Genomic DNA, 144,179 nt, shown 5'->3' with positions numbered 1-144,179 from the left:
AGTGGAACAGCCGCGTGACCCCTGGGTGGCAGAGGTCGTTGTGGAGGGTCTGTAGCCGATCCCCGGTGGCGCTGGCACACATCCCTCGTGAGAGGGCGTCAGGGGATTCGTTAAGGGCCCCTGGCCGGTAAATGATGTCATACTCGAAGGTGGAGAGCTCGATCCGCCACCTAAGAATCTTATCATTTTTAATCTTCCCCCTCTGTTTATTATTGAACATAAACGCTACCGACCGCTGGTCGGTAAGTAGGGTGAAGCGTTTGCCGGCTAGGTAGTGGCGCCAGTGGCGCACTGCCTCCATGATGGCTTGGGCCTCCTTTTCTACGGAGGAGTGTCTGATCTCGGGCCCTTGGAGGGTCCTCGAGAAGAAAGCTACGGGCCGCCCCGCCTGGTTGAGGGTGGCCACCAAGGCAAAGTCAGACGCATCACTTTCCACTTGAAAGGGAGTGTTCTCGTCCACTGCCTGTAGCGTGGCCCGCTCAATATCCTGCTTAATGCTTTTGAAGGCGGCGTGGGCCTCAGCAGAGAGCGGAAAAGAGGATGCTTTCAAGAGGGGGCGGGCTTTGTCGGAGTAGTTGGGGACCCATTGGGAATAATAAGAAAATAACCCCAGGCACCTTTTCAGGGCTTTGGGAGTGTTGGGCAGGGGCAGCTCCCGTAGGGGGCGCAATCGGTCGGGGTCTGGTCCGATGTCCCCATTCTCCACCACGCTGCCTAGTATGCAGAGACGCGTGGTGTTGAAAACGCACTTGTCCTCGTTGTAGGTGAGGTTGAGTTTTTGTGCGGTTTCCAGGAACCTCTCGAGGTTCGAGCCGTGATCCTGCTGGTTGTGACCGCAGATGGTGATGTTGTCGAGGTAGGGGAAGGTTGCCTGCAAGTGGTGGTCATCGACCATGCAGTCCATCTCCCTCTGGAAGACCGAGACCCCATTCGTCACCCCAAAGGGTACTCTGAGGAATTGGTAGAGGCGTCCGTTCGCCTCGAAGGCGGTGTACGGGCGGTCCTCTGGTCTGATAGGGAGCTGGTGGTACGCTGACTTGAGGTCGATGGTGGAGAACACCCGGTATTGGGCGATTTGGTTCACCATTTCTGATATGCGGGGTAGCGGGTAGGCGTCTAGTTGGGTGTACCTGTTGATCGTTTGGCTATAGTCGATCACCATCCGTTTCTTCTCGCTACCCCTTACCACTACCACTTGGGCACGCCACGGGCTGTTGCTGCGTTCAATAATGCGCTCTTTCAGGAGCCTGTCTACCTCGGTCGCGATAAACCGCCTGTCCTCCCAGCTGTACCTCCTGCTTTTGGTCGCTATTGGCCGGCAGTTAGGGGTAAGGTTCGCGAATAGCGAAGGCGGCTTTACCTTCAGGGTAGCCAGACCGCACACTGTGAGGGGCGGCTGGGACCCACCGTACTTGAGCGTGATGCTTTGGTGGTTGCACTGGAAATCCAGGCCCAAGATCACGCTCGCACATAGATTCTTCATGATTAATACTTTAAAATTATCGTATACAGTTCCGTTAACGGACAATTGTACCGTGCAGTAACCCAGAATGGTCGATGTCTGGGTTTATCAGCCATAGAGATGGTACCCTGAGTAGGGACCACCTTTAGGGAGAGTTGTTGTGCCAGTTCAGGGTGGATAAAACTCTCCGTGCTTCCACTGTCAATTAAACATTTAACCCGGCACCCGTTTACCTCGATGTCCACCATTGATTTGGATAGCGGGTGCGGCCTGGTCTGGTCCACTGTGACCGATGCCACTGTAGGGCCCTGATCGAGACAAGATGGCGTCCACGCTGTCTGCTCATGAGATGGCGGACCCCACGAGGTCGGGCAAGATGGCGTCCAAGATGGCCGCTCCCACGGCGCACACACGGCGGTGGCGGGTTTTCCGGCGGGGTTCCCTCTGCACACCTTCCCGAAGTGCCCCTTCTTACCGCACTTAAAGCAGGTGGTGCCTTTCGCCGGGCACAGGTTTCTGGTGTGCTTTGGCTGCCCGCAGAAGTAGCAGTTGGGTCCCCGACGCGTCGCGGCTGTCGTAGGGCTTCTGGGGGGAGAGCGGGGCCCCGACGGTGTCGGGCTGCCGGGCGGGGAAGATGCCTTCCAAGATGGCGGCGCCCTTGGTGCACACGTGGCGGCGTGGATGGCGCGGGCTGAAGAGTAGGCGTCCGAGTTTCTCTGGGCCACATCCAGGGATCGCGCGGTGTCCGCAGCCTGCTTCAGGTCCAATCCCGTTTTTTCCAGCAGTCTCTGCCGGATGTAAGTGGAGCTGAGGCCTGTGATAAAGGCATCGCAAACAAGCTCGTCAGTGTACACTGCGGCTTTTACATCTTGGCACTTGCAGTCTTTACCAAGCATTTTCAGGGTGCCTAGGAACTCCTCCACTGATTCCCCAGGTCGCTGTGCGCGAGTAGCGAGCAGATGCCTAGCATACACCTCATTCGTAGGCTGCTGGTAATGCGCCTTTAAGATGTCGCAGGCGGCCAGGTACGTGTCGGCGTCTTGGATGAGGGGGTAAACCCGGTGGCTTACCCAATTCCGCAGAATTCCGAGTTTCATACTCGCAGCGTCCGTAGCGTCTTTGACGGCTGCGGAATTGTCCAGGAAGAATTCCATACACATAAACCAGTGTCCGAAGCGTGCCGATGCGTCCGAAGCATGTTGGTCCAAATCCAAACGTTCGGGTTTTAGGAGTTGATCCATTGTGTTGAAAAATAAGTTAATAAAATTGATGTGCCTCAATAATTCCGAGACTCGATGTTAGCGAAACAAAACAAGGCTTTTATTAACTTAGAAGGTAACACGCAGTGGAGAGAGGTATCTTCCATCTGGAGGTCTGCAGTACTGGATATGAGGCCAGACTGAGCTTGCTTACATAGGGGCCAGGTATGGGCGGAGCCCTACACACAATACATTACAATATACAATACAATGGTGAGGAGACGGAACTGAGGTAAGGGAACTGAAACCTGAAACCAACCACAGTCACAGGCAGTGATGAATGGAATATTTCATCACAGACGTACGAGGAGAGATTGTGTCGATTGGGCTTATACTCACTGGAGTTTAGAAGATTGAGAGGGGATCTCATCGAAACCTATAAAATTCTGTCAGGTCTGGACAGACTAGATGCAGAAAGTATGTTTCTGATGGCCGGGGAGTCCAGAACCAGGGGTCATAGTCAAAGGATAAGGGGTAAGCCATTTAGGACAGAAATGAGGAGGAATTTCTTCACCCAGAGAGTGGTGAACCTGTGGAATTCTCTGCCACAGAGGGCGGTGGAGGCCAGTTCATTAAATATATTCAAGAAAGAGTTGGATATGTTTCTTGAGGCTAAAGGGATATGGGGAGAAGGCAGGGACAGGGTACTGAATTTGGATAATCAGCCATGATCTCATTGAATGGCGGAGCAGGCTCGAAGGGCCGAATGGCCTACTCCTGCTCCTATCTTCTATGTTTCTATGTTAAATCATATGGTAAATAGTGCTTCAATCCCAATGACTTAAGGGGAAGAATTGCTCTGGTTGATGCCTGTCCTTTTGACTTTAATGATGCTGACATAATCTGAGCAATTTTTCCTCTTTAGTGGACTCTGCTGCCTGGATGAGCTCCACCTGAAAATATATAGAGAGTCAGGGGTACCTATTGGCCCCTGGTAGATTAAAAGAAGAAGCTTACAATGTTGCCAAAAAGAGTAGTAAGCCTGAGCAGTGAGAGGGTTTTAAAAATCAGCAAAGGGTGACCAAGAAATTGATAAAGAGGGAGAAAATAGAATATGAGAGTAAACTAGCAAGAAATATAAAAACAGATTGTAAGACCTTTTACAAGTATGCAAAAGGGAAAAGGTTAGTGAAAGTAAACGTGGGTCGTTAGAGGCTGAGACAGCAGAAATTATAATGAGGGATAAGGAAATGGCAGAGACATTAAACAAATATTTTGCATATATCTTCACAGCACAGGACACAAACAACATACCAGAAATTGTGGGGAACCAAGGGTCTAATGAGAGTGAGGAACTTAAAGGAATTAATATTAGTAAAGAAAAAGTACTGGAAAAATCAATGGGAAAAATCAAAAGCTGACAAATTCCCAGGACCTAATGGCCTACACCCTAGGGTTTTAAAAGAGGTGGCTACAGAGATAATGGAAGCATTGGTTTTGATCTTCCAGAATTCCCTAGATTCTAGAAAGTCCCTGTGAATTGGAAGGTAACAAATGTAACCCCGCTGTTCAAGAAAGGAGGGAGAGAGGAAACAGGGAACTACTGGCCAGTTAGCCACACATCAGTCATAGGGAAAATTATTATTATTAAAGACGTGGTAACAGGGCACTTGGAAAATCACATTGGCCCAGTAATTCCGTTCCAAACGCGTGAGTACGGTCGGGGTACTCACGCGTCTGGCCGGAGGAAATGCCGGTTTTCAGCATGCACAGCGCATGCGGAGAAAACTGGCATTTCCTGTCCTCTGAACGAAGGGGTTCACAGGCACAGCGCGTGCGACTGCACAGGCAGCACGTGCGCAGTGAACTTTGTCGATTTCATTCATGGATTCAGTGAGGTTAAGTCCTTACAACTTACACATGAAAAAAGCATGTGTAAAGTTGCTCCAGAGGCTACGGAGGAAGATATATTTTATCGTGGAGCTTCTGAAAGGCAATATTTTTGTTTGGGAAAGGGAGGAAAGTTATTTTAAGAAATGATGAGGTAAGTTTTAAAGTTTAATTTTTTTTTTTTAAACAGGTTTTCAGTACTGTAGGTAGAAGGAGCAATTGTGGCTGTGTGAATTGAATTTGCTGTGTTTATTAAATGTGAAAATGACTGTTCTAAAATGAGTAATGTAACATTTCCAACATTTTTAAGAAAGAAACTGTTCATCAGTAATATATTCTTTTAAGTAATTATGTATGTATGTCCGTATATATTCCTTTACGTATATGTATATATTCCTTTACTTATGTGTATGAATGTATGTATTTAATTATGATTTTCCAATAAGTTACTTTCTCTGAAAGTCATAATTAAATACATACATTCATACACATAAGTAAAGGAATATATACATACATATACGCAAAGGAATATATACAGACATACATACATAATTACTTAAAAGAATATATTACTGATGAAAAGTTTCTTTCTTAAAAATGTTGGAGTCATTTTCACATTTAATAAACACAGCAAATTCACATAGCCACAATTGCTCCTTCTACCTACAGTACTGAAAACCCATTTTAAAAAACAATAATAAACTTTAAAACTTACCTCAGCATTTCTTAAAATAACTTTCCTCCCTTTCCCAAACAAAAATATTGCCTTTCAGAAGCTCCACGATAAAATGTATCTTCCTCCGCAGCCTCTGGAGCAACTGTACTCATGCTTTTTTCATGTGTAAGTTGTAAGGACTTAACCTCACTGAAAGCATGAATGAAACCGGCGAATTTTACTGAGCACGCGCTGCCTGTGCAGTCGCACGCGTTCTGCCTCTGAACCCCTTCGTTCAGAGGACAGGAAATGCCGGTTTTCCCCGCATGCGCTGTGCATGCTGAAAACCGGCATTTCCTCCGGCCAGACGCGTGATTACCCCGACCGTACTCACGCGTTTGGAACGGAATTACTGGGCCAACATTTTACATGTCAATAAAATGAAAAATTTAACAATTGCACGATTTGCCCCCTTGCATCTGCGACTGAGGGTCCAAGGAGGTGCATTGTGCAAGAGGTCATCGTCGTACGTATCCTCACACTGTTCCCTTTCGGGAACTGTATGAAGTGGTGGAAGGATTTCTGGCCACGTTAACGCTCCTTCCGTGACCATAACCATCTTCATACCAGCCATTAGGGTGGTTAGTCCTATGGCGTGAGGGTTTTACGGGCTCCCACAACCCATCTGAGGGGGGGGCCCACCCACACCCGCGGACGCAAGTATCCCGCTGGATGTCCACCCAGAATTTATAGTTGGAGCTCCGACTCCACTTGCCGGGACTGTCTGGAGCGGGGCTCGAAACCCTACTCCTTCTGGCCCAGCGGCGGGGATGCTTACCGCTACGCAAAAGGCCCACTCCGCGCAAAAGGTGACACCCATACGTTTCCTGCGCCTTTTCCCTCCCCGTGACTGGAGCCCTATGCTGCCACTTGAAAGACCAAGCTATCATCTGTCCTTTTTGCGGCGCCTTGGACTTCTCATTACCAATGATGAGCAGGCGCTGCGCCTCCACCTCATTGAGGAGATTGCTGAGGTCATCATCAGTTCAATTGTGAGTTCTTTAAATGCCGTGAATTGTGCTCATTCCAGCCATTTCACGTTGCTAATCTGAGTGGGCCTTTGGCGTAGCGGTAGCATCCCCGCCGCTGGGCCACACGGCGTAGGGTTTCTAACCCCGCTCCAGACAGTCCCGGCAAGTGGAGTCGGAGCTCCGGCTCTAAATTCTGGGTAGACATCCAGTGGGATAGTTGCGTCCGTGGGTGTCGGTGGCCCTCCCCCTCGTATAGGTTGCGGGAGCCCGTAAAACCCTCCCGCCATAGGACTAACCACCCTAATGGCTGGTACAAAGATGGTTACGGTCACGGAAGGAGCGTTAATCACGGCCAGAAATCCTTCCACCACTTCATACAGTTCCCCAAAGGGAACAGTGTGAAGACACGTACGACGACGACGTTGCTAATTAAATAAATGGAATGCAAAAAATGCTTTCAGGGCTTTTAAAAGTCTTTAAATCGCTTTAATTCTGTTTAAAACTACTTCAGATTCTTCAAAATAATGTAAACGTTTTTAAAAGTTTATAAAAGTTACCAAAAGCTTCTTAAAAATACCAAAAACCTATTTAAAATGCTGCTCTACATGTAAAAATGCTTTGCAGCTTGTGAGAAACATTGGGGGCGTGTCCTTTTAAAATGAGACCTCAAGGGGCGTGTCTCACTTGCACTGCGCGCTCCAGGCTTCGCGCTGGCTGCACTCCTGGGCGGCGTGACGTCAGACGCTGCCCGGGAGTCAACATTTTAAAACAGGAATTCCAGGCATCCCTGAAGCTCAACGGCCGGCGCGTCAGGTGAGTGCAGATCGGGGGCTTGCACGCGCGGCAAGCCCCCAACCCGAATTTCTGCCCCAGTATGTTTAGGGAGAGTCAACATGGTTTTATAAAAGGGAAATCATGTTTGACAAATCTAATAGCTTTTTGAGGGTGTAACTAGCAGGGTAGATAAGGGGGAACCAGTGGATCTGGTATATTTGGATTTTCAGAAGGCATTCGATAAGGTGCCACACAGGAGGTTGTTATACAAGATTAGGGCTCATGAGATTGGGGGTAATATATTAGAATGGATTGAGGATTGGTTAATGGACAGAAAACAGAGAGTAAGAACATAAGAATTAGGAGCAGGAGTAGGCCATACCGACCCTCGAGCCTGCTCTGTCATTCAATAAGGTCATGGCTGATCGTTGACCTTAACTCCACTTTCCTGTCCGATCCCATATCCCTCGACTCCCCTAGAGTCCAAAAATCTACCTATCTCAGTCTTGAATATACTCAACGACTCAGCATCCACAGCTCCTTGTGGCAAAGAATTCCAAAGATTCACAACCCTCTGAGTGAAGAAATTCCTCATCATCTCAGCCTTAAATAACCAACCCCTTATCCTGAGACTATGCCCCCTAGTTCTAGACTCTCCAGCCAGGGGAAATAATCTCTCAGCATCTATCTTGTCAATCCCTCTCAGAATCTTATATGTTTCCAGAATCATTCTGGAATGCAAAGATAAACCCCGGCTTCTATTCTCCGCTGCTAACCATCTTCTTAAACCCCTCTCCGCTGTCTCCTCCACCCTCACCTTCGACACAAGTGTGAGGAGCTCATGGACTTCTTTGTCTCTAAGATTGAGACCATCAATTCAGCTGCCTCTGCCACTTCCCTTCCTTCCCCTAGCCCATCAGGCTGAACTTCCTCTAAGGTTCCCCCCTGCCCTAGCCCTGGACTCACATCTTTCTCCAGTTTCTCTCTGATCTCCTCTCATGACCTCTCCACGCTCATCTTGTCCATGACACCCACTTCCTACTCCCTCGGCCCTATTCCCACCAAACTGCTGACCACCCAACTTCTTTTTCTGGCTCCCATGTTAGCTGACATTGTTAATGGTTCTCTCTCCTCAGGTACTGTCCCCCCTCCCTCAAATCTGTTGTCATCACACCGCTTCTCAAAAAAACAACCCTTGACTCCTCCATCCTTGCAAACTACCATCCCATTCCAAACTCCCTTTCCTCTCCAAAGTCCTTGAACATGTTGTCGTCTCCCAAATCCATGCCCATCTTTCCCACAACTCCATGTTTGAATCCCTCCAATCAGGTTTCTGCCCCCGCCACAGTACCAAAACGACTCTCATCAAAGTCAGAAATGACATCCTTTGTGACTGTGACAAAGGTAAGCTAACCCTCCTCATCCTTCTTGACTTGTCTGCAGCCTTTGACACGGTTGACCACTCCATCATTCTCCAATGCCTCTTCACCGTCGTCCAGATGGGTGGGACTGCACTCGCCTGGTTCCATTCTTATCTATCTAATCGTAGCCAGAGAATCACCAGCAATGGCTTCTCTTCCCACTCTCGCATCGTTACCTCTGGTGTTCCCCAAGGATCTATCCTTGGCCCCCTCCTATTTCTCATTTACATGTTGCCCCTTGGCGACATCATCCGAAAACACAGCGTCAGTTTCCACATGTACACTGACGACACCCAGCTCTACGTCTCTACCACTTCTCTTGACCCCTCCACGGTCTCTAAATTGTCAGACTGCTTGTCCAACATCCAGTTCTGGATGAGCAGAAACTTTCTCTAATTAAATATTGAAAAGACCGAAGCCATTGTTTTTGGTCCCCGCCACAAACTCCATTCCCGAGCCACTGACTCCATCCCTCTCCCTAACATCTGTTTGAGGCTGAACCACACTTTTCGCAACCTTGGTGTCATATTTGACCCTGGAATGAGCTTCCGACCACATGTCCACGGAATAACTAAGACCGCCTATTTCCACCTCTAACATCGCCCGTCTCCAGCCTTGCCTCAGCTCATCCGCTGCTGAAAGCCTCATCCATGCATTTGTTACCTCTAGACTTGGCTATTCCAACGCACTCCTGGCTGGCCTCCCACGTAAACTTGAGGTCATCCAAAACTTGGCTGCCCGTGTCAAATTTTTTTGTCTTATAATACTCCTGTGAAGCGCCTTGGGACGTTTTACTATGTTAAAGGCGCTATATAAATACAAGTTGTTGTTTATGCTTAGGAGTAGGCTGCTTTCTATGGACAGACATACCTGGGCCATTTTCCATATCGTCAGACAGATGCCAGTGTTGTAGCTGTACTGTAACAGCTTAGCTAAAGGCAAGGTCACTACTGGAGCACAGGTCTTCGGTACTACAGTCTCCACTTTCCCGCCCTATCCCCATATCCCTTGATTCCCTTAGTGCCCAAAAACCTATCGTTCTCCATCTTGAAGAGACTCATCAACTGAGAATTAACAGCCCTCTGGGGTAGAGAATTCCAAAGGTTCACAACCCTCTGAATGAAGAAGTTTCTCCTCATCTGAGTCCTAAATGGCCGACCCCTTATCCTGAGACTACGACCTCTAGTTCTAGACTCTCCAGCCAGGAGAAACAGCCTCTCATCATCTACCCCATCAAGCCCTCTAAGAAATGTATTTGTTTCAATGAGATCACCTCTCATTTTTCTAAACTCCAGAGTATAGATAGCAAAATACTGCGGATGTTGGAAATCCGAACTAACAACAGAAAATGCTGGAAAAACTCAGCAGGTCAGGCAACATCCGTGGAGAGAAATTTGAGTTGACGTTTTGGGCAAGAAGGGTGCGACCCGAAACGTCAACTCAAATTTCTCTCCACGGATGTTGCCTGACCTGCTGAGTTTTTCCAGCATTTTCTGTTGTTATTCCAGAGAGTATAGGCCCAGTCTACTCAATCTCTCCTCATAGGACAACCCCCCATCCCAGGAATCAATCTTGTGAACGTTGCACCCCCTCTAAGTATATGCTTCCTTAGGTAAGGAGACCAAAACTGTGCACAGTACTCCAGGTGTGGTCTCATCAAAGCCCTGTATAATTACAGCAAGATTTCCTTACTCTTATATACTCCAACCCCCTTGCAATAAAGGCTAGCATACCATTTGATTTCCTAACTGCTTGCTGTACCTGCATGTTAAATTTCTGTGATTCGTGTACAAATCCCTCCGAATACCAACATTAACTAGTCTCTCACTTTCTAAAAAAGATTCTGCTTTTCCATTCTTCCTACCAAAGTGGATAATTTTACACTTCCCCACATTATACTCCATCTGCCACCTTCTTGCCCAACCACATAACCTGTCTCTATCACTTTGCAGCCTTTTTGCATCCTCCTTACAGCTTACTTTCCCACCTAACTTTGTATCATCAGCAAACTTGGATATATTACACTTGGTCCCTTCATCTAAGTCATTGATATAGATTGTGAATAGCTGAGGCTCAAGCACTGATCCTTGCGGCACTCCACTAGTTACACCCTGCCATCCTGAAAATTACCTGTTTATTCCTGAGTAGGACACAAAGGGCCTGCAAAGGGATATAGGCAGGTTAAATGAGTGGGCAATATGATGGCAGATTGAGTATAATGTGGGGAAATGTGAAGTTATTCACTTTGGTAGGAAGAATAGGAAAGCAGAATTTTTTTAATTGCTGAGAAACTATGAAATGTTGGTGTTCAGACAGATTTGGGTGTCCTCGTACAAGAAACACAGAGGGCCAGATTTTCAGTGTGCCATGAGGCGGGCTTTCAGGCGTGCGGGGGGCAAAAATCCCGAATTCGGGGGTCCCAACACCATCCCGCCCAAAACCCGCCTCCACGTAAGTTTCAAAGGAGGCGGGAACCCGCCCTGCACTGGGACCCGCCGACCCGAGGCGGGAAGGGATTAGTGCCAATTAACTGCCTGTTTACAGGTAGTTAACAGGCAGTTTTTAGCCTAATCCCTATTTTGAAGGGTGCCGTGTGGGATTCCCGACGGCTCCAAACCACGCCAGGTTAGAGCAGGCGGGCCGTTGGGTTGAAGGACTTGGGGGGGTCGAGATGTCGGTGTAAAGGTGAGTGATGGGTGCATGAGTGCAAAGGTAAGTGTGTTTGGTGTATCTAAAGTGTGTAAAGAAGTTTTACTTACCTGTACTTACCTTCATAGCCTTTCTTCCTCTAGGCGTCGAGAGTCCATCACTCAGCCGGCACTGAAAGCCGAATGGCTGCGATCTGTCAAAAGTGACAGCCTTCAGCTTTCAGTGCCGGTGACAGTTCTAACTGAGTCTGCGTAGAAGGACTCAGGTTAGAAGTCAGTCTGTCAGTGTTTGACAGCTTCAAACAGCTGTGAAACACTGATATTTCATCTGTCAAAAACTCTTGACAGATGAAATTTCAGTCTGTGACATTACCTGTTGCCTGGTGGCCCTTAATTGGCCTGCTGAGCCCGCTGGGCGGGTTCAACAAGGTCAATCAAGGGAAATCGCGTCAATTGGCCGGACGTCGATGGAGACAGGACTAAAACCCAAAAGTTGTAGTCCCGCCTCCTTCCCGACAGCTTAATGAAAATCCAGCCCAGAGAGTTAGCATGCAGGTACAGCAAGCAATTAGGAAGGCATGTTAGCCTTTATTGCAAAGGGGTTGGAGTATAAGAGTAAGGAAGTCTTGCTACAGTTGTACAGGGCTTTGGTGAGACCACACCTGGAGTACAGTGCACAGTTTTGGTCTCCTTATCTAAGGAAGGATATACTTGACTTAGAGGCGGTGCAACGAAGGTTCATTAGATTGATTCCTGGGATAAGAGGGTTATCTATGAGGAGAGATTGAGTAGACTGGGCCTATACTCTCTGGAGTTTAGAAGAATGAGAGGTGATCTCAACAACAACAACTTGTATTTATATAGCACCTTTAACGTAGTAAAACGTCCCAAGGCGCTTCACAGGAGTGTTATCAGACAAGAAATTTGATACCGAGCCACACAAGGAGAAATTAGGGCAGGTGACCAAAAGCTTGGTCAGAGAAGTAGACTTTAAGGAGCGTCTTAAAGGAGGAAAGAGAGGCGGAGAGGTTTAGGGAGGGAATTCCAGAGCTTAGGGCTTAGGCAACAGAAGGCACGGCCACCAATGGTTGAGCGAATATAGTCAGGGATGTTCAAGAGGGCAGAATTAGAGGAGCGCAGATATCTCGGGGGGTTGTGGGGCTGAAGGAGATTACAGAGATAGGAAGGGGTGAGGCCATGAAGGGATTTGAAAACAAGGATGAGGATTTTGAAATTGAGGCATTGCTTAGCCAGGAGCCAATGTAGGTCAGCGAGCAGTAAGGTGATGAACGGAACCATCAACAGTGCCACCAAGCAGCCTTTATTCACCAATAACCTGTTCACCGATGCTCAGTTTGGGCTCTGCCAGAACCACTCAGCTCTACATTTCATTACAGCCTTTGCCCAAACATGGACACAAGAACTGAATTCCAGAGGTGCGGTGAGAGTGACTGTCCTTGACATCAAGGCAGCATTTGACCGAGTGTGGTACCAAGGAGCCCTAGTAAAACTGAATTGGGGATCAGGGGGGCAAACTCTGCAGTGGCTGGAGTCATACCTAACACAAAGGAAGATGGTTGTGGTCATTGGAGGCCCATCATCTAAGCCTCAGGATATCGCAGCAGGAGTTCCTCATAGCAGCATCCTAGGCCCAAATATCTTAAGCTGCTTCGGCAAAAACCTTCACTCCATCATACAGTCAGAAGTAGGGCTGTTCACTCAAGGTTGCACAGTGTTAAATTCCATTCGCAATTCCTCAGATAATTAAGCAGTCAATGCCCTCATGCAGCAAGACCTGGACAACATCCAGGGTGGGGCTGATATGTGGCAAGAAACAATCGCACCACGCAAGTGTCAAGCAATGACCATCTCCAACAAGAAAGAGCATAACCACTTCCACTTGACTTTCAATGGCATTAACATCGCCGAGACCCCCACCATCAACATCCTGGTTGCTGTTAAGTCTGTGTGTTCTAGTTGTAATTACTAACACAGACTACAAGATTAAAGTTCAACAGGTCTTTACTGGTTGGAGGTCAGGACTATACTAAATACAATGTTACTACACAGTGCTTATATACCGGTGGTCACCACCGGTATTACGTATACAGCAGCCAGAGAAAGTAGTACATCTCTTAAGGTGGAACAGGCTTAAGTTCTCTTAAGGTGGAACAGGTTACATACACCACAATCCTCCCTTTTTAGCTTAACAGTCATATCCCCATTTAACATAACATAATAACATATATAACTTCAGGTATAAACAGTTCAATGGTTCAGTCTCTCAGGAGGCCTTCTGATTCGGTTTGGATAACGCCTTTCAGTGGTCTCTGATTCCTGTTGCTGAGGTGACTCCTCTAGTTGGTCTCCCATGCATTGGGTGTTATCATCATCATCAGGTACATTCCCTGCCGAGGTAGATGCTTCAGGTTCATTAACGTCTTCCACAGTTGTCTCTGTCGCAACCATGGGTTCGACCCTTGCTCTCGATTCTACCAGTTGATCCGCATGACGCCTTATCACATTGTTACCAATATCTACTGTGTACATCAGAGGTCCTTGTCTGGCCCGAATTGTTCCGGACTGCCATTTTTCGTTTCCATAGCCCCTTACCAACACTGGTTGTCCTACGTCGAAACTTCGAGTGGTCTTGTTATTAATATGCCGGAACTGTTTGTTTTCCACTTCCCTCCGCACATTTGGTTTTAACAAGTCCAACCTGGACCGCAACCTCCTGTTATAAAACCTCATGGCAGGACTTTGGTTAGTCACTGCATGAGCGGCGTTTCGATATGCCATTAGGAAATTGTCCACCTTGTGCTGTAGTGGAATCTGATCATCGTTCATGGCCTTTATTGCCTTTTTGAATGTTTGGACAAATCTCTCGGCCAACCCGTTTGTCGCCGGGTGATATGGGGCAGAGGTATAATGTTTCACCCCATTCTTCTTTAAGAATTTTTGGAATTCTTCCAACACGAACTGTGGTCCGTTGTCCGAACAGATCTGTTCTGGCAATCCGTTCCTTGCGAATATTGTTCTTAACACCGCAATTGTCTTTTCTGAAGTAGTGGTATTCATCTTGCTCACTTCTGGCCATTTGGAATGTGCGTCCACCGCAATTAGGAACATGGAGTCCATGAATGGACCAGCAAAGTCAATATGTACGCGTTGCCATGGGGCTGAAGGCCATTCCCATGGGTGTAGTGGTGCGATCGGAGGTGCATTTTGCACTTTTTGGCACCCAGCGCAGCTTTTCGTCAACTCCTCTATCTGTTGCTCAATACCCGGCCACCATACATAAGCCCTAGTAAGACTTTTCATCTTAACTCCCCCCAGATGACCTTCATGCAGTTCTTTTAGAACTCTTTCCCTTAACTTGGGAGGAATAATCACTCTTGTCCCATACATCAAAGTACCATGGCAGACGGACAGCTGGTCTCGCCTTGCCGAGAATGCCGGTAACAGAGGATCACCACGTGTTGGCCATCCTTTCACTGTCACCTCGTAGACTCTGGACAGTGTCGGGTCGTTCCTGGTTTCTCTTTCAATACTTGCATTGGTGACTGGTAAACACTCGATGATGGTCGAATGAAATAACTCAACAGGGTCAACTTTCGTCGTTTCTTCTTCTTCAGGTAGTGGCAGGCGCGACAGCCCATCAGCATTGCCATGCTGCTTCGTACCTTTGAATTCTATTTGATATTGATGTGCCCCTCGGAAAAGGGACCATCTCTGGAGACGCTGTGCTGTCATCACTGAAACACCCTTCTTAGGGTTAAAAATGGATACCAACGGCTGATGGTCTGTCAGAAGTGTGAATTTTTGGCCCTGCAGGTAATGATTAAACTTCTTCACTCCCCATACAAGGCTGAGAGCCTCCCTATCGATCTGCGCATAGTTGCGCTCAGCGGAGGTCAATGATCTGGATGCAAACGCGACTGGCCTTTCCATGCCATTTGGCAACTTGTGAGAGTACTGCCCCAATACCATATGGAGAAGCATCACAAGCCAACCGAATAGGCAGTGTCGGGTTGAAGTGAGCCAACACTTCCTCTGAGGTGATCAATTCTTTGCTTTTGCGAAATGCCTTCTTACAGTTTTCGCTCCATTCCCATGGTACCCCCTTCTGTAAAAGAGCGTTTAGCGGGTGCAGTACCGTGGATAGATTTGATAGAAATTTATGGTAATAGTTAATCAATCCTAGAAACGACCTCAACTGAGAGACATTATCCGGAGCGGGAGCCTTTACAACTGCCTCTATCTTGTCAGGAGACTTATGAAGCCCCTCCCGGTCAATGACATGACCACAGTACGAGATCCGCTTCTGGAAGAACTCACATTTCTGCCGATTAACTCTAAGTCCATACTCTTTCAGTCTGTTGAGCACCAGTTCCAAGTTTGCGAGGTGTTCTTCATCACCATCACCTGTAATCAGAATATCGTCCAGGTAACATTGTGTGCCTGGAATTCCCTGTAATACCTGCTCCATGGCCCTCTGCCAAATTGCTGGAGCCGATGCCACTCCAAAAACCAGCCTATTGTACCGGTACAAACCTCGATGCGTGTTGATCGTGAGGTATTGGCGTGACTCTTCTTCAACCTCCATCTGCAAGTACGCCTGCGCCAGGTCTATCTTGGTGAAGTGTTTCCCGCCAGACAACGAAGCAAAAATATCCTCAATCCGCGGAAGCGGATACTGCACCGTGTGAAGCACCGGATTAACGGTGATTTTGAAATCTCCACAGATGCGAACCTTCCCTGGTTCTCCTGGCTTGTTGCTCGAAGGACGTTTCATAACGGGAACAATGGGCGTAGCCCACTCACTCCAATCTACCTTAGACAGTACACCTGAACGTTCTAGCGCTTCCAGTTCCGCTTCTACAGTAGGTCGTATTGCATAGGGTACCGGTCTGGCTTTAAAAAAATTTTGGGTGTGCATGTTCATCAATCTTGATGTTTGCCGTAATTCCTCTCAGTGTTCCCAGTCCCTGCTGGAACACCTCTTTAGCATCATCCAATATTTTGGACAATCGTTTAGGTTTGACATCTGTTTCCCCGGAATCTACCGTTAGTGCCTTCAAGGAGTGCCAGTCCATATTCATTTTCCTAATCCACTCCCATCCCAGTAGTGGTGGACCTCCTTCAGGTAGCACATATAAGTCCATTACTTGGCTTTCTTCGCCCTTGTGGACCACTTTTACCTCTATCTTTCCGATGGGGTACACTCTTTGCCCCGTGTAGTTTTCAATATAATCTCCGTATCCCGTAGGGGAATATGTTGGAATAACCTTTTGTAATCTTTCTTATTCATGACCGTCAATGCCGATCCAGTGTCCAATTCCATCTTTACTTGGACTCCTGCTATCTGAAGGGTGACCCAAATTGTCTGGAGATCTGCATCCTTACCAACGTTGTGTACTCTTAAGCTACCCAGTTCATTACTGCTAGCGTCTGAATCTGACTTCTGTTCGGTCGAACTGTTCTTTGTCACCTTGTGTACCTTTATGTATTTTCCTTGCGGTGACTTTTTGTTGCTGGTCTTCTTTCCTGACCGGCATACTTTAGCTATGTGGCCAAGCCTGCCACACGTTCTGCATTCTTGGTTTTTAAACCAACACTGGTTCTGATCGTGCGTTGTCTTTCCACAATGATAACATTTTACAGTACTCAAACCCAATTTATTTGTACTGAGTTCCGGTGACCGTAGCTGCATTACTGCCGTGCATCTCGCTGCGGCTTCGTGTGCTGCTGCCATAGTGACCGCTTTCTCAAGCGTCAGCTCATTCTCCTCGAGCAGTCGCTTTTGTGTATCTTCTTTTAATAAACCACACACAAATGTATCTCGTAGCGCCTCTGTCAGTCTCGTTCCAAACTGACAGTACTTTGCTGGCTTACGCAATTCCATTAAATATTCAGCATTGCTTTCATCCTTCAGCTGCCTTCTGCTGTAAAATTTAAATCGTTCCGCTAGCATCAGCGGCGTGGGGTTTAGATGATTTTTCAGGACAGTAACAATCTCCTCGAACGTCTTATCCGCCGGTTCATCTGGTGATAAGAGGTGTTTCAATTGCCCGTATGTCTTCGCACCCATTAAGTTTAATAATGTTAGTGCTTTCTCTTCATCTGGGATTTTATTTGCTTTACAATAATTTTGTATGCGTTCTACATACATGGCCCAATCTTCGATGTCGCTATCAAAGGTATTAATGTTCCCATGTTTAGGCATCGTTGCAATTTAATTTTTTTTTATTTTTTTTATCCAAGATGGCGGCTTCCCGCTCTTGTCTTCGTCCTCCGCCTACAAAATGGCGGTTTTCCCGCGCTTGGCGGTCTTCACCCGTCCCCCGACGCTGTCTCCGTTTCACCGCGGCTCTCGCGCCTTCAGTTGCCCCAGACGCTGCGCCTTTTTAGCCCGAATGCGGCCCGGCCCTTATCACCAGCCGCGATCGATGTCCCCACGCTGCGCCTTTCGGCCCGAATGCGGCCCGGCCCTTATCTCCGGTCGCGATTGATCTCACCGCCCTTATTCCTCCGTCTTCCCTCCCCGTCTGTACAGCCAACGCGGCCGACTTTCTGGTCGCGTCGCTGCCCGGCTTACCCACCACCGAGGTAGAAAGAAGATAGCTGACAGCCGCTGATGGAGGCTTCGAGTTCAGGATGTCTTCTGCACTCTGGTTTGTCGATGTCTGCCGCGCGACGTGTCTTCCAGCAGGATGATGAGGGTGGAAGCCTCTCTTCGACGTCCGTTCTGTGGACGAAGCCGCCGTGGATATAAACTGCCGCAGGGTAAGAATCGGACTCGTCGCCACTGTTAAGTCTGTGTGTTCTAGTTGTAATTACTAACACAGACTACAAGATTAAAGTTCAACAGGTCTTTACTGGTTGGAGGTCAGGACTATACTAAATACAATATTACTACACAGTGCTTATATACCGGTGGTCACCACCGGTATTACGTATACAGCAGCCAGAGAAAGTAGTACATCTCTTAAGGTGGAACAGGCTTAAGTTCTCTTAAGGTGGAACAGGTTACATACACCACAGTTGCCATAAACTGAACTGGACCAGCAACATAAATGCCGTGGTTACTCGTGCAGCTCAGAGGCTGAGTATTCTGTGGCGAGTGGCTCGCCTCCTGACTCCCCAAAGCCTTTCTACCACCTACAAGGCACAAGTCTGGAGTGCGATGGAATACTCTCCATTTTGTTAGTGCTGGAATGAAACACTTTCTACCTTGGGCATGCGGTATCCGTCATCTCTGCCCGATCCAGTATGGCACAGTTAGATGTGGAGTAAGGCTTTCGCTATTCTGCCACAACAATGTGTCCCAATCGTAAAAGCTGCTGCTTCAGTGGGATGTATTTCAATTTTCCACACCAGTCATCCTGTTTACTCTGAATGAGATTGCCAATTTTTTGTGCCCATGTCCACTAGGACCCGGATTTCATGTAGAACTCTAATGGGCAGCAGACAGATGGGACATTTTTCATCAATCTAGGCTGGATTGGAGTCCATTCCCAGAGGTGAAAGGGCAATATCTAACCCATTGCACCAGACAGTTCCCTTTTAAACAATATAAAAAATATAAATGCTACCTAATGGATATTTATAATGAATAAAAAATATAGCTGGCAAACATATTAGGAAGTATTTCAATTCTGATGATATTTAAAATCACTTGAGCTTTGCACTCACTGTTTATGGCATCATCAGAATGCTTCCATTCAACTACTTTTTCATATCTCACTGGCAGCCCTTTATTATCTTTTAAATATTTCAAATACAGCAAAGGGAATGCATTTCTCAAATGGTTAAAGAACGGACCTGTTTTAAGCAGACTAGCATTTCAAATCGGATCTGTCAGCACTAAGTCCATAGCATTTAAAGCCATTGTTTTCTTTGTCAAATCATCTCATCACTTGCTTTCAAGCCAAGAATCAGCCTTTAAATCAAACAGCACACCCTACTGTGGCACTTGCATGTTGCTGATGTGCTGTCTGCTGAAGAGGCCTATTGGAAAGTAAGGGGAACTAAAGATGCGAACACTTACACCGTCCAACTCCCTCCACTTGCTCGTAAGGGGTTTAGCAGCTCATCCTAATGATAACAGCCGATCATTACTCTGGGAACCAAGCGGCTTGATGGTATCTACAGCCCAGAGCAGAAAGACGTATGCAGGAATGCCACTGTGCACTGGTTCATCAAGGACTACGGCGAAAAGGTACGTGCGTATCTTTTTTTATTTACTCTCTTTTGTTGAGCAGACAAAAAAAAATTGATTTTGCGCTTTCTCAAGTCATGTTACATTACAGAATGCATGGCACTTGCAGATTCATGTAATGAAGGTGTTACATAGTACACTTGAGTGACACTACTGATTGACAAGTTCAGGGTCCAATCTCTGCAGCAGCTGTGGGTTGGGCAGGAACCCACGTCAACAGATTTTTTTTTATAGACTCCAGATGATGGCCCTTTTGTTTCCCCATCAATCTAGGATTGATTGCAGTAAAAAAAAAAGTTGGAAGTTGGTGTTGCCCATTGACACGGAGGCACAGTATGTTCACTTAACATCATGCAGTTGCAGGATGTGGATTTATGCCTGTGGTTCTTCACATGGTGTGTTTTACATCCCATTCTGGTGTTGAGCACACCTAATTCCACCATCGAAAATCAGTGTGAGCACTCGATATCTTCTAGTAGCTGGTGAAAGACTTACACCAGCTGATGACTGAAAGCATTGCCTGAACACCCTTACAGCTAGGGAATGGTGCGTGATGGAGAAATTGAAAGATTTCTAAAAAGATACATGCTATGAGATAATGGTAATTCCGTATCATTGCATCACCAATTACACCAGTGCTTAAATAAAACAGACATGAAAGCTGCATCCTAGTAGTTCACACAGAAGTATAGTGCCTGTACCAGGAACTAAACTTGCCCTCAAGAATGATGATGCCACTTTAAAGGGTGGTATTGCAATAATATTCTGCTACTGGATGTCAGCAGCACATTTACTAAATGCTAGATCATGCTTAAAACCCATGCTAAAGATACCTAGGGACAGAACATCATTACTCAGAGGCAGTCTTAAGAGTTTTCAGGGCCTCCAGCGAGAATCACTGACCTTCTGCACTGCCCCAAGTTTTCTGTTGTCAAGTGCAAGGAATGACTAATCCCATCCAATCCCATTCGCCCCAAAATCCAGATGAAATGCTCCGAAGCACAGATATGCAGAGATTTCAAACAGGCTGAACTGTTACCCTCGGTTATACTTAGTGTAAATTTGATTGTGCTTGTCTGCCGGCTGCCGATTCGCTATCACCTGTTTTACACTAACGCACAAAGTCAAAGTTACCCCTCTTGAATCCACTACTGGAAAGGGAGTCTGGAGGCCATCTTCCTCACTTGAGACCAGTGGTTGAAAGGTGGTAAACATAGAAACATAGAAGATAGGAGCAGGAGTAGGCCATTCGGCCCCTCGAGCCTGCTCCGCCATTCAATGAGATCATGGCTGATCATCCAAATTCAGTACCCTGTCCCTGCCTTCTCCCCATATCCCTTGATCCCTTTAGCCTTAAGAAATATATCCAACTCCTTCTTGAATATATTTAATGAACTGGCCTCCACCACCCTCTGTGGCAGAGAATTCCACAGGTTCACCACTCTCTGGGTGAAGAAATTCCTCCTCATTTCAGTCCTAAATGGCTTACCCCTTATCCTTAGACTATGACCCCTGGTTCTGGACTCCCCGACCATCGGAAACATCCTTCCTGCATCTAGTCTGTCCAGGCCTGACAGAATTTTATAGGTTTCGATGAGATCCCCTCTCAATCTTCTAAACTCCAGTGAGTATAAGCCCAATCGACACAATCTCTCATCATACGTCATTCCTGCCATCCCAGGTATCAGCCTGGTGAATCTTCGCTGCACTCCTTCCATGGCAAGAACGTCCTTCCTCAGATAAGGCGACCAAAACTGCACACAATACTCAAGGTGCGGTCTCACCAAGGCCCTGTACAACTGCAGCAAGACATCCTTGTTCCTGTACTCGAACACTCTTGCTATGAAGGCCAACATACCATTTGCCTTCTTAACTGCCTGCTGCACCTGCATGCTTACCTTCAGCGACTGGTGCACAAGAACACCCAGGTCTCTTTGCACTTCCACTTCTCCCAATCTATTGCCATTCAAATAATAATCTGCCTTCCTGTTTTTGCCACCAAAGTGGATAACCTCACATTTATCCACATTATAGTGCATTTGCCATGTTTCTGCCCATTCACCCAACCTGTTCAAATCATACTGGAGTTTCATGACCTCCTCCTCACAGCATACCCTCCCACCCAGCTTTGTGTCATCTGCAAATTTGGAGATATTACATCCAATTCCCTCATCTAGATCATTAATTTATATTGTGAAGAGCTGGGGTCCTAGGACCGATCCTTGCGGTACTCCACTAGTCACTGCCTGCCACTCGGAAAAAGACCCGTTTATTCCAACTCTCTGCTTTCTATCCGCCGAACAGTTCTCTATCCAAGTCAATACCTTGCCCCCAATCCCATGTGCCTTAATTTTGCACGCTAATCTCTTATGCGGGACCTTATCGAAAGCCTTCTGAAAGTCCAAATACACCACATCCACTAGTTCTCCCTTATCTGTTTTACCAGTTATATCCTCAAAAAATTCCAGTAGATTAGTCAAGCACGATTTACCTTTTGTAAATCCATGTTGACTTTGTCCGATCCTGTCGCTGCTTTCCAAGTGCTCTGCTATTACATCTTTTATAATGGACTCTAGCATTTTCCCCACTACTGATGTCAGGCTTACCGGTCTATAATTCCCCACTTTTTCTCTACCACCTTTTTTGAATAGTGGGGTAACATTAGCTACCCTCCAATCCATGGGTACTGTTCCAGAATCTATCGAGTTCTGGAAGATGACCAGCAATGCATCTACTATTTCTAGGGCAACTTCCTTAAGTACCCTAGGATGTAGATTGTCAGGCCCTGGGGATTTATCGGCCTTCAGTCCCATCAATTTTCCTAACACCATTTCCCTACAAATACTGATTTCTTTCAGTTCCACCCTTTCATCAGACCCTATGTTCCCCGGCATCTCTGGGAGGTTATTTGTGTCCTCCTTTGTGAAGACAGAACCAAAATATGTATTTAGTTGGTCTGCCATTTCTTTGTTCCCCATTATAAATTCCCCTGATTCTGACTGCAAGGGACCTACGCTTGACTTCACCAATCTTTTTCTCTTCATGTATCTATAAAAGCATTTACAGTCAGTTTTTATGTTCCCTGAAAGCTTACTCTCATATTCTATTTTCCCCTTCTTAATTAATTCCTTTGTCCTCCTTTATTGAATCCTAAACTGCTCCCAATCCTCAGGATTATTGCTTTTTCTGGCCAATTTATATGTCCTCTCCTTGGATCTTATGCTATCCCTAATTTCCCTTGTTAGCCACGGTTGCGTCACCTATTTTGTTTTATTTTTATGTCAAACTGGGATGAACAAATTCTGCAGTTTATCCATTCGGTCTTTGAATGTTTGCAATTGCCTATCCACCGTCAACCCTTTGAGTGACATTCCCCAATCAATCCTACCCAACTCGCTCCTCAGACCATCATAGTTTCCTTTATTTAAATTGAGGACCCTAGTCTCTGAGTCAACTACTTCATTCTCCATCTTAATGAAGAATTCGATCAGATTATGATCGCTCCGACCCAAGGGGCCTCGTACAACAAGATTGCTAATTAATCCTTTCTCGTTACATAATACCCAGTCTAAGATGGCCTGATCTCTGGTTGGTTCCTCGACATATTGGTCCAGGAAACCATCCCGTAAACACTCCAGGAATTCCTCCGCCACAGTATTGTTACTAATTTGGTTAGCCCAATCTATATGTAGGTTAAAGTCACCCACGATGACTGCTGTGCCCTTATTGAACGCTTCTTTAATTTTCCTTTTAATGCCATCCCCAACCTCCGCTTACTGTTTGGAGGTCTATATACCACTCCCACTAACGTTTTCTGCCCCTTAGTATTTCTCAATTCTACCCATACAGATTCCACATCATCAGAGTTAATATCCTTCCTTACAATTGTGTTAATCCCTTCTTTAACCAGTAATGCTACCCCACCTCCCTTTCCTTTTTGCCTATCTTTCCTGAATATCGAATACCCCTGGATGTTGAGTTCCCAGCCTTGGCCATCCTTGAGCCACGTTTCCATAATCCCAACCAAATCATATTCATTTACCTCTATTTGCGCAGCCAATTCATCCACCTTATTACGAATGCTCCTCGCATTAAGACACAAAGGCCTAGAAATTCAGTTGTTTGCGCCAGCCGCTAGCGCCTTAGGAGGAGGAGATGTGGGGCGCTAGGCGGCTAGCGGCCGGGCGCAGCGCGATCTGCGCCTCTCCCCAACTTCAGTAAAGATTTAGCGGTGGCGCAAAGCCTTTGCACGCGCTCAGCTGCGCGCGCAGATCCTGACGTCATTTCATCGTGCAACGCCCTTTGTGCGCCCCGAACCGGAAATTCAGTGGCGCCGCCCTTCTTTGCGCCTGGCGCCCCCAGCGACTGGTAGAGGGGAACAGTTCCCAGTCTCTGCGGGGCACGGGGGGCGCTATTTAAAGGGGACTCCTCCTGCAGTATAAGTGGCAGCCATTTTGTGCCAATCCCTCTGTGTGAGAGACGGATATTTGGAGAGAGACAAAGGCAGAGAGCTTTCTGCTTTGACTCAGCGCTTGCACAGGTACTTGTGGCTTCAGGCCAGAGCTTTGCACTTGGATTTCACTTTCAGTGCCATAGCCTTGAGTCGCCACATATAATGGGGGCTGCAATGGGTGGAAACGTTGGCTTTCTGCATTGCATTCAAAGGCATCAGAGACGCCGTGAGAGAGTGCCAGTCATGGCCAGACGGAGATTGGCCAACAGGCGTCGGCAAAGGAGGCCTTACCCACCCAGGGTATACCGCCAGCAGTTCTCATATCTGAACATGTCTGAGGAGCAGTGTGTTCGGAGGATGCGATTCAGAAGGGAGGTGGTCACTGAGATCTGCCACCTGCTTCGCAGAGATCTGCAGCCACAGCTGAGGAGCAGGACGTCTCTGTCAGTGACAGTGAAGGTGACGGTGGCTCTTAACTTCGATGCCACTGACTCCTTCCAATCCGCTACTGGGGACATTACCAACATCTCCCAGTTCGCGGTACATTGCTGCATCCGCCAGGTGAACAATGCCCTTTTCAGAAGGAGACGTCAGTACATCTCCTTCCCCATGACCCTGGACAAGCAGCAAGAGCGTGCAATCGGCTTTGGAAGAATAGCGGGCTTCCCCACGGTTGAGGGCGTAGAACTGATGAACCAGCAATGGTCAGGCCTTGCTTCAGGGCTGCAGTGTGCAGGGCATGGCAGCCAAACAAGTCGACCCTTCCCCTTTAAGAGCTGACCGGCGCCAGCGTGTCTGCCTTCATTGAGCAACTCGCCGCACCTGCGCTGCGCCCGTCCTCGGTATTAGCGTCCCGGATCGCCGGTTTAGCGCCGAATGATAGTCATGCATCGCCTGCTTTAGCGCAGCAGCAACCTCTTGGGGCGATGCCACTGAATATTGGCGAAGGTGGCGCGAAGTTGCGCCGGGCGCATACTTTAGCGGCCGCCCGGCTGTAGCGCCCCAATCTTGGCTATACTGAATTTCTAGGCCAAAGCCTTCAGGCTTGTTTTTTTAACACTCTTAGACCTATTAGAATTATTAGTTACTGTGGCCAGTTGATTTCTCTGACTGCCACTTTTGTTTTTCTCCTTCCTATCTTTTGCTTTTATCCTTGTTTCCCTTTCCTCTGTCTCCCTGTTCAGGTTCCCAACCCCCTGCCATTTTAGTTTAAACCCTCCCCCAGAGCACTAGCAAACACTCCCCCAGGACATCGGTTCCAGCCCTGCCCAGGTGCAAACCGTCCGGTTTGAACTGATCCCACCTCCCCCAGAACCGGTTCCAATGTCCCAGGAACTTGAATCCCTCCCCCTTGCACCATTCCCCTAGTCACGTATTCATCTGAAATATCCTTCTATTTCTACTCTGACTAGCACGTGGCACTGGTAGCAATCCTGAGATTACTATCTTTGAGGTCCTATTTTTTAATTTACCTCCTAACTCCCTATATTCCGCTTTTAGGACCTCATCCCGCTTTTTACCTATATTGTTGGTGCCTATATGCACCAGGACAACTGGCTGTTCACCCTCCCCTTCCAAGGTGTTCTGCAGCTGCTCTGAGACATCCTTGACCCTTGCACCAGGGAGGCAACACACCATCCTGGAGTCTCATTTGTGGCCGCAGAAACGCCTATCTATTCCCCTTACAATAGAATCCCCTATTACTATAGCTCTACCCCTCTTTTTCCTCCCGTGCTGTGCAGCAGAGCCACCCCTGGTGCCAGGAAGTTGGCTGCTACTGCTTTCCTCTGATAAGCCATCCCCCCAACAGCAATCAAAGTGGTGTATCTGTTCGAGAAGGGGATGTCCACAGGGGACCCCTGCACTACCTGCCTGCGCCTAGTACTCTGCCTGTTGGTCACCCATTCCCTTTCTTCCTGTCCAACCTCTACCTGCGGTGTGTCCAACTCCGTAAACGTGCTATTTACAATGTCCCAAGCATCGCAAACGCTCCAGTATGCATCCAATCGCAGCTCCAGTGCCGCAATGCGGTCTGTCAGTAGCTGCAGCTGGATACACTTCCTGCACATGTAGTTGTCAGGGACACAGGAAGTGCCCCTGAGTTCCCACATATCGCAGGAGGAGCATACCACGTGGCCGTACTGTCCTGCCATGACTTACCCTTTAATTAATTGAATTTGAATTAAATCAATCAATCCCACTAATTACACTACAATTAAATGGTTTACCAACAGTCCCCGCTACACCAGAGAGACCTTAGTAACTATAAACCACAGAGTTAAAGTTTAAAAAGAGAGAAATACTCACCAACCAATCACTTACCTGCTTCCTGGTGACGTCACACTTTGATTACTTTTTACCTTTCTCCCCCACTGCTGAATTGGTAAGCCTCGCTTGTTGCCGCTGGTTTTATACCTCGCTCGCTCCTCAATCCACTCCCAGGTCCGCTCCAGCCGCTCTGGTCGGGCCTCGCTCGTTGCTGCCGGTTTTATACCTCGCTCGCTCCTCAATCCACTCCCAGGTCCGCTCCAGCCGCTCTGGTCGGGTAGGTACTCCGCTTGTGCTGAAGGTATCAGGCAGAACACTTGGCCCTGAAACTGTGCGGTCTCCCAATCTCCCACTGTAAATTCAGTAACAGACCACCGGAATTCCCAGAGAAATGGTGTCAGTCGCCATGTACACCAAATCTGCAGGGGTTCCTGCGGAGTTTATGATGGGAGAGTGGGAGAATCGCCACAGAATGTTATGACCCAGGGTGTTAAACTATTCCAAACATTTAATGTGCACCTTTCATTTTACTGCCAAAATGATATTGGTCCCACTTTTCACACAGACTATAGCACCAAATGATATAATGGCCTAGAAATTTGTCTCGGGCGGTGCCGTAAACCGGGCGGTGTTGGATCGGCCATTCATTTCCATTGCAGTCAATGGGTTTAATGTAAAAATAGGAGCGATTCACCATGACATTATCAGTGGAATAATCCACTACGGATGAAGGCATCATGCATTTAGCAAGAAATTAAACATGTCCTTTTATAACTTAAAATGACTGAATAATCAAACCTTAGCAAGGAATCCACTGCTTGTCACATTTTATAAAGTTAGTTGTGCATTATTTAAGTGGAAACTTATTTAAATTGGACTATTTTCCCCTTGAGTGGGTCTTTGATTCCCCTGTGCATGCTCAAGAGAACAAGTGTCATTTTTTTTGGGAAAGTTTCCTTTGCAATAGGATTACTCATAACAGCTTGAACATTTTGACCCAATATTTTGTTTCTGCTCTTGGCACTTTTTCAAATCTTTGTGTGTAAATCTCTCTGTAAGGAATACTCTGCCTGTTTAAAGCGGCATTGTTGTTTTTTGACTACAGCTGAAATGCTTCAATATATAAAATGATGTGGAGATGCCGGTGTTGGACTGGGGTGGACAAATGTAAGGAGTCACACAACACCAGGTTATAGTCCAACAGTTTTATTTGAAATCACAAGCTTTCAGAGTGCTGCTCCTTCATCAGGTGAAGTGGAGAGATGCATAAAGACACAGCTTATATAGTCAGAGAATAATGCCAGATGATTACAGGTAATCTTTCTAACTGCCATTTATCACACCTCGGCAGAGAGATAATCACAGCAATCAAAGGTGTGAATGGTGGCCAAGCAGGTTAGTCAGGAAAACATTACATCAAAGAACAATGAGGTGGGGTCACAAGGGGTAAAATGTTGCAGATGCTGGGGTCTGTATGCAAAACAAAAAACAGACAAGAAAACATTTTTTTGCTGGAAATCACAGCAGGTCCGGCCGCATCTGTGTAGAGAGAACAAGCCAACGACGACTCGAGTCTGGATGACCCTACGTCAGGTGGGGTTACACGTGGCGTGACATGAACCCAAGATCCCGGTTGAGGCCGTCCTCATGAGTGCGGAACTTGGCTATCAGTTTCTGCTCGACGATTTTGCGTTGTCGTGTGTCTCGAAGGCCGCCTTGGAGAATGCTTACCTGAAGATCGGAGGCTGAATGTCCTTGACTGCTGAAGTGTTCCCCGACTGGGAGGGGAACACTTCAGCAGTCAAGGACATTCAGCCTCCGATCTTCGGGTAAGCATTCTCCAAGGCGGCCTTCGAGACACACGACAACGCAAAATCGTCAAGCAGAAACTGATAGCCAAGTTCCGCACTCATGAGGACGGCCTCAACCGGGATCTTGGGTTCATGTCACGCTACGTGTAACCCTACCTGACGTAGGGTCATCCAGACTCGAGTCGTCGTTGGCTTGTTCTCTCTACACAGATGCGGCCGGACCTGCTGTGATTTCCAGCAAAAAAATGTTTTCTTGTCTGTTTTTTGTTTTGCATACAGACCCCAGCATCTGCAACATTTGACCCCTTGTGACCCCACCTCATTGTTCTTTGATGTAATGTTTTCCTGACTAACCTGTTTGGCCACCATTCACACCTTTGATTGCTGTGATTACCTCTCTGCCGAGGTGTGATAAATGGCAGTTAGAAAGATTACCTGTAATCATCTGACATTATTCTCTGACTATATAAGCTGTGTCTTTATGCATCTCTCCACTTCACCTGACGAAGGAGCAGTGCTCCGAAAGCTTGTGATTTCAAATAAAACTGTTGGACTATAACCTGGTGTTGTGTGACTTCTTACATCAATATATAATAGACATCATCCAATATGATGTTGTACTGCTGGTGCGCCATTCCCTAACAACCACCTGAAAGCTTACCCAATGCTTTTATACTGCAGTACCTGTCGCAAAAAACTCTGACCCGGGCTTTTCCACTCGGCCTTTGTGCCACTGGAAGGGAGGTGGGCAGACACCTCCGCCTACCCCACCAAAGCCCTCCTGATCCTGGCCGCATCTGTTCCAAGGAAGCCCAATAGTCCAGGATGAATGATGCAGAGTCTCAGGTTAGATGGATGTTTGGAGTTGTTCTTGATTTGCCTTCGGATAAAACGCACGATCCAGCAGGCTGCGCCCAGTCTGTAGAAGGAAAGCCTATATGTCTTTATGTCAAACGTCATCACCGGGTGGTAGAGGCAGAAACCCTCATCACATTTAAAAAGTACTTGGACGTGCACTTGAAGTGCCGTAACCTGCAAGGCTACGGAACAAGAGGTGCAGAGTGGGATTAGGCTGGATAGCTTTTTCTCGACCGGCGCCGAATGGCCTCCTTCTGTGCTGCAAATTTCTATGATTCTATGATCTGGGCCTGTAAACTGTGTTGTGTTTTCCTTACAGTGTTTACCTTCCTGGTGCCACTGGCAAAACAACTGCAACGAAACCAAATACAAAAAGAAAAAAATGATAATGAGAATCAGATTAGAACCATCAGTAAGGATGATTTCCTCTAATCGCTGTACGTAACGAAGTTGTAATCAAATGTGAGAAGATTTTCTGTGTTGGTATTTCTAGTGAGTCTGTAAATGTGTTCTTTTGAACACTATTATGACTCTGCTGGAAATACTGGAGGAAATCTGCCAGCATCTGTTTATGATGTGATGAGGAAATCATCCCCAGATAGTTTGAGACTTTGGCAAATCACTTCTTTCAACAAATGCTGCTATATATATATATCGACACTTAAATTTTGACTATTTCTGACTACCCAATGCACACAGCTTGCTGCTGCACCACTAGAAGAGACAGCCAGGAACAGCTAAAGCTGAAATTCTGCCATATTGGCTCTTTCAGGAGATGTTAAACTGCAGCAGACAGCAGATGTTGAAATTTATTGCGGCTTGAACATTTCCCAGGCATTTTCCAATGGCCTTTATTTTGCGGTATTTGCGGCAAATGCACGAGGTGACACAATGAAATAAAAACAGAAAATGCTGGAAATACTCAGCAGGTCGGAAAGAAAGACTTGCATTTCTATAGCGGCTTTCACGACCACCGGACGTCACAAAGTGCTTTACAGCCGATGAAGTACTATTTGAAGTGCTGTTGTAATCTGTGGAGAGAGAAACAACGTTAACGGAATCATTAGGCTGGATTTTGTGAATGGAGATGTGTTGGAGGCGGGACTGCTGCTTGTCGGGTCTCAGTCCCGCCTCCATCATGTTCTAGCCAACCAGTGGGATTTTCCCCTGATTGACCTGGTTAAGCCCACCCTGTGGGCTCAGCAGGCCAATTAGGGGGAAGTCACTGACAGAGCATGTCAACGTCTGACGTGCCATCTGTCAAGACTTCTTGAAAGAAGAAATGTCAGCATTTGACAGCTCTGTGAAGCTGTCAAACACTGACATTCTGTGTAGTTTGATGAGACCTTGTGTTCAGGACTCATCAAACCTTTCAACTTTGTAGAAAGCAGATGACTGTTGGTTCGGAGGATCCAACAGCCAGTCTGTGAAATCTACAACGAAGATGTCGGGATTCCGGAACGACCGCGGCTAAAGGCTGTAGGCAGAAACAAAGGTAAGTGAACATTTTCTAACACTTAACACTCACCTCACATACTTACCACTCCACACTTGCACCCATCACTCACCTCTACCTCTCACTTTCAAGCCCCTACAACCCCCGTAGGCCTCCTACTCGACTCCTCCAAACTGGCGGGGTTCTCCGAGGTCGGGAAGCCTTCACCTGAAAAGGTAAAATGGGACTAATCCTTTTTCTGCCTGTTAACTACCTGTTAACAGACAGTTAAAAGGATTTATTCCCTTTCCCGCCTTGAGGTAACGGGACCCGGGGCAGGACGGCTTCCCGTCTCCTGGCAAAAGGGCACGGAGGCGGGATGGGGGCGGGTTTGCCATCCGCCCCCACTTTCTGCAACTTTACCGGCAGTCCCGCCTTCATACCCGCCTCCTCGGGGCTGACAAAATCCAGCCCCTTGACTCTGTTTCTCTCTCCACAGATGCTGCCTGACCTGCTGAGTATTTCCAGCATTTTCTGTTTTTATTTCAGATTTCCAGCATCCGCAGTATTTCGCTTTTGGCACACTATTAGAGTATGATCCCAACACCACTGCATACATCTATGGGCCCTAGGCTATGAGGAGTTCAACAGAACTCAGGAGGTCCATCAGTAATTGAAAAGGGGAAAACTAGGTTAATGTTTCAAGTGTACACCCTTCATCAGAGTTTCGACAGTGAAACGTTAACTTATCTTTTCGCTTTTCAGGTGCTGATGGACCTGTTTTATTTCAGTATTGGACTGATTTTTAATTCAACAACTTGTATTTATATCGTGCCTTTAATGGAGAATTTTTCTTTCTTTTCCAGCTCGTGAATTTTGTTTTCTTTTTATCTCGACGGAATTGAATTTGTTTTTATTAAATGATAATTAGGGGAGTCGCGCTCCATGTTTAAAGAATACTGAGAAGAATGAATAATATAGATCTAAACAGGTTTACTTATATTGTAAACACTGATCTAGAGGACATGAGTATGAAATTAATAAGCAAGATTCAGAATGCTTTTGGTCGCCTCTCCTAATATCTCCTTCTTTGTCTCAGCATCCATTTTTGGCTAAGTGCACCAAAGTTAACTTTGGGACGTCTCTCTACCTTAAAGGCGCTATATACATGCCACTTGTTGTTGAGAAGAGATTTATTTTAGAAAAAAAGAACATAGAAGATAGGAGCAGGAGTAGGCCATTCGGCCCCTCGAGCCTGTTCCGCCATTAAATGCAATCATGACTGATCATCCAAATTCAGTACCCTGTTCCTGCTTTCTCCCCATATCCCTTGGCCTCTTAGCCTTAAGAAATATATCTAACTCCTTCTTGAATATATTTAATGAATTGGCCTCAACTGCCTTCTGTGGTAGAGAATTCCACAGGTTCACCACTCTCTGGGTGAAGAAATTCCTCCTCATCTCAGTCCTAAATGGCTTACCCCTTATCCTTAGACTGTGACCCCTGGATCTGGACTCCCCCACCATCGGGAACAGCCTTCCTGCATCTAGTCTGTCTAGTCCTGTTAGAATTTTATAAATTTCAATGAGATCCCCTCTCATTCTTCTAAACTCTAGCGAATATAAGCCCAATCGACCCAATCTCGCTTCATACGTCATTCCTGCCATCCCAGGTATCAGTCTGGTGAACCTTCGCAGCACTCCCTCCATGGCAAGAACATCCTTCCTCAGATAAGGCGACCAAAACTGCACACAATACTCAAGGTGTGGTCTCACCAAGGCCCTGTACAACTGCAGCAAGACATCCTTGCTCCTGTACTCGAATCCTCTCGCTATGAAGGCCAGCATACCATTTGCCTTCTTAACTGCCTGCTGCACCTGCATGCTCACCTTCAGCGACTGGTGCACAAGGACACCCTGGTCTCGTTGCACTTCCCCTTTTCCCAATCTATTGCCATTCAGATAATAATCTGCCTTCCTGTTTTTGCCACCAAAGTGGATAACCTCACATTTATCCACAATATTCTACATCTGCCATGCATCTGCCCAATCACCCAACCTGTCCAAATCGTACTGGAGTTTCTCTGCATCCTCCTCACAGCACACACGCCCACCCAGCTTTGTGTCGTCTGCAAACTTGGAGATATTACATCTAGTTCCCTCGTCTAGATCATTAATATATATTGTGAATAACTGGGGTCCTAGCACCGATCCCTGCGGTACCCCACTAGTCACTGCCTGCCACTCGGAAAAAGACCCGTTTATTCCAACTCTTTGCTTCCTGTCTGCCAACCAGTTTTCTATCCAAGTCAGTACCTTACCCCCAATCCCACAAAGTCATGGATATGCGGAATAAATTCTCAGTTAAAAAAGGTTAATGCTGTGTTAGTTGATACCTTTTAAAAATAGCTAGATAAATGTCTGGTTATAAGATTAAGACCTGTGTAGCACAAGATGGATACTAATCTACTAACTCTTGGATGAATAATGTAGAGTGTAAGGTTAGATAAGTAGTTGAAGTTAGTCTTGATTAATCTTTGGTTAAAATGCACGCTACAGCAGAATGTATCCAGTCAGTGGAAGTAATGGGCTTACTGGGCCAAATGAACCCACCTTGTTCCATGGTTCCTAAATTCTTACACGTTCACAAATGGCATTAATTGGTTAGCTACGTTTTACGCAAAGACAACACAACATCTGTCTAATAGCTGCAGTCAGGTCCTTCGATAAGATAAGATTGGGGAAAATCTTCTTGTCAGCCACAACTAGCACTGAGAGGGGTTGCAATGATATTGGAGGGAGAACACTGTAAGCCCTTGGACTAACAACTCCACTGAAAGGCTGCCCTGTTGGCTGGCTCGATGAGTGGGTGCTGCGCTAGTTACTTCAGCATGGTTTTTCCTTCGGCAATCTTTGATCCGACTTCCAAGTTATTAAAAAAACCTGCGTGACACAATAGCACCATTATGTTAGCAATCACATCATTGCACACATTTGTTTTAAGAATTTTCTAAAGTGCGCTGCAGAAATGCTCCTTTAAAAAAATGACAAAACCACTGTAAGAAAAATATATATATATCTTATCGGGACATGAGCTTTGAAAACATTACCGTAAAAGGGTACATTGTGCGATGAGATTTTTTATGATTTTTCTGCTGCTTGTTTTTTCTGTTCTACTATTAACATTTATTGTAGCCAAATGTCTGGCTGCCTGTGGAGTATAGATTAAGGAAAGTTATACTAATGTGCTTAGCACACAGCATTGCTGTGCTGATTCATGATGCCTCTGTGAATAGGTACAAAAGAATGTGTTTCCAATAACAGTCTCTTTACCTTAACGTTACTCCAGCCTGACAGAGCCCTTTCTTTTTGTTGTTGATTTTTTTTTTTCGAAACTCCCCAAATCCTCTTCATCTTGTCACATTCCAGGGTAGGCAGATGTTTTGCAACAGGGTTGGTTACAAATGATGGATGTAATTGTCATGCTTTGCCGAGGTCAGAGGAGAATGATTCGGAGAAATAAATAGACGGATTTTTATTTTTTAAATCTGATCCATTTATCATTTCAGCAATTTGACCCCCAGTTTCCTCTGTAATAACATACTTTAAAGGGACAACTGCTGCGTTCATTCCTGCACACCCCAGTGGATTTTAAATACTACGTAGATAATAACCTTTCCCAAAATGTCCTGTCATTTGTGCATACTCATCATGTATTAAAGTTGGTGAGGAAATCAGTGTCGTTTTTTTTTTTAAGTACACTATGAAGTAAAGGCAATCACTGACTTGCAAAAGAAGCTGTGTTGAATCTGCCTTATCAGTTTAATACTGCAGTCATTTAAAACATTCTTTGGGGGGGAGTTGGCATAGGTATGTTGAATGTCAAATCTTATCCAATTACAAATGTACCATTTATAGAGGCCACAAATGGCCGTAATAGTAAAATAAAGGCAGATTACCCTGACCGCACCCAGGCCCCAGCATAGTGGTAGCATTTATATTGTTATATAAGCTATAATTGCAAACCCATTCAGAGACTGGTAAGCAGATTCTGTAGTTCCTACATTTTTCAAATTCTGTATCATAATATGTAAAGTTCCAGAAAATCTGTCGCTGTTGTTATCGTTGGCAAGCTTGTCCTTGATTTTGTATACCTCTCTCTCTCTCTCTCTCTCAATGTATCCCAGGATTTCCCCCTGTTGCTGCCTCTTGCTTTTAGAGGAAGAGAAAGCAGATTTCTATCCAGTTGATTTTGGTCACCATTTTGCGATCCATTGTGAGGCAAGGCAGAGCCTTCCTGTACCTGCTCCCCCACCATACTCACTCACTCTAGAGGCCCTGTTGGGTACATGCAAAGTTGACCCAACAAGGAATAGCGGGGTAGAAATCCGTCGTGAGCAGTAGGGCGAAATGGGTGTTATTGCACAGGCTGCCCGTTATACGTCCCGCTTAATATTCAGTTCTACTGAAGTCAGTGGAACTGAACATCATCATCAGCAACAACAACAACAAGAACTTGCATTTATACAGCGCCTTTAACATAGTAAAATGTCCCAAGGCGCTATCGGGCAGGGTTTTTAATGGGGGGTCAATTCGATCGCGCCCGCTTTGTGCTCCCGCGATGAATTTCTGCCCCAATAAGTTTGAATGCAAATCAAGCTCGGTTTTCTAATTCCTTTAGTCGGAAAAATCAAGCCTACACTACAGGAAGACATGATTACATTTTTGTGGGGTTCACTGGGCCAAGAGAGTCAATGAGAGAGTCAGCCTGCAGACCTTTTCATATGGCAAGAATGTTGCACCGCCATCTATTATTGAGGTCCTTAAACACAAGACAATGTTCCGTTCAGTCATGGAAATGTATTATGGGCCAACATCTGGTAATGAGGTACTTAGGCACAATGCAATCCTAAGTCTGGGAGTAAAAAATATATATTTTTAGAAAAAAAAATGTCTCGTAGAGCCTAAAGCTGCAATAACAGAATGTGTGAGAAAATGGAAACACTAAGCCTATCAAAAGAATTAAACCTGATTAAAACCTTTGGAGGTCTGGATAAAAGTTCAGATTTGAGCCCACATCCACCTTTTGTTCTCTCTCTATTACCATAGTTACCAGGATATGTAACCAAGCAGATTTATTAAACGTATTCCAACCAGAGGGAGGGAGTTTGAATCCCAGCATTGATTGTCTTTCAGATTTGCTTGTTCTTATTGGCTGAATGTTGCTGGTACTCAACAGGACTTCTGGATGGGTTTGCTGGGCAACAGGTACAGAAAGCTTAATAAATCTCCAGTCAAGCTGTGTATGATAAAGGATTTTGAACATAGGATAGTTTAATAGGCAGTTTTTTTTACCAGTGAATTATATTTATAGGGGTATTCCTTCAAACAATACACTTAGGTATAAAAAGCCAAAAGGGGCCGAATTTCCTCGGCCATTCCAGCAGAAGTTTACCATAATTAACGGCTCAGAAATAGATCGGGGCCTAAATATGTTGGGTCTGGATATATACTGGGATTTCATAGAGTCATAGAGTTATACAGCGCAGAAAGAGGCCCTTCGGCCCATCATGTCCACGCCGGCCATCAAGCCCTATCTATTCTAATCCCATTTTCCGGGACTTGGTCCGTAGCCTTGTATGCTATGAAACACAGTAACATAGAAACATAGAAGATAGGAGCAGGAGTAGGCCATTCGGCCCCTCGAGCCTGCTCCGCCATTCAATGCGATCATGGCTGATCATCCAAATTCAGTACCCTGTCCCTGCCTTCTCCCCAAATCCCTTGATCCCTTTAGCCTTAAGAAATATATCTAACTCCTTCTTGCATATATTTAATGAATTGGCCTCAACTGCCTTCTGTGGTAGAGAATTCCACAGGTTTACCACTCTCTGGGTGAAGAAATTCCTCCTCATCTCTGTCCTAAATGGCTTACCCCTTATCCTTAGACTGTGACCCCTGGTTCTGGACTCCACGGCCATCGGGAACATCCTTCCTGCATCAAGTCTGTCTAGTCCTGTTAGAATTTTATAAGTTTCAATGAGACCCCCTTTCATTCTTCTAAACTCCAGCGAATATAAGCCCAATCGACCCAATCTCTCCTCATACGTCATTCCTGCCATCCCAGGTATCAGCCTGGTGAATGTTCGCTGCACTCCCTCCATGGCAAGAACATCCTTCCTCAGATAAGGCGACCAAAACTGCACACAATACTCAAGGTGTGGTCTCACCAAGGCCCTGTACAACTGCAGCAAGACATCCTTGTTCCTGTACTTGAACCCTCTCGCTACGAAGGCCAACATACCATTTGCCTTCTTAACCACCTGCTGCACCTGCATGCTTACCTTCAGCGACTGATGCACAAGGATACCCTGGTCTCGTTACACTTCCCCTTCTCCCAATCTATTGCCATTCAGATAATAATCTGCCTTCCTGTTTTTGCCACCAAAGTGGATAACCTCGCATTTATCCACATTATACTGCATCTGCCATGCATCTGCCCAATCACCCAACCTGTCCAAATCATACTGGAGTTTCTCGGCATCCTCCTCACAGCACACACGCCCACCCAGCTTTGTGTCATCTGCAAACTTGGAGATATTACATCTAGTTCCCTCGTCTAGATCATTAATATATATTGTGAATAGCTGGGGTCCTAGGACCGATCCCTGCGGTACCCCACTAGTCACTGCCCGCCACTCGGAAAAAGACCCGTTTATTCCAACTCTTTGCTTCCTGTCTGCCAGCCAGTTCTCTATCCAAGTCATTACCTTGCCCCCAATCCCATGTGCCTTAACTTTACACGCTAATCTCTTATGCAGGACCTCATCGAAAGCCTTCTGAAAGTCCAAATACACCACACCCACTGGTTCTCCCTTATCTATTTTACCAGTTATATCCTCAAAAAATTCCAGTAGATTAGTCAAGCATGATTTACCTTTTGTAAATCCATGTTAACTTTTTCCGATCCTGTCACTGTTTTCCAAGTGCTCTGCTATTACAGCTTTTATAATGGACTCTAGCATTTTCCCCACTACTGATGTCAGGCTTATCGGTCTATAATTCCCTGTTTTCTCTCTACCACCTTTTTTGAATAGTGGGGTAACATTAGCTACCCTCCAATCCATGGGAACTGTTCCAGAGTCTATAGAATTTTGGAAGATGACCAGAAATGCATCTACTATTTCTAGGGCCACTTCCTTAAGTACCCTAGGATGTAGATTATCAGGCCCTGAGGATTTATCGGCCTTCAATCCCGTCAATTTCCCTAACACCATTTCGCTACAAATACTGATTTCTTTCAGTTCCTCCCTCACATTAGACCCTATGTTCACCGACATCTCTGGAAGGTTATTTGTGTCCTCCTTTGTGAAGACAGAACCAAAGTATGTATTTAATTGGACTGCCATTTCTTTGTTCCCCATTATAAATTCCCCTGATTCTGACTGCAAGGGACCTACGCTTGACTTCACCAATCTTTTTCTCTTCACATATCTATAGAAGCTTTTACAGTCAGTTTTTATGTTCCCTGAAAGCTTACTCTCATACTCTATTTTCCCCCTCTTAATTAATCCCTTTGTCCTCCTTTGTTGAATCCTAAACTGCTCTCAATCCTATGGCGTTTCAAGTGCTCATCTAAATGCTTCTTGAATGTTGTGAGGGTTCCTGCCTCTACCACTCTTTCAGGCAGTGAATTCCAGATTGCAACCACCCCCTGGGTGAAAAGGTTTTTCCTCAAATCCCCTCTAAACCTCCTGCCCCTTAGCTTGAAACTGTGCCCCTTGGTTATTTACCCCTCTACTAAGGGGAAAAGTTCCTTTCTATCTACCCTATCTATGCTCCTCATAATTTTGTACACCTCAATCAGGTTCCCCCTCAGCCTTCTCTGCTCTAAGGAAAACAACCCTTGCCTGTCCAGTCTCTCTTCAGAGCTGAAACGGTCCAGCCCAGGTAACATGCTGGTGAATCTCCTCTGCACCCTCTCCAATGCAATCACATCCTTCCTATAGTGTGGCGACCAGAACTGCACACAGTATTCCAGCTGTGGCCTAACTAGTGTTTTGTACAGCTCCGTCATAACCTCCCTGCTCTTATATTCTATGCCTCGGCTAATGAAGGCAAGTATCTCATATGCCTTCTTAACCACCTTATCTACCTGTCCTGCTGCCTTCAGGGATCTATGTACATGCACACCAAGGTCCCTCTGATCCCCTGTCCTTCCTAAGGTCCTACCATTCATTGTGTATTCCCTTGCCTTGTCAGTCCTTCCAAAATGCATCACCTCACACTTTTCAGGGTTAAATTCCATTTCCCATTTGGTCTTTTAAGTGGTGGAGTCTCCACCTCCGCCCTCCACCCCCTTACAAAGCCAGTGATGCAGAGGGCATGATCTGGGGGCAGGAACTCCCTACACTGGGAGTTCCCACTTGCCTGGTTTGAGATTTCATGTGTGACAATTGTGATGGGCACAGGTTGCATTCTGCAGCATGTTTTGAGATGTTTCTATATTAACATAGAAACATAGACATAGAAGATAGGAGCAGGAGTAGGCCATTCGGCCCCTCGAGCCTGCTCCGCCATTCAATGAGATCATGGCTGATCATCCAAATTCAGTACCCTGTCCCTGCTTTCTCTCCATATCCCTTGATCCCTTTAGCCTTAAGAAATATATCCAACTCCTTCTTGAATATATTTAATGCATTGGCCTCAACTGCCTTCTTTGGCAGAGAATTCCACAGGTTCACCACTCCCTGGGTGAAGAAATTCCTCCTCATCTCTGTCCTAAATGGCTTACCCCTTATCCTTAGACTGTGACCCCTGGTTCTGGACTCCCCGACCATCGGGAACATCCTTCCAGCATCTAGTCTGTCTAGTCCTGTTAGAATTTTATAAGTTTCGATGAAATCCCCTCTCATTCTTCTGAACTCCAGCGAGTACAAGCCCAATCGACCCAATCTCTCCTCATACGTCATTCCTGCCATCCCAGGTATCAGTCTGGTGAATCTTCGCTGCACTCCTTCCATGGCAAGAACATCCTTCCCCAGATAAGGCGACCAAAACTGCACACAATACTCAAGATGTGGCCTCACCAAGGCCCTGTACAACTGCAGCAAGACATCCTTGTTCCTGTACTCAAACCCTCTCGCTACGCAGGCCAACATACCATTTGCCTTCTTAACCGCCTGCTGCACCTGCATGCTTACTTTCAGCGACTGGTGCACAATATTAATCTCTTTCCTTATGAAATTTTAGCTAGGCCAAATGTAAACTGATTCCTATTAACTGCTTTCTGGAAAGGCTTCTTTTTGCCATGTGTGTGCATGCACGATACACACTAATTTGCAACAGGATTTCTTTACTGGCTGTGAGTCTTTGGATACCGCAGTAGCTTTTGAATTATAGAAACAAAATCATTCGCCTTTTTAGGACAATAGTGATTTTACTGGTAAACACCAATCATGCAGGTTCTCAAAATGGGTGTTTACAGAGGCAGTCATGATTTCTACTGGCTGAGCCATGGAAAAACAAATCTTTGTTTACAAAAGCTGGCAGGGTAGACAGTGTGTTGGTATTTCCAATTCCTGAGTAATACAGACGCAAGGTATCAGAGCTCATTTACATGGAATGTGAGCATCTCCCGCCTTCATGTCTTCGATCTGGCTTGATTGACAGTTCTGTATTCAGGGACTTTTCAGGCTGGGGTAAATGCAGCAGGGTTTGGCCTGTAACTTTGGTTCACTCAGTTCAAGCATCTTTCACAGCAGTGAGGTAGAACGCCAAGGAGCTGGAGCACCCTGACGTAAGGAAACTCACTGCGCACATGCTTTGTGTATAAAGCAAGGCTTTAATCAACTTGTTTCAGAACATGGAGGTCTAGTTGTACTTCACTAGTTCCTGTCTTACAAAATGTCCCTGGGCAAGCTGGGGCCACGCCCGAGTATTTATACTCCTTGGACGGCGCCACCAGCTGGCCGTCCAGTGTTATTTCATGAGTCGTTTCTTCATGATGATGAGATTTATAACACACCCTGTTATGTTTATCCAGGTATTTTTTGAGAGACTGAACAAGGGGGGCATAATCTTAAAATTAGAGCTAAGCCGTTCAAGGGGGATGTCCGGAAGCACTTCTTCACACAAAGGGTAGTGGAAATCTGGAAATCTCGCCCCCAAAAAAGCTGTTGAGGCTAGGGTTAAATTGAAAATCTCAAAACTGAGATTGCTAGGTTTTTGTTAGACAAGGGTATTAAGGGTTATGGAACCAAGGCGGGTAAATGGAGTTAAGGTACAGATCAGCCATGATCGAATTGAATAGGCTCAAGGGGCTGAATGGCCTACTCCAGTTCCTATGCTTCTGCAACTCTACAAATGGACTTTAAGAATTTTGAAATAAAAACAGTAAATGTTGGAAACACCTGGGGCAGGATTTTCATTGGGCCGTGGAGGCGGGATTGGAGGCGTGTGGGGGGTTAAAATCCCAAAATCGGGGGTCCCGACCCCATCCCGCACACAACCCGCCTCCATGCCAGTTTCAAAGGAAGCGGGTACCTGCCCCGCACTGGGACCCGCCTCCCTGAGGCAGGAAGAGGATTAGTGCCAAATAACTGCCTGTTAAAAGGTACTTAACAGGCAGTTTTTAGCCTAATCCCTATTTTTAATGTTGAAGTGTAGGATTCCTGATGGCTCCAAACCACGCCAAGTTAGAGGAGGTGGACCGTCGGGATGAAGGGCTTGGAGGGGTCGAGATGTCCGGTGTTCAGGTGAGTGATGGGTGCATAGGTAAGTGTGTTTGGTGTGTGTAAAGTGTTTAAAGAAGTTTTACATACCTTTACTTACCTTTACAGCCTTCCTTCCTTCAGGTCTTGGGAGTCCCTCATCTCACCGGCACAGAAAGCAGAATGGCTGTGAGCTGTCAAAAATTGCAGCATTCAGCTTTCTGTTCCGGGGAGATCTCTAAATCATCCTGAGGGGAAGGAATTAACTTAGAATCCAGATTGTTAGTGTTTGACAGCTTCAAACAGCTGTGAAACGCTGATATTTCATCTGTCAATAGGTCTTGACAGATGAAATGTCTGTCTGTGATGTCACCTGTTACCGGGTGGCCCTTAATTGGCCTGCTGAGCCCGCTGGGTCGGCTCAACAAGGTCAATCAAGTGAAAATCGCGTGGGTTGGCTAGAACTCGATGGAGGCGGGACTACAACCCCGAAAGTTGTAGTCCCGCCTCCTACCCAACTCCTCAATGAAAATCCAGCCCCTGGATTTTGATGAAAGACCATCGGCCTGAAAGGTTAACCCTACCCGACTCTCTCCACAGCTGCTGCCCGACCTGCTGAGTGTTTCCAGCGTTCAGTTTTTATTTCAGATTTCCAGCATCTGCAGTATTTTGCTGCTTTTTTAAAGAATTTTGAAATGCTTTGCTATTTTGGTTTAACAAAAGAATTTAAAATGAAGATGTTAGTTCAATACGGTGATTTCTGTTCATCTGCTGATTTATCTTGCTTCTGTATAAATTTATATTTCACAAATTGTGGTGTCATACTTTCACACCTGTCAAAGTGGCTAAAAAGAAAGTAGAAAGACTTGCATTTATATAGCGCCTTTCACGAGCGCAGGACGTCCCAAAGCGCTTTACAGCCAATGAAGTACTTTTGAAGCGCAGTCGCTGCTGTAATGTGGGAAACGCGGCAGCCAATTTGCGCACAGCAAGCTCCCACAAACAGGATTGAGATAATGACTGACAGGAATCTTGTCATTCATGTGGAAATGACTTATGAAGTAATACTGGGCGGCCTGCTGGTGGCGCTGTCCAGGGAGAGTATAAATACTCGGGCATGGGCCCAGTTTGCTCAGGACATTCTTTAACAGGAACTAGTGAAGGACACAACTAGATCTCCATGTTGATTAAAGCCTTGTTTAATACTCAGACCAAGTGCCTAGTAGTTTTTTTACGTCAATGACCAGTTAATCTGTTTTTTTGGTGATGTTGGTTGAGGGATAAATATTGATCTGGACATTTTGGCATATCTTTCCAGTGTGTAACAGAAGGGAAAGGTAATTGTTAATTTTACAGCTACAAATCCATTCAGCTCACACGTGAAATACTTATGTTTCAGTTCATAGGAGATGTGGGCTTACCTATGAAAACCTTGAGATTGAGTTGTGGGAAACCCGAATTGTAAATTAACAATGAAAAATGGTCATTCAAACATGTGAAATAGTACTCAGTAATCACCAGCAATATGTTTGCCAGAAACTGTATTGTCCATACTTATTGATAATAGTGAGTTTCAGACATCCCAGTACTTGCTCAGAAGTATCATGATATTCTCAGATCTGCGATGCCCATGAATTATGAACCTTACTTGCTCGTGGAATGTCAAGATGGCGGCCGTGATGGTCTGGTGCTGAGATCGCTCTCCCTGCTTCGGGCGGCCAGCTCTCGCCGCTCGCTCCTGCAACCGGAGCGAGGTGCTCGGCGAGTCAGGCAGAGGCAGCGCAGCGCGGTGAGCAGCAGCAGCAGCCAAGCCGACCCACTGGAGCACATCGGCCGGCAGCTCCTCGGCGGGAAGGAATTCCGACTGGGAGGAGGGGAGCCGAGCATGGCGGCCAGAGGCCGACCCGCGAAGAGGGAGAAGCAGGCCCCGGGCCGTGGAGCGTGGAGCCGGCGACGGTGAAGAGGAGGCTGAATTGGAGCATTCACATCCCGACAATGTGTTCGGCAAGTCGGGCAGAGGAGCACAGCGCAACGAGCAGCAGCAGCAGACTCACGACACGCTGCAGCACGTCGGCCGGCAGCTCCATTTCGGGTAACTCGCAGTCCGGCTAGGAGGGGGGGAGCCGGGCATGGTGGCCAGAGCGGGAGAAGCAGGCCACCACATGTGGAGCCGGCAACAGTGAGGAGGAGGCCGCGGTGAAGAGGAGGACGGAGCGGCTGAGGGACATCGTGCTCCCACTGCCACGGGAAGCCATTGTATTGACTCTGAACGCGGCGCTGTATGTATAGCTGACGCATCCCTACGGGGAACAAGCATTCCATTGTACTTGTTACATATGGCAAATAAATCTAATCTGAATCTGAATCTGAAAAAAGTGTTGAAGCTCACTGACGCTGGGGAAATCCTGTCTTTGCTCAAATACAATATTTAAAAGAGACAGGAAGTCCTGGCTGAGTGGCAAGATCAAAGGTGTGCATCATCATATTCAAAACTGGAAGAGCACACTCTCTTCAGAGTTGAACATAGTCAACAAACATGCACTCATGAAATGTCAGTCTGAAATAGTCTTGTATTACACAATAAGAAAGGACCAGCTCATGGATGACATGGGTGCCCTGAGTGTTAGAGCACTGGAAGAAGGCAGCCCACCACCACCTTCGCAAGGTAACAGTGTCAGCTGTGGCTCAGTAGGTAGCACTCTTGCATCTGAGTCAGAAGGATGTGGGTTCTTGTCCCACTCCAAAGACTTGCGCATAAAACCTAGGCTGACACTCCAGTGCAGTGCTGAGGGAGTACTGCACTATTGGAGGTGCCGTCATTCAGATTGGACACTTAACCAAAGTCCCATCTGCCCTCTCAGGTGGATGTAAAAAATCTCATTGCACTATTTCAAAGCAGAGCAGCGGAGTACTCCTCGGTGTCCTGGCCAATATTTATTCATCACTAAAACAGATTGTCTGGTCATTATTTGCTGTTTGTGGGACCTTGCTGTGCGCAAATTGGCTGCCACATTTCCTACCTTACAACAGTGACTGCACCTGAAATTGGCTGTAAAGCACTTTGTGACGTCCTGAGGTAATGAAAAGCACGATATAAATACAAGTCTTTCTTTCTTTCAACTAGGGATGGGCACTAAATGCTGGCCTTGAATCTAGATGCTGTTGGATGACCAATCTCTTATGTATCCAATTCCAACTGAAATACTGCTCCCAGAAATAAATGCTATCACAGTTCAGAGATTTGCTCATCAGCATGCATAAGCAGAAAGCATTAAATAAATAACATATTCACAGATTATACTAAAATGGCACGGGGTTGGGAACCTGAGCAGGGAGACAGAGGAAAGGAAAACAGGGATAAAAGCAAAAGATAGGAAGGAGAAAAACAAAAGTGGCAGTCAGAGAAATCAACGGTTTAAATCAAATGTGGCCACAGTAAATAATAATTCTAATGGGTCGAAGAGCATTAAAGAAACAAGCCTGAAGGCTTTGTGTCTTAATGCGAGGAGCATTTGTAATAAGGTGGATGAATTGGCTGTGCAAATAGAGGTAAACGAATATGATTTGGTTGGGATTACGGAAACGTGGCTCAAGGATGGCCAAGACTGGGAACTCAACATCCAGGGGTATTCGATATTCAGGAAAGATAGGCAAAAAGGAAAGGGAGGTGGGGTAGCATTACTGGTTAAAGAAGGGATTAATACAATTGTAATGAAGGATATTAGCTCTGATGATGTGGAATCTGTATGGGTAGAATTGAGAAATACTAAGGGGAAAAAACATTAGTGGGAGTGGTATATAGACCTCCCAACAGTAAGGCGGAGGTTGGGGATGGCATTAAAAGGGAAATTAAAGAAGCGTGCAATAAGGGCACAGCAGTCATCATGGGTGACTTTAATCTACATATAGATTGGGCCAACCAAATTAGTAACAATACTGTGGAGGAGGAATTCCTGGAGTGTTTACGGGATGGTTTCCTGGACCAATATGTTGAGGAACCAACCAGAGATCAGGCCATCTTAGACTAGGTATTATGTAACGAGAAAGGATTAATTAGCAATCTTGTTGTACGAGGCCCCTTGGGTTGGAGCGATCATAATATGATCGAATTCTTCATTAAGATGGAGAATGAAGTAGTTGACTCAGAGACAAGGGTCCTCAATTTAAATAAAGGAAACTACGATGGTCTGAGGAGCGAGTTGGGTAGGATTGATTGGGGAATGGCACTCAAAGGGTTGATGGTGGATAGGCAATGGCAAACATTCAAAGACCGAATGGATGAGCTACAGAATTTGTTCATCCCAGTTTGGCATAAAAATAAAACAAAAAAGGTGACTCAACCGTGGCTAACAAGGGAAATTAGGGATAGCAGAAGATCCAAGGAGAGGACATATAAATTGGTTAGAAAAAGCAATAATCCTGAGGATTGGGAGCAGTTTAGGAGTCAACAAAGGAGGACAAAGGGATTAATTAAGAAAGGGAAAATAGAATATGAGAGTAAGCTAGCGAGCAACATTAAAACTGACTGCAAAAGCTTCTATAGATATGTGAAGAGAAAAAGATTGGTGAAGTCAAGCGTAGGTCCCTTACAGTCAGAATCAGGGGAATTTATAATGGGAAACAAGGAAATGGCAGACCAACTAAATACATACTTTGGTTCTGTCTTCACAAAGGAGGACACAAATAACCTCCCAGAGATGCCGGGGAACATAGGGTCTGATGAAAGGGAGGAACTGAAAGAAATCAGTATTTGTAGAGAAATGGTGTTAGGAAAATTGATGGGACTGAAAGTCGATAAATCCCCAGGGCCTGATGGTCTACATCCCAGGGTACTTAAGGAAGTGGCCCTAGAGATAGTAGATGCATTGCTGATCATCTTCCAGAACTCGATAGACTCTGGAACGGTACCCATGGATTGGAGGGTAGCTAATGTTACCCCACTATTCAAAAAAGGTGCTAGAGAAAAAGCGGGGAATTATAGACCGGTAAGCCTGACATCGGTAGTGGGGAAAATGCGAGAGTCTATTATAAAAGATGTAATAGCCGAGCACTTGGAAAGCAGTGACAGGATCGGACAAAGTCAACATGGATTTACAAAAGGTAAATCATGCTTGACTAATCTACTGGAATTTTTTGAGGATGTAACTGGTAAAATAGATAAGGGAGAACCAGTGGATGTGGTGTATTTGGACTTTCAGAAGGCTTTCGATAAGGTCCCACATAAGAGATTAGCGTGCAAAATTAAGGCACATGGGATTGGGGGCAAGGTATTGACTTGGATAGAGAACTGGTTGGCAGACAGAAAGCAAAGAGTTGGAATAAACGGGTCGTTTTCCGAGTGGCAGGCAGTGACTAGTGGGGTACCGCAAGGATCAGTCCTAGATCCCCAGCTGTTCACAATATATATTAATGATCTGGACGAGGGAATTGGATGTAATATCTCTAAATTTGCAGATGACACAAAACTGGGTGGGAGGGTAAGCTGTGAGGAGGATGTCGTGAAACTCCAGTACGAATTGGACAGGTTGGGTGATTGGGCAGAAACATGGCAAATGCACTATAATGTGGATAAATGTGAGGTTATCCACTTTGGTGGCAAAAACAGGAAGGCAGAGTATTATTTGAATGGCAATAGATTGGGAGAAGGGGAAGTGCAAAGAGACCTGGGTGTTATTGTGCACCAGTCGCTGAAGGTAAGCATGCAGGTGCAGCAGGCGGTTAAGAAGGCAAATGGTATGTTGGCCTTCGTAGCAAGAGGGTTCGAGCACAGGAACAAGAATGTCTTGCTACAGTTGTACAGGGCCTTGTTGAGACCGCACCTTGAGTATTGTGTGCAGTTTTGGTCCTTACCTGAGGAAGGACGTTCTTGCCATGGAGGGAGTGCAGCGAAGATTCACCAGGCTGGTACCTGGGATGGCAGGAATGACATATGAGGAGAGATTGTGTCGATTGGGCTTATACTCACTGGAGTTTAGAAGATTGAGAGGGGATCTCATTGAAACCTATAAAATTCTGTCAGGTCTGGACAGACTAGATGCAGGAAGGATGTTTCTGATGGCCGGGGAGTCCAGAACCAGGGGTCATAGTCTAAGGATAAGGGGTAAGACTAAGCCATTTAGGACAGAAATGAGGAGGAATTTCTTCACCCAGAGAGTGGTGAACCTGTGGAATTCTCTGCCACAGAGGGCGGTGGAGGCCAGTTCATTAAATATATTCAAGAAAGAGTTGGATATATTTCTTGAGGCTAAAGGGATCAAGGGATACAGGGAGAAGGCAGGGACAGGGTACTGAATTTGGATGATCAGCCATGATCTCATTGAATGGCGGAGCAGGCTCGAAGGGCCGAATGGCCTACTCCTGCTCCTATCTTCTATGTTTCTATGTTTCTTTATAAAGTTGGTTTTATTCTTGGAATAGTGCACTCTTGATGTAGTAATGGAGAAGGTTAGTGAAAGCGTTGAAAGCTAAAACAAATCAATGGTTCTTATTGGAGTTCTAGATTTATTATATATAGACAACTATTGCAGAAATTTGACCATCCAATTGATAAAGCTTTCATAGCATAAACTTCCCTGATGGGCATATGTAGCTGATGAGTCAAAGGTAAAACAGAAAAATAAAATGCCATATTTAAGCTGCTAAATATCAACCAACTAATGACTTAGTTCGGCTCCTGGTTGCTAAAAAATTATAAGTGGTTTAGCAGGGAATCCCCAGTAGTAATATTTCTTGTTTAAAACTAATCTTGATGGTGAATCTTCCTCCCTATAAAGATACTTATGCTGAGGCTTTCTTTAAAGGGACCGCGTCGCTGATACTAAAAGGACGGAAAGACTTTATTCATTTTAAGAGTTAGAAAATGATTGGTTAACAAACCACTAGGATTAGAGAATAGTAAACTAGAAGGAGCATGTTTAGCAAGGATTTTAGCCCGCCAGGGACCATCTTGGCACAAGGTGACACAGAGAGGTAAAATCTAGAAAATGCACAGCTTTGCGTTCATTACGACCATTAAAAGTATTTTGGTTTATTTTTAATAACATTTTAAATTTAATTTCTGTTGCTGGCTGTGATTCTCTTTACTTCACAGCAGCAGCACTGAGGCACTACAATTAATGGGTTTGCGTTGAGTGAGAGCGTACATTTAATGTGGCGTTTAACCAATCGTAACTTTGCTTTATCACAGCACGTCATCCAATGCAGTTGGATATTGAAGTAGTCGCATTTAAAGGTATTTAACCACTTGGCTACTCCTGGTGTCTTCCAGCATTCATAACACTGATACAATGGCCTGGAAATTTGATGATGCCATGCCTGTTTTTCAGGCGCAAAAACAGGCACCTCCAATATGACGGATGGACGGGGGTGGGGGCGCATGCTCATTATGTGCTGGAAGTGCACCACCTGCCTGTATTATATGCGGCTGGAACAAATGAAGGTCAGAGACACGATGAGTTGCTCATCCATGTGCTTGTTTACTCGGTCAGTGTGAACTGAGCATGCTTATACTAAACCATGCGACAAACCATGTGATAATACATTACACTGCTTTCCCCTTAAAAAATGTACATATTCCCCTCTCAAATACAACAAAACTATGGTCCCACCTTTCCCAGCATTACATGTACCACATTACAAAAACTCCTGGCTTTTTTTCCTTTAAATAAACTACAAATCCAGTTTAATAACAGGTTTGTGGAGCCTTCCTGATCTCCTTACAGAAGGTTTTGGTGTTGAACCAATTTTCAGGCTGTTTTGCTTTGGTTTCGAATTCTAAGAAGCAGGTACCACCACTCTGTTTCCCCACCTGATACAACCTTGCTCACAAGACAATTCAGTATGACGGTTATGGACTGGTTTCATCTCTGTGTCCAGACATTGATCAGTCCATCCATTCAAGGTGTTTTCATACACTCTTTTCAGTACTGAGTCCTTTTGAATCTCATTTGCAATCTCAGTTGCATTCATGGGAAAGTCTTTGTCAACTGCACCTAGCGTGAAAATCTCACCTTCACTCCCAATACATGAGTCCTCATGTGGCAACCTGGACAAGGCATCTGCAATTGCGTTTTGCTTTGAAGTGCGATATTCAATCGTGCAGTCATATTGTGACAACAACACTGCCCAATATTTCATTCTTGATGCGGCCATTGCAGGGATGGCTGATTTGGGCCCCGTTATTGCTAGGAGCGGTTTGTGATCGGTTATCAGGGTAAAATTTCCGCTAATCAGGAACTGTTGGAATTTCTTGATTCCAAACACTATGGCGAGTGCTTCCTTTTCAATTTGCGTGTAGTTTCTTTCGCTCTTTGTGAGGGTTCGCAATGCAAAGGCGATTGGTTTCTCTTGGCCGTCATCCATTACGTGACTTATAACAGCTCCCACACCATAGCTGGAAGCATCACACTCTAGCTTAAGCTCATGCTTTGTGTCGTAGTCCACAAGTAGAGCATCGCTAGAGAGACTTCTCTTACAAGCATCGTAAGCTTCCTGTTGCACTTCTGTCCACTTCCACTGGACATCCTTCTCGAGGAGCTCGTGCAATGGAGCTAACATGGTCACTAACTCAGGTAAGAAACGTGCGTAGTACTGGACCATTCCAAGGAAAGATCTTAACTCAGACATGGTCTGTGGCTTTGGAGCATTGATGACAGCATCAACCTTTTCCTTAACTGCTTGCAAGCCATTTGCATCAACTTTCAGACCAAGCTACACAACCTCGGGCTGCACAAAAGCACATTTGCTCCTTTTCAATTTGAAATTGTGGGAATTCAACCTTTGAAGCACTAAATCGAACACTTCTAGATTTTCTTCCTTGCTGCTTGTTGCAATCAGCACATTGTCTTGATTGCATAAGCAATTTGGAACTCCTTGCAAAATCTTATCCATCGTAGCCTGGAAGATTCTGGGGAGAACATTACACCATACGGCAGCTTGTTTTATGAGTACAGTCCCTTGTATGTGTTGATAGTGATATACTGTTGACTCTCTTTGTCAACATTCAGCTGAGCGTAAGCGTGTGACAGGTCAAGCTTAGAGAAAATCTTTGACCCAGAGAGTGCTGCATACAAATCTTGCGATGTAGGTAACGGGTACTGCTCATTGTCAACTGCTTGGTTGATAGTAACTTTGTAGTCACCGCACAAGTGTACAGTTTTGTCTGCATTGGGCACTACCACAATCGGGGTAGCCCATTCACTTTTGTCAGTTTTTACTAGCACTCCGCTCTCTCCATTTCTCTAGCTCTTCCTCCACCTGACTTTTCAACGCACAGGGGACTGGCCTTGCCTTACAATAGACAGGCTTCGCATTGGACTTGTTGCAGATGTGCGCATCATACCCTGTGATGCCCTCATAACTGTCTGAGAACATGCTTTAATACTTGTTCAGCATTGTGTCGAGTCGCTCCTTTGAAGCATCTACACTGAAGATGTTTTTCCAGTCTATTTTTAACTTTCTCAACCAGTCTTTGCCCATAAGGGTTGGTCTGTTGTTGCAGCTCGCTACAATAATAGGCAGCTTTACTGACCGGCCATTGTGCTGAACTGTACATTCCATTTGTCCACATGTCTCTAGGATTTGTCCGGAGTAGGTTTTTAACTCTACGGTACTCTTTGTAAGTGGTATTTGATTAAACTTACTCTCATATATGTCCTTATTCATGATAGAGCACTCTGCCACTGTGTTGCTACACATATCAATATGTTGGTCATTGATCAAAAGTTTTGTACAGATCTTTCTCACGACTGCTAGTGTTGCCACTAGTGGAATAGATACTGTAGAATGCCTAGTCCTTCAACATCAGGTGTGTTCACTTCAACATTGTGAACTCCTCCCTTTTGTTGCTGCTTTGCATTGCCACTAGAATGGTTCTTACTTCCTGTTTTAGACCTAGCTCTGCAAGCTGTTGAAATATGGGTTTGCTTCTGGCAGTGAAAATACTTTGCATTTCTGTATTGGCAGGTCTGTGGTGAGTGATTTCCATTGCAGCGATAACAATTCACTGAACTGCCCTCACCGACATGCTTTTGACTCGGTCTCACAACTTTAGGTTTGGCGGTGGCTTTGTGACTGTAGACCTCAGCTGCACTAGTCACTTGAGTTGGACGGAGCTCCCTAGTATTCTTAGATGCCATCGCCATAGTTTGAGCAATTTTGCATGCTGTGTCAAACGTTAGGTTCGGAGCGTTCAATAACTTGGACTGTGTGCGCTCATCCACCAGTCCACACACAAACTTATCTCGCAACGCACGGTCCAAAAATGTGCCGAAGACAGGTTTTTAAGAGCTACAATGTACTCACTGATGGCTTCACTTTGTTTTTGGTTTCTGGTACCAAACTTATAGCATTCTGCTACTTCTAACGGCTTTGGGTCGAAATAGTCCTCGAGTTTCTTGACAGTGTCTTCAAATGACACATCCTTCACTTTCCCTGGCGTGAGTAGGTTTATCAACGTTCCGTAAACATCTGGCCCGATCTCCATTCGAAAAATTGCTTTCTGACGTTCACAAATTACTTTATTTTGTGCTTGAACATTCTCATCTGCACCTTCAGTCTCAATAATGTTATTGGCCTTAAAAAAGATATCCATCCGCTCAATATAAGAACCGAATGGTTCGCGAGCTTGGTCATACATGCTGAGGCTTCCGATGAATCCCGTAGGCGCGGCCATGATTGTCCCGATCCTGTTGAACAGAGACTCAGCACATTACCTGTGTTTCAGTGAGAATCAACACCGCTGTTGCTGTGTATACATACACGCAAAGGTGAAGCACAGTCGATTCTGCATCAGCATTACCAGTAAAACAGCACAAAAAATTCAGCTTAGGTATCACAAATTCACTGTAAACTTTTCCACTTGAAGGTTGAACACTGTGTCCTTCCATGATCCCTGAAAATGGCTTTGGGACCCCATTCTTGTCATCAAAATGTAATATATGTGGGTAGAACAAATGAAGGACGGCAACAGGATGAGTTGCTAGTCAAGGTGCTTGTTTACGAGGCCAGAGCGAACTGAGCATGCTCATACTAAACCATGTGACAAACCATGTGACAATACATTACACTGCCGTATTGGTAAAGGTAGAAAAAGATGACTGGCATCCACACCTGAAACAAAAAGTTAATGAAAGCGTTGAAAGCTAAAACAAATCAATAGTTCTTATTGGTGTTCTAGATTTATTATATGTAGACAACTACTGCAGGAATATGCATCTTTGCTTATGCATATAGGAGACCTGACGCCAGTTTGAGGACCAGTTTGGGCTGCCCTGCATGCAGCCGTTGCCGGGCCAGCTGCATTCAGGAGGTCAAATGTTTAAGAGGTCAAATGTCTGTCCGCTTGCCTCACTGGCAGCCAGCCAAAGGTATGGAGTGAGGTTGGACCGATACCGGGGGGGGGGGTGGAGGGATGCTGAGTTGCATAATTATGAGGACTGTGGAGTAAGGGGAGCACTCCTGCTTCTCCTGGCTCCACATGAACGCTTTGTGCCTCGCCCCGACAGCGGCAGGGAGAGGAGGCATCAGGCAGGTGGATGCCGGCTCCAGTGACGCTGCTTAAATGGATCATGAGTAATGAGTCTTAGCTGTCAGGTTAGTGCTGTTTCACTGCTTCCTTGTCAGTTTGACATTGTGCAACAGTTTAATTCAAACATTTAAAGGTTGTTTAGTATCAGGAGCGTTGTGGCTACTAACAAGGGGTACATTTATTATCACAACATATCAAAATGCTACACTTGGTTACATTAATGGGGGCTGTACTAGCAGTCAATCTCGCCCTCCAGGATCTACGGCGGTGGGAGCAGAGGCACCGACAAAGATTGGAACATGTGGCCAGAGGGAGGAAAAGGGCCATGAGGGTTGCTTGTGTCATCCGACACCTTCTCCTTGACTTGCTGCTGACGGCTGAGATGTCTGCATAGCTAGCATTGATGAGAATGAGGTTCTGCTGCATCACTGAACCTCCCCTTTAAGAACTGGAAAGAGCCTGTGGCAATGATGACTTGTGATTAGACTGCACCTGATATTGGTCAGCACTTCGAGTCTAACACCACTGAGCTAGGCCATTAGCACTTGATTTAGTGCTCCAATCCTTTCTTTGTGCAATGAGACTTAATTTTGCGTGCAGTCTGGCACTAATTCTCAAACTTTTCAAAAGTTACCACCCATTCCTGGGCTATAATGAATTTCTCCCCAGTTATCATACCTTTTGTTAAGCCCCTAATCAGCATATGCAAAGGGGCCTATCACCTATTTCAGGTGGGCGCTTGGGCCGCCTAAAAAATGGGCCCGACAAATTTAGCAGTGGCCCAAACATCCATGCTGATTGGGCGCGGGCCGTCCCACTGCTAAACTTGACAGCGCTGCACCTGTTTTATGTATGAAAAACTAGCACAGCGCATACAAATTTTACTCGAATGTTTCAGGTATAGCTCCTTCATCAGAACTTTGCCAAATTCCATGACACCACTCAAATTTTGAAACTCCACCCAAAATACGGTCTGCTCATAGCCATCTGCAGTCTGCGAGTTGTCCGAGGGTCGTTACACTACCTGATGTTATCTGGAGATTTAACTTGTGTTACTTCTCCCCCCATCTTTATGTCCCCCTCCTGCAGGGTGGGTAAGCAACAGACTCCCAGACCTCTGTCAATTACATTCTGTATCTGTTTTGAGTTGTTACAACAAAGACGGTTGTTAAAGGGTTAATGCAGATTTTAACATGCAATGTGCTGCACTATTCCAGTGTGAATTAAGCAGAGACTTGCAGCTTGCACACAAAATACTTTTAGTGAACAATTTAATTCTGTCTTATTGCACTTTGCAACTTCAGCAGGCATAGTACATTTTTCCAACTGATCTAAAATCAACTGCTGACCATTTAAATACAAACATCCACACATACACACCAATTATATAAAATCATAAAGGAAGCACAGATAACTGTTATGGAAACAAACTTTCAGTCAATACTTACTTTTAACAAACTCAATACAATTAGCTGATCTTGACCTAATCCCAGGTTATTCCTGGCGCGCTAGTTTAGGACAGCTGGCTTCACTAACATTGGCCTCCCCGCAGTGCAATCTGCCGGGGTTCTGACACGTTACCATGATTCCTGCCCTCTGACCCAATCAGAACTTCTACCCTTCCTCCTTACCCCATGCTAACCGCACAATTAATGAACTTTGCACATGACTTAAAGATATCAGCATGGAGCAAGTCTTAAACCCTACTGTGAAAAGCTCCATTGTTTCTATCACTCTGATTGACCCTTTGTACCTCTGAACTCCAAAATCAATATGGTTACCTAGGAACCATCTTTTATTAATATCTCCCAGAACACTACTGCCTAAATACCTTTAGTCTTCCAAAATGACTTCAATTAATAACCATAGTGCTATTCAGTATTGCCTGAAACAAGTATCTAGCTGCGAATTCCCTTGATGGAAATTGCTATAATTACTCAAGCTGCAGGGGCAAAAACTTCTTTCACCAAATTATCAATGGCTTAATTTTTAAATAATATCTTTTATACCTGTTTCACATTTATCCCCATCCGCAATCAAAAATGGGCATTTTATTTTTAAACCGTATTTAATAGGCATCGTAATGCAACAATGAAGTATTGTTTGGGTATTTGTGATTATTATTGTGAATCTGGAATAAATTTGAGATTTGAAAGCTGAGCTTTGTAAGTAGTGGAGTTAGCTGATGATAGCACTGAAGGCAAATCGTAGGCTAAACTCTGTTCCAACGTTTGTTGGTAATTTTGTGTTCTGCCAGTATTTTGACACCTTGGGGGTAATTTTGACTTGGGGCAATAGTGTAAACTGGGTGGTTTAGGATCAGGCACATGTTATACATCTCTCCTGATTTTCAGTTTCATTGACTTCAAATCGGGAGCGATGTTTAATGGGCGGCTGATCTGATATCGCCCGTTTCACACTGGCTCCCAAAGACAAAATTAATCCCCTTAAATATTATGTGGAATTTTTCAAATGAAGTATTTTTTACAGTTGCACTGATACATATTGCGAACACATGCAATTGAACCATTTCACCACATAGGAGGTAAAGTTAGAATCATAGATTGGTTATCACACAGAAGGAGGCCATTTGGCCTGTCGAGCCCATGCCAGCTCTCTGCAAGAGCACTTCAGCTAGTCCCACTCCCCCGCCCTTTCCCCGTAGCCCTGCAAAAATCTTTTCCTTCGGGTACCAACTCCCTTTTGAAAGCATTGATTGAGTCTGCCTCCACCACCCTTTCAGGCAGTGCATTCCAGATCCTAACCACTCGCTGCGTAAAAAAGTTTTTCCTCATGTCGCCTTTGGTTCTTCTGCCAATCACCTTAAATCTGTGCCCTCTGGTTCTCGACCCTTCCACCAATGGGAACAGTTTCTCTCTATCTACTCTGTCTAGACCCCTCATGATTTTGAACACCTCTATCAAATCCACTCAAAGTAATGTTATGATATTGTTAATTGTGGGTTGTAAAGATCTAGGGGGAAAAGTTGGGTTGGTTTGCTCCTCACGTTAGCGTCCCGGGGGCACTAACGAGGCACAAAGCCCCTAGCACCTGGGCACGATGCTGCTAACACCTCCTGTGAAATTCAGTGGGGGGGTTAGCGGCGGCGGTAGCCAGTAGCACCCTGCGGCCCTGCGCCTCCGGCAATGATGTCATCGCTGTGCGCAGTACCCGCCTCGCGCCCCGGCTGCAAACTTCAGTTGCGCCCCCGATCTACTGCCGGATGACATGTCCAACAGGGTCAGGGTGGTGTTTTTGCGGCCGCGGTGGCACATTTTCTTTTGGGCCGCCTGCCAGCACCTGCTCCCTTTTGCTTCCTCATGTGGGGTGCCGGCCGCTGTTTGCCCGGCAACCTGCGCTAGGCCCCTCCCCTTTAATCAGGGGAGGGAGGCATGTAGTTTGGTGGCACTACGTGCTGACGCACTTGGCGCTGTTGCACGTAGCGCCGCGATATTGAATGGTAGCGCCCCAGGAAGGAGGGGGAGTGCTTCCAGTGGCACTCCGCCTCCTGCTTGGGGCTCTACCACTCAATTTACGGTGCAGGGGCGCTAAATTTTTTGGGGTGCTGAAAGTAGCACCCCGGCAAAGTTAGCGCCCCAAAGGGGGCACGACTAAATATTTCCCCCCTATTGTTTACTGCGCTAGGAAGTGGCGCAAGTATAAATTGCTGCTGTTGTTGCTCTGCCATGGTCATGTTAAACCAAGAGAGCCCCCCTGTACTGATTTACAAATATAATACATGCTTTATATGATCTTTATTGCCTGTGCTAATTTACTGAGAACATTGGTCCTTATTCAATGTGTAGTTTCATATTCTGTATTTTTCACCACACCTAAACAGGAAGGCAAATCCAACGTCATCATCATTCTCTTATACAGTGGGTTGAGTTTCCAGATATTGTCCACTAGGTCTCTCAATGAAGGAAATGTTTAAGCACGACAAGCAGTTAGCAATCACCTAAGAATGCTGCAGTTTCCTCTCAGCGAATCAGTGCGGCTCTTTTTCCATAATGTTTGGTAAACCAATCAGAACGGAGTCACGGTTTATAGCTCTGGGATAACAGACAATTTCTCGTGACTTCCTCATCACCCGTAGAGAATTCCTCTACCCTGTATCACATTGAGGTAGATTTCTAATTTACTGCTCAAGTGTAAAGCTGGCCTTGCAGATCAGCCATCCGTTGTAGTTTCTATAACGGCTGGCCGATTCGCAAAGCGAATTTTATGCTTGGGCACTTAAGCTGGAAATCTACACCATACTTTCCTGTGCAGTATTCTGATATACCATCAACTACAACATAGTCCCTTTTTTTTAATGGCACCCTCACCAAGTCCTATCAACTGTCCAGCATACACATACGGCTAGATGGTCAGCTGATGCCTGGCATAAAACTGGGCAGTAGATTGGCCACCTGTTACAGAAACTGTACCATTTCCATTGGAAATCCAATGGAAATGGTAATCGGACAGTTTCTATAACGGGCAGCTGACCCTCAATGCTAATCTCACACTTGGGAGGTAGGTTGAAAATCTACCACATCATTTTTGCACAGTGCTGAAAGACAGCCTCTTAGGGAGGTTCCACCACACTACAATTTACTTTTCCACCCCTCCGTTCCGTTATATTTGTAGAGGATCGATTTAGGTTCGCATGCAGTTAGTATTTTACGCTTGTAATTTCTGATCAAACTAATCCTTCTTTCTTTGACTTTTCTTGGAGACAGCATTTTCTGACTAAATAAATCGAGTTAATTATTAAATAAAACTGTTTAGGGTTTACCTTTGTGTAGACGGACAAGTGGGTACCACAGGAATTGAAAAACAACCTCTCTACTGAGTGAAAAGCTATCTAAATGCGCACCAGTTTAATATAAATTCGGGAGTAACTTGCAAACAATCAGGCAACTGATTTTACAATCAGTTCTAACCACAAAACAAGGTCAAATTAGACTAGTGAAAAAAATTACTTCCATTTTGTTGCTGTGAGGTTTCTTAGTCACAAATCACATGTCTAATTTCAGTTTCGCCACAGCAATAGTTATTAACTTGACCAAACAACTTATAATATGTGTTTCAGCCAAACGTGACACCGTTTTATGGCATGATGTAAATTTTCTGTTGGATAAGCCTTGAGAGTTATTCAAAAGATCCCATTCATGCATGTTTAAATCTAAATAATCTGAAATGTGGTGCTTCACATTCACAACAGTGCTTTTAACATTAACACAATCTCAAGTTAACAAGTTAATAAATGGCAAAATAGAACGATTGCAATTTTGCTGTCTTTTCCTGAATGTTCAACTGATGAACAGTCTGGGGTGATCTGATATGTAGACAGTGAAGTATGCCCCACTTCCATTAGTTCTACAGCTTTTCATGTAATGGCACATAACATTTATGAGTACCTTTCTTTTGTTCTAGAGACAAGTTTTTTGTCCCTTTAATCTCCACTCTTGCCTTTTCACATTCTGAAGGAGCCCGTGTCCTGCTGGTAGACCGAGTGGAAGCCTCCCACTGGGACTTTTACACTGCCAGGTGTCATGGCTTCCACATTGAGCTGATAAACACTAAGTATTACCTGTCAGAAAGAACATTTGCATTATGGCCTTTGCTTCAGAATCAAAAAGGTATTACAAGATGTCAAAGACGAGTACCTAATGGTGACTAAGCAGTTCCCGCATTTTAGCATTTCTGTCTTGACTTTTAAGGCTACTTGTATTGGCCTCCTGCAGGTAGGCCTAATAATTTCAACTCGAGAGCCAGGATCTTTCCACACCTTTTTATGATAAAAGGTGGGATTGGCCATTGTCTCTGATTGTCCATCAGGTCTAATCCCTTCTCTGCATGAAGCATTTTAGCATAATTGCAGTGAAAGGATCTGAAATGTGCATTGTGTTGTTCCAAAATGACGCAGCCCCTTCTTGATAAAAAAAAAAGATGGGTCTTATTTAATGCATTAATTCAGTAGTTGCATGTTTCTTCAAAGAAAAATACATTAAGCCAGTAGCCTTTTCATCCTTTGTAGTATATCAGATGCTGCTGCTGCTTCACTCACTAAGCTCCAAGCGGCCTTGTAATGTGCACCATTAGTATTAACTCGCATCAAAAGACTTGCAACTAATACCGGGGACTGGTACAATGGAAACTTTTAGCTCTTCCCACCCTGCTGTTTTCCAGAAAATGTCACATGAAGAGAGGAGTTCTTTTTTTATATATGTATTTCAGGAGAAGAAAAAAAATGGAGCTCATGCAGCATCTACTGGCGAAATGTGTTTTGTCGATTCTTCAACGCACTTCACAGAGCCAGAATATTCCTCTTCACAGGATACATTATGTGAAAATTAGGTATTTTTTTAACTCCATTTTTCCCTCCTCTCTTGAATGCACTGACTCATACACCCGTCCCGCCCCCACCCTTCACCAGTACCTCACCCGAGTGTTCATTTTTCATGTGTGAGTCTTGACAGCAAGTATTGACCATCTGTATGCCCATGGGGATCATCACAGCCGAGCCCAATTCTATCCGTACCTGATGTTTCCACATGCACATCTTCCAATAGGTGTTAATGGATCAGGATCAGGAACCTTGGCTGATTTTCCCCCTGTTCCTGCCCTCCCTAGTTTTTGCTGGATGAGATCAGATAACTCAGCATCGATCAGGAATCAAGGCTGGACAATTTGGGTTTGTATCGCTTGGTTCTACAACATGTGGCGCCTTTAGATAAGAAGTCGCGGGGAGCTAAGATCACATGTTGCAGTGCAGAGTTATAGGGCGTACGTTGTGACTGCAATTCCCAATGTGGCAAACATAGAAACATAGAAACATAGAAGATAGGAGCAGGAGTAGGCCATTCGGCCCTTCGAGCCTGCTCCGCCATTCAACAAGATCATGGCTGATCATCCAAACCCTAGCACCCGGTCCCTACACCGACAGCCATCCCACCCAAACCCTATCCCCGTAACCCCACGTATTTAATCCCCCTAACACTAAGGGCCAATTTTTATCATGGCCAATCAACCTAACTCAGTCATAGTGATGGGTGGAGGCCAGGAGCTTCCCACAAGGATGAAAAGATGTCAGTGAGAGAGCTGAACCTGGGGTTTGCTTCTTCAATGGGCAGGCAGCCAGTCTCTCGCTCTCCCTCCCAGTCTCTCTCTCGCCACCACCCCCATCTCTCTCCCTCTCCCCCCCAGTCTCTCTCTCTCTCCCTCCTTTCCTTGGTCTCTCTCCCCAGTCTCTCACTCCCCAGTCGCCCTCTCTCCCCAGTCTCTCTCTCTCCCCCCAGTCTCTTTCTCCCCGTCTCTCTCTCTCCCCCAGTCTCTCTCTCTCTCCCAGTCTCTCTCTCTCCCTCAGTCTCTCTCTCTCCCAGTCTCTCTCTCTCCCCGTCTCTTTCTCTCTCCCCCAGTCTCTCACTCTCTCCCCAGTCTCCCTCTCTCCCCGTCTCTCTCTCTCCCCCAGTCTCTCTCTCTCTCCCCCCAGTCTCTCCCTCTCTCCCCCCACTCTCTCTCTCCCCCCACTCTCTCTCTCCCCCCACTCTCTCTCTCTCCCCCAGTCTCTCTCTCTCCCCCCAGTCTCTCTCTCTCCCCCAGTCTCTCTCTCTCCCCCAGTCTCTCTCTCTCTCCCCCCAGTCTCTCTCTCCCCCCACTCTCTCTCCCCCTAGTCTCTCTCCCTCCAGTCTCCCTCTCCCCCCAGTCTCTCTCTCTCTCGCCCAGTCTCTCTCTCTCCCCAGTCTCTCTCACCCCCAGTCTTTCTCTCTCTCCCAGTCTCTTTCTCTCCCCAGTCTCTCTCTCTCTCCCCAGTCTCTCTCTCTCTCCCAGTCTCTCTCCCCCCAGTCTCTCTCTCCCTCCCAGTCTCTCTCTCTCTCCCAGTCTCCCACTCATCCAGTCTCTCTCTCTCCCCAGTCTCTCTCACCCGCAGTCTCTCTCGCCCCTCAGTCCCTCTCCCCTCCCAGTCTCTCTCCCCAACAGTATCTCTCTTCCCCTCAGTCTCATTCTCTCTCCCCTCGGGCCTGGCAGTTAATATCCATCAGGCCTCTGATAAAGTCATTCAAGTCGATGTTCATTTTGGATTGGCGAGCGCTGGAGTATTTTGAATTGGACAAGGAGCGCTGCAGATGACAAACTGATATCCAGCTGCAGCTTGCCAGTCTTCGGCCGGCAGAGGGATGGGAGGGGAGGGGAGGGGAGGTGAGGCTGGGACCAGCAGCCACCCACAGTATTCTTGTGGAGCCAGGAGGGGCAGTCCTGCTCCCTATGGCTTCAGAAAAAAAATTAAAAATTGTTCCGGTCTGAGCGGAATGCCAGTCATAGAGTCATAGGGCTCGAATTTCATCGGGCCGTTGAGGCGGGATGGGAGGCGTGTGGGGGTTTAAAATCACAAAATCGGGGGGCACGAACCCATCCCGCCCCCAACCCGCCTTCATGCCCATTTCACAGGAGGCGGGTACCCGACCTGTGCTGGGAGCCGCCTCCCCGAGGCGGGAAGAGGATTAGTGCCAATTAACTGCCTGTTAACAGGTAGTTAACAGGCAGTTTTTAGCCTAATCCCTATTTTTATCCCTGAAGTGTGGGCTTCCCGATGGCTCCAAACCACGCCAAGTTAGTGAGGCGGACCGTCGGGCTGAAGGTCTTGGAGGGTTCGAGATGTCCGGTGTTCAGGTGAGTGATAGGTGCATGAGTGCAAAGGTAAGTGTGTTTGGTGCGTGTAAAGTGTTTAAATAAGTTTTACTTACCTTTACTTACTAATGCAGGCTTTTTTTTACTTCATTGATGGGATGTGGGCGTCGCTGGCTGGGCCTGCATTTAGTGCCCATCCCTAATTGCCCTTGAGAAGATGGTGGTGAGCCGCCTCCTTGAACCGCTGCAGTCCATATGGTGTAGGTACACCCACAATGCTGTTAGGAAGGGAGTTCCAGGATTTTGGCCCAGCGACAGTGAAGGAACGGCGATACAGGTCCAAGTCAGGATGGTGTGTGGCTTGGAGGGGAACTTGTAGGTGGTGATGTTCCCATGCGTCTGCTGCCCTTGTCCTTCTAAGCGGTAGAGGTCGCGGGTTTGGAAGGTGCTGTTGAAGGAGCTTTGGTGAGTTGCTGCAGTGCATCTTGTAGATGGTACACACTGCAGCCACAGTGCGCCGGTGGTGGAGGGAGTGAATGTTGAAGGTGGTGGATGGAGTACCAATCAAGCGGGCTGCTTTATCCTGAATGGTGTCGAGCTTCTTGAGTGTTGTTGGAGCTGCACTCATCCAGGCAAGTGGAGAGTCTTCCATCACACTCCTGACTTGTGCCTTGTAGATGGTGGAAAGGCTTTGGGGAGTCAGGAGGTGAGACACTCGCCGCAGAATTCCCAGCCTCTGGCCTGTTCTTGTAGCCACAGTATTTATATGGCTGGTCCAGTTCAGTTTCTGATCAATGGTAACCCCCAGGATGTTGATAGTGGGGGATTCAGCGATGGTAATGCCATTGAATGTCAAGGGGAGATGGTTAGAGTCTCGCTTGTTGGAGATGGTCATTGCCTGGCACTTGTGTGGTGCGAATGTTACTTGCCACTTGTCAGCCCAAGTCTGAATGTTGTCCAGGTCTTGCTGCATATGGACACGGACTGCGTCAGCATCTGATGAGTCTCGAATGGTGCTGAACAGTGTGCAATCATCAGCGAACATCCCCACTTCTGACCTTATGATGGAGGGAAGGTCATTGATGAAATAGCTGAAGATGGTTGGGCCTAGGACACTGCCCTGAGGAACTCCTGCAGTGATGTCATGTGATTGAGATGTATGACCTCCAACAACCACAGCCAACTTCCTTTGTGCTAGGTATGATTCCAACCAATGGAGAGTTTTCCCCTTGATTCCCATTGACTTCAGTTTTGCTAGGGCTCCTTGATGCCACACTCGATCAAATGCTGCCTTGATGTCAAGGGCAGTCACTCTCACCTCACCTCTTGAGTTCAGCTCTTTTGTCCATGTTTGGACCAAGGCTGTAATGAGGTCAGGAGCTGAGTGGCCCTGGTGGAACCCAAACTGGGCGTCAGTTAGCAGGTTATTGCTGAGTAAGTGCTGCTTGATAGCACTGTCGACGACACCTTCCATCACTTTGCTGATGATTGAGAGTAGACTGATGGGATGGTAATTGGCCAGGTCGGATTTGTCCTGCTTTTTGTAGACAGGACATACTTGGGCAATTTTCCACATTGCCAGGTAGATGCCAGTATTGTAGCTGTACTGGAACAGCTTGGCTAGGGGCGCAGCTAGTTCTGGAGCACAAGTCTTCAGTACTATTGCCGGGATGTTGTCAGGGCCCATAGCCTTTGCAGTATCCAGTGTCTTCAGCCGTTTCTTGACATCACGTGGAGTGAATTGAATGGGCTGAAGACTGGCATCTGTGATGCTGGAGACCGCAGGAGGAGGCCGAGGTGGATCATCCACTTGGCACTTCTGGCTGAAGATAGTTGCAAATGCTTCAGCCTTGTCTTTTGCACTCACGTGCTGGGCTCCACCATCATTGAGGATGGGGATATTTTTGGAGCCTCCTCCTCCTGTTAACTGTTTAATTGTCCGCCACCACTCACGACTGGATGTGGCAGGACTGCAGAGCTTTGATTTGATCTGATGGTTGTGAGATCGCTTAGCTCTGTCTATCGCATGTTGCTTCCGTTGTTTGGCCTGCAAGTGGTCCTGTGTTGTAGCCTCACCAGGTTGACACCTCATTTTTCAGTATGCCTGGTGCTGTTCCCGGCATGCTCTCCTGCACTCTTCGTTAAACCAGGTTTGATCTCCCGGCTTGATGATAATGGTAGAGTGAGGGATATGCCGGGCCATGAGATTACAGATTGTGGTTGACTACAATTCTGCTGCTGCTGATGGCCCACAGCGCCTCATGGATGCCCAGTTTTGAGTTGCCAGGTCTGTTCAAAATCTGTCCCATTTAGCACAGTGGTAGTGCCACACAACACGGTGGAGGGTATCCTCAACATGAAGACGGGACTTCGTCTCCACAAGGACTGTGCGGTGGTCACTTCCACCAATGCTGTCATGGACAGATGCATCTGCAACAGGTAGATTGGTGAGGACGAGATCAAGTAGGTTTTTCCCTCTTGTTGGTTCCCTCACCACCTGTCGCAGACCCAGTCTGGCAGCTATATCCTTTAGGACTCGGCCAGCTCGGTCAGTTGTGGTGCTACCGAGCCACTCTTGGTGATGGACATTGAAGTCCCCCACCCAGAGGACATTTTGTGCCCTTGCTACTCTCAGTGCTTCTTCCAATTGGTGTTCAACATGAAGGAGTACTGATTCATCAGCTGAGGGAGGGCGGTAGGTGGTAATTAGCAGGAGGTTTCCTTGCCCATGTTTGACTTGGTGCCATGAGACCTCATGGGGTCCTGAGTCAATGTTGAGGAATCCCAGGGCTACTCCCTCCCGACTGTATACCACGGTGCCACCACCTCTGATGGGTCTGTCCTGCCGGTGGGACAGGACATACCCAGGGATGGTGATGGTGGTGCCTGGGACATTGGTTGTAAGCTATGATTCGGTAATTATGACTATGTCAGGCTGTTGCTTGACGAGTCTGTGGGACAGCTCTCCCAATTTTGGCACAAGCCCCCAGATGTTGGTAAGGAGGACTTTGCAGGGTCGACAGGGCTGGGTTTGCCGTTGTCGATGCCGGGTGGTCCGTTCGGTTTTATTCTTATTGCTTTTCGTAGCGGTTGTTTACAACTGAGTGGCTTGCTAGGCCATTTCAGAGGGCATTAAGAGTCAACCACATTGCTGTGGGTCTGGAGTCACATGTAGGCCAGACCAGGTAAGGACGGCAGATTTCCTTCCCTAAAGGACATTAGTGAACCAGATGGGTTTTTGCAACAATCGACAATGGTATCATGGTCGCCATTACTAAGACTAACATTTCAATCCAGAATTAAATTGAATTGAATTGAATTTAAATTCCACCAGCTGCCATGGTGGGATTTGAACCCATATCCTCAGAGCATTTGACTGAGCCGCTGGCTTACTAGTCTAGTGACATAACCACTACGCCACCGCCTCCCCTTCAGGTCTCGGAGTCCCTCATCTCACCAGCACAGAAAGCAGAATGGCCGCGAGCTGTCAAAATCTGCAGCTTTCTGTTCTGGAGAGATCTCTAAATCAGCCTGAGAGGAAGGAATCAACTTGGAGTACAGATTGTCAGTGTTTGACAGCTTCAAAGAGCTGTCAAACACTGATATTTCATCTGTCAAAAGCTCTTAACAGATGAAATGTCAATCTGTGACATCACCTGTTGCCGGGTGGCCCTTAATTGGCCTGCTGAGCCTGCTGGGCGGGCTCAACAAGGTCAATCAAGTGAAAATCGAGTGCGTTGGCCACAACTCGATGGAGGCTGGACTACAACCCCAAAAGTTGTAGTCCTGCCTCCTACACGCCTCCATTGACAAAATCCAGCCCATAGAGTCATAACGACACAGAAGGAGGCCATTCGGCCCATCGAGTCTGTGCCGGCTCTCTGTAGAGCAATCCAGTCAGACCAATTCCCCCGCTCTATCCCCGTAGCCCTGTAGGTTTATTTCCCTCAAGTGCCTATCCAGTCTCCCCTTGAAAACATTGAGTGTCTCCGCTTCCACCACTTCTGTCAGCAGCGAGTTCCAGGTCCTCACCACTCACTGCATAAAAAGGTTTTTCCTCACATCCCCCCTGTATCTCTTGCCCAAAACCTTAAATCTGCGTCCCCTAGTCCTTGTACCAGCAACTAGTGGGAACAACCTTTCCCCGTCTAGCCAATCCAAACTCGTCATAATCTTGTACACCTCACTCAAATCACCCCTCAACCTCCTTTGCTCTAATGAAAACATTATTTCTTAAGGCTAAAGAGATCATAGAAACATAGAAGATAGGAGCAGGAGTAGGCCATTCGGTCCCTCAAGCCTGCTCCGCCATTCAATGCGATCATGGCTGATCATCCAAATTCAGTACCCTGTCCCTGCTTTCTCCCCATGTCCCTTGATCCCTTTAGCCTTAAGAAATATATCCAACTCCTTCTTGAATATATTTAATGAATTGGCCTCTACTGCCTTCTGTGGTAGAGAATTCCACAGGTTCACCACTCTCTGGGTGAAGAAATTCCTCCTCATTTCTGTCCTAAATGGCTTACCCCTTATCCTTAGACTGTGACCCCTGGTTCTGGACTCCCCAACCATCGGGAACATCCTTCCAGCATCTAGTCTGTCCAGTCCTGTCAGAATTTTATAAGTTTTATAAGTTCTGGTCACCACACTTTAGGAAGGATGTGAAGACCCTTGAGATGGTGCAGAGGAGATTTACCAGAATGGATCAAGGGGTATGGGGAGAAAGCAGGGAGAGGGTACTGAATTTGGATGATCAGCCATGATCTCACTAAATGGCGGAACAGGCTCGAGGGGCCGAATGGCCTACTCCTGCTCCTATCTTCTATGTTTCTAAATCCAACTTCTCCAAACTGTCCTTGGAGCTAAGATCCCCCATCCCCGGAACCATTCTGGTAAATCTCCTCTGCACCCTCTCAAGGGCCTTCACATCCTTCCTAAAGTGTGGTGACCAGAACTGGATGCAATACTCCAGTTGTGGCCTAACCAGCGCTTTAAAAAAGGTTGAGCATAACTTCTCTATTTTGTACTCAATACCTCTATTGATGAAACCCTAGATCCCATACGCTTTGCTAACCCACTCTCTCTGTATGCCACACACTCCACCCATGTATCCATTAAAATTGCAATCGGGGTTCTAACTATGACACTGGGACCCAGATTTGCATGCAAAAGAGGCCTACCATCTCTTTCAGGCAAGCACTCTGGCCGCCTAGCTGTAGGCCCCTTTCAAAATGACAGTGACAGGAGGGTGGACGTCAACACAGCGCTAAGCCTACCAACCCCATTATTTCTCAGATGATTTCCCCATTATTCTTTTCATTGCCAGCGGATCAACAATGTGTCACGTCTGTGAAAATGTGACGTGTGCACGTGAACAAGACTTGATGGCTGACAGCAAGCTACAGTGTTGAATGGTTCTATGAAAAGGCATTTAAGACGCCAATAGTCGGCGCGTACTTTTAGGATAACAAATAGATGTAAATGATAATTTAACCCCCCCCCTCAAGATCAGTATTGAACAACTCGCTGTTGTTTGTGTGATATCTTCCGTGTAGTGAACTGGAAATGACTTCCCCTCCCAATCAGTATTTAGTGACTCGCAGATGTGAAGGCGAGACTTTTTGTAATCCACCAGGAGGCATTCTGGCTTGCTTGACCCAAGTTCATTTTTCGGCAGCATTTCAATTCAATGTAAAAATTAGCTTTACATTAACAAATGTAATGAGCCTGCATTAATCATGTGGCTCTCCTGTGCAAACTGACAGAGAGTTTGATGGGGAACCAACAGCGCCATACGGTATATTGACAGTCAGTCTTTTACTGCATTCTACATAATTAACAATCTGGAGTCAAATGTCGTGTCCCTAGAAAATGTCACTTTTGACTCTTCAGTATATTCCTAACAGTATTGACTATATTTTTAACATTTCTCCGAACAAAATGTCATACCTGATGTTTTAATCGTTAATTGACTGTAACATCCCTTGAGGAGCTGTGGCATTAACCTTGTGAACTAATGAGACCCAAAGGGACGATCTGCTTGTTAGTTTGCAAGCTTTTGTCTGCTACAGCAGGTGAAAATCCAGTCCTCACCTCAGGGAGCTCAACAGGTCGAATAGCCAAAATCTTCTGCAGTTACCACTCCCCCCGCCCCCACCCCCTCCCCACCCCCCACAGAAGGAAGTGTTTTTCATGCTGGAGTTTTTGAGTGGCCCAGGACTGGTGGGAATTGTTTGTGGGCGTCTCGCTTGGGTGAACTGCTCGAAGCAATGTCAGCTGGTCTCTCCAGGTCCAGTGCTCCACGGGCCACGTCGAATTCCTGCCTGACAAGACGTGTTTTCCCCTGTGGCTAACACCTCCGCTGCTCATTACTCGTGTTGTGGTCTTGCGTGTGATGTGGCAAGGGCCACACGAGGCTGGCATCATGTTTGCCCTATATGCAAGCTATGCTGTGATAGTACAGTGGCTGAAACTGTTGCATGGCTCTCAGCAGTGGCTGCCCCCCACGCTCGCATGACTGCTGCTTAACTGAAGCAGCCTCGCCCCTCGCTTCTTAAGCAGGCACAGAACTCAAGGCTATCTCATCGTGGACAAGGCGCGGAGCTGAACAGTTATTGTGTCGCAATGGCCGGCCTTGATTAGCCAATAATGCGTTCTCTGGAACCAATGACTCTGAGGAGTGTGGCTAAACTGTGAGCCCAATGTTCTCCACCTGCTTCTGCATGGTCCCCATGTCTTGAATCTCTCCCATTCTCCAATGGCTCACACGACCCTGCTTAGCTGCACACTGACTGATACTCATCCTTTGCCATAATCACTTGATTTTAAGGCAGTTCCCTGCACCAACACTCTTTGACCCAGAAAGGCAAGTCTTGCGGTGGCTCCTGGGAGGTCAAGGCTATCCTCTACAGTCAATGTCTCTTGGCCCCTGTGTAGTATCCCAGGACACAAGCTGGCTGCCCCTACGATGAGAATGATTCATGAACCTCATGGATGACGTAAGAAAACTACTAGGCACTTGGTCTGAGTATTAAACAAGGTTTTAATCAACTGTTTTTCAACATGGACATCTAGTTGTGTCCTTCACTAGTTCCTGTTAAAGAATGTCCTGAGCAAGCTGGGCCCATGCCCGAGTATTTATACTCTCCCTGGACAGCGCCACCAGCAGGCCGCCCAGTATTACATCATAAGTAATTTCCACATGAATGACAAGATTCATGTCAATGGATGCTCAGCACACCGTGCTGATGGTGCACTTCAAGTGCCTGGATCAATCCGGGGTCATCCCTCAGTATTGTCCCGCTAGGGTCTCAAGGATCATGGCTACTTTCTTCATGCTGCACACAATTTTGCCTTCCAAAGAGCCATCATTGTCGAGGCCCAGGACAAAGAAGGACCCAGGAAACGGGGGGGGATCGGTAACAGGAGCAGCAGCAGACTGAAGAGCATGTGGAGGACAATCCATCGCTAGCTTCAAATGGCATTCCTGCCGCTCTCAAAAAGAAAGACTTCTCCTCGACTTACATATTTGTTGACTGCCTTAACAGTTTTACATCTTCCTCCATCCCTCCACAAAGATGTCATCATCCACCCTTCTCTCTATGGAATAAATCACCAAGCGGTCATTCAGACTACCTGATGAAAACAACTTCTAAATATCTCCTAGATCAATGGGGTTGATTTTAACTCCCCACACCTGGTTTTCGCCAGGCCGGGGGGGGGGGGGTAGTTAAAATGGAGCGGGGGACTTAACCACTCCATTCCTACCCCGATCTTGCCAACTGGGGGGCAAGGACACCTAACCCTAGCCAGCGGAGTCATCTTTAAATATGCTCTGATGATGCCATTTTAACCTGCTGCCTGAGTTGGGCAAAACCTGTAAGGAACAGCAGCGAGGGCCAGAAGAGGCCCAGTAAGGCAATTTTTTTAATACAGGTTTCCTTGTGGGCCAGGAGGAGCAGGAGTGCAGAGAGAGATGGAAAGAGAAAGACAGCAAAAGATCAGCAAATAACAGGTTGTATTTATATTTGCACATCAGAGTATCAGTCAAACTCAACTAGGATAGTTCATAAAATATGTTCCACAGTCTTACAGCTTAATGGCTCAGGCTGCAGGTAAAAATGGCATCACTGGAGCATATTGGGTGTCATTGGGAAAATGCTGCAATCCATTATTGAGGAAGTCGTAGCAGGACATTTAGAAAATCATAATACAGTCAAGCAGAGTCAGCGGGGTTTTATGAAAGGGAAATCATGTTTGACAAATTTGCTGGAGTTCTTTGAGGATGAAACAAGCAGTATGGATAAAGGGGAACCAGTAGATGTAGTTTATTTGGATTTCCAGAAGGCATTCGATAAGGTGCCACATAAAAGGTTACTGCACAAGATAAGAGCTCACGGGGTTGGGGGTAATATATTAGCATGGATAGAAGATTGGCTAACTAACAGAAAACAGAGGATCGGGATAAATTGGTCATTTTCTGTAACTAGTGAGGTGCCACAGGGATCAGTGCTGGGCCCTCAACTCTTTATAATCTATGTTAATGGCTTGGATGAAGGGACCGAGTGTAACGTAGACAAATTTGCTGATGGTACAAAGATAGGTGGGAAAGCAAGTTGTGAAGAGGACACATAGGGCTGGATTTTGCTACGGGGGCGGGTTGGAGGTGGGAAACCCACATTCGGGCTTGTTGTCCCGCCTCCATGGAGATGTGGCCAACCCGCTGGATTTTCCTCTGATTGACCTTGTTGAGCCCGCCCTGTGGGCTCAGCAGGCCAATTAAGGGCCACCCGGCAACAGGTGACGTCAGAGATTGACATTTCATCTGTCAAAAGCTTTTGGCAGATGAAAGATCAGTGTTTAACAGCTGTTTGAAGCTGTCAAGCACTGAAAAACTGCTAATTCAGCCTCAGTCCTTTCTCAGGATAACTTTAAAATCATTTTGCTGCAGAAACCAAGAAGCTGATTTTTTTTTTTAAATCGGAGCTTCTGTGGTTCTTGCAGCCGACTCCCGACACCGGAATGCAGGACTCCTGTAAAGGTAAGTAAAAGTAAGTTAAACTTATTTAAACACTTTAAACACTTTAAACACTTACCTTTGCACTCCTGCACCCCTCACTCACCTGAACACTGGGCATCTCGACCCCTCCAAGACCTCAGACCCACGTCCCGCCTCGAAAACTTTTCGTGGTTTGGAGCTGTCGGGAAGCCCACAAACCAGCAATAAAAATCGCGAATAGGCAAAAAACTACCTGTTAACTACCTGTTAACAGGCAGTTTAATTGCCTTTAATCCCTTCCCGCCTCTGGGAGTCGGGTTCCAGCACTTGTCGGCAACCCGACTCCTATGAAATTGACATGGAGGCGGGTTGGAGGCGGGATGGGGTCGGGACCCCCGGATCTCCGATTTTTATCGCCCGCACGCCTCCAACCCGACTCCAGGGGCTTAGGAAAATCCAGCCCAAAGAGTCTGCAAAGGGATATAGATAGGTTAAGTGAGTGGGCAAAAATTTGGCAGATAGAGTATAATGTGGGATAATGTGAGGTTATCCACTTTGGCAGGAAAAATATAAAAGCAAATTATTATTTAAATGGAGAGAGATTACAAAATGCTGCAGTACAGAGGGATCTGGGGGCCCTTGTACATGAAACACAAAACGTTAGCATGCAGGTACAGCAAGTAATCAGGAAGGCAAATGGAATGTTGGCCTTTATTGCAAGGGGGGGTGGAGTATAAAAGTAGGGAAGTCTTGCTACAACTGTACAGGGTATTGGTGAGACCACAACTGGAGTACTGCGTACAGTTTTGGTCTCCTTATTTAAGGAGGGATATACTTGCATTGGAGGCAGATCAGAGAAGGTTCACGAGGTTGATTCCTGAGATGAAGGGGTTGTCTTATGAAGAAAGGTTGAGCAGGTTGGGTCTATACTCATTGGAGCTTAGAAGAATTAGAGGTGATCTTATTGAAACATATAAGATGCTGAGGGGGCTTGACAAGGTAAATGCAGAGAAGATGTTTCCCCTCGTGGGAGAATCTAGAACTAGGGGGCATAATTTCAGAATAAGGGATCTCCCATTTAAAACAGAACTGAGAAGGAATTTCTTCTCTCAGAGTGTCGTGAATCTGTGGTATTCTCTACCCCAGAGAGCTGTGGAGGCTGGGTCATTGAATATATTTAAGGTGGAGATAGACAGATTTTTGCAAGATAAGGGAGTCAAGGGGTATGGGGAGCGGGCAGGGAAGTGGAGTTGAGGCCAAGATCAGATCAGCCATGATCTTATTGAATGGCAGAGCAGGCTCGAGGGGCCAAATGGTCTACTCCTATTTCTTATGTTCTTATATTTAAAGAGAACTCTGCCGGGTAGGGGTGGGTGTCCTTGCCCCCAGGTACATTGGCTTGATGGCCTCTGATCACTCTTCCTTCCCCATCATTCCTACACATGTGACTGAGCTAATCAAAACCTATCCGCTGATTGTGTTTTAAGCATCTCTGGGACCTGTTTAAATGCTCTATTTCTTACAATACCAACAGGTATATCCTACTGCCTTGTGCAATACTGCTTTTCTTACATATCAATGTTCTTACAGATCCCATCTAGCTAGTTGTTACACAAGTAATGCCCTTTACCACTATGACTGCTGCTCCTACTGGATCTCAAGAGAGATTTCTTTTCTGACCTGTACTGTGAAAATAAGTCACTACAACTTATTAAGTCTCAAAGAGACTTTACACTTTGGCTGTGAAGATACCAGAATGGATTAAGGAAGGTCCATTTGGGCCTATCCCAAAAAGCTTTAACAAAGGTAACCATTCCATTAAATGCAGTAAACTGGCATGAAGCGTCAAACATCAAAAGGGAGCTGTCACCATACTGGGGACATGAAAGACCCCAATTGTATAAACATTGCTTTATGTTTGCCACATTAATATCTGGAATGAGTTTGCAATACATCATACTCCATGGACACGACTTTTTATCTCCATTACGCCCCTTAAACAGGTACACATGGAGCACAATGGAGCAGAAAAAGGATTGAAATCAGGGCCACTGGGTTTGTGCCTGAAATGTCTTTCCAGTAATAATTTAAATCGGTGCATGAATCTCCCAACTGTTTCTGAAATACATTATCGGAGGATGCATGATGACACATGGGCATCCCCATGATTTGGGGCAATTAATAACAGTTTCACATGGATTCCTAACCAATGCTCATGCTGCAGACGTACTGCTAGGCAGCAACTGGAGGAGGCTTAAAATTTAAGGGGACACATGACTTCAAAGTCCTTACTGTTCTTTTTTGTTAAACCACTAACTTGCACCGCGGGTTGTGCCACTGCCATTGGTTTCCTTTTCGAAATCCTGCAATTTCGATGTCTGATGGGAGGAAGAGAAAGAGCAACAGAAGGATGCCAGGTGGCTGACATTTCAGCGCCCGACTGTACCTACCCGCTGTCATCCTCCCATCCATTAGCAATTACAGGAAACTTTCTGGTATCCAGCACTGACGGGACCGAGCTGGTGCCGGTCGATCAACACTGCCGGAGAAACCAGCGCTAATGTTAAAACATACGGAGCTTCTGAGCTCCGTATCTAGCAACAAACCCTGTTGCTTAGCAACAGCTTCAAAACAGTCAGCGCAGCTTGCAAGCGTCTCTGTAGCTAAGCAACAGCTTCAGCTAGACGCTTGCAGAGCCAGGAATGGAGAAAAAAAGCAACGAAAAGTAAAAAAAGTTATCTGAACCGACTCCTGAATTTTGCCGGTGGATAGAGCATTCCGGAGATTTAACCTCCGTTTAAACGAAAGTTTCCTGTACTTGGGTTTGTCAAAGGACAAGGTTGGCTTTGATTCACCTGGAGGCAGTGACAGAATTGTGTTGCCAGCTGCAATCTAATCAGCTCAGATATGTGCCCCCAGTGGCTGTGAAAGTCACTTCAGCCCTTATCTTTTATTCCTCAGATTTATTGCAGGGGTTCTCACCGATGTCATACGGAGCTCCGCCAAAGAGTGTGACTCTTCTCACGCCCATACCAGGCAGCATAATGCCCGTTTCACCAGCCTAAAGGGGTCAGATCCTGGGCTGCTCCATCTCTTGCCCCATGACTATGTATAGGTCTGCTACAATTTTGCCTTTCCATTCTTGACCCCTCTCCACCCTTCAGCCTTGCCAATGGCTGCCATCAAACTAAAATGCCATTTCAGCCTTTCTTAAAAGCTGTCAGAATTTGTACGCTTCCTATGCAGCTACTTCCCTTTAGGTGAACACATCCCTCTAAATTGCGCCTCCACTGCTTTTCCCGTGTCCCCAATAGATTTGCTCCCCACAGCAAGACAAATCTGCAATTGGAGCTGCGAGTAATTATGCAAAAGAGCTAACCCTAGAAAACTACAATTTAAAAAAATTGGGATGTGGGCGTCACTGGAAGGGCCAGCATTTATTGCCCATCCCTAGTTTCCCAAATTCTTTGCAGTGGCTATGATACAACTGAGTGGCTTGTTAAGCCACTTTAGTGGGTAGTCAAATTGGTGTGGGTCTGGGAGTCAGACAGCAGAGGACAGCAGATTTCTTCCCATAAGGACATTAGTCAAACAGCTGAGTTTTTACGACAATCCAACAGCTTCATGGTCACTTTTACTGATTTTTAATTTCCAGATTTTCTTTTAAACTGAATTCAAATTCTCAATCTGCCATGGTGGGATTTGAACTCGCGTTCTCCGGATTATTTGTCCAATATTAGTGTCAGTTGTGGCTCAGTTGGTAGCACTCTCGCCTCTGAGTCAGGAGGTTGTGGGTTCAAGTCCCACTCCAGGGACTTGAGCACATAAAAAAGCCGGGCTGACACTCCAGTGCAGCGCTGAGGGAGTGCTGCACTGTCAGAGGTGCCGCCTTTCAGATGAGACGTTAAACTGAGGTCCCGTCTGTTCTCTCAGATGAACGTAAAAGATCCCATGGCACTATTTCGAAGAAGAGCAGGGGAGTTATCCCCGGTGCCCTGGCCAATATTTATCCCTCAACCAGCATAACAAAAACAAATTATCTGGTCATTATCACATTGCTGTTTGTGGGAGCTTGCTGTGCGCAAATTGGCTGCTGCATTTCCCACATTACAACAGTGACTCCACTTTAAAAGTACTTCATTGGCTGTAAAGCGCTTTGAGACATCCGGTGGTTGTAAAAGGCGCTATATAAATGCAAGTCTTTCGTTCTTCTTTTCTTTTATAACACAACCACTATATTAACACAACACATGCCCTTTTACCTCCTCCCTTCCCACTGTCCAGGGCCCCAAACACCCCTTCCAGGTGAAACAGCGATTTACTTGTACTTCTTGCAATTTAATATACTGTATTCGCTGTTCACGATGTGGTCTCCTCTACATTGGGGAGACCAAACGCAGATTGGGCGACTGCTTTGCGGAACACCTCCGTTCAGTCCGTAAGGGTGACCCTGAGCTTCCGGTCGCCTGTCACTTTAATTCACCGCTTCACTCCCACTCTGATCTCTCTGTCCTCGGGCTATTGCATTGTTCCAATGAAGCTCAACGTAAGCTCGAGGAACAGCACCTTATCTTTCGATTGGGCACTTTGCAGTCTGCCGGACTCAACATTGAGTTCAACAATTTCAGATAATTATCCCTGCCCACATTTTTCATGCAGTATGATTTTTGCCATTCCCATTTGCAACATTTTATCTTTCCTGCCTCTTACAAAAGTACAGGGTATTCTTTCTATTCCTTCCTCTCCTCCTAAACCCCCGCCCCCCTGTCTCTGCACCTGCTTAATATCTGTTACATCTCCAGCTTTTTCCAGTTCTGATGAAGGGTCCCAGACCTGAAACGTTAACTCTGTTTCTCTCTCCACGGATGCTGCCTGGCCTGCTGAGTATTTCCAGCATGTTCTGTTGTTATTTCACTATATTACCATATCTGCATGCTGTTACCATGCAACACTTCTGACAAAATTTGCACCAGCTCTTAACCTTTCAGGGTTACATTTTGCCAGGACATGAAAATGTACCCCTATATATGTTGCAGGTAAGAAAAGTAGATCCTTTTTGAAATTCATTTGGATTTTTAAAAATAAAATTGAAATAACAGAAGTCACGGGTCAGGTGATGATATCAGTGTGGCATTTTACAAACCTGCTCAAACTTCTAAAGCTGTACTTACTCCTAATCTTACACAATTAACAGGAGAAAACCGCAGTCACTGGTGGTGCTGTGATGAAAGAGTGCAGATTTTCAAAAATATTGGATGAATTCAATTTTGTTCTCATTAGACAGTGTTGTTTATTCACACTGTTGAATTGAAGAATTTATAGAAAGGCTACCGTTACGTCTGATGCATTAAATTTCCATCCCAAAGGTATTAATTTTTTTTACATTTTTACCACAGTATTGTAGAGTTCCACATCAATAGCAGTAAAGATGTTTCAGCTAATGAATAACAGTTTTAACAGAACAGGAAGGACCCTCCCTTTGAGAGTAGCAGTAATATAGTAAAATTCATCTCTCTTCCGTGGTCTTTCTCTCTAAGTAGGCTTCTTGATTGTGCGAAGGGGAAACCAGCCATAATACACTTCCTGTTTAGAGGAAGATACAATATATAATATGAATAGCTGACCGGTCCATGACCTTATTCTTGGGGGGAAAAAAAACCTTGTGGTAATCTGAAGCAGGCCCAGCGCCCCTGATTGAAAGGACATGTGTGAGGATGGGGTGCACCACTGTGTCGCACTACACGCAGCTTGTTTCTGGACTGCAACAGGCTGCATTTGGGTAAAGTAGGCTTGCAAATATTGCCGTGTTGGTCAATAATATCGTGAAGAAGTGTACTGCAGCACATGTACACATATTAAGAGTCGCTTACTAACCACTTTATCAGGTTTGCTGTGATATCTGTTTGATTCATTCATTTACAGGATGTGGGAGTCGCTGGCAAGGCCAGCATTTATTGCCCATCCCTAGTTGCCCTTGAGAAGGTGGTGGTGTGCCGCCTTCTTGAACCGCTGCAGTCCGTGTGGTGAAGGTACTCCCACAGCGCTGTTAGGTAGGGAGTTCCAGGATTTTGACCCAGCGACCATGAAGGATCGGCGATATATGTCCAAGTTAGGATGGTGTGCGATTTGGAGGGGAACTTGCAGGTGGTGGTGTTCCCATGTGCCTGCTGCCCTTGTCCTTCTAGGTGGTAGTGGTCACGGGTTTGGGAGTTCCTGCCGAAGAATATATTCTGATGCAATGAGATTGAAAGCAAAGTAGAAACAAAACATTTTATGGTGTAAACTTGCAATATAGGTGATGTGGTATTCTGATGTATCCTGAACTGGCTGCTGCAACCACTATGACAGTGTTGGAACTGAGGCTTGAACAAAGTTGTTTCTGACTAATTTAGGGATTGAGTCCCTCTGAAACACCTTGCAATGCAATACTGCTTTCTATTTAAAACCAGCCTCACTGATCTCTTAACAGAACTGACTTACACTGGAAAACATAGTTGCAAACTTCTTCCCGGGAAGGCAGGGACGGGTTGAAATCAGGCATAATAGTGTTGGAGGGAAAGGAAGTTGGGATGGAACTTTGTCCCATGAAAGAAAGAACAGGAAATTCCTAATGGAGGGCAGCATCCTCCACCCACTTCAGTTTGGGAGCATTTCTAGGGACATTCCTGGCTTCCAACAAGAATTCTGTGGGATACACCACTGTAAGGCCCAGGAGTACCACCAGGCACAGCTATCATTCTGGGTCATGTATGAGCCCCACAGAGATACATTCAAATTGCAATGGCTGTTTGATCCTAGGTCCTACGATCCCAGGCGCAAAGGAAGACAAGTGAAGAAATCCAAAAACCTTTGGCTTAACTGACTTGTGTTACAACAGAGCTTGGGTAGATATCCAGCTTGGATTGATGAGATAATATTTTTATCTCTTTGATGAGTGTGAATGAAATGAACTTGGACAATTCACGGTGGCATAGTGGTTAGCACTGTTGCCTCACAGCACCAGGGACCCGGGTTCGAATCCGGCCTCGGAGTGTGGAGTTTGCACATTCTCCCTGTGTTTGCGTGGGTTTCCTCCGGGTGCTCCGGTTTCCTCCCACAGTCCAAAGATGTGCGGGTTAGGTTGATTGGCTATGATAAATTGACCCTTAGTGTTAGGGGGATTAAATATGTGGGGTTACGGGGATCGGGTGGGATATGTGTCGGTGCAGGCTCGATGGGCCGAAATGGCCTCTATCTGCACTGTGGGGTTTCTGTGATTCTGTGAATTCCTACTCATGTCCTCAGAGGTGTGGAGTACAAAACTATAATTGATTCAATTGAAGTGTGTTAATTAATACTGTGAGAGGTAAGCTTGCAGGTGTTAAAGATTAAACCAAGCCCCCCCACCCCACACACACACCCCGTCTGCTGTTGAGGGATATATAGAAATGACTGGTGCAGTAAGTGGTGCTGTTTTGAGGCCGGGATTAGGGTCTGTTGTACGGTCAGAGTAGAGGATCTCTGTATCTGCTTGATACAGACAGTTTGCTGCAAGAAATTAAATAACGGTCCCGATCACAAACTGACATTGCTGACTTTGATCCGGACAAAACTCACAAAGGCTGTGAATTTCCTCCGAGCTGTTCCCGCTCTGTCGCTGTAACTTGGGTGGAAGTGCGGCGGAAACACTTTATTTTGGCGATGGAGCCGGGGCAGCCCTGAGGAAATTCCCGGCCCAAGTATTAAAAAGAAACTAGAAAAAATTGGTTAGCTAAATAAGGAAGAAAAGTGAATGCTATGCTATGAATATTTTAGAAGCAACGTGCTCTTCAGTGATGTATGTGGTTATAGCATTAGACTAAGTGCTGCACCACATCATATTAACTTCAAATGTAAATGTACGGGCATTCAGTAATATAGTAATGAATTGGGCTTCGACTTACCCCAAAGCAATTCCGTCTAATGAATCAGCGTCATAAACTGCGATAGTGAAGCTCAGGTTTACGACCATCATCTGAACTCTGAGATTCCTCTCACTCTCCCGCTTCAAGTCATCGGAAGTTGACTGATAGGAGTGGGACCTCTTGAGTTGTAAAACTGATAAATGGAGACTGTAGCCCAGGTAATCTGTATTGCTGCACAACTTGCCTTCATGGGGGGAAAAGTCATCTGTGCACTGCCTGTAATGCAATCATCAACCCGTTCTTTATTCCTGAGAAAATCTTCCCCCTATCATGACCAGACAAAATATGATAATCACTGCGAAAAATCTGGTGTCGAGTTTAGTGCGATACATTAATGTGGCAAATTGCCGTATGTGTCCAGTGCATGTAAACAAAGCAATGATACACTGTTGTTCGATTACAGCATTTCTGACTGATAAGAGTAAGTACAGATTTCGGCACATATTCTTTGCCTTGGATAAAAGTTTCCACTTTCAGTGTGGCAATCGTGATGAAGCTGTTGTGCCAAACTTTAACTTTTATTGCAGCTCAGAGGACATTAGATGGCTGGAAGTGAATTACAATCCAATTAATGGGTTCAAATGCCATCATAAATTGAGAGAGCTAAGCATGAGTGGTTTTTAGTCACCTGAGATTGAGTTACTGCCAGCCGTCCATCACATATTTCTAATGTTGAATTATTTTCTTCCACTGCCGTTGGGGTAAATATTGAACAACTTCACAGAATATCAGGTTTTAATAGATGGTCAAATTACAAAGAAATTCACCATATAAAAGAAATCCATTGCTTGAATCTTAAAGAGTTGAATTGTAGCTTCATGTCCACGGGTTCACTATAAAGTGGACTCTTGGCGCTCGATTTTCATTGAGCCATGGAGTCGGGCTTGGAGGCGTGCGGGTGGCGGCGGGGGTTTAAAATTGCAAAAGCGGACACCCCCCCTGATTCCCAACTCCGAGCAATTTTAACTCAGGCATGTCTGATGGTCCCAACTCGTCCCGCATCCAACAGGCGGAACTGGTCTTTAAGGCCCTTAATAACCTCTAAATGGCCTCTATAATCCTATTTTAACAGGCCCTTGCAAATTTAACCCTTTTCCCACATAAAACACGCCTGGTGGGAAACACAAATGTGAAATCTGGCGGGAGCACTATTGCATTGCTGACTATCAACTGCAGGTCAACCATTAAAGAGGAGATTTGATCAGCCATCATTTGCAGGTGGCACGACTTAGTAGTCTCAGGTCTGGGGCAACTTTTAGAAGGCTTAACCACACCTCTGGAAGGTTGGAGCCTCACATCCATCTCCAGTGTGACCTCCTGGGAAACCCCTCTCGCCACCTTCACTCAGTGCTTCCTCAACGGAGGCATATACCAGAAGCATGGGAGCCATCTGGGCATTAGAGGAGCTCGAGCACCAGCCACAGCAGCAGCAGAACCAGGAACAACAGCAGCAGCAGCAGGCGCGCCAGGCTGCTGCTTACCCACCTGAAGCTGCACAGGCCAGAAGGGGCCAGTGGCTGGAGAGCACCTTGCTGCACATCAGGGAGGCCATAGGGACCCATATCTGCAATGGCAGTCCTACTCAGAAGGACTTCCATGAAGATCTGGTTTCTCTGTTCAATAGATGCCTATCGCTCCTCAAGAGATGTCATTCTGTTCTGAACAATGACCATGTTTTCCATACCCTGGCGACTAAGCTCCTCCATGACCGTAGCCATCCTCTCCTCTACTGTAGCCATCCTCTCCTCTACCGTAGCCACCCTTTCCACGGAGGTTGCCATCCTTTCCGTGATGATGCGTTCATGCGCCAATGACGCCACAAAGGCTCTACTCATGTTCGCTATGGACTCCTCCATTCGCTCCACACTCGCATCGACCCTGGAGACAAAACCTGCCAGAGACTCCTGCATCTGTGCATGGAGTTCCATCACCTCTGATCTTATGGATGGTCCCAGAGGCAGAGGATCGACATGCAGCTGAGCCGAGCTGGCAGAGTCCTGCGCCCACCGATGAGGACTCTCCACTGCTGTCCCTGTCTCCACAATCTGCTGATGCTCACTTGTGAGCTGTGATACACCAGGTGACAACACTACTCTATGTCCTGAAAGTCCCACCGAGGTGTGAGTGTCTGCGCTGGTGCTGCACCCTCAGAGGTTGCAGCTTCCTCTGAGGAGTCTGGCTGCTCAGCCTGTTCTTCCTGGCTAGGGGCGATGGATGCTTGTGATGGTCCTGTGGGGGAGTAAAGGAAAGAGTCAGAGATGTGATGCAAAGGCTACATGCACATAGCGTTTTGCAGATGCTCATAAGTCCATCTGTTACAGCTTCACAATCATTATCAGCGACTCATGCAATGTCAAAGAGCAAGATGGGAAAATTTTCTGTCACCAGCTTGCTGTGTCACACCCGTCTGTCTGTCCCCCACGCGTGAATCATCCTCTATTCACATAATTTCCAGGACGGCCTCCTCCTAGGGGGTCAGGTGGGCTATTGAGGTTGTTCCTTCTCCTGTCCTCTCTCGCTCTCTTTTGTTGTGAGCTCTCTTTTCCTGCAATGAGGGAGACAAGTGAAGGTTGAGTGAGAATGAAAAAGTGAGTGTAGAGATTGCATAGCATAGATACTTAGAAGGAGACAAAGATGGAGTGAGGTTGCAAGACCAAGAGCCCTCCCTGTGTGTTGTCAGTTGTATTCAAAGCATCAGAGTGATAGGGAGTGTGAGGGCTGCATGGTCGAATAGTTATGTGAATGTGAGCATAGAGAGAGAGGGAATGGGTAAGGGTGCATGGATGTCAGTGTCAAGTGGGATGTGGAGGAAGAGATTGCTAAAGCTGAGTGCTGGTGAGGAAAGGCAATGGGGATCAGATTGAGGGTGATGGGAAATCCATACTCACTTTTCCAGTGCGCTGAAGGTCATGAAATCTTTTCCTGCACTGTATCCAGGTTCTGCGGGTGACTCCCAAGGAGTTGACCTTCTCAGCCACCTGCATCCACACTGCCTTGGTCTGAGTGGGAGGCCTCTTCCTCCCTGATGAAGGGAAGCGCACCTCCCTGTTGGCCCTAGCCCCATCCACTAATGCCTGCAGTGCCACCTCGTCAAAGCGAGGAGCTGATCTTGCCCTCCCACTTGTCATATTTGCTGCAGCTCCCTCACACTGCACAGTCAAGAAGCTTGGCTGTCTGCAGAAGAAGCAAGGCTTGCTGTGGACCTTAAATGCAGCAGCAATGATGATGTCATTGGAGGGGACTTTCAGTCATGAAAAACCCATTTGCAAAGGCTTCCCACACGTTGGAAATCAATTGGACAATTCAGTTAAAATTACGTCAACCTCCCACAACCATTTAGATTTGTGTGGGAAACACGAAATTCGGATAACACGACACCATCCCGCACCTGAGATAAAATCACCCCCTTGATCTCAAGCCTAGGCCACCACAGTGTGCAAGTGGAGCCATGGCACTTCTTCATAAGGAGTCACAAAAATCAGAGGGCACTTCAATCTAATGATTAACTTGTTACAGAGCAACATTGGTAGTGGCCTAGGAACTGGTCATCTGTCTGGCTTAATGGCTGGTACTAATGTGTTACATAGGAGGACCTGACATTACAGTAATAAGGTTACTCAAGTGTTACAAATAGCTTATTATTCTATTAGACTTATACAAAAACAAAATTGAAATTAAAAAAAAACTTTAAGCACTGAACTTCTGCATTCCCTTTCTTCTGCCATTATTATTACTGCAATCTTTTCTTTACTCAATATAATCTTTGTTATTTTGCTCTTTTTTAACTTTTAAGTGCTTTACTTACATATGAACATATGGAAACGATAGACGGGAAAAGGCTAGCTGGTCCATCAAACCTGCCCCACAGTCATGAAGCCTGGAGCATCATGACTAGATAGATGAGAAGATACATATCATACAGTATCACCATGGGGAAACATGGTGGCCACACACACTAGTCTTATAGACTCATTACTTTTAGGGTATTAGGGCAGGTGCTATGCAAACCCCATGCCCGTATCTTTTATAGTGCCAGAGTCAGGGACTGTTCCCTCAGACTGGAAGGATGTCGGCATATTTCCAATTTTTTAAAAAGATGATAAGGCAAAGCTGGGTAACTATAGGCCCATTAGCCTGACTTTAGTAATAGGTAAGATGTTCAAAGATATCATTAGTGATGCTCAATATGATCACTTGGATAGCGAAGGCATTATCAGGGACACCCAACACGACATCCAGAAAAGAAAGTCATTTTTGGTTAGAAGAGGCATATTTGGGGGCCGAGTCACAAGAGGGTTATGGCCAGCCTAACGGGTGTGATATTTATTATAGTATGCTGATGCCATGACATTTTCTAATTCTATCATTTGTTGGTTTTCAGTTGAATATTATTTAACTTGACAAAATCATTGACCTTGTTATTTGAACCATTTCTTTGCATTATTTGGATGATACCAATCGACTGCAACAGGACATAAAAAGGCTAGCAGAATGGGCAGACATGTGGCAGATGGAGTTTAATACAGAGAAGTGTAAAGTAATGCATTTTGGCAGAAGGAACAGGGAGAGACAATATACACTTAATGGCACAGTTTTAAAGAGTGTGCAGGGACAGAGGGACCTGGGAGTTAATGTGCATAGGCCCCTGAAGGTGGCAGGATGTATTGAGAGACTGGTTAACAAAGCATATGAGATCTTGGGCTTCATAAATACAGGTATTGAGTACAAAAGTTATGCTGAACCTTTATAAAGTGCTGGTTAGGCCACAACTGGAGTATTGCATCCAGTTCTGGTCAGCACACTTTAGGAAGGATGTGAAGGCCCTTGAGAGGGCTCAGAGGAGATTTACTAGAATGGTTCCGGGGATGGGGGATCTTAACTACAAGGACAGGTTGGAGAAGCTGGATTTGTTTTCATTAGAGCAAAGGAGGTTGAGGGGTGATTATAGAGGTGTACAAGATTATGACGGGTTTGGATAGGCTAGACGGGGAAAGACTGTTCTCACTAGTTGATGGTACAAGGACTAGGGGACACAGATTTAAGGTTTTGGGCAAGAGATACAGGGGGGAATGTAAGGAAAACTTTTTTACGCAGCGAGTGGTGAGGACGTGAAACTCGCTGCCGATGGAAGTGGTGGAAGCGGAGACACTCAATGTTTTCAAGGGGAGACTGGATAGGCACTTGAGGGTAATAAACTTGCAGGGCTACGGAGATAGAGCGGGGGTATGGGACTGACTGGATTGCTCCACAGAGAGCCGGCATGGACTCAATGGGTTGAATGGCATCCTTCTGTGCCATTATGACTCTATGGGGGTGATTTTGTGAATGGAGGTGCGTTGGAGGCGGGGCTGCTGCTTATCGGGTTTCAGTCCCGCCTCCATCGAGTTGTGGCCAACCCACGCTATTTTCCCTTGATTGACCTTGTTAAGTCTGCCCAGCAGGCTTAGCAGGCCAATTAAGGGAAAGCCGGTTGCAGAGCACGTCAACGTGTGACGAGTCATCTGTCAAAAATTTTTGACAGATGAATTATCATCGTTTGACAGCTCTGTGAAGCTGTCAGACAGTGACAATCTCTGCAGTTTGATGAGGTCTTGCATACAAGACCTCATCAACCTTATTTCTTTTGCAGAAATGAGATGTTCGTTGCATATGAGAATGCAACAGACATTTCTCATCTGCAACACGGAGGTGAGAAACTCTCCGTATAGACACCGACTGAAGCCTGCAGGAAGAAACAAAGGTAAGTACACTTTTAAAAAACACTTAGGACTTACCTCAGATACTCACCTCTACACTCTTGCACCCATCACTTACCTTCATGCCAAACTTTTGCACCCCCCCACCCCCCGCTGACCCCCGCAGACCCAGTACTCACCTCGCTGAGTTGACGGGTTTTGGAGCCTTCGGGAAGCCCGAACTTATGAGGGCAAAAACGGGATAATCCTATTCCTAGTTAATAGGCTTTAATCCATTCCCGCCTCCAAGGAGACGGGAGACGGGACCCGGCGTGGGACGGCAACCCGCCTCCTGGGAAGATGGCATGGAGGCGGGTTGGGGGCAGGTTTGCCACCCGCCCCCAAATTCTGCCATTTTCCCGGCAGTCCCACCTCCATACCCGCCTCCCCAGAGCTGAGAAAATCGCCCCCTATGACTCTATGGGGGCAAAATTGGGTCGTGCTCCCTTTGGGGTGCAAACTTCGCCGGGGTGCTACTTTTAGCACCCTGACAAAATTAGCGCCTCCGCGCCCGAAATTCACTGGTAGCGCCCCAAGAGGGAGTTGGGGTGCTACTGTAAGCGCCACGCCTCCCTCTTGGGGCGCTGTGAGTGAATATCGCAGCATTACATGCCATGCTGCAGGCCTTCCTCCCCTTATTAAATGGGAGGGGCCTAGCGCAGCACAACCTGGGGCCCAGCTGAGCCACCAGGGATCGGAGTGCCGGCAAAAGAGTCCAGCACTCAAGAAGAGTAACATAGAAACATAGAAGATAGGAGCAGGAGTAGGCCATTCAGCCCCTCAAGCCTGCTCCGCCATTTAATGAGATCATGGCTGATCATCCAAATTCAGTATCCTGTCCCTGCTTTCTCCCCATATCCCTTGATCCCTTTAGCCTTAAGAAATATATCCAACTCCTTCTTGAATATATTTAATGAATTGGCCTCAACTACCTTCTGTGGTAGAGAATTCCACAGGTTCACCACTCTTTGGGTGAAGAAATTCCTCCTCATTTCTGTCCTAAAAGGCCTACCCCTTATCCTTAGACTGTGATCCCTGGTTCTGGAATCCCCGACCATTGGGAACATCCTTCCTGCATCTAGTCTGTCCAGTCCTGTCAGAATTTTATAAGTTTCAATGAGATCCCCTCTCATTCTTCTAAACTCCAGCGAGTATAAGCCCAATCGACCCAACCTCTCCTCATACGTCATTCCTGCCATCCCAGGTATCAGTCTGGTGAATCTCCGTGAGTACCGGGCTCACGGAGTGCAGCCGGCCCCCCACGGCGGGGGGCTTCACGGGGGCCGGGGACAAGAACAGGGGCAGGTGCTGGCCGGCGGTCAGCAACAAAAATGGCTGTCTGGCACCTCCCCTTTAATTTGCGCCAGCCCGGCCGCATGTGCGCCCCCCTGACCCTGTCGGAAATAGCGTTCAGTGGTGAGTCAGGGGGCGTTACCAAAGATCATGGCCGGTGCACAAGCGGGGTGCTAGCGGTTTTCGCCGCCGCTAAGCTCCCATTGAATTTCGCGGGAGGTGTTAGGGGCGTCGCGCCCGGGTGCTCATTGATTTGCGCCCCGTTAGCGCCCTCTTAGGGCACTAATGGGAGGCGCAAATCAACTGAACTTTTCCCCCTATGACCCTATGGCCGAGAGCATACCTGAAGAGGTGCGTTGGAGGTGGGACCTTTCTGGTTCTAGTTCCGCCCCCAGCGACGACCAATGCACAGACGCTATTTTGCCTACCCTGCGGGCTTGCTGGCAAATTAAGAGAAAGCTGGTGTCAGCTGACATCAGTTGATGACGCAACATCTGCTGGTTTTCTTAAAGGGGCCACCACCATTTCTTTTTGACAGAAGATTTTTTCACGTTTGACAGCATTGAGGTGCTGCAAACACTGACGATCACTGTACAAAGGTGAGCCCTTGCATCCAGGCTCTCCAGTGACTCTCTCCTTAGGCTAAAACAGATGGCAGTTGCAGGTGAGGTTACAGAAGCAATCTGTCACTGGTGAGAGAGGTTCTCCCAATGAGGTGGGACTACCCAAGCACTTCAAAGCTTGTAAAGAAAATTCTAAACACATTAAAAATGACTTTTCCAACATTTTCTTACCTCTGCAACTCACCAGTGTCCCATTGGATCCTTCACACCACTTCTGCAGCTATCACCTATACACAAACATTACAGTAGACTCGCAGCACGCCACATTTACCCTGGCGGGGTTTCCCGACATTGGGAAGCCTGCAGTAAAAGTATCAAAATTGGAAAAAGCCACTTTAATGCCTGTTAACTACCTGTTAACAAGCAGTTAAGTGGCTATAATCCACTTCCCGCTGCTAGGAGTCGAGTCCCTGTGCAAATTGGGGACCCGACTCCTGGGAAGATTGATTGGAGGTGGGTTGGAAGTGGGTTCAGGACCCACTGCCAATCTTTTTGATTTTGCCAGCAGTCCCACCTCCAAACCTGACCCCTGAGCGCCAGCAAAATCGCCCCCATGACTATTTTAAACATTTCTGATTGTAACTCAGCAAATTTAAACTACACATAACTAGAGGCAATTCAACAGGAATTTGTTGTTAATCTATTAAAATAAGTAAAGATTTAAAAGGAAAGCTCATCATGCTGCCTTTTACCCATAAAGGGCTGGATTTTCATTGAGGAGTCGGGTAGGAGGAGGGACTACAACTTTCGGTGTTGTAGTCCCACCTCCATTGAGTTTTAGCCAACCCACGCAATTTTGACTTGAGTGACCTTGTTGAGCCCGCCCAGTGGGCTCAGCAGGCCAATTAAGGGCCACCCGGCAACAGGTGACATCACAGATTGACATTTCATCTGTCAAGAGCTTTTGACAGATGAAATGCTCGCGTTTCACAGCTGTTTGAAGCTGTCAAACACTGACACTCTGTACTCCAGGTTAATTCCTTCCTCTCAGGATGAATTAGAGATCTCCCTGGAACAGAAAGCAGAGGCTGCAGATTTTGACAGCTGGCAGCCATTCTGCTTTCTGTGCCGGTGAGATGAGGGACTCCCGAGACCTAAAGGAAGAAAGGCTGTAAAGGTAAGTAAAGGTTAGTGGAACTTCTTTAAACACTTTACACAGACCAAACACACTTACCTCTGCACTCATGCACCCATCACTCACCTGAACACCGGACATCTCGACCCCTCCAAGCCCTTCATCCCGACGGCGTGGTTTGGAGCCGTTGGGAATCCCACATTTCAACAATAAAAATAGCGATTAGGCTAAAAACTGCCTGTTAACTACCTGTTAACAGGCAGTTAATTGGCACTAATCCCCTTCCCGCGTTGGGGAGGCGGGTCCCAGTGCGGGGCGGGTACCCGCCTCCTTTGAAACTTGCATGGAGGCGGGATGGGGTCGGGACCCCCTGTTTCGGGATTTTAAACCCCCACACGCCTCCAATCCCGCCTCCACGGCCCAATGAAAATCCAGCCCAAAGTGTCTATCTGCACTATGGGTCTTGACTCTGCACACTGGTTTGACAACGACAACAACAAAAATACATCTCACATGTCAAGGCCTAGAACCTCGATTGTGCCCCAATTGGGGCATGATCCCGGTGCAGCCTATGCTGCACGTGTCTAGAGAGGCTACCAGCAGGATCACAGCCAGCTGAGGACCTAAGGTAAATCTGGGATAGATGGGGAAGATTTTAGCAGGGGGTGGTGGGGTGGGGGTGGGGGGGGAGCGCGGGGGGTGGTGGTGGGGAGTGTGCAGTGGCTGGCAGCAGTCTGTGGTTTACTATGGGAGGGGCAGGCATGATCTTTCCGGCTCCACATTCAGGTAAGTATTTTTTTAAACTTACCTTTTTGGTGGCAGCTTCCAGCAGTCCCTTTAAGGACCATCAGTTAGGTCCCAAGTACACAAGAAATGGGAGCAGGAGTAGGCCATTCGGCCCTTCGAGCCTGCTCCGCCATTCAATGAGATCATGGCTGACCTTCTGCCTCAACTCCATTCACCGGCCCTATCGCCATATCCCTTGATGCCCTTACTAGTCAGAAACCCATCGACTTCTGTTTTGAATATACCCAATGACTGAGCCTCCGCAGCCTTCTGAGGTAGAGAATTCCAAAGATTCACCACCCTCTGCGTGAAGACATTTTTTCTCATCTCAGTCCTGAATGGCCTACCCTTTATCCTGAGGCTGTGGCCCCTGGTTCTAGACTCCCCAGCCAAGGGAAACATTCTCCCAGCATCCACCCTATCAAGCCCTATGTAGACCTGGTCATCCTGAATGCAGCCAGACCGACACCTGCTGAGCTCAGTGTTTCCAGTTCTGGTCCGAAACCAGGTGTTAGGCCTCCTATTGGCATATTTAAAAGAAGCCAACGCCTGCTTTAGGCGCTCGCCAGGAGCACCTCTGTGTGCCCAATCCAATATGCCATTGAGTGTGTTTCCGACGATATTCGGGCGTGGAAGGTTGTCCCCTGAATTGGACCTATTTGCACCCATTTTCCGCCTAGAAAATGGCACAGAATGATCCAATTCCCAAGCCCAGATATCTGAAATGATATTGGATCTAATGTAAAGGACGGCCCCTCCCCTTCAGAACATCCTGGATGCACTCCTCCATCACCATTATTGTTATTCCATTGCGGAAAAACTAGGATACACCTTTCTATAACAACAACAACTTGCATTTGTATAGCACCTTTAACGTAGTAAAACGTCCCAAAAAACACTTCACAGGAGCGATTATCAAACAAAATTTGACACCGAGTCACATAAGGAGAAATTAGGGCAGGTGTCCAAAAGCTTGGTCAAAGAGGTAGGTTTTAAGGAGTGTTTTACAGGAGGAGAGAGAGCCGGAGAGGCTTAGGGAGGAAATTCCAGAGCTTACGGCCCAGGCAGCTGAAGGCACGGCCGCCAATGGTGGAGCGATTAAAATCGGGGATGCTCAAGAGGCCAGAATCGGAGGAGCGCAGATATCTCGAGGCGGGGGGGGGAGGGTGTTGTAGGGCTGGAGGAGATTACAGAGGTAGGGAATGGCAAGGTCATGGAGGGATTTGAAAACAAGGACGAGAATTTTAAATTCAAGGCGCTGCCAGACCGAGAGCCAATGTAGGTCAGCGAGCGCAGGAGTGAGGGGTGAACGGGACTTGGTGCGAGTAAAACAACTTATCTGGTTTTCCAAAACAAAATGAAGCTGCATGGCCCTCATGATTGTTTACAAGACTCAGAAGCTGCTTTTGGATGTAAACATTTTTCTCAGTCGGATGCTTGACTGAACATCTGTGCTCATTACGTTCTAAAATGTTTATTTTTTTTAATTCTTCCTGTGAATGAAGGAGTTGCTTGTAGAGGCGGCGAGACGGCTCAGATGAGTACAGGGAAATGACAGTGATTCACCTAAAGTACAATATTTGGGAGTCGCAATCAAACTTAATGATCACGTAAGCACGACATTAATTCACACCCTTATTAATTTGTAAAAAACACCATTAAACTTTACATAATGTCTCATTGCCATGCTGTCCGCTTCCAAGTGATGCTATTTGAGAATGCAATTCTGCTTCTGGAAAAAGGTCAAGGTTCAGCTTACTGTCTGCATGGAGTCATGCGATGTCAAGTAAAGGCTATATACAGTAATGCATCCGAATCTCTCGGTTCCCCAATTTGACTGGTGATGCGGGGCTCACAGGCATCTAAAGAAGCATTACAAGCATGACACCAGTTGTAGAACAGTACACTGTAAATGATTAGTTTAATTTTATGCCACATGACATCATCAGCTGATGAATTATTTATAGCAGTTCAGTTGTAATGAGCTTTGCGTCTTATTTAGGAGCTCCATCATTGCTTAACATAAAAGATGTGCAAGCAAATTACCATCACTTGCAATTAGAATATATTTGCTGCCAAATGTACTCTTTACTGAATATTCTAGAACTGAACAAATTACTCTGCACTGTGTTATATTTTCTGTGTACCATATTATAGAAATTTTCAAGCAGGTTTAGTTCTAAGTATTATATAGATTTAGTAATAAGGTAATTTATTAAAAGAGCGCTGAGCTTTCCACTCAGACTAAAAGACAAATAAACTAAAAAAAACTTTAAAAAATAGATTGAGATCCACATAGAATATTAGATACATAGAAGTGATTAAAAAGACATTGGGATGGTTTAGATGAAGCCTATATACAGTAATAGCAACCCTTGTGCAACAAGTAAATGAAGACCAGTAGCAATTAATTGGTGATGATAGGCTGACCCGACAATGCAGTACTGAGGGAGTGCTGCACTGTCGGAGGTGCCACTTTTCGGATGAGGCGTGAAACAGAGGTCCTGTCTGCCCTCTCTAAAGGATCCCATGGCACTATTCGAAGAAGAGCAGGGGAGTTCTAGTCAATATTCATCCCTCAACCAACCTCACTAAAAAAAAAACAGATTATCTGGTCATCATCATATTGTTGTTTCTGGGGCCTTGCTGTGCACAAATTGGCTGCCGCGTTTCCTACATTACAACAGTGACTGCACTTCACAAATACTTCATTGGCTGTAAAGCACTGAGGTTGTGAAAGGCACCTTGGGCCTGCTCTACATGGCTATGGTGACGATTTTTTAAGTACACAGATATTTAAATATAAATATAAGCACAGAAAGCTGTTAGCCTTCAAAGGGTCCCACGTAGAACAAAAACATTTAATTATTCAGTGAAAGGGAATCTTATCAGTATGAGGCCATGCTCCTGCTTTTGGGTGTACACGATCAGAACCTGGTTCCTACTGATATCCTAAAACAGGATTCTCTGTTGTGTCTAAGTATAACGGCCCAGAAATTCGGGTCGGAGGCTTCCTGCGGGTGTAAGCCCCCGATCTGCACTTACCTAGCGCGCCGGCCGTTGAGCTCTGGACTCCCGTGGGATTCCGATCCGGGGCCTGGTCCAGCTGCCGGCGCGCAGTGCTTGCGTATCCCAGGGGCGCAATTAGTTCGAAGCGTCCCCTGGGATCACGTGGGCCATGGGGAGCCAATCGGAGCAGCGAATGCTCCATTCATAAGCTTTGACAGGAAGTGCTGTCAAAACTTATAAATACTATGGGCCCCAAAATAGCACTAAACCTTCAAATAAATTTTTTAAAACATCACATTTTTTAAATAAACTATAAATTACATTAAATAACTATTTTAAACAATAATTAAAATTTTTGAAAAAAATAATGTTATATTCTAACGGGGCTAAAAATAAACTTACCTTGCTTTAAAGTATTTAAAAATAATACAGTAAACCTGTGGAAAAAATGTTTTAATTTTAATTAATTCACCACTTACCTTGTAAAAAGCAGGCCTTATGCCTGCTTTTTAAATATCTAAATCCTGCAGGCTTACCCTCGCGTGAAAACCTGTAAAAAACACCTAAGTTTGATGCGCACGCGCAGCCTCCCCCGCGCACGCATTCGACCTATGAACCCCTGCTTTCAGGGGAACGGAAGTGCTGGTTTCCCGCGCATGCGCAGTGCATGCAGAAAACCGGCACTTCCATCGGGTTTACAGGTGAGTACCCCGTGCGTACTCACCCGTGGAGACCCAAATTTCTGGGCCATTAATGTTCTGATGGTCTACAGAAGTAAACCACAGATGAGCACTCTTCCTTCAGCCTACTTACTTCAGTGCTCCAGATTTTGGAAGCGTTAGTCTTGAAGCATGAGTATTATGGAGCAGAGTCAAGGCATGGCACTTTCATTGAAGATGTTTAAAAAAGCTGAATTGCTTGAGAAGAATTGGAGATCTTTTCCAGAGCATTAGAATTAAATGCACAATTGTTGGATTTGAGAGTTTCAATGGCGAGCAGATCCCAATCACCTCTCAGCCCAGCTAATCAAAAGTGCCAAGCAATATATGGTGCAAAATATTGCATTATTCACTGGGGTAAACTCTCTATTGAATAGGAACGTTTGATGTAATATTACAGTACATGAGCCTTGCTTAAATCACTAACATGTATTTATTTCCTACATCCACTTACCTGTGGGATAAAATCACGCTGGGCTATATTAGCATAGAAACGCTTAATACATTTGCATGAAGCTCCTTTGATGTTTAATGCTTTGGTAGGAAATTCCGTTAGCTGCAGCATAAATGGAGACATTAACCAGTTTTAAATAAACAGGGTGACACCTCTGTTAAATCACAGACACCGGAATTCCATACAAACCTGTTAAGTATTAAGTGTTGGTATGCTGACTCCTCCGTGCAGCTTCAATCCCCAGGTGTTGATAATGTTAATAATGTGGAATTATCTGATGGACTAAGCACGCTGGGCAATCGCAGGCCTGTAAAGACACTGACGTAATAATTAGGCAGTGGTCTCTAAAACTAAGAATTTGCTTGAGATGGTCAAGTTCAAGGGTGTCAATGAGAGGGTTCAGATGAAATTATAGCTTGAAGGACTGGCACTCGTTGGACATGAACATTATTGAATAAATAGTCCAACAGTCTCCTGACTCATGGAAAGAAGGAAGGAAAGAAAGAAAGAAGGAAAGAAAGAAGAAAAGAAGGAAAGAAAGGAAAGAAGGAAATAAATAAATAAATAAATTTATATAGCGCCTTTCATGACCTCAGGACATCCCAAAGCACTTTACAGCCAATGAAGTATTTTTTGAAGTGTAGTCACTGTTGTAATGTGGGAAATGCGGCAGCCAATCAGCGTACAGCAAGGTCCCACAAACAGCAATGAGATAATGACCAGATAATCTGTTTTAGTGATGTTGGTTGAGGGATAAATATTGGCCCCAGGACACTTTGGTTAAAACTCAACTTTCTTTGCAAAGAAGATCTTGTGGAAAATGCTTAAAATGAATAGGATTTCCTTCCCGGTGAGTTTACTGCGGTGGGTTTGATTTTAACCTCGGGCGGGCAGGGAGCAGGCAAGTGTGAAACGCATTCGCTGTAGAAGATTTCAGGCCTGGGGTATTGTAACTCTCGGCTATCATTTAAATCTGATAGGCTGATTGATGGCTAAACGGGAATACTGCCCCATTTCCTTCGTGAAATTTCCATGGGTCCGCCAGAGGCCTACTTAAAGCGGGAATGCACCTCTTAAAGGGAGATTGCATTCCTACTGTCTGCTTGTGACTGAAAACTGTCTGGAAGGAGGACTGGGCAGAATGAGTCACAAGCAAACCCCCAGGTCTCAGAAGCTCCCCTGAAGGTGCTGTTGGAAGGGGTGAGGGCAAAGATGGACGTTCTGTATCCCAGCAGTGGAATAGGGTTCCCAAACGTGATGTGTGCTAGTCATGGTGAGAGGTGGCAGAGGTTTTAAGCTCCAGAAATGTACTTCAAGGACCTGGCTCCAGTGCAGGAAGCACTTTGATGACCTAACAATATTAGCAAGGATAAGCAAAGCTTTTCATTTCTCCATCTCCCTCAAGAACACATGGCAGCAGTCCTTCGCCCCCTCTCCCAGCACTGTGATCTAATCCCTCCCCTCCATCACCACCCATCACAAGGGCACTCTACACCACCTCTCATTTTTTATTCAAAATGCACACTCACCTCTTTCTTTCTGCCTTCACAGTAGCCACTGGCAGAATTCTGTTCTCACATGGTAGCCTTTGCAGTATCAGCAACTTCTCTCATTACTTCTTCCTCACGTCACACTCCAGCCACTTGCTTTCCATTCAACACCTCCTCATCCTGCTTATATTTTGCTTTTGCTCCCTCTCCGCATGTGCATCGCAAGCAGAAGCCTCACTTATGTGCACTCTCCTTTAACAACAGTATTTATTTATATAGTGCCATTAATGTAGTAACACGTCCCAAGGTGTTTCACAGGAGCGTTGTCAAACAACATTTGACACTGAGCCACATAAGGGACACTAGGACAGATGACCAAAAGCTTGGTCAAAGAGGTAGGTTTTAAGGAGCATCTTAAAGGAGGAGAGAGAGGATGAGAGGCAGAGAGGTTTAGGCAGGGAATTCCAGAGCTTAGGGCCTAGGCAGCTGAAGACACAGCCGCCAATGGTGGACCAATTAAAATCGGGGATGCGCAAGAGGTCAGAATGGAGCGCGGATATCTCGAAGGGTTGCAGGGCTGGAGGAGGTTACAGAGATAGGGAGGGCGAGGACATGGAGGGATTTGAAAACAAGGATGAGAATTTTAAAATTGAGGCATTGCTTATCCGGGAGCCAATGCAGGTCAGCGAGCACAGGAGGTGATGGGTGAACAGGACTTGGTGACTTGGTGTGACTTATGATACGGGCAACTTTGGATGAGTTTAAGTTTATGGAGGGTGAAAGATGGGAGGCCGGCCAGGCGTGCGTTGGAATAGTCAATTCTAGTGGTAACAAAGGCATGGATGAGGGTTTCAGCAGCAGATGAGCTGAGGCAGGTGCTGAATAGGACAATGCTATGGAAATGGAAATAGGCGGTCTTAGTGATGGTGCAGATATGTGGTCAGAAGCTCATCTTGGGGTCAAATATGACACCAAGTTTGTGAACAGTCTCAGACAGTTGCCAGGGAGAGGGATGGAGTCATTGGCTAGGGAACGGAGTTTGTGGCAGGGACCGAAGACAATTTAGTTGGAGGAAATTTCAGCTCATCCAGTACAGGATGTCGGACAAGCAGTCTGGCAATTTAGAGGCAGTGGAGGGATTGATAGAAGTGGTAGTGAGGTAGAGCTGGGTGTTGTCAGCATACATGCGGAGCTTGATGTTGTGTTTTCGGATGATGTCACCAAGGGGCAGCATGTAGATGAGAAATAGGAGGGGGCCAAGGATAGATCCTTGGGGGACACCTGAGGTAATGGTGTGGAAGTGGGAAGAGAAGCCTCTGCAGGTGATTCGCTGGCTACGACTGGATAGGTAAGAATGGAACCAAGCAAGTGCAGTCCCACCCAGCTGGACGATGGTGGAAAGGCGTTGGAGAAGGATGGTGTGGTCAACTGTGTCAAAGGCTGCAGACAGGTTCGGAAGGATGAGGAGGGATGATTTACCATGATCACAGTTGTATAGGATGTCATTTGTCCCGCTCCTGCACTGTTACCTCTGGTGCCCCCAAGCATCGATATTGTGGCGGGGCGGAAATCTGATTGGAGGGATTTGAACATGTAGTTCTGGGAAAGCTGGGCATGGGGTTGGGAGGTTACAGCACTTTCAAGGGCTTTGGAGAGGAAAGGGAGGTTGGAGATGAGATGGTAGTTTGCAAGGACGGAAGGGTCAAGGGTTTTTTTGAGGAGAGGGGTGGTGATGATGGCAGATTTGAAGGGGAGGGTGACAGTATCTGAGGAGAGGGAATCGTTAACAATATCAGCTAACATGGGGGCCAGGAAGGTGTTATGTTCATAAATAAATAGACGTTTTCATTATGAACAGCTAGCTTGAGCTAGTCATTTATTCAGCCATGTGGACTAGTGTACAGGCATCCATCTTGACTATTGCCTCGTGGGTAGCCCACTACTAAACATACAGCTCCACCTAGTGTACCATTCTAGAATGACATGTTACTGATCATTACATCCCCCTTCCTTTGAGGTAAAGCAAAATCAATATCAATCAACTTTCAAGAAAAACGATAAAGATGATATCAGTAACACTTTTGTTAGTGCTCTATAAACCTTCGAACGAACTTGTTTTTTTTTACATAACGACATAAACATCTTCACAACAGTCAACACATTTTCAAAGCTTTACTTTATGAACTCTAAGCTTTTCATTCTTTTATTATAGTTTTCTTTGTACTCAAAGATTAAGTCTATCAGGCTTTTTTACTTCACGTGTGGATCGTCTCAGCACAGGTAAGTCTGATGTGTTTGCATGAGAGCCTGTATGTGTGTTTGTGTTAGATTGTTCTGGTGGTGAGTGACAAGATTCAGTTGTGGCATTGTCATCGATTTGCTCTTGGATAGTTTCTTGTGTTTTCAGGAGGGAATGGCGGTTCCTCCTGAGAATCTGTCCTTCCTCAGTTCTAACAGTGTATGACCTTGGTCCTACTTCCTCAAGAACTGTAGCTTTCCTGTTCCATGCATCTGGATCCTCAATCCTGACAACATCATCCCTTGTCAATGGTTTCAGAGTTTTGGATGACTTGTCATAGTGTGATTTCTGTTTCAGCTTTAACAGTTGAAGTCTCTGTCTCAGTTCCTTACTCTGCTTTTCTTTTGCACAGCAGGGTAGCGTGGTGCGCAACTTGCGACCCATTAGGAGTTCAGCAGGTGAAGAACCACAGTCTAAAGGGGAGGCTCGGTAGCTCAGCAGGGCGAGATAAGGATCAGACTTGCTTTCTGTTGCTTTCTTCAGTAGCTGTTTGAGAACTTGAACACCTTTCTCTGCCTTACCATTCGACTGAGCATACAGAGGACTGGATGTGATGTGTTGAAAGTCATAATGTGCTGCAAACTGTTGCCACTCCTTACAGTTGAAGCACGGACCATTGTTGCTAACGGCAATCCTGGGAATTCCATGTCTGGCGAAGATGGATTTAACATGCATTGTGACACTGCTTGCTGATGTGCTTGAGAGCAGCGCCATCTCAGGATAGTTAGAATAGTAGTCAATCACTATTAGATAGTCTTTACCATTCAAATGAAAGAGGTCCATACCAACCTTTTGCCATGGTGCTGTTGGTAAGTCAGCTACTATCATTGGTTCCTTTGCTTGTTTGTTTTGGTGTTTCTTACATGTCTCACATATGCCTATCATGTTCTCAATGTCCTTATTTATGCCAGGCCAATAAACAGTGTCTCTTGCTCTCCTTTTGCATTTTTCAATTCCGAGGTGTCCCTCACGAATCCTTTTCAGCATGTCTTTACGTAGAGCCTGTGGAATGACTATTCTGTTCTGTTTTAGTAATAGTCCACTTGCGACACTCAACTCTGACCTGATGTGATAGTACTTTGGACAGGAACCTTTTGGCCAACCATGATGAATGTTCTCTATTACTGTTTGTAACACTGTATCTTTTACTGTTTCTTCTGCTATTTGCTTTGATTTTGTGTCTGACACGGGCAGTGCAGCAGTGACCATACTCACATGAACATCCACGTCTTCCTCAGTAGAGCTCACATGACTCATTGTGGGTGCTCGGGATAGTGCATCTGCTAACACTATGTATTTGCCTGGTGTGTAGATCAGTTCAAAGTCATATCTTTGCAGCTTCATCATGAGTCATTGAATCCTTGGAGACATCTCATTCAGATTTTTTAAAATGATGGCAACCAGTGTGCAGTGGTCTGTCTCAACTGTGAAGGTGGGAAGTCCATATATGTAGCCATGGAACTTTTCTAGTCCAACTACCAAGCCTAGACATTCCTTTTCAATCTGGGCGTATCGACACTCAGAGTCAGTCATAGACCTGGAGGCATAGGCAACAGGCTTCCAATCTTCACCCTCTGCTTGTAGCAAGACCGCGCCTAGGCCATCTTTTGATGCATCCGTTGACACTTTGATTCTCTTTGTTGGGTCAAAGAAGGTGAGTACAGGTGTGGTTGTCAGCACTGTTTTGAGGTTCATCCACTCTTGTTCATGTCTTTCTGTCCATGCGAACTCATTTGTTTTATGCAGCAGGTCTCACAGACAGGCTGTCTTGGCTGACAAGTTAGGAATGAACTTTCCAATGAAGTTTATCATCCCCATTATGCGTAGCACTCCTTTTTTGTCAGTGGGTCGGGGCATGTTGAGTATGGCGTTTACTTTTTCCATATCTGGCTCTATTCCTTTACCAGATAGATTATCTCCTAGGAAAGTGACTTCCTGGATGCCAAACTGACACTTGGCTTTGTTGAGCTTTAGTCCATTCCGGCATATGCTCTGTAGCACTTTAGTCAGTCTCTCATTGTGTTCTTTCAGTGTGGAGCCCCAGATGATGATGTCATCAGCATAGACCCAAACTCCTTCCAGACCTTCAATTATGTGTTCCATCGCTCTATGAAAGATTTCAGATGCAGATATTATCCCGAAAGGCATTCTGAGGAAACAATACCTGCCAAATGCTGTGTTGAAGGTACAGTATTTGGTGCTCTCTTCATCCAGTTTTAGTTGCCAAAATCCTTGTGAGGCATCGAGCTTTGTGAAGTATCTGGCACGTGACATTTCACTGGTGATTTCTTCTCGCTTGGGAATCTGGTAGTGTTCACATTTTATGTTTGCATTTAAGTCCTTTGGATCCATGCATACTCTTAGATCATTGTTCTTTTTCTTTACACATACCATGGAGTTAACCCAGTCTGTTGGCTCTTCGACTTTCCTGCTGACTCCTAGTGTGGTCATTCTGTCCAGTTCTTTCTTGAGCCGGTCACGCAGGGGTGCTGGAACTCTTCGTGGAGCATGTACCACTGGCTGAGCATCCTCCTTTAGCTGGATCTTGTAAGTGAATGGTAGAACTCCAAATCCTTTGAACACATCCTGGAAATTACTCACTACAGAATCCACTGAGTCATCTGGTTTGCTTATGGCACAGTTTATACGGTAGACTCTCTTGACCAGTTCTAAGTCCTCACAGGCTTTGTCACCTAGTAGTGAATCAAGTCCTTCAGCCACAACAGAAAACATGAGATGATGCACTTTGTCTTTGACTGTCACTTTAAGTCTGCATACACATAAGCTATCTATTTTCTGTCCATTATAGTTCTTCAGTAGTACTGACCTTTTCTGTATTTTGGGCTTTTCTTTCATATTTTTAATATCACTCATACTGATTAAGTTTGCTTTTGCCCCAGTGTCTAGTTTCAATGTAACTAATGCTCCATTTACCTGCAGTGGCATTATCCATTTGTCCTCTTTTACTGCATTAACTTTATGTTCAGCATTGTCCATTCCTGAGGGCTGCACATTTTCTGTATCCTTTTCTATATTGTCACATGACACCATTCCTACAAAAAATGTCTCACTTAAATCAGTGTCCTCAATCACATTGACTTGTTGCCCTTTCTTTGTTTTTACTTTTGAAAAGCATTGTTTGGCAAAGTGATTCTTTCCATTACATTTTGTGCGCATTTTCCCAAATGCAGGGCATTGTCTTGACTGGTGCTGGTAACCACAGCATTTACAATAAAAAATTCCATCCTCCGATTGCTTTGCATTTCTGTTCTGCCCACGTTTCTTCCCCTTGTAGGACACAGCACCGACAGCAGCACAGTCATTCACTACAGTCGCATTATTATTAATTTCACTGAAAGTCTTTGCGTGCTGTTGAGCTAGTTCACTGGCATGGCATATTTTCACAGCATCCTCCAATGTTAGTTCGGTTTCTCTCAACAAACGTTCCCTGACCTTTTTATTATGAATACCAAACATAATCTGGTCACGAATCATGGATGATTTCAGTTCACAGAAATTACATGTCTGTGCTTTCAGTTTCAGATCGGTCACAAAGCTATCAAAAGTCTCATTTTGCTGCTGTGTCTGTGAACGGAACATATACCTCTCATAGGTCTCGTTCTTTTTGGGAGAACAATGTGTATCAAACTTCTTTAGCACATCATCCATCTTTTCTCTGTCCTCCTCTTGATCAAATACAAATGTATTAAATACCTCTATCATCTGCGGGCCTGCAACCATGAGCAGTAACGCTATTTTCCTTGCGTCTGGCTTCGTACCGAACCCGATGGCGGCAATTTAGAGTTCGAATTGTTGTTTGAAAGTCCGCCAATTGCAGTCGACATTCCCCATGAGTTTCAAACCCTCCGGTGGCTTCAAAGCCTCCATGTCGCATTTCACAATATTCAGCAGATATTACCACTCCTGGTACCATGTTGTTATATGTTCATAAATAAATAGACGTTTTCATTATGAACAGCTAGCTTGAGCTAGTCATTTATTCAGCCATGTGGACTAATGTACAGGCATCCATCTTGACTACTGCCTTGTGGGTAGCCCACTACTAAACATACAGCTCCACCTAGTGTACCATTTTAGAATGACATGTTACTGATCATTACAGAAGGGAAGTTGGGTGGTCAGCAGTTTCATGGGAATAGGGTTGAGGGAGGTGGAGCAGAAGACATTCACTAACTCTGGCCCTCTCTGTCTGCAGGAGAAACAGCGAACGCCACCAGGGAGACAAGTAGGACTAGGGGAGGACAGCCAAGCTCTTGGTCATATCGGAGCTCGAACAGCAAGTTCTTGAAATAAGTGACCCTGCAATAGCTGTGCGCATCGGGGATGTCGAGTCAGGGGGCTTATCTGAACAGGGTCTCTGGCTATCACTTGTACCCCTTCACGAAGCACAGAAAAACACACATTCTGCCAGCTATAATACATCAACTGCGTGATCTGCAACTGTCCAGTTTTTCAGAGCCATCTCAACTATTGTCCCTTTTCTCTTTCCTCTAGGTCCTTCTCAATAGCCACAACCCACTGTAGAAGAAACCTCGGAGTTAACATTTAAAATTGCATCAGGTTCCTAATTACATCATAGGATCCCAATTTGCATTGATTAATGAGGCACTCGCCTGTTTCCGGTGGGTGCGTTTGCCACTGGAGTTAACTCCCACGTTGGTCGGCGGTTTGCAGTGGGAACGGGACAGTAAGTGCGCTAGCGAGTATTTTCATTTAGTCCCTGAAAGAAACGATGGCTAAAAAGGAACAGCAACTGAGTGTCATAACATACATTGCCACTAGCAAACTCAAATATACAGGAAGATACATCTTAGAGTAATCTGACAACAACAATATGAGTTAGCGAAGTTGTACTTAGGGAAACAATAGGGTGCCCCTGCCAATGTGACAATCACAATGTGGCAGAATAAGTTTTTTGAGGCTGATAAATATCAGGGTGTCTCTGAATGAAGGACATCATCCATAGTGTAACAACAGCCATATAATGGAGCCCCCACTGAGACAAATGTGTATCTCTTGTGTTAAGGAAACAAGATGTTCTCCAAAAGACCACCAGCAACATTCTTACTGAGAGAACTGATAAGGCCTCCTTTGCTAATGCTACAACCAAATTATGCTGAGAAGCACACGTATTGAAATGTCACCTAGAAGTGAGATTACATGGGTAAGTGCCACAATAGGATACGACTGACAGAAAGTGTGACAAGACAAACAGTTCTAATATTCTAGAAAGACCTGTATTCTTTCGCAGAAGTGTGCAGATTAGTCAGTTCAAAATGAGGCAAAGAATTCATTAAAGCAAATCCAAACATCTATCCCTGAAACAAATATTCCTTGAATAGCATTGTTTACATCAAATGTGCGACTGACATCATTATACATGTGTTTGGTGCCTGAAGTGGCCAGGGGTTTCACAGAGATGAAATAGTGCCCGTTCCTTTACAAAGGTCCGCAATCTAGTGATTGAAAAGCAACACTAATTTCATCACAGGTGCTGTATATTTCCAGGTTACCTAAATTATTTTCCAGAAGTTGGAAAAAAAGATCTAGAGCTGAACAAAACACTTGAAGCTTTCTAGTTTGTTAAACCATTAACTCATCGTGATTCCAAACACATTGCGCCGAATTCCATTCTTTGGTTGTGCATTATTGCGGGTTTATCTATTTTATCTCCTCTCCTTGTTTTATCATGCTGTATTTATCAGTGACCCATGTAGGTATTAGCTGAGATTCAAAGAAGACGACTGTGAAAATGTTTTGTTTTAGACAACAATTTGTGAATAACTTAACCAGCCATGAAATTTTCAGTTTCCATTGTTCCATTTTATTCAAGTATGTCTTCAGGCAGGAGACAACACAATGGAATTTGTTCTCTTCACCATAATGCGTTGAGCATTCAAACGCATTGATGTATCTGGTCTTATCACCACAGTGATTGAGAACCAGAACCTAAGAGAATTTTAACTGTCCGAGGATCAACTACCGTGATCACAGTGAGTTGAGAAACCTTGGGTGGAACAGGGAAAGAAATGTCAGTTTCAATTTTATTTAAGTTATAGATGTCAACATATTTTAAATCTGTGAGAGGGATATTTCCAATAGGATATAGACGTAAGAGTGACTTTACTGACAAGGGTGGAAGAGCTGGACAGACCCCTTAAGGAAGGCCTCCTTATCCTCCTCAAGGATTGAACCATGAACAAAGGTAATGGCCCTGATTTGCTGCTGGAATCTGTCCAAAGGAAGTTCAGGGCATCAGTCAAAGGCAAGACAGAGGTAATGACAGTTTTGACAGAAGCTCCTCAGTCATCTCCACAAAATAAAATCGGGGAAAAAGAACTCAAGCCTTTGGAACTATTTTCTGGTTGGAAGTAATGGTTTGGTATTAACTGAGACACCTTCCTGGCAAAACATCTTCCTCAGATAAAACAACTAAGATCTCACCCATTCCTTGTTATTTGCTCACCTTTTTGGTTACCTGATACTTCTAATCTAATATGCTGAGCAATTCTGTGATAGTGCCTAGCTGGAATTATAGCTTGAAAAACCAAAGCAGGGATGATTACTAATACCCAACGGGGCTGATCTGCTGCGATATTGCATCTTGTGAATGCATGGATTTACAGATATAATACAGTCGAGGGAGAAGCTGAGGTGACTCAATAGTAATTGCATACTATTCCCAGCAGGCTTGGAATAATTATAAATATTGTGCACTGGATTAATTATGAGACGCAATCAATTATTTGTTGCAAAACTTGACATTTTAATTGTTCTCCTCCCTTATCTTAAAAGGTTCCCATTCCTACTTTATTTAGACCATTTACCAATGTAAAAAACAGTAGACGGCAGCTGTTTGTAGGTCAGTGGTGCTAATTATGCACAAAATGGTGAAGTGGCACAAAATTCATTAAGGATATTGATGGTAAACTAACTGGAGGGGTAACCATTTTATATGTGTTTATGTGTCTGCATTGAAACAGTCGCTATATGAGGGTAATATAGCAAAAAGGAAATGAATTGGGGAGAGTGAAAAGTTGGACATCTGACCATTAACAGTTGTGTAACATCTGATTGAATTTGATCTGATAGGATGTGAATAGAGTGAGATCTACTTAAAGAGAAAGGACACTGTGTATGGTACATCAGTTGGCAGCATCTGTTTTAGTCATTTTCACACTAATTTATGTAACATGAAAAAAATGTGCTAAATTAAATCTTTCAAATGTGTAGAAAATATGTTAAGCAATGACGTATTTGTTCAGTTGCTGTAATAATAATTTGAATGGGTCTGACGTGTTATTTTCGAAAATGTTTCATAGACAAGAGATCCTTACAGCATGTACTAGATGTTGTAAATAATGCTGTTTGAATGTTCACCATTGGATGGCAGTAGAATACTACAGCCAGTTGACCAGTTTGGTGCTTTAGATCTGCCCTGTGTTGTATGGCAAACTTTAGTGATTTTTCTTTCCCCCTTTGAATGTACCATAGAATTCTGCAATCAAATCTGTGATGTAATGAGGTGAGGAGTGGCACAGTTAAAAAAAAAATGAGAAAAAGTAACCATTTTTCCATAGTCGCGTCAGTATAAAGCATTTGTGGTTATAGAGGTCAACTGTTACGGCATTGAAGGAAGCAGGCATTTTGTCGATGTTAAATAAAGGGACAGGAGGACATTGGAGCTGTAATTAAAAATTCACTAGTGGCATCCTACCGAGTACTCTTCGTATTTTTGTTCGAGAAAAACAAGGGACGATCAGAAATTTAAGCAGAAACAGTAAATTGTGGATCCATTGCTTTTCAGTAGGAGTAAGAATAGACCTTTGATTATCCATTGAGATATGTTAGACATTCCCCTGTTTTTCCCCAGTGATTATTTAAAACCTATTAAGTAGCCAATGATTTTAAAAACTCTTTACATTGATCATATACTTTCAATAATATAATTTATTTAATTATTGTACATTAGCACTTACACAGATTTAAATTAACCTAAGCGTGCCACTGCTCATGGCAATAGGCAGAAAGGTTGCCATTTTGTTTGATTTATATTGCAACGGGCTCTTTTCAAGGGACTGTTACAGTTCCTAGCTGTGACCTGACAATGTTATCAACAGGTATGAATGCCAAATTGTCAGCAGCAATAAATCCAGTGAGATCCACTAAGATGGCGAACTGTGTTTCTTTAGTAGCCTGAGGAGGGTTCCCCTCATTAAGAATTTAGAGGTTTACCACAGTGAATAGCCTCAAAGACACTTTTATAGTTTGGTGTCCATTTTTGGTAGACGAACAGTTCATGCCCGAAGTTAGTCAATGTTTTTTTTTAGGTCCTTGTCAGAAATCGTGGAATATTGAAATTTATTGTTTTCATATAAAAGCAGCTTATTTTTACAAAGCAGATTAATTAATACTATTTCATAAAATGATCTTTGTCAGGCTCATGTATAAAAAGATCATGTAAGCTCTGCTAGTTTGAGCTGAGAGAACAGGCATATCTGGCAGACCTGACATTTCTGCTTATCTTCACAACAGGTGGGGGGAGACTAAAATAAAGGTTATTGTTGTTGTCTCTGTTGGTTTGCATTAAGAAAAATGGTCAAAATGAAATAAATGGAGGCGTACATCTTTGGACAATTTACAGTGTTTGTCAGCTTTCTCAGAAGCCACCTAATTTCAACTCTGCTTGTTACTGGGGTCTTCAGATTCAACCAAACCCGTGAAAGCGGTTCACTTGTGTGAAGGTCGAGGGTGGTGCAGTGAAACGCATACCTTTCTGGTGCTAACAGATGATGGTCAACAAAGAAAGAAAACTTGCATTTTTATAGCGCCTTTCATGGCCTCGGGACGTCCCAAAGTGTCTCACAGCCAATGAAGTACTTTTGAGATGCAGTTAAGAATATCCCTTGGTTCTGCTAAATGTTTACCAGCAAAAATGATTTGCAATTTCTGAGCTGCATAATGGAGATCCAAGAATTCCAGACCATGTGGAGCGTGAGGCAATATAACCAACCATTGACATCAGAAATAGAACTTGGTGCCTTATTTATTATACCTGCAGCAGTGACTGAACCAAATGGTTTCTTTTGTGTTCTGTCTCAAGCATATTTGTCAAAAATATATAAAATAAGCTGCAAGGTTGCCAAAGACCTACAGCTGAGCAAATATGATAGAGATAACTGAAAGTTTAAAGCTGTAACACTGCATAGTTGTCTCAAATTTACCTCCCCCAATATGTAGATAAGAACTAAACACCTTCTATTTAAAAAGAAAATTCTTCTGTGCTCCATCTGTTATGATGTTACTGTTTCAGTGCCAGTGTTTGACGCTGACACTACGGCACACGTTGCGTGGTCATGTCACTGACTTCCTTTTCTTCCCCTGCTAATGGTATGGGAACCACGGGGAGGAAAGCCAACTGTATAAATGCACGGAAACTATACATTCCCGAAATGAACTTCTGGCTCAAGACCACGAATATCTCAGCACAGGACACAAAAAGTTTTTGTTTTGTTGGTTATCACAACTCAGCAAATGGATCAGCTGCCAGCAAAAAAAAAATTAGGTGACATCAATTGTGAAGCACTGCAACTTTAAAATGGTATGAGCGAGATGGAGTAGGGCGTGGATTTTGTATTACTGGACTGCAGACTGTGTATCAATTACACCATAAATACATACATATCAAAGAAAGCAGCAGGTGACCCAGTTAGTGGAGATCACACATAAAGAAGGGAATATGTTGAGAACATTAAACTAAATTATATTACCCACCATTATCTCCTTCACAGTGGCTCGTGTGATAGAGCACTGAGCTCCCATCTTAGTGATGTGCTCATTCGCATCCCCGACTTGGCTAACATTTTGAACTTAGCTGTACTAGTTGAATGTTTTCAGGAGATCCAGGCTGAATCACTAAACCAAGCTACAGCAGAGAGAGACTCAACTTGGGCAGGTGGTGGAAAACGTGCCTGCCTGGCTAGTTGAGTATTTTCCCTGGAAAGAAAGATGCAATGAGATATTAAGTGGCACACACGCTGTGACGAACAACTTTGGTTAACTATCGAATGTTACTATCTCTGTGGTGATACTTGTGCCAAATCATTGTTTCCCTAATCATCAGCTGAATCAAAGAGGTAGATGAACCTGCTACTGTATGTAATTTGGATTTAGATTTCCAGCATCCGCTATTTTGCTTTTGTTTGATGTAATTTGGAAATATGTTTTGAAGAATACAAGTGACTGTGCCCAATAATCTATGTTTCATTGTTGCAATTTCTGTATCCAATGCTCGGTAGAATTCAGAATGGAGGCTGACTTGTGAGCCTATGAAGTCTGTGATGCAGCCAGCCTCTGGTTAATTTCACCTTCAGTTGCGCGGAGAAGCGATTGTCTCGATTTATTTCTCTTGAACAATTAAATGGAGTCAGTTTATTTTTAAGCGGGATGAACTCAATCACCCACAAACTTTGAAAGAGCTTACTTTTAGCTATGTTTGCTGTTTTCAGCAGGTGGCTCACTTAAGATTGGAAATCATCAGGACAGACTGTTCTGTGATTGTTCCACGGTACAATTATGAAACTACTCCGCTTAGGAACCTTGGCTCTGTCAGATGGGAATCTCTTACTGACTTTATAGAACAGGTTTTCATCAAATTAGTGATAGATGCCCATAATTGCAGTATACTTTTAGGATTGGGCAGAGTCAACACGGATTTATGAAAGGGAAATCATGTTTGACAAATCTTTGAGGTTGTAACTAGCAGAATAGATAGCCCATGGCCTACTCCTGCGTAGGATGCAGACTGCACTGTGGAATTTTTGCAAACAGTTTATTGAAGTCAAATATTTGGAGCCTACTCAGGTTGGATAGCCAATTATTTAAACCATTGATAAAACGGGTTTAGATAAAGGAAGTATAGCACAATTGAGCGAACAAAGACTTCATGCTAGTTGATTGACTTTCCTGTCTGACGATGGTTGTTCTATCTCAGAGTTCCAAATGGCTTACAATCAATGCTGGAAAAACTCAGCAGGCCAGGCAACATCCGTGGAGAGAAAATAGAGTCAACGTTTCGAGTCAAACCCTTTGTCAAGACTGAAAAGGCACAGGAAATGAACTAGATTGAAAGGCCAGGCTGGGAGAGATCTATTTCAATCTATTTCATTTCCTGTGCCTTTCCAGTCTTGACAAAGGGTTTGACTCGAAACATTGGCTCTATTTTCTCTCCATGGATGTTGCCTGGCCTGCTGAGTTTTTCCAGCATTTTCTGTTGTTATTTCGGATTTCCAGCATCCGCAGTATTTTGCTATCGGCTTACAATCAATGTTTACAACATCATTAGATACAAATCGTGCATAATAACATACTCAAACATATACATATGTGAAGGGAGGCCTGGTGGCATAAAACAACAGGATATTAGCATGCTGCTTTGCAGAATGGAGTGGAGCGGAGTAGTAAAATTGAGATTCATATCAGTCGTTCCATTATAATGAGTTCCCAGTCTTAGGTTGGGCTGTCAGGGGAGAGGCTGAACAGCTTTGCTTATCTTTCCCAAAGAGAGGGAAGAAAAACTGTGAGGTGATGCAAGCTATGTTGCTCTCATAGACCTTCTTGAACTTAAAATGTCTCACATGAGACAGGTGCAAACCCTGGTTTTCAAGCTTTTAATGGATCCATTTACAAAGGATTTCCTAAGGAGGCTGAAGGGATGTAACCTGTCACCCCTGATCCTCTCTAACTTTTACCGCTGCACAATAGAGAGCATCCTGACGAACTGTATCACAGTATGGTATGGCAGCTGTAGCTACTATGACCGGAAAGCCCTGCAGCGGGTAGTCAAAACTGCCCAACGCATTACCGGCACCCGGCTACCGACCATAGAGCACATATACCAGAAACGCTGTTTACGGAGGTCACGGTCCATCATCAAAGACCCTACCCACCCCAGCCACAGTCTGTTCGCCCTCCTGCCATCTGGGAGACGCTACAGATGCATTCGCACCCGTACGACCAGATTTAGGAACAGCTTCTTTCCCAGGGCTGTCATCCTACTGAACTCCACAAATAAACTCTAAAGCCTGCACATCTGCCAATGCACTTTATTATGGTTATGTTTATGTTAATGTATTACAAGCCAAATGAATGTTGAATGTTTAAATGTCTTAATCTAAATGTACACTCTCGGGAGCCGCAAGCCTACATTTCGTTGTACTGCACTTGTGCACTAACAATGACAATAAAGTTGATTATGATTATGAAAACGGCACATCGCATTCCTACATGGTGACTGAGAACTTAAATGCAACAAAAAAGGAGCAGCCAATGAGATTTTTGAAGCAACTAATAAGCAACTTGACCACTATAAGTTTAGAAAAGTCCAAGAATCTAATTTTGGAGTGTGGAATAACAGTCATAGATGGCTCAATGATGGCAGCATAAAACCAATTTAGAATGCTGCCCGGGATGAGGGACTTCAGTTATGTGGAGCGACTGGAGAAGCTGGGGTTGTTCTCCTTAGAGGTGTTCAAAATGATGAAGGGTTTAGATAGAGTAAATAAGGAGAAACTGTTTCCAATGGCAGAAGGGCCAGTAAACCAGAGGACACATGAGAAAACATTGTTTTCTACATGGCGAGTTGTTGTGATCTGGAATGCACTGTCTGAAAGGGTGTTGGAAGCAGTGTCTATAGCAACATTCAAAAGAGAATTGGAATAATACGTGAAGGGATGAAAAAAGTACAGGGCTATGGGGAACGAGCAGGGGAGTGGGATTAATTGGATAGCTTTACCAGAGAGCTGACACAGGCATGATGGGCTGAATGGCCTCCTCCTGTGCTGTTTCATTCTATGATTTTAATTTTAGTGAGGTGACTTTGCAAGTGTTGGTGAACATTATGGTGAACAGACGGGTGCTCGTTTTGATTGTGGGAGGACAACCTCCTCTCCATACACAAGGAAGGCAGCAAGTATGACAATGTATCACTGATGGTGTTGCTGCTGCAGCACCTGGTAAAGCGATTGACTCTCGAGATATTCCAAGTGGTTGCCTGAAAGGTACATAAAAGTTAAGGGTGGTGATGCCTGTTGTTGGCACTGGTATTTCATTGCAGATTGTTGACTAACTCTGCAGAGCTCAGTAGATCGGATGGAACAGCTCCGTCGCAACCTCCCCTGTTGAATCTGAGGCTCTTCGGATAATTTCTTCATGCCCCATCAAAACCTGCTGCAATTTATGAGCCCTGGATGTCCCTCTCTTCCTTCTCCATTGGGACCCCGTCATTGGCCACTGCATCCATTTGCTGGTGGTCAGAAGACTCATGTTGACCAGGCTCTTACTATTTGCTTGCTCTTTGCCATTCTTCATTATCATGATTCCTTACTTACACCAAGTCTTTGAACTTTTGCAAACTGCGTGTGCCTCTGCACTTGTGGAATTCTGTACTAGTTGCTTATTCATTGCACTGAACAATGCCCTCACAAATCCAATTCTATTTTTATTCCAACTTTTCTTAAGTTTTCTAACACTTCACCTCATTTAACAAGCAAATAGATGGTGTAATGGGATGACAGTCGTAGGGTTGTTATGCTGCACAGGTGAAAACAAGTGGGCCAAAGGGGCTTCTTTTTCCCAACGTATCATGTGACCTGTTTTTAAGGTGTAGGAGACACTGGACAGGCAGGTCATTCTTTTCCACTTTTTCTTATCATTACACCACGCTTCACACGTTTCTAGTGCTTTGTGAGCAAAGGAACATCTGCCCCTTAGTGCTTGTTTGAAGAGCAATATTTCAGAGATGTGAGCGCAGATACATTCCTGCTGTAGAGTGATGAAAACTACAGGTCACCATAATGAGAAGAAGGAAAATACTTTTTATTTGAACGGTGAAAATAATACAAAAATCGACATCTGCGTACAAGTAAAACACTATGGATCATATACACTGGCACTTATAAAGTAGCTTGTGAGATCACATATCAGCAGTCACAAACAACTTCACAAGTGATGTATTACTTTGAAGTGCAGTGATTGGTGTTCTGTAGGCATACAACAAGATCCCACAAATAACAATGAGATGAATGAGCGGCTAATTTTTTTTGATGGTGTTTATTGAAGAGGTATCGGTCAGGATGAAGAGAATGGCTTATTCTTTGGATTGCGTCAGACGATCTTTAATGTTCATATGAGCCACTGAAACAGGCAGATAAGACCATAGTTTAATATCCCATCAAAAGAGTGGCACCTCCAACAATATGATACTTTTCCAGTGCTGCGTTGGAACCTCAAGCTCAATTATTCAGTCAAACCCTGGAGTGGGCCTTGAACCCACAACCTTATGACTCCAAGGCGACCCAAACTGACATGGGTATCAATAATAGTCCTGTTGAAGCAAGAAGCTTTTCTTCCAGATTAATGTATTACAGAAGAGCTTTTGCTGGGTCTGCACCCAGACACACTGGATCGTGTGAGCACAGTGTATATCGGAAGCTCAGGTGGGCTCAGGTGCATGCCTGTAAAGGAACCAATCTGCTTTTCCTCCATTTAAATTAATGGAACAAAATCAGGTGGAATCTTTTACAGGCATGCACTTCAATCTGCCTGAGCTTTTCAAAATTTACTGTACTTAGGCAATCCAGTAGGCCTGAGCATAGACCTGGGAAAGTCTCCCCTTATACCTTCTTCAAAACATTTACTTCAACATTTTTGGTATTATAAAATGGTCTCTAATATATGTTTAATGGATCTTAAAGAATGTCCTTGAACCGAACCCATCTGAGGGAGATAAATAGCAATGCCACTACAGCATTCCTTCTTACACTTGCTCATAAGGTTGCAGCAGGTTGTAGGAACAGTGCCCCATAAAATTGCCTGAAGGGTTGCCTTCGTGATTCGGAGCAGAAATACCCTGTAAACTGCTTGAGGTTGCCCATACAATATGGAGTCCAGCTGTTGAGCTGACTGCTGGGAAGTGAATAGTTAATACAGGCTTCCAAACATTGAATACAGGCTTTTAAGCAATTAAGTCATAAAGTCATTATCCTTGGCTCAGGTCCAAGGAAGAAGCACTTAGTGAATTGTGAATAGGTTAAGTCCCCTCAAATTTGTGTGGGTCCCTTTGTTAAAAGTAAGGCTGTAAGGTAAGGGGAGAGGGTTGTAAAAGTGGAGTCAGCCTGTCTGGAGAGCCATGCTTCAGTGCTGACTTATTGGGGGTGATTGACATAAAAAGAGCTGAGCCCTTCTGAGACATGGGTCACTCATAAGCAGAGTTCATCTTTGTCTTTGGTGTAAGCAATAGTCTTTCATAGTCTTTGGGGTAAAAATTGGGTAGCGCCCCCTAATTTTAGCACCCCGAAAAAGTTAGTGCCCCCGCGGCCGATTTTCCCAGGTAGCGCCCCGAGAGGGCGGAGGGGCAATACTGGAATCACCCTGTGTCCCTCTTGGGGCGCTGCGAGCCAATATCGTGGCGCTACATGCACCTTGCGCCGTGGTACTGCAGGCCTTCCTCCCCTTATTAAAGGGGAGGGGCCTGGCGCAGCACGTCCTGGCACCCAGCTGGGCCACCAGGGATAGGGAGTGCCGGCAAACAAGCCAGGAGTGCCGGGCTCACAGAGAGCAGCCGGCACCCCATGGGGGGGCTTCACAGGGGCCAGGGACAGCAACAGGGGCAGGTGCTGGCAGGCGGCCAGCAACAAAAATGGCCGCCCGCCACCTCCCCTTTAACTAGCGCCACCCTGACCGCAGGTAGGCCCCCCTGACCCCGGCGAACATAGTGTCTGGTGATAAGTCGGGGGGCACCACCCAATACAGTATTACAGCCGGGGCGCGAGCGGGGCATTGCGCACGGTGATGACGTCATCGCCGGCGGCACAGCGCCCCGCGGCGCTAACAGTTAGCGCTGCCGCTAACCTTCCGCTGAATTTTGCAGGAGGCGTTAGTGACACCGCGCCCAGGCGCTCGTTGATTTGCGCCCCGTTAGCGCCCTAAGAGTGCGCTAACGAGAGGCACAAATCAACCGAATTTAGCCCCCACAGTGTTAATCAGAAGAGTTTTATTTCCTCTATTCTTGTTTACCTTGCAGGTGTCTGAGGTATCCTTAGCAGTACAAGGTACCTTTAAGGACAGAGGCCTAGAAATTCAGTTGTTTGCGCCAGCCGTTAGCGCCTTAGGAGGAGGAGATGTGGGGCGCTAGGCGGCTAGCGGCCGGGCGCAGCGCGATCTGCGCCTCTCCCCAACTTCAGTAAAGATTTAGCGGCGGCGCAAAGCCTTTGCGTGCACTCAGCTGCGCGCGCAGATCCTGACGTCATTTCATCGTGCAACGCCCTTTGTGCCCCCCGAACCGGAAATTCAGTGGCGCCGCCCTTCTTTGCGCCTGGCGCCCCCAGCGACTGGTAGAGGGGAACGGTTCCCAGTCGCTGCGGGGCGCGGGGGGCACTATTTAAAGGGGACTCCTCCTGCAGTATAAGTGGCAGCCATTTTGTGCCAATCCCTCTGTGTGAGAGACGGATATTTGGAGAGAGACAAAGGCAGAGAGCTTTCTGCTTTGACTCAGTGCTTGCACAGGTACTTGTGGCTTCAGGCCAGAGCTTTGCACTTGGATTTCACTTTCAGTGCCATAGCCTTGAGTCGCCACATATAATGGGGGCTGCAATGGGTGGAAACGTTGGCTTTCTGCATTGCATTCAAAGGGATCAGAGACGCCGTGAGAGAGTGCCAGTCATGGCCAGACGGAGATTGGCCAACAGGCGTCGGCACAGGAGGCCTTACCCACCCAGGGTATACCGCCAGCAGTTCTCATATCTCAACATGTCTGAGGAGCAGTGTGTTCGGAGGATGCGATTCAGAAGGGAGGTGGTCACTGAGATCTGCCACCTGCTTCGCAGAGATCTGCAGCCACAGCTGAGGAGCAGGACGTCTCTGTCAGTGGCAGTGAAGGTGGCTCTCAACTTCGATGCCACTGGCTCCTTCCAATCCGCTACTGGGGACATTGCCAACATCTCCCAGTTCGCGGTACATTGCTGCATCCGCCAGGTGAACAATGCCCTTTTCAGAAGGAGACGTCAGTACATCTCCTTCCCCATGACCCTGGACAAGCAGCAAGAGCGTGCAATCGGCTTTGGAAGAATAGCGGGCTTCCCCATGGTTGAGGGCGTAGAACTGATGAACCAGCAATGGTCAGGCCTTGCTTCAGGGCTGCAGTGTGCAGGGCATGGCAGCCAAACAAGTCGACCCTTCCCCTTTAAGAGCTGACCGGCGCCAGCGTGTCTGCCTTCATTGAGCAACTCGCCACACATGCGCTGCGCCCGTCTTCGGTGTTAGCGCCCTGGATCGCTGGCTTAGCACCTAATGATAGTCGTGCATCGCCTGTTTTAGTGCAGCAGCAACCTCTTGGGGTGATGCCACTGAATATCGGCGAAGGTGGCGCGAAGTTGCGCCGGGCGCAAACTTTAGCGGCCGCCCGGCTGTAGCGCCCCAAACGTGGCTATACTGAATTTCTAGGCCAGAGTGTCCAAGTTTAGAAGCTAAATTGTAGTTACACCCGCCCATCACAGGCAAAGCTAAGAGTGTGACTTAATTGCGAATTATCTGAGATTGAATAAAGTGAGAGGAAGTCTATTCAGATGTTACCCGTGTGTACGCTGGCTTCAGTTGGAACTGAAGATCCAAGTAAAATAGATAACCTCGCCATGAAGAGGTTCCTCGACTCAACACTCCAGAAGCTAATGTCTGTGGCCCAGGGAAGGAAGGAGATTGACCCAACCATGTCACCCGTGACGATGTGGTTGTGTAAGCTCTGAACGTTGTTAATCACACACGTGGACTTGAGCTATTAGATAGGCTGGCTACTCAAAGCTGTTAACTTGTCAGCTCGCTAAGGAATTAATCTTAAAGTAATCTCACCAATTTATAATCTCAGGCTCTGGTCACCGCTCTAGTTTGTACTCAGCATCCATTATTGCTGATTTACAGTGATGTGCTGAATTGCTTGTGTATCGTTTGCTGCTCATTTTGTTAAGTAACTCTGTCCATTAACTATTTGCTACTAAACTGCTAGGTAACTCTGATCACATTTATCGATGTCTATCAAGCTTTCGCGTGCCCCACTTTAACTTTAGTATAAGACAGTTCGGCGAGCTGAGTCAGACATAATTCATCGCTCGGTCTATACTGGGAGGTTAAGCCCCAGACAGGTCTTTAGTAAGGAGTTAAACAAGGGCCTAATGCCTGTTTTAGGTGGCCACCAGAGACTACGCCTCTACAGTGCTTGAAACACTTATGGCATTGGATGTGTTTCCAATGCTGCTCAGGCGGGGGACGTTGGCCCCCTATATCGGACCTCCTTTGCACCCATTTTTCAGCCAGGAAATTGGCGCAACAAGGTCCAATTTCATCCCCCAGTTTATCCTTTTAGGTGATATTTTGCTAACAGCCTCTTTCTGGAACCTCAATCTTGCTAACTGTACAGAAAACCTCGAGTAAATCAATACTCAGCTCCATCCAGTGAGCATTCACCAAATATAAGTTACAGTGATTCATATCTCTGTAGCGATAGAACAACTCTCCTTATAAGATCACTGCTGTGCCATTGCCCAGCTACTTCAACATGCCAACATGGGAGATTGCAGGTCATAAATTATGGACAGTATCAAAATCTGAATTTTTCTGAATGCTTGAGCATGGCAGTAGTTAGGAAACAGTCCAGAATATTTGATGCCTGATGCTGTAATCGTGAATGTCAGCAAGCATGACCTTTCATCTGAACAATAGGTGACCAGCTAATGGATAGCTAGTAGGATCACTTTATCCTATCATGCAGTTTTCTAGATGGCTGGAAACATGGAGATACCAATATGGCGATCAATAAGTTTTCCATCTGACCAAATAGACTGTTCAATCTCCGTGCTAAAGAGATGATATGTATTGTTCATTGTGTATTAAATAAGGTTAGAATGTTTCTGTGATAAATTGTAGGATTCTTGCATTGTATTTTATATGATTTTAGATAGACTGGGTAAATGTGATTTCAGAATTGACTTCAGTACTTTTGGGCAAAGTTTATTGTTTCTGTGGCAAGGGTGACTAATACTTAATCAGACTATGGCGATAGGAGATGTCTGTCATTGATGGATTAAATTTGTTTGCATCTGCACTACTGTTCAGAAACTGAGTGAGTGAAATGTTGCTTCATAGTTAGGACTGGTTGTTTGATCTGTTAACATATGCAGATTGACATATTGGAGGATGGACAAAGTCAATTACTCCAATTGCTGTGCCATTGAAGTGAGATTTTGCCAACATTAACATTTCAAAATGTGCGAGTTCTGTTGCTCGTGGACTTCAAAGACATGGTTGTAACGTAAAGATTTTCCACGACATAAAACTATAACTCAGATTAATCAGCTTTAGTTCTATCTTCAGATAACTAAGAAAATTCCAGAGCTCTGAGCCTAGACGTTTGGGGGCTTTGTGGGGTAGAGGTCTGATGCACTGGGAGCAGAGGGATTAGAATCTGAGGCGGAAACTGTTGCTGCTGGCATTTACCCTTTTCTGGCTGTGATCGTAAATTCTGACGGGGAGTTCTTCTTTCCCCCCCGCTCCCCCCCCAGTCTATTGCGCTGTCACTTTTGGGAGTTGGACTTGCAGGATGTTGAACTCCCATAGACTAGACCAGTTCTGCCTAGTCTATGGCCAGTGATAAGCACGCTAGGGTTAGTCATTCTAAACATACAGGCCCACAGTGTCATTTCCCAACGACAGTTAATTTAAGAGAGATTTGTTGCCATTTGGATATCGGCAGAGCAGCGAAGGAGCACTGTTGAAGGGGAGTGCCCCACTTTTTAAGCTTCAGCCTGTCTGACCTGTGCCACCCCCTGTCACAGAGTAACAAGGTGGTGCTCCGAAATCCCATGGGCCCAGCTGGTGGGTGCGCCAGTAGTGATGGTTCTGGCACAGGCTAATTTTTAGAATGAGGTCAAAGCAATGGCAAACAAGCAGACAAAAAACCCACTTTGTTGCAAATCAAGCAGTGCAGCCTCAGGACAGCAGTTTTCTGGGATCTGAAATCTCTGGAATGGAATGGTTGGGGGTGGAGTCAAGAGACATGGGCCTTTGGTGCTGGGGGGGAGACGTTTGGGGTGCCCTCAGCAGGAGCCACATACAGCAGCGTTAGTCGCCAGCTCTGGGAGGGCGGGGGTGGAGAGAAGGTAGGATGCCAGCCTCTCATAGTTAACAAATACATTACGCCGTCCACCCACCACAGCAACCTATGTAAGGGGTGCACTTTTAAACATATAAAAAGCATACTTGAGTTCTCCTTTACAGGCACCAATCCTTTGTCCTAGTTGCCTCAATGGGCCCCATTCTTCTTCTTCTTAGGCAGTCCCTCGGAGCCGAGGATGACATGCTTCCACATTAAAAATGAGTTCGCAGGTGACTGATGAGTCCAATGCAGTCTCTATCACAGGTGGGGCAGACGGTGGTTGAAGGGGCAGGTGGGTGGGGTGCTTGGGTTGACGTGCGCTCCTTGCGCTCCTTGCGCTTGGCTTCCGCTTGCTCCCGGCGAAGAGACTCGAGGTGTTCGGCGCCTTCCCGGATGCTTCTCCTCCACTTTGTGCGGTCTTGGGCCAGGGATTCCCAGGTGTCGGTGGGGATGTTACACTTTTTCAAGGAGGCTTTGAGGGTGTCCTTGAAGCGTTTTCTCTGCCCGCCTGGGGCTCTCTTGCCGTGCCGGAGCTCCGAGTAGAGCGCTTGTTTTGGGAGTCTCGTATCGGGCATGCGGACAATGTGACCCGTCCATCGGAGCTGATCGAGCGTGGTCAAAGCTTCGATGTTGGGGATGTTGGCCTGAGCGAGAACACTGACGTTGGCGGCCTAGCCTGCCAATGGATTTGCAGGATCTTGCGGAGGCAGCGTTACTGCAGGGATCTGGAAGATATGCCTGGTTCCACCGTTACTACTGCGGGTCCTGACTGGGAGCCAGGGCATGGGGACTCCAGCCTTCCTGAGTCCCACTCCCACCGCCTCGCTCCCCCAACCGATGTTACTGATCTTGTAGCGGCAGGCTCTATTAGACCATCCCAGAATCTCTGAGTAGTGGTTCTGCGAATGGCATTACAGTGGGCCAAAGGATCCTTTGTTTTTTCAAAAACTAATCTCTAGCTGGCATTTTTATGGTAATTTTTTTCCCATATTTTAAAATTCTTTTCTCCAGTAGTAGTGGATGATCTATTTCTTGAAGGAAAATAAATATTTTCCTTTTCTTTTTAAACAAATTGCCTGATAACAAAAAGGGGACCAGGTCTTAAAGACCAAAAGATCATTCCAGTCAGCAAAATTAGAATATAACAATCCCTCCAACTGGTGATACATTTCATAGGACAACCGAGTTATGTGGCCTCTCTCCAAGTGCTGCTGCTTCTCTTGTCCCGTCCCCCCCCCACCACCCTCCCCAAGGGCTTATCTATCTCTCTTTCTCTTTCCTCTTCTAAAAACACTGCTCCTGTCTTCCCTTTCTCTCCATACCAAAGGTCACTGCTTCCCCTTGCCCCAGGCACTGCTCCAGAGTTCCTATCTGCTCCTGCTCTTGCTGTAACCGATGATCTATGCATTCAGTGGGAATTTCCAATTGACAGTCACAGTATGCAGTGCTGTCTATCACATCAGGAGTGTGAGCAGGTAGGTGCAGCGCTTGCAGGAGGGGTTTGGTCCAAATGTGGTCAGGAACCCAGAATGTTGATTGCCTGTGTCAAATGTAGACAGTTAACAGGTATGCAATATCTGGGAGAAACAAATGTCCACCAGTGCCCATGGAACTGTACCGCACCACCACCCCCCCCCCACTACCACCCTGCCCCCACCACCCTACCCCCCACCCCCGCTCCCCACACCCCTCAACAGCCCCCACCATCACCCAACCACACCCAACCCCCAAACTCCACCACCACCCCCCATGCCCACCCCCCAACACTCCCCACTACCACCCCCAACCACCCCCACACCCAACCCCCACCACCCCCCAAACCCACCACCACCACCCCCCACCCCCCCCACTCCCCACCCCCCACCACCCCTCCCAACCCCAACACCACCACCCCCCACCCCCCACTCCCCACTCCCCACCCCCCAACCACCCCTCCCAACCCCACCACCACCACCCGCACCCCCCAAAATACCACCCCCACACCCACCCCCCACCACCCCCCCAATCCCACCACCCCCAGCCCCCCAACCCACATCTGCCTTGAGGAATAAGAGGAAAAAACAGTAAATTGCCCTCTTTGAAATCTAAAACAGCATCTGAAAATCTAACTGTTTTTAACAAGGGAAAATATTTACTTTGCCAACCATCATAAACGGAGAACTCACCTACTGATTTTATAAAAAGTAATTGACCTATTTGAGAATTTTCCATTTCCTAAAGTGCACCAAAACCTTACGCCATTCTATGTTCAGAATCACAGCGGGGGTTTGATAAATACAGCCTCAGGATGCAGGCTCACATTCCAAGGTGCTCTCTGGTGCATCTCCAGACTTCAACCTCAATTGAAGCAGAGTTTTCAACATGCTTAGTCATTGGCCTACACAGGGACGACTCCTAACCATGGTCAGTGACTCACCCTGGTACTAGGGTTACCAACTCTGGTTGGATGTATTGCTGGAGGTTTATAGGTCGGTAAGTCTTGCTTAAGGTATTGGTAAACAGATTCACCCCAGTACACCTCCTACCCATTCTGAGTCATTGACTCATGCTGGTACAACTTCTAGCCATGCTCAGACGATGATTCCCCCCGGTACAACTCCTAACCACAGTCAGTGACGTGATGCCGGTGGGCGGGAATGGTTGAGCGTGGCAGTAGGCCACCACCAGGGACACACGGGAATGGTCCTCGGCACAGGTAAGTCTAAAGGGGAGAGTTCCGGAGGCAATCCCAGGCCGGGGGGCGGGGTGCGAGGTGGAGGGCTATGCAGGGAAGCCCTAGGTTTCCTTATGGGGCCCAGAGGAGCACGCCTTTTTATATAAAAAAAAACCCACCAACCTTCTTGACTTTCTTCTGGGCCTGCTGCTCCTTGTTGCCCAGTTCTGCCTGGAGAGGCCAGCATCCAGCAACAACCTCACTGAAAACTAGTTATAGTGTCGGGGCCTGATTTACGTCATCAGACCCTGACTTTTGAATCTCAGTGAGGCCCTCGTCTACCTGGACACACTAGCCAAAACACGTCTGCTAATATGGCACGTGGCGTGGCTGCCTGCCAGAACTGTACAGATGCTCCTGATTGTGGGATTTGGGACAGGTTGTGGGATGAATCCATGGGGCAAGAGGAAGTTCTGGATAATATAGACACGCAAGCAGATTATTGAATTTAGAATGCCATCTGATCACGGAACTAGAAGTAAGAAGTTCTATCCCCTGGTCTCGCTTCAGACTTGTTGTCTCAGAGACAGAGGATAGAAGATTTTTTTTCTCCGCAGGGTAGTAGATATTTGGAAACTTGTGTTTAAAGAAATAGGGTCAAAGGTTCTTAGGATAAGTACTGATTTAAATACTCTGTGGAACTTGATGGTTGCTGTGTGGCTGGGATTATGGAAATACCATCTGTGGAATGCACCTGGTTAGGGCTATATAATGGAGGTTATAATGTCAGATTAATATCCTGGAGTTTTGCTGCATTACTTTAGGGGCCGAGGGAGAAATTTTTACTGCGCCTTATATCCTTGAAAGTTTCACATGACTGCCCCAAGGAGATGACATAAGTCAGGTAGAATTCATAGCTACGCAAATTATACATGTTTTGTGGAAGGATTCAACTTCATGCACCGAACGGCCTCTTCTCGTTCCATGTTTTCAACCGATCCGCAGTTAGCTAAATGTATCATAATAAAGATAAAAGAGATGTGACCTGTACTGGTCATTATCTCGTTGCTGTTTGTGGGTCCTTGCTGTGCGCGAATTAGCTGCCATGTTTCCTACATTACCCACAGTGACTACACTGCAAAAACTACTTCATTGGTTGCTAAGAGCTTTGGGACGTCCTGAGGTCATGAAAGGCGCTATATAAATGCAAGTTCTTTCTTTTACTCCACTGTGGAATATGCATAACTTGTACAGAGTAAAAGAAAAAGATAACGTGCAGATCATGCACAAGATTCATTATCTGCTATCAAATAGCGCAACTGAGAATTAAAGGGGATTCTCTCCTTCAGTTCCGTGACATTGCAGCAGCTTCATTACTTTGGTTGCTTCCAGCTTTCACACAAAGGAGAATTTCCTTCACTTCAGCAGCAATAGTCACCTAAAGTGATGTCTGCACTGTCTTGAGGGGAGAAAAAAAGAACATGATGAATTAGTCGCCGTGAATGCACGCCTCGTAACTGCAGTGCTTAGAATCTGCGGCATTAGTCCCATAAACTTAATAACAAAACTCTTTTGCACATAAACACACTAAAGATAAATGCAAACTAAGAGTGGCTGCTGTGCCAGTAATACACAACGCCATTAACTATAATCAGGGCTTCAGTTTATAGCATGTACCATCTGTGTGTGACAGGCAGACAATCCTGTATATATTAAATACTTTCTCAATGGTGTCACTTGCTCCAAGTTTTTTTAATACGAGTATCAAAACCACATGTTTGAGAATCAAAACCTGGCAGAAAGCCAAACTATCATTTTCCTCCTCTTTGGTTGACTATTGTGTACCAGATACAGTGAGCTATACATAATGCTAATGTGTCATCTGTTCACTTTAAGGAGACGTTTTGCTGAGACACTAATTCAAACTCCATATCTTCTGATGGTGTAAAGAACTAGTGGCTTACAGGAACAGAGCAGCTGAGCATTGCTCTTTAGTAACTGCTGTTGGGTCATTGATTCAGTGCCAGACTGCCTAACAAAGTTTAAGGTCCTGATATTACACCATGTAATAAACTCTTAACATGTTTGTGTGAAATTCTTTCCTACACTGTTTTAATAGAGGTTCGACCTCTAACCCATTTAATGAGTTAATACTACAGCATCAAGCATTCATTTGCCCATATCTCGCAATGTCATTTCAGAGACATTTGAAGAGTGAATTACCCTGATATTTCTCTTGTGGAAAATGTGGGGGTTGCAGGCACAAAGGGGATGAAAAATGGGTGGAGACCTGCGATGGTGGGTATCTCCCCCTTTGTGCTGTCCTGGGAATTCCCCAAGAGAAAGGGGCAGAGTGCCAGCACCTACAACAGGTGAGCTCTTGTAATAGCATGGAACTTTATGGTTCCTGTCTTTGGACAGCAGCTGGATGTCCAAACCCTTATTCTGTGCACAGGCCCCTTTCCATTGGAAATAACAACAGGAAATGCTGGAAATACTCAGCAGGTCAGGCAGCATCCGTGGAGAGAGAAACAGAGTTAACGTTTCAGGTCTGGGACTCTTCATCAGAACTGGAAAAAGCTGGAGATGTAACAGATATTAAGCAGGTGCAGAGACAGGGTGGGGTGGCGGGAGGGGAGGAAGGAATTGAAGGAACATACTGTGCTTATGTAAGAGGCAGGTTGGGCCAGAAATTCGTGTCGGAGGCTTCTCGCGGGCGCAAGCCCCCAACCTGCACTTACATAGCGCGCCTGCCGTTGTGCTGTGGGCCCGCATGGGATTCCAATCCTGGGCCTCCTCCAGCTGCTGGTGTGCATTGCTCACGTATCCCAGCGGCGCAGTTAGTTCGAAGCGTCCCCTGGGATCACGTGGGCCATGGGGAGCCAATCGGAGCAGGGAATCTCCATTCATAGATTTGACAGGAAGACCTGTCAAATCTATGAATAGAGATCGGCCCCAAAACATAAGTAATAACTTCAAATAATTTTTTTTTAAAACATCACATTTTTAAAATAACTATAAATTACCTAAATTAACTATTTTAAACAAAAATTTAAATTTTTGAAAAAATTAATTAAAGTTTTTAGCAGGGCTAAAAATAAACTTACCTTTCTTTAAAGTATTTAAAAATGATAAACCTGTGGAAAAAATGTTTTAATTTTACTTAATTCACCTCTTACCTTGTTAAAAGCAGGCCTTGCGCCTCCTTTTCCACGCGCAGCTGCTAGGGACTTACCCTCACGGAGAAACCTGTGAAAAAAGCGGAGTTCAAGGTCTACCCGCTGCCTCTCTGGCACACGCGTTTGACCCTCGAACCCCTTCCTTCAAGGGAACGGATGTCCCGGTTTCCAGCGCATGCGCAGTGCATGTGCAAAACCGTCACTTTCATTGGCCAGACGGGTGACTACACAGCGCGTACTCACCCGTGGGGACCCGAATTTCTGGCCCAATATGTTGCAAATGGGAATGGCAAAATCATTCAGCATGAAAAATGGGGGCAGGAGTTATAGTTTGAAATTGTTGAACTCAATGTTGAGTCCAGAAGGCTGTAAAGTGCCTAATCGAAAGATGAGGTGCTGTTTCTCGAGCTTACATTGAGCTTCATTGGAACAATGTAATAGGCCGAGGACAGAGAGATCAGAGCGGGAGTGAAGCAGAGAATTAAAGTGACAGGTGACTGGAAGCTTAGGGTCACCCTTACGGACTGAATGGAGGTGTTCCGCAAAGCGGTCGCCCAATCTGCGTTTGGTCTCCCCAATGTAGAGGAGACCGCATCGTGAGCAGCGAATACAGTATATACCCCTTTCCATTGGGATGGCTTGTATTGGTGATACATTAGGGTAATGCTAATGATCTGAACCTGCAAAAACGTTCAGGGAATGTCAGGCGAAGCACACTTCAGGTGTGCTCTGGGCCTGACCTGTTCCCAGTCCAGTGGTGGGTGGCGGTGAGAATATTGCATCCAAATCTTTTGACCCACAGTTCAAGTTCAACGGATTTTCAAAATTTGCGGCATAAATGCAAGTTCAGTTTTTTAAATAAAAATAAAGAGAAACTGCCATCTGCCAATAGTTAACCAAATACTGTCACTCTGTGAGGTGAATACTGGTTAGGATTTTATTTTAATAATTGAAAACATAGAAACATAGAAGATAGGAGCAGGAGTAGGCCATTCGGCCCCTCAAGCCTGCTCCGCCATTTAATGAGATCATGGCTGATCATCCAAATTCAGTACCCTGTCCCTGCTTTCTCCCCATATCCCTTGATCCCTTTAGCCTTAAAAAATATATCTAACTCCTTCTTGAATATATTTAATGAATTGCCCTCAACTGCCTTTTGTGGTAGAGAATTCCACAGGTTCACCACTCTCTGGGTGAAGAAATTCCTCCTCATCTCAGTCCTAAATGGCTTACCCCTTATCTTTAGACTGTGACTCCTGGTTCTGGACTCCCCCACCATCGGGAACATCCTTCTTGCATCTAGTCTGTCTAGTCTTCTAAACTCCAGCAAATATAAGCCCAATCGACCCAATCCCTCCTCATACGTCATTCCTGCCATCCCAAGGATCAGTCTGGTGAATCTTCACTGCACTCCCTCCATGGCAAGAACATCCTTCCTCAGATAAGGCAACCAAAACTGCACACAATACTCAAGGTGTGGTCTCACCAAGGCCCTGTACAACTGCAGCAAGACATCCTTGCTCCTGTACTCGAATCCTCTCGCTATGAAGGCCAACATACCATTTGCCTTCTTAACCGCCTGCTGCACCTGCATGCTTACCTTCAGTGACTGGTGCACAAGGACACCCAGGTCTCATTGCACTTCCCCTTCTCCCAATCTATTGCCATTCAGATAATAATCTGCCTTCCTGTTTTTGCCACCAAAGTGGATAACCTCTCATTTATCCACATTATACTGCATTTGCCATGCATCTGCCCAATCACCCAACCTGTCCAAATCATACTGGAGTTTCTCGTCATCCTCCTTACAGCACACAAGCCCACCCAGCTTTGTGTCGTCTGCAAACTTGGAGATATTACATCTAGTTCCCTCGTCTAGATCCTTAATATATATTGTGAATAGCTGGGGTCCTAGCACCGATCCCTGCGGTACCCCACTAGTCACTGCCTGCCACTCGGAAAAAGACCCGTTTATTCCAACTCTTTGCTTCCTGTCTGCCAACCAGTTCTCTATCCAAATCAGTACCTTATCCCCAATCCCATGTGCTTTAACTTTACACACTAATCTCTTATGCGGGACCTTATTGAAAGCCTACTGAAAGTCCAAATACACCACATCCACTGGTTCTCCCTTATCTATTCTACCAGTTACATCCTCAAAAAATTCCAGTAGATTAGTCAAGCACGATTTACCTTTTGTAAATCCATGTTGACTTTGTCCGATCCTGTCACTGTTTTCCAAGTGCTCTGCTATTACATCTTTTATAATGGACTCTAGCATTTTCCCCACTACCAATGTCAGGCTTACCGGTCCAAAATTCCCCGTTTTTTCTCGACCACCTTTTTTAAATAGTGGGGTTACATTAGCTACCCTCCAATCCATGGGAACTGTGCCAGAGTCTATAGAATTTTGGAAGATGACCAGCAATGCATCTACTATTTCTAGGGCCACTTACTTAAGTACCCTAGGATGTAGATTATCAGGCCCTGGTGAATAATCGGCCTTCAATCCCGTCAATTTCCCTAACACCATTTCCCTACAAATACTGATTTCATTTATTTCCTCCCTCTCATTAGACCCTATGTTTCCCGACATCTCTGGGAGTTTATTTGTGTCCTCCTTTGTGAAGACAGAACAAAAGTATATAGCAAGCAGATTGAATAGAAATTACATAACCTCCCGCTTTAACCTTCTAATAACTTTTGTGAGGAGTGCAGTAGATTAATTTTATACTCTCACATCTGCTAATGCAAGCCAGTTGTTAGAGATAGCTTAACAGGGTAGTTTCACCAGGCTGGGGCATTCTTGACCTTGCAAAATTGCTGATGGGCCAGTGACAGTGTGCTACAGCAAATTCTTTCAAAATCCATGATATATACCACGGGACAGATTTTCCGCTCCTCCTGTAAAGTGCCTTGGGATGTTTTTTACTATGTTAAAGCTACCATATAGAATCATAGAATGGTACCGCACCGAAGGAGGCCATTCGGCCTATCGTGCCTGTGCCGGCTCTTTGGTAGAGCTATCCAATTGATCCCACTCCCCTGCTCTTTCCCCATAGTCCCGTAAGTGGTTTCCCTTCAAGTATTTATTCAATTCCCTTTTGAAAGTTACTATTGAATCTGCTTCCATCATCCCTTCAGGCTGTGCATTCCAGATCACAACAATTCGCTGTGTAAAAAAATGTTTCCTCATGTTGCCTCTGGTTCTTTTGTCAATCATCTTAAATCTGTGTCCTCTGGTTGCCGACCCTTCCGCCACTGGAAATAGTTTCTCCATCAAAGCCATTCGTAATTTTGAGCACCTCTATCAGATCTCCTCTTAACCTTCTATGCGCTAAGAAGAACAACCCCAGCTTCTCTAATCTCTCCACATAAGTGAAGTCCCTCATCTCTGGTACCATTCTAGTAAATGTCTCTGGCACCCTCTCGAAGGACTTGACATTATTCCTAAAGTGTGGTGTCCAGAATTGAACACAATACTCGATCCGAGGCCTAACCTGTGATTTATAAAGTGTTAGCAAAACTTCCTTGCTTCTCTACTCTATTCCTCTATTAATAAAGCCCATATGCTTTTTTAACAGCTTTCTCAATGTGTCCTGCCACCTTGAAAGATTTGTGTACAAATACCCCCAGGTATCCCTGCTCCTGCACCCCCCTTAACATCGTACCATTTAGTTTATATTGCCTCTCCTCATTCTTCCTACAAAATATAGCACTTCACATTTCTCTGAGTTAAATTTCACCTACCATGTGTCTGCCCATTTTATTGTGCTTGTCTATGTCCTCCTGAAGTCTGTTGCTATCCTCCTCATTGTTTACTACATTACTGAATTTCGTATCATCTGCAAACTTGGAAATTATGCCCTGTATACGCAAGTCCAGGTCTTTAATATATATTAAAAAGAGCAGTGGTCCTAATACTGACCCCTGGGGAACACCACTGTATACCTCCCTCTACTCTGAAAAATAACGGCCCAGAAATTCGGGTCCCAACGTGTGAGTACGCTTGGGGTACTCACGCGTAGGCCCAACGAAAGTGCTGGTTTCGTGCATGCACTGCGGCACTTCCGTTCCCCTGAAAGAAGGGGTTGACAGGTGGAACGCGTGCGCCGGAGAGGCAGCGCGTGCGCATCGAACTTATACTTTTTTTTACAGGTTTTTCCGGGAGGGTAAGTCTCCAGCAGTTACACTTTTAAAAAGCAGGCACAAGGCCTGCTTTTAACAAGGTAAGTGGTGAATTAATTAAAATTAAAACATTTTTTCCACAGGTTTATTATTTTTAAACACTTTAAAGAAAGGTAAGTTTATTTTTAGCCCCATTAGAAAATGTAATACATTTTTTCAAAAATTTAAATTATTGTTTAAAATAGTTATTTCATGTAATTTATAGTTATTTTAAAAATGTGATTTAAAAAAAAAATTATTTGAAGTTTTAGTGATGTTTTGGAGCTTATAGTATTTATAGGTTTGACAGCTCTTCCTGTCAAACTTATGAATGAAGCATTCCCTGCTACCATTGGCTCTCCATGGCCCACATGATCCCAGGGGATGCATCGAACTAACTGCACCCCTGGGATACGCAAGCACTGCACGCCGGCAGTTGGAGCAGGCCCAGGATCGGAATCCCACGTGGGCCCACAGCTCAACGGCCGGTGCGCTAGGTAAGTGCAGGTCGGGGGCTTGCACCCGCGGGAAGCCCCCGACCCGAATTTCTGGGCCAACATGTTTACCACTACTCTCTGCTTTCTGTCCCTTAGCTAATTTTGTATCCATGCTGCCACTGTCCCTTTAATCCAATGGGCTTTAATTTCACTAACAATTCTATTATGTGGTACTTTGTTAATCGACTTTTGAAAGCCCATATACATATCATTAACCTCACTACCCTCATCAACCCTCTCCGTTAATTCATCAAAAAACCCGATCAAGTTAGTCAAACACGATTTGCCTTTAACAAATCCATGCTTACTTTCATTAATTAGCCAATTCTTTCCAAATGCCGATTAATTTTGTCCTGGATTATTGTCTCTAAAAGTTTCCCCACTTCCGACATTAGGCTGACTGTCCTGTAGTTGCCACCTTTATCCCTCTCCCTTTTTTTGAACAGCGGTGTAAGATTTGTAATCCTCCAGTCTTCTGGCACCACCCCCATATCCAAGGAGGATTGGAAGATTGTGACCAAAGCTTCCACAATTTCCACCTTTACTTCCTTTAGTAACCTAGGATGCATCCCATCTGGACGGGATGACTAATCTACTTTGAGGACTTTTAAGTACCCCTTCTTTATCTATTTTTATCCTATCCAATATCACTACTGCCTCCTCCTTTACTGCTACATTAGCTGCATCCTCTTCTCTAGTGAAGACAGATGCAAATTACTCATTCAATCCCTCAGCCATGCCCTCTGCCTCCACAAGGTCTCCTTTTTGGCCCCTAATTGGCCCCACCATTCCTTTGACAACCCTTTTACTATTGGTGTTTATAAAAGACTCTGGGGGAGAAATTGGGTGGAGCCGCAAACGGGGCGCCAAGCTCGCCTGGGCGCCAGATTTTGCACTGCGATCGGAGCAGCAGCGATCGCCGGAAATTCAGCTTGAGCGCCCCAAGAGGGACACGGGGCGAGGCTCGAGGCGCTCCACGTCCCTCTTAGGGCGCTGAAACTGAATATCGCAGCGCAACGTGCCACAGCGCCACACGCTGCGGCACGGCACGCTGCGGTACTGCAGGCCTTCCTCCCATTCTTAAGGGGGAGGGGCCTGCACCAGCGCGATGAGCGATCGCGAGTGCCGGCAAAAGAGCCCTGCACCGAGGAGAAGTGCCGGGCTCTCGGAAAACAGCCGGCAATGCCGCGGGGGGAGAACAGGAGGCCGGGGACGGAGGTGGTGGCAGGCGGCCGCCGAGAAAAACGGCCGCCCCGCACCTCCACCTTAATTTGCGCCACTTACGTCACAGGTAGGCCCCGTGAACCGGGCGCGAGTAGCGAGCGGCGCTACAGAGGCGGTCGCTGCCAAATATCGCGATCGGGGCGGTAGGGGGGCGCTGCGCACACCGATGACGTCATCGGTGGCGGCGCAGCGCAACAGGCTAACGCCGCCATTAGCGCCCCAGCTAAATATCGCGGGAGGCGTGGCCAGTGGCACTAAAGCCACTGAGTGCCCTCTTTAGGCGCTAACTGGTGGCGCAGCCCAACGAATTTCTCCCCCTTTTAGTTTCCCTTTTATGTTAGCCACAAATCTATTCTCATACTCTCTCTCTTTGCCCCTCTTATTCCCTGTTTTAGCTCTCCTATGTACTTTCTATATTTAGCTTCGTTCTCTGCTGTATTATTAACCTTACAATTGTCATAAGCCTCCTGTCTCATGTTAACCTCCATGGGGTAAAATTGGGTAGCACTCCCTTATTGGGTGTTACCTTTGCCGGGGCGCTAATTTTAGTGCCCCAAAAAAGTTAGCGCTTCCGCGGCCGATTTTCCCAGGTAGCGCCCCGAGAGGGAGGAGAGGTGCTACTGGAAGCGCCCCGTGTCCCTCTTGGGGCGCTGCGAGCCAATATCACAGTGCTATGTGCCGCAGCGGCATGTGTTGCGGCACGTGGCACCACAGTACTGCAGGCCTTCCTCCCCTTATTAAAGGGGGGGGGCCTTGCGCAGCGCGTCCCAGCGCCCAGCTGGAACACCAGGGATCGGGAGTGCCAGCAAACGAGCCCGGCACTCAAGAGGAGTGCCGGCTCACAGAGAGCTCCCCGTGGGGTGGCTTCACGGGGGCCGTGGACAGCAACGGGGGCAGGTACTGGCAGGCGGCCAGCAACAAAAATGGCCGCCCGCCACCTCCCCTTTAACTAGCGCCGCCCTGGCCGCAGGTAGGCCCCCCTGACCCCGGCGGACATAGTGTCTGGCAGTAAGTCGGGGGCACCACACAATATTACAGCCGGGGCATGAGCGGGGCGCTGCGCATGACGATGACGGGAGGCGCAAATCAACCAAATTTAGCCCCCTATATCTTTATTCATCCAGAGAGCTCTAGCTTTAGATGCCCTTCCTTTCCCCCTAATGGGATTGTGTTTACTCTGTACCCAAACCATCTCCTCGTTGAAGGCCTTCCATTGTTAAATTACTGTTTTGTCTACCAATTTTTGATTCCAATCCACCTGGGCCAGATCCATTTTCAACTCACTGAAGTTAGCCCTCCTCTAGTTAAGTATTTTTATGCTGGATTGTACCTGATGACACTATGATCACTGTTCCCCAAACGCTCTCCCACTGAAACATGCCCTACTTTCCCCACTTCATTCCCCAGAACTAGATCCAGCACTGCTTCCTTCCTCGTTGGGCTGGAAACATACTGATCAAGAAAGTTCTCTTGTACACATTTCAGGAATTCCTCCCCCTCTTTGCCCTTTACACTGTTGCTATCCCAGTCTATATTAGGATAATTTGAGTCACCCATTATCACTACTTTGTAGTTCTTGCATCTTTCTGTAATTTGCCTGCAAATCTGCTCCTCTATTTCCTTCCCACAATTTGGTGGCCTATAGAATACACCCAGTAACATAATAGCTTCTCTATTGCTCCATAATTCTAACCAACTAGACTCTGTCTTTGGCCTCTCAACTACATGATCCCTCTCCAGCACTACAGTAGTTTATTTGGCCAATACTGCCATCCCCCCTCCTTTCTTTTCTTCCCTATCTTTGCTAAATACCTTATAGCCAGGAATATTAAGTTCCTAAACCTCCCTTTCTTTGAGTCAGGTCTCTGTTATTGCCATGATATCAAAGTCCCATACAGCGACTTGTGCCTGTAGCTCACCCACCTTATTTACCACGCTCTGTGCATTTATGTACATGCACTCCAAACCCATCTCAGACTGCTTTGCATTTGCCCCCTGCTTGATCCCTCCTGTTTCTAAACTATTCTTTACTCTAGTGCTATTTGCCTCTCCCAGTCTTCTGTGCACCTTGTTTCTCCTCTCTAGTGTTTCATCCTGGTGTCCTTCCCCCTGCCAAATTAATTTAAACCCTCCCCCACAGCACTAGTTAACCTTCCCGTGAGGACATTGGTCCCGGCTCTGTTGATGTGCCACATGCCTGCCCCAGAACTGCTCCCAATGTCCCAGGAATCTGAAGCCCTCCCTCATGCGCCATATTTCCAGCCATGCTTTAACCTGTTTTATCCTACTATTCCTATGCTCACTAGCGCCTAGCACTAGGAGTAATCCGGAGATTACTACTTTTTGGGGTCCTGCTTTTTAACTTCCTCCCTAGCTCCTGAAACTCTGACTACAGGACCTCAACCCTTTTCCTTGCTATGCCATTGGTCCCCACATGGACCATGACTTCTGGGTGTTCCCCTTTCCCCCCTTCAAAATGTTCTGAGTGATGTCCTTTACCCTGGCACCAGTGAGGTAACACACCAACCGGGACACACGTCGGCAGTTGCAGAAACGCATGCTGTTGTTGTCGTTATAAATTATAAATGCAAGCTGTTGTTGTTGTTGTATTGCGGGGCTATACCAAGCCAGTTGTGTGCTAGGTGTGCTCAAGCCTGTAACCTTGGAACTGGAAGGTGCACAGGCGCAATATCAAGGGGAGCAGTGGGGGTGGGAAACTGTGAATGACTCCGAGGGGACAAGCACAGCTGTTGAGAATTTAACAATATCAATGTTGTAATGGCGAGGGAGGGCCAGAGGACAGGATGCTGGGAATTAGAATGTGAGCAGGGAGGAAGATTTTTCCAAGGGTGGGGTGTGGTGGTAGGGGGGTGGGGGGGACAGGGAAATGTGGACAGAGAACTAAAGGTGTCGCAGTGATGCCACATGGTCTTGCCGATGACCAACACCATAGAACTGACCATGCCTCTGGTGATGACAGGGTCAGGACTTTATGTGCGGGGATAAATTGAGTGAGGACAGGTGGGTAGAGGAGTTGGAGGTGTGGGGGGCGGGGTATAGGGGAGTTTAAATGAAGTTTGGAATCACAAAAGATGAGAGGTTGCATGGTACAGAGACAAGGGAGAACAATACGGTGGAGATCTCAATGAAGAAATAGTGCCTTAATAGGAATGCTTCAATAGGGGAAAGGTTTGGTCGCCACAGAAGCACTCCTGTTAAGAGGGTTCTACTGAAGCAGGGCAGGAGCACAGCTTATTGATGCTCCAACGTTCATGGAGCAGGAAGGTGGGGGTTTAGGTGTTGATTCTTTGCAATGTGAGTTCCTAATCTTAGCCAATACTGTCAAGCGAGGGAGAGTCTATTCACTTCCTGCATCAAAGGTCAAGGCATCCTGGGCGGCTTCTATTCACCTCTAAGTGGTGATTAGCTGATTGCACAGCTGCAATTAGGACAGTTCTGCAAATTGTCCTGGCAATAAGAATGAAAACATTGGGGAAGGAAGGGAAGCGAAAACTAAACACCTTAAAAAAGGAGAGAAAAGAGGCTTCTGGTTCGCTAGTAGAGATGTAAATAGGTGAGATCTGTGAGTACACCCAACTGCAGTGACCTCGGTTGCACAAGCAGTTGGGTTTTGTGACAGATAGTAGCCCTAGGGAGAATATCCACGTTCTTTGAAACACACTTCATTAACGCAGCAGGTTTATGCTGCTTGGCCTGTACATTTACATGAAGAACTCTTCTCTGATGTACAGCCCACTAGCAAAATAACTAAAAGCCTTTTTATTTTCAAGGGTATGAATGAACCCTCTGAAGGTAGCTTACAGCTACACATTGTGTACCGTTTAACAGTGGCAAAGAAAGGCTTCACCAGGCTTCCTCAGTGCATTACCCAAAGTTCAGCTGAGTACATATTTCCTGTGACCCTCTCACATGCATAATAAAGGTTTTATTATTGCAGCCTGTTTCTACTCTGTTTCAATGTTGTAAAAATCTACAGATTAATATTAAGTTTCATTTTTAATTTATACATTTCTCCAAATATACTGCACAAAGTACGCGGTGACAGGAAGCTAGGTGTTAATAGGTTCCTGACAGATTCGTCTGGGGAATAGAAATGGAAATGTGTAGATCTAGTTCCACACAGAGGACCATTTTGTGCTGAGAATATCAGAACATGTGTATGTTTTAATAGTGCATTTAAGTAAGACATTTGTGAGCATTAAGGTAAGGAATGGGAGGGGGCGATTTTGTGACTGGGGATTCGTTGGAGGCGGGACTGTTGCTTGTCGGGTCAATGTCCCGCCTCCATCGATTTGTGGCCAACCCATGCTATTTTTCCCTTGATTGACCTTGTTAAGCCCACCCAGCAGGCTTAGCAGGCCAATCAAGGGAAAGCCGGTTGCAGAGCACATCAACGTATGACATTTCATCTGTCAAAAGTTTTTGACAGATGAATTGTCATCATTTGACAGCTCTGTGAAGCTGTCAAACAGTGACATTCTCTGCAGTTTGATGAGGTCTTGCAAACAAGCCCTCATTAACCTTCTTTCTTTTACAGAAATGAGATGGTTGTTGCATCTGAGAATGCAACGGCCATCTGTCATCTGCAACACGGAGGTGCGAGACTCTCCGCATAGAAACCGACTGAAGCCTGCAGGAAGAAACAAAGGTAAGTACACTTTTAAGAACACGTTGCACTTACCTCAGATACCTCTATAGTCTTGCACCCATCACTTACCTCACACCACACTTTTGCACCCCCCAAAACCCCGCAGACCCAGTACTCGCCTCGCTGAGCTGGCGGGTTTTGGAGCTTTCGGGAAGCCCGCACTTGTGAGGGCAAAAAGGGGATAATCCTATTTTCTGCCTGTTAACTACCGGTTAACAGGCAGTTAATAGGCTTTAATCCCTTCCCGCCTCCAAGGAGATGGGACCCGGCGCGGGATGGCTACCCGCCTCCTGGGAAGATAGCATGGAGGCGGGTTGGGCACCCGCCCCCAAATTCTGCCATTTTCCTGCCAGTCCCGCCTGCAAACCCGCTTCCCCAGGGCTGGCAAAATCGCCCCCAGAGTATCAGTATGAGTATCAGCATCAGACACTTGCAGATAAGGTTAGATGAAAGGACCATGATCCTGAATTTTCTCCAGTCCCGCGCTACCACACTAAGTATAGAGGGGCAGTAACTGCCACCTGCACCCATAAGCCTGACCCAATTCCTGAGGTCTGGGGCATTTAAATATCTTCGGTGAGTGCTGATGTCATTTGCTGTTGGGTCGTTAGCCTCAGGTGGTGGTGGTGGTGGGGGTTTGGGGGTGGGGTGCAATCTTCCCTTTAAGCTGCACGGCTGCGCAGCGCTCTGCAGCTCCAGCGCAGCCGGCTCACCGGATCTTAAATGGGGAAAACCGCGCATGCACGATATTTTGAATGGGCCGCACAGCCCCTTAAAGGGTCCTGGCACCCCCCAAAAAAAATTAAAGGGAACATTGGTGGGATGGTGGTGGGGGGGGGGCGGAATTTGCTGTGGCCTCTTACCACTGCATAAATGGTCCTATAATATGCACTGAAGAGTCTTATAATGCTGCCACTTCAGTTTGAGTTCAACCATGTCAGCACAGACCAAGGTTTGAACTTGACTCCTTCTGCTCTGCATGGCTCAATGCCATACCAGATGGTGTCAATATGAAATAGCAACAGAAAATACTGGAAAAACTCAGCAGGCCAGGCAACATCCGTGGAGAGAGTCAACGTTTCAGGTCGAAACCCTTCTTCAGAACTGAGAAACAAAGGCAGGAAATGAAACAGATTAAAAGGCAGTTTGGGGGCTGGGAAATGGGGGAGGGGATGAAAGAAGAGACATTAAGAGATATTCAAGGTGAGACGAGATAGTAATAGGCCAGGTAAAGAAACAGACAATGGCTCTAGATGAAGTGTGAAATGCGCTGGCAGAGTGAGAGACAGCTGCCATGTGGGAGAGAGAAAAAAAAAGGAAAAGGCACAAACCAGAAGTGTGGATAAAAAATATGAAAATATGATAGGGGCCGAGGTTATGATCTGAAGTTGTTCAACTCGATATTAAGCCCGGAAGGCTGTAAAGTGCATAATCGGAAGATGAGGTTCTGTTCCTCGAGTTTACGCTGAGCTTCCGTGGAACAATGCAAGAGGCCGCAGACGGTGAGGTCTGAGTGGGAATGGAACGGTGAATTGAAATGACAGGCGACCGGAAGCTCAGGGTCACCCTTACGGATTGAACGGGACAGTGTCAATATGATCCGTGCTGTGAAGTTCATAGCGTTTGGGTTTGAACCCCTTTTCGTCTTATTGGAGGTAGGTGTTGTGTCAGACTGGGCAATGCATACGGCTGATTCATGATAATGTCCTCATTACAGGATTCATGAATGTGGCACTGTCGCTGCAAGTTTAGTGAATTATAAGCAACGGTCACCTGGAAATTTTATGGTCAGTATAAGAAAGCTGACGTTTCCCACTGAAACCCCTCCAGTTATTCAGAAAGTGGTCACTGTTGCCAAAGTCACAATGTAGTGGAGGCAGCAATACTATTCACGTTGTTTTGCTCAGAATTTGTTAACAACAGGCCTCTGGTGACCCAAGGGTACCATTAAGGAAAACCGTCTGTTATTAATGAGTCTGTACAAACAAATCAATAATTATGTTCAATGTTGGGTTACACAGTTTACAGGGGACGCTGGCGCTTAATTACCCGGAGCTGAGGTTTCCGTTAGGTTGCGCTGGTTTTTTCAGCGCTGTTCACACAAATTAGCCAAACCAGCGCAAAAGATTGCGGAATTTTAAGCGCAAATTACGTTCAGTGCAAATCGAGTTTCCGCGATCTTTTGCGCTCATTTAAAAAACACTGCGCTCGAAGCTGGCCCCACCCACAAAACTAGCCACTCCCCCAGATCGAATTAAGCACCATTGCGAGTTTCTGCTAATTGCGCTTGTTATTTTTAGGCACAAGGACACCGATAGGCACATTCTAAAAGCTTTTAAATATTATTTTTTAATTTACTAAGAAACTGACTACTGTACACCAATATAACTAGCAAATGGTTCTGTGTAGTTCTTTAAAGGTATTTTCAGTTATTTAAAATTGAGTTACGGCAGCACCTCCCAAACCCGTGACCTCTTCCACCTAGAAGAACAAGGGCAGCAGGCGCATGGGAACAACACCACCTCCAAGTTCCCCTCCAAGTCACACACCATCCTGACTTAGAAGTATATCGTCGTTCCTTCATCGTCGCTGGGTCAAAATCCTGGAACTCCCTCCCTAACAGCGCTGTGGGAGTAACTTCACCACACAGACTGCAGCGGTTCAAGAAGGCGGCTCACCACCACCTTCTCAAGGGCAATTAGGGATGGGCAATAAATGCTGGCCTTGCCAGCGATGCCCACATCCCATAAACAAATTAACAAAAAAGGTGGTGGACTATACACTGTGATTAAATAGCTTATTTTTTTGTGATAAACCCATTTTCAGCTGTATTAATAAAGCTGCACCAGGTTACTACTCTTAAATATATCAAGGAATATTTTGTAATGCAATTTATTTAAAAAAATTACATTTTCCATTTGCTAATATGCAAATGAGTTTGAGTGGAAACATGAGAAAAAAACTTTCCAAAACTAGCACAGTTTGCGCCTGGATTGTCGATTGTGCCCAAAGCAGACACTCTTGGTCCTGATCCTGAAATAATACAATGGGCTGGATTTTCCAAGCCCCGAGGAGGTGGGCATGGAGGTGGGACTGCTGGTAAAGTAGCAGAGAGTGGGGGCGGATGGCAAACCCGCCCCAATCCTGCCTCTGTGCCCTTTTGCCAGGAGGTGGGAAGATGTGCTGCTTTGGGTCCCGTCTCCTGGAGGCGGGAAAGGCATTAAATACTTTTAACTGACTGTTAACAGTTAGTTAACAGGCAGAAAAAAGGATTAGTCCCATTTCACCTTCACAGGTGAAGGCTTCCCGACCTCGGAGAACCCCGTTGGGTTGGAGGAGACGTGAAGGAGGTCTGCGGGGGTCGGAGGCACCTGGAAGTAAGATGTAGTGAATGATGGGTGCAAGTGTGGAGTGGTAAGTATGTAAGATGAGTGATAAGTGTAAAAAAATGTTCACTTACCTTGTTTTCTTCCTACAGCCTTCATCCACCCTGGACCGGGAGACCCGACATCGTCCTTGTCGATTTCACAGACTGGCTGTTGGATCCTCCGACCCAACAGCCCTCTGAAATCGACAAAGTTGAAAGGTTTGATGAGTCCTGAACACAAGGACTCATCAAACTACAGAGAATGTCAGTGTTTGACAGCTTCACAGAGCTGTCAAACGCTGACATTTATTCTTCCAAGAAGTCTTGACAGATAGCATGTCTGACGTTGATGTGCTCTGTCAGTGACTTCCACCTAATTAGCCTGCTGAGCCGGCAGGGCGAGCTTAATAAGGTCAATCAGGGGAAAATCCCTCAGGTTGGTCAGACGAGGATGGAGGCGGGACATTGACACGACAAGCAGCAGTCCCGTCCCCAACTCGTCTCCATTGAGAAAATCCAGCCCATTGCGTCAGGGAATAAACCGCCTTCAAATTATTTGTCTGTTGGTGGTTGGTAAGGAAGGGGCAACAGCTCACCGAACACAATCAGTAAAACACATTTTAGTCACGTTAGCAATGTCACATAACAAGTAACATTTGTTAAAACAGAAGCTGAAGCTTTTACAAAGTTTTAGCACAAAGATTCATCAGCATGGGGCTGGGATCAGGTTTATACTCTTGTTAAAATACTGAATGGAGGATAATAAGGTAACACAATAAGATTGCAATCTATAAGAAAATTTGCATCAGTTAATAATTATAATAAACTGAAGTGAGATTCCCAATATAGCTGAATGTTATGCTTGGAATCAAATTAAGTGTGGATCAGGATTTCTGTAAACTCTGCATTAAAAATGACCAAGTTACAAATTGTTGTACTGTAACCATTCAATCACTCAGAACTTTAATCAGCACCAAACTAGGAACAATGCTGCCCCATCAGGGGGCTTTCAGCCAGACCGAGTCCCTGAAACAGGAAAGAATAGCCAGCCCTATAAACCTCTCTGTGCCAGCTACTGGGAAAAACTTGCACAGCAGCCGACGTTATATCTGGTACATGCTGAACTTTTCCAGCAAGCGGGCGGGCGGGGGGAATTGGTAACACATAATGATCAGTAGGAATCTTCCCCTTTATATTGGTTTAATTTTTCTTCCCTCTTCCCTCTCTTGCTGCTTGTCAACTTTAATCAGACTGCTGTCCACCAGGTTCTGTGAATGGTTACTAGGAGGTGCACTAGAGTAGCCTTGGGTAACTTCTAATTTTCTTTCCTTCCATGTGGGTCGTGACTGACCTCCAACTGGGACCTCACCATACCGAAACAACTAGGATCAGCAACTCACAATGATGCACATCCATATCTTGCCACTGAAATGAAATCCCGCTGCACTGTACCAACCCATATTAATTCAGAGGAAGAAAATACAACAGGCAGTGCGTGGACTGTATTTGGTATGACAGGCATTTAGAATAGGGATAGTTGGGTTATATGCGTGGATAGAATTTGAATGTTGTGCTTGGATCAGATACATCATATAGTGGGAGTGAATGGATATGGAATATAGACGCACTGGAGAACTTGGATGATACCAGAACTGAGAGGCTATACCTATCAGGAAAGACTGAACAGGCTGGGGCTCTTTTATCTAGAAAAGAGAAGGCTGAGGGGCGACCTGATAGAGGCCTTTTAGATTATGAAAGGGTTTGATAGGGTAGATGTAAAGAAGACGTTTCCACTCATGGGCAGACCAAAGCTAGGGGCCATAAATATAAGATAGTCACTAATAAGTCTAATAGGGAATTCAGGAGAAACTTCTTTACCCAGAGAGTGGTTAGAATGTGGAACTCGCTACCACAGGTAGTAGTTGAGACAAATAGCATCGATGCATTTAAGGGGAAGCTAGACAAACACATGAGGGAGAAAGGAATAGAAGGATATGTTGATGGGATTAGATGAAGAGGGGTGTAAGGAGGCCTGTGTGGAGCATAAACACCGGCATGGACCTGTTAGGCCTGTTCCTGTGCTGTACATTCTATGTAATTCTACATAGAATAGACTTGGCACATGGGAGTTCTAAACATAGATCAGGTATACATGGGAATTAATAAAATAAAATTTTAGCAATTTCCACTTAAATAATTCCCATTTTTTTAGGGTGGTGAATTGGTAAAGAAGCAATTACCTCTCAAATTAAAAAAAACACTATTTCCCATTGTTTGCTTACTAAAAACCAGGTCCAGAGATGAGTGTTCATGACATCAGCACACATTTTGTGTGTTGTGTGTGTCATACTGATGTGAAAGATGCAATGTGCCTACAGTCTGGATCCAATTTATTGCAGGAAATGAAAGAAAGCTTTATACTGCAGCAAATATCAGGCTTTCATTCTTAGCTAGGTCTGGAGCAAGAGCAGTAGTACCCTGAAAGCTGAGATCTTCAGGCAAAAGGCTGACTTAGGTAACACTCAAAGGCATTGTTTACTAAAAACAAACATCGCAACTATTCTTTCTAGTCTTTATATAGAAGTACATAGAACGTACAGCACACAAACAGGCCATTTGGCCCAACTGGTCCATGCCGGTGTTTATAGAATCATAGAATGATACAGCACAGAAGTGCCACAAGAGCATTCTCCCACCTATTTCTATAGCATTTTTTTGTTATCTCACCATCATAGCAGCGGATAAGTGATTGAAGCCATACCATTAAACATAGCGGCCCGGAGCTTCCGCTCGATTGCGCTGATTTTTTTCGGCACAATTGCCCCGATATCGGCGTAACTGGCGTAAATGATCACAAAATTTTAAGCGCAAATTGCGTCAGGCGCAAATAGTTTTCCCCCGATCTTGTGCGCTTGCCTTAAAAACAGGCCCCGCCCACAAAACTGGCCACGTTCCCAGGGTGAATTAATCACCATTGGGAGTTTCCGCTAATTGCACTCGTTTGCAGGCCTTCAAGGAGGCTCCAAAAATTAAGCTGGAACTTTTGGGCACAAGTTCGCTGATAGGTACATTTTGAAAGGTTTGGAATGAATTTATTTTTTAAATTTATTAAGGAGCTCTCTACTGTACCCTAATCAAGCTAGAAAATAGTTTTGTATATTTTTAAAAAGTCATTTTCAGTCATTTTAAAATTGGGTTACTCACAGGCGGTGGAGTGACACTGTGATTTAAAATGTTTATTTTTTGTGATACACTCAATTTTCAGCTGTATTGATATAAATTTTCCCAAGTTACCACTCTTAAATATATCAAGGAATATTTTTTTAAAGCGTATTTTTTTTTATAATTACGTTATAAAACACCGCCCGATTGCGTGGGATCCATGGTAGATTTTGTGTTTGGTGATATGCAAATGAGTTTGAGCAGAAACTCGAGAAAGAAACACTTTTCAAAACGGGCGCAATTTGCGCCGGAATCGCCGATTGCGCCCAAAGCAGAAACTTTACCTCAGCTTCTTCAATTTTAGTTTTAAAACAATCGAAAGGTTAAATTATTGTGAGCTGTCATTTATCTTGACATTACCCTATTTTATGTACTTTGCTGATTTTCTTGAACTTTAGCAGTTCAAAATAATAATTGATTTTACACAATGTTTTTGTTTGGGGGGGGTTCCTTTGTTCCCACTGATTTTCTATCTTTTTATACTAAAACTAAACCAGCAAAAAAATAGGATTTTTAAAATGCTAATAAAAGTTGACTTCAATGATTCTTCGGTATATATTTGCATTGAGCTAACTGGGTGTCATATAAAATGCCTTTCTGGTTTACAATGGTCAGCTGGCATTACCAGAATGTACCACTGACAACCTAGGAAAAAAGCATATGGATATCTGAAATGGGCTACATCATTAATAAATATAATAATTTTTAAATAAACAGTAAACATATCAAAATTAAAATATTTCCTTCTTATTTTGATAAAGGGTCAGACTTGAAGCATTAAGCTGTCTTCCTCCTTCAGATGCTGACTGACCGGCTGTGTGTTTACAGCATTATCTTAGATTTCTAACAATCGCAGTTTTCCTTTCTTTGTTAGTTCCTGTTGCGTTGCTGTCGGATAGATGTGCATTTTCTGCAACATTTTAAACTTAAATATCTTCTTTGAAATTGTTGATAAATATTCCTCTGTTAATCATTGCTAAGTGAACGTGTCAGGTGGATATTTCAAATGATAAATGATGTCCCTCCAGCTCCACTATGAAGCTCTTGTTCGCATAAGGCAGGGCTCTTAATTTTTTGTGACAAAACAGCAGCCCTAATCCCTCTAAATCAATTATCAGCCTTTTATTTCAGGTAGCTCTATTTGTAGATGATGCTTTAATGTTGCCCCTTTTGATGCACAGTTGGAGTACAGTGCTGGATAGAACTGCTTTCTTTCTCTGTATTCTTTAGGTGGCCTACTGGATAGATTGCATGACATCACTGGCAAAGCTGAGAATATAATGTAAAGGTCATTTGCTGCATTGATCTGAGGTCCTGATAAAACCTGAGCATTATGATCCATTCTTAGAGTGTTTTATACACACTAGGCGGTAGAAACCATTTACAAATGGAGCTTTCATTGTCTTCCCATTCAGTCACAGTGATAACTGGATTTGCACTTTGATGTCAAGCTTAGCACGAAACACTTAGGAGTTTCTGACCTTTATTTAGTGCAGATTAAATCTATATTCGGTGGTTAAGAGGCAACAATGAAAAGTACATCGAAGTAAATGTATTGCCAATGATTTACAGAAAACCGGCAATTCTCTTGCACATTGGGGGATCAATTTATCAGAGGCAATACCCAAAAACATGTTCATTTATTTAATAAGATGTTATTGCTTCTTGGTGATAAAAAAATAAAAAAAATAATTGCAAATGCTCAAAGTCTGAAATCAAAGCAGAAAATTTCAATGCTGAGGTTCAGGGGTGCAGCCTGAACGCCAACCTTCCAACTCGGGGGGTAAGAATACAACTATCCGAGTCAGGCCAACGCTGATTGATGATATACCAGACTTGTGAAAAGTGGCTTACTGAAAAATAAAACACCTTTATACATCAGACTATATAACCTTTGCAGTTTGAGTTATGTCGTCCAATGCCACCCATTCCTTGTTAATCTGGTTCTCCAAAACTCTTTTCCCTCATGAATTTTGAGATGAGGGATGTAAGTACTGGGAAATGGAATACTTCCCCATTTTGAGCATTCTCATCTCAGCATCAAGCACTTGCAGTTCAGGAACAGGACACGTTAGATGTGGAGTAAACCTTCCTCTACACTGTCCACCAAGCACTCCCAAGTCAGGAATAGCACAGCTAGAATCTCTCTCTGTTCTGTCCCAAAATGGGGCACTGACCTCAACGTCAGCAAAGTACCCTCCACTACACCAGAATTATATTTTTCATTTCTTAAGTCTTTCTTATTTTTTGATTCTTTCTTAGACCAGCCATCCTGTGGACCACCTTTGCTAAATTGTCAATTTAGTACCAATCAGTGCCAAATTAGGGGCAATTTTGTGTTGCATTTTGCGGCACATACCCACTAGGAAGGGGACTAAGATGGGTAAGCCAAGCGCAGGCAGCGCAGGCAGCGCATGTCAACCCAAGCACCCCACCCACCCGCCCCTTCAACCACCGTCTGCCCCACCTGTGACAGAGACTGTAGGTCCCGCATTGGACTCATCAGTCACCTGAGAACTCATTTTTAATGTGGAAGCAAGTCATCCTCGGCTCCGAGGGACTGCCTAAGAAGAAGAAGATGGGTTGAACTCATTTCACAATGATGCCAGCTTCTATTTTGTGGATTAAGTGAATTTCTTTCATTTGTTACCGCACTAAATTATACTGCACAATGGGTATCACACTGATTCTAATTCAGCCCAAATATAGTCCGCAATGTGCTGTACAACTTTCTAAACTGCTCGAGGCTGGAACAAACAAATCCACAACAACACCTTGATCTCGTTACAGCTCTGTAACCATCTGGCTTCACCTTTGCTGCAAGTGCACTTGGATTCCATATTGAGCGCCTTAGAGTACATCACACAATGACATGATGTTGTGTAAGACATCATTGTGTTGCTGTGTGATATATTCTAGGGTGATTGACAAATTCACTGCAAATTGTTTTTCCAGGGACAGTAGAACTGCCTCAAATTACTAAATGCAGTTCTGTTACAATCAGGGTGCAACCGGAACAGTGGGATTCTGAATACCAAAGGTTCTATTTAACTGATCTATCAGAGAATAGAATTCGGCCTATAGTTTTATGTAAATTCTGGTTGTGCCTTAGAAAAAATAGTCAGGCTGGCAAAGAACCTCACATTACTGAGACTGAGGTGTGAGACTTAATATTAGTTGGCCAGCTGTACCAGGAATGAGGTGTGAATCTCTGCCTCTAGGAGCTCTGTGATCACACTGCCCTACATATCACACTGAACAGTACCTGCAAGGAGACGCAAATCACTGCTGCCACTACATTCTTCTGTTCTTTTATTTATTTTTTCATCATTCATCCTTTCATTGATGCCAATTGTTGTCCCTTCTCCTCCTCCTCCTCCTCTTCTGAAATCATTGACTCTTTATTGGGGTACAGCTCCAAGGCTCTGCTCGCCCTCTGGTACTTTGCCCAAGTAGCCATACTTTCGGCATGATATTACCTGGCTATTTGACCACGGAGGGCATTGCATATACAGGAAACTTTCATTTAACCAGAGGTTAAATGTCCGGAAAGCTCTATCCACCGGCAAAATTCAGGAGTCGGTTCAGATAAGTTTTTTTACTTTTTGTTGCTTTTTTTCTCCAGTCGTGGCTCCCAAGCGTCTAGCTGAAGCTGTTGCTTAGCTACAGATATGCTTGCAAGCTGCGCCGACTGTTTTGAAGCTGTTGCTAAGCAACAGGGTTTGTTGCTTCAGACGGAGCTCAGAAGCGCCGTATGTTTTAATATTAGCGCTGGTTTCTCTGGCTGTTTTGATGGGACGGCACCAGCTCAGTCCCGTCAGTGCCGGATACCAGAAAGTTTCCTGTAGCCTGATCCTGTATTTATCCGCCATCCACATATGTGCCCGTCCAGCAGGTGTAATTCAATTCAGGAGCAGGACGATGAACAATGGTCAACTCCTGAACCAATGCCCCACCCATTGCTCCAATTGAGATCAGTTAACGCAACACAAACTAAGGCTGGCACTTGAGGGCTGATTCCCTGATTGCAGTAGGGAAAAATGGCCCACATGCCCAGGGCCCCTGAGCACACCTACGCTGGTGGAGAGGAAGTCCGACCCAGGTAGATTCCCATGTATTTGGGTCATTAGTATAATTTGACTACATTTTCTGTGCATTTTTTACATTCACAGGGAGGGGGCAGGGAATCCAAAGTTTGGCAGCTCTTAAAGGGTTGCTGCACTTAAAGTGGAAAGCAACCTGTTGAGGTGGAGACTGACTTCTCTTCAAAGAAGATGGCAGGAGGAGCAGCAAGAGAACCTGGAGGTGCTGCTGGAGGAAGTGGTGCTGAGGAAAGTGGTGCTAGTGGGGACTGAGAGGATCCTTTCTAATAAGAGTACATGTGCAGCAGGCATGACAGGGAGTGGTAAACAGAAGCGATGTACCCTCCCACATCCCTAGGTCATAGGAGCATATGCTCAGGGTTGAGGAAGGGTGCCGAAGGTTAGCTTCGATAAATGGTGCCCGCTCAAATAAAAGCAATGTCTGTACTCTGCTTATACCATCAGTGAGACCACAGCATGCTATCACATCAACAATACACCCTGCAAAATGCCCTCCCCAACTGTTGGATTTTTTTAATTGATTCACGGGACATGGGTGTCACCAGCAAGGCCAGCATGTATTGCCCATCCCTAATTGCCCTTGAGGAGGTGCTGGTGGTGGGCTGCCTTCATGAATACAACTGAGTGGCTTGCTAGGCCATTTGAGAGGGCAGTTAAGAGTCACATTGCTGTGGGTCTGGAGTCACATATAGGCCAGACCGGGTAAGGACAGCAGATTGCCAAAAGGACATTAGTGAACCAATCTGGTAGTTTCATGGTCACCCTTACTAATGCTAGCTTTTTATTCCAGATTTATTTAATTAAAAATCTCCAGCTGCCATGGTGGGATTATGAACTCATGTCTCCAGATCATCTGGATTAATAGTCCAGTAACATAACCACTATGCTACCATACCCACCACACTACCTTATCAGTACAACTGCAGTGTCAGCTTGGTGACTGACGAGGGCCAAGGCTTTCTTCCACAAACAGAAGTGTTGCATGTTTTCAGAACCACTTTTCACCCTCTTCACTCCTCCTTTCACTTCAGGTGAAATATGAGCTGGGTGTAGGACTGCATCTAGTCTTACATTCTCATGGAGACCATCTAACCTACAACTGTCGTGAGGAGCAGGACCTCCAAATGATTGGCGCGGAGGCATTTAAAGGAGTGGGGAGGGCGAGGTGGTGGCTTCATGCCAGCCTGACGATGTAAGAATTGCCTTCAAATTCCACTTCTTACTCGCACTTTACACTCAATGACTAACAAGCTGCCACATCTGCTCCTCTGCTGTAAGGAATCATATTGACCTTGCTACATTATGCACGTCCATTAGCAGATCCTATGCTAACACATGTTCCCTCTTCTTTGTGCAGAGGTCTCCCAAGAGGAAGATGCTGGCAGAAGGGCGGAGCGGGAATAAGCCCCATCACATGATTGCTTGCCAAACACTCCAGTCCCTGCTGGCACCAGCACAGAAACATCCACTTCG

The sequence above is a fragment of the Somniosus microcephalus genome, chromosome 6 (assembly GCF_052327205.1).
Source record: "Somniosus microcephalus isolate GS21.2 chromosome 6, FLI_Smic_1.0, whole genome shotgun sequence".
Lineage (NCBI taxonomy): Eukaryota > Metazoa > Chordata > Chondrichthyes > Squaliformes > Somniosidae > Somniosus > Somniosus microcephalus.
The sequence above is the reverse complement of the archived record's forward strand: the minus strand, read 5'-3'. Positions refer to the sequence as shown.